A 129775-nucleotide genomic window follows, 5' to 3' on the forward strand; every position below is an offset into this window, starting at 1 on the left:
AAATTAACATATATTTAAAATTACTAGATATTTTTAATTACAATATAGATACCAATTTTAATAATATTAAATTTTATAATAAAGTTTATCTTACAAAAATTATTTATAATTAAATATCTATCGAAATATATTAATTAATTAATAAAATGGAAAAATACTATAACCTAATTTAGAAAATGTATAAAATTATTTTCGAAGAAGTATAAGGATTAAAAGAAGCTTACTTATAAATAATAATTAAAACTGTAAACGATATAATAAACCTAAATAATTTCGTCTCCATTTTATTAATCTTTAACGTTTATTTAAGGATTAACATAAACTTTTCCCCCATATAATCGTAATTAAAAAGAATTTAAATAATATAAAAAATTATAATCAAAATTAAAAAAGTTAAAACGCAAAAAACCATTTGTAACGTTATAAATATAAAAAATAAATTAAATACCTTAAAAATACTACTTATATTATTACTTATCGATAATAATGTATTAATTTACCATAAAAAAGGTAAATAGGAAAAACTATACAAAATTATTGCCGTTATGGATAAAAATGTAACCATTATATTAAACGTATTAAAAAACATTTTAATTTTCCGAAATACATATATTAAATTATATAAACAACTAAAAAAAAGTTTTAAAATTTATTTACCACTACCACTACCTTAATTTAACCCTAATAAATATAAAATTATACCTAATAAAAATTTAAATATATTTATTATAAATATAATATATATTAATATAAAAAAAAAAATAACTATATCTTTACTTTAAAATTATAATTAAATAAAAAGATAATTACGTTAAAAAAGTTATATAAAATTTTTAATATAAAAAAATTTAATATCCTTTTTACAAACAGCATTTTATAATTTGAAATATACAATAAAATATTTTACTAAAACACAACCATATTTAAATCCCATATAATTTACAAAATTAAAGGAAAAAATACGTTAACATTATATAAAAAATTATAATTTATAATATAAAATTATAAAAACCTTAATAAAAATTCCATTATAACATATATTTTAATAATCCAACGCATTAACCAACGCTTAATATTAATTTTAACACCTATATTATAACAATAAAACATAAAAATAATAATTTAAAATATTATTATAATATATATATAATTTAAAATCCTTATATAAAAAATAATATACATATGTCTACCCTTAAAATTAAAAAATAAATATTTTAAAAAAATATTATTACAAATAATTAAACCTTTATATAAACTTACAAAATTAAATACATATTAATTTAAAACTTATTTTAAATATTATTAAAAAAAATTAAATATAACCCCGTTAACATTTAACCCATACCTATTAATTACAAAACCAAATTAACCATTCAAAATTATAAATTTATAAATAAATAACATACTAAATATTAATACAACAAAATTTTTAACCAAAAAAAATAAAACTCTTACAAAAACAAACATTAAAACAAAACCTTAAAAGGTTTTGGAACCAAATATAATTAAAGACTTTAACAAATTATAAATTATAATTTATAAAAAAATAATTTCTACTATTTAAAAAAATAAACAAAAAGACTAAAAAAACTAAACCTAAAAATATTTAACATAATTAAAAAATTTATAAAATAACGTACAAAAAATACCTACATTACGTCCATTTACCAACCCAAAACAGTTTTTAATTACTTTACAATAATATAATATACAAAACCTAAACCAAAAAAAGCTAAAACTTTTAACGCAAAAATTAAATAGTAAATAAATCACAAAAATTAAGGCTTTAAATATATAAAATTAAACCTCCAAAACTTACGCTTATACATTTTCGTAAATAACTTATTTATTAATAATAAAAATATAAACTCCCAAATCAACTATATTATAATATTTAATAACAAAAAATCTATAAACCATAATAACAAAATATAATTTACCAACAATATTATCTATTAATTATCTATTAAATATAAATATATTATATATAACATATTCGCTAATAAAATCTACAAAATAATATAAGATTTTAATATAAACTATATTATTTACAATACCATCAATACCATTCTAAACCAACTAAACCTCCTAATAATCCCTTTTATTTTATACATAGATTTTTTTTTATTATATTAATACTTTATCTAAATAAATAATACTAACAAAAAAAAAATTAATAATCAATTTTATAACCTTAAAACAATCATATAAAAATAAAGAAATTAATAATATCCTAAATATATAATAACTATAATTTAACAAATACAATAATAAAAACATCCCCAAATAAAATTATAAAAACATTAATAAAAAATAACCAAATTAATCTACGCTTAAAAAGATAAATAAAACGTAAAGAAATTAAAAATAATATTAAACCAACACAATAATAAATTATTAAAACCAATTACCAACACTAACCTAAATATAAACTATTATAAGAAATAAAAAAAGATATATTAGAAATAAAATAATACAATATATATTAACGCAACCCCACTTATAAAATAACTCTTAATTTAAACCATCACAATTTTATCCTTTAACCGTCACAAATATATACAATTATAAATACATAAAACCATAAATGTATAATAATACATATCCAAACTAATACAAATATACGTTAATACAAATCTTAAAATTTCATTTATTTAATTATATTTTGCAATCAATTAATCGTAAAAATAAAATAAAATAAATAATAATTATATAACATTAATATAAAAATACCTTACTAATAATAAAATATCCTTATCATAAATAAAAAAAGAAAAAATAAAATACCTAACTTTATTAAATAAAAGGGTCGGATATCTATTATTATTAAAATATAAAAACATATTATACCTAACTAACCTTAAATAAATTCTTCCTTCTTTAAATATTTTAATATACCAATTTTAACATCATTAATTTACTTATTATTATTTTATTATTATTATTATTATTCCTATTTATATACATACCTACCAACACTTTATTAATTTATAATCTTTTAACCATTAATTAATGTAAAAAAGATTAAATATAAGTAATAATTAAATAAAGATTAAATATACACCAATAAATGTATAATAAAGAAAAGAAAATATATAATATTAAAATAAAGTTATTATAATTTATTATTATTTATTATTAAATTATATATATATAAGTTAATTTAAAAGGTAAACTTTTTTAAATTTAACTTTATATACGTAATGACACATAATTAACTTATATAATTAATTATTCCTTATATTTTAATATATATTTTTATAAAGATTTTAATATATTTATAATAATTATTATATTTTAAAAATGTTGTTTATAATTTGTTTTTAAATTTAAAACAATTAATTATTAATATTTTTTAATTTTTAAATTAAAATTAATACTTATATTTAAAGGTAAAAATATTAAAAAATTTTAAAAAAATAAAATAAAATTTTAAATAACAGTAAAGTTACTCTTAAACTTCTTAAAACCCAAATTTTTATTTCTTTATTATACGTTAAGTTTTTAATAATATATAATAAAGAAAAGTAAAGAAAAAACCGTTAAAAAATTTAAAATATAATATAATTAATTTTTAAATATATATATAATTGTTTTTTTAAACGGTTTAAAAATTAAAAATGGTAATGTAAGTTATAATTATATAATATATTAAGAATATAAAAAAATTACTTATAAATGTAAATGTTTAAATATTATAAAAATATTTAACAATAAGATAAAAGGTATAAAATATAACCTTAAATACATTATAAAAATCTATTAAAATAATGTAATATATATTTATTTTAATAATATATTAATAATATAAGGTTTTAAAAGAAATTTAATTAAAAGTTTTTAATAAACTTTTATAAAATTTTATAATATTACAATAATATTTAACGTTAAAACCTAGTAATTACTTAAATATATAAATATTAAAAGTAACGAAAAAGTCGATGTTTTTATAAAAAAAAACGCCGTTTTATTTAAACCTTTTATAAATATATTAATTATATTAATAAAGGTAAAAAAGATAATAAAAAAGATTATTAATAAGTTTTTTAAAAATTAATGAATTAAATAAAATTAAGCATTAAATAATAATGTATAAATATATATATACCTTTAATTTAAAGTTAAAATAATTTACTTATTTAAATTTAAAATCTTTTTAAAAATTTAATTATATTATTTTTTAACGATAAAAACGAGATATGGTAATTTTTATTAATATTATATTAAATTTATATATTAAAATTATATTAATTGTTTATACGGTAAAATTAAAACTTTATAATATTTGGTATATTGTAAAAAAGCAGTAATTATAAAAGAAAAATAATTAATAATTAAATTAAAACTTTTAATATGGAAAAACTACTGGTAATAACTTTTAAACGATTTAATATAATTTAATAAATTCTTTAAAAATACATAGTTTTTTAAAAAAATCTACCATTAATACAAAAGCCGAAAAGATTTTATTAAAATTTACGAATAAATACTATTTGTTAAAATTTATAAAATTATAATTAAAGTTTTTTTTGTAAAAAACGTGGACGTTAATAACGCTAAGATGTTATAACTTTAAAAATAAATTATATTAAATTATATTTTACACTAACATATTACCTCGGAATTGCCTGCCGATACCTTTTTAAAAAAAACAACCGACCGGTAATTACAACTTACCAACCCGTAAAACCACCCCAAAGCAGCAACTTTAAAGTAGCGGACTTTATAACCCTGTATTATTAATTTTTCTTTTATTTAATATTTTTTATTTTATTTTAAAAATTATATATATAATTTTAATTTTAATTATATTAATAAATTAAATTAAATAAAATTTAACGTTAAACTTTATAAATAACTTTAAATAAAATTTAAATACACTTTAAAAAATCGAAATTAAAATTGTTGTTTTTTTAATAAAACTTATCTTTTATAATATTTATATTTATATTTAAACTTTAATTTATTTTCTCGTAAAAAGATTAATTATAAACATTATAATGTTAAATATAAGTTTAAAAAGTAAAGTAAACGGAAACGGTTTAAATATAATATGTTTTTAAGTTTAAATTATAAAATATTAAAAATATATTATATATATAAACTTAAATAGTTTTATATGTTATATGCTTTTAAAAAAGCCTGGTACTTTATACTTTTAACGTTAAATATATAATAACAACAATAATAATAATAATTCTTTCTTTAATATTAACCAGGTAGCTACCTAAGATAAGTGGTGTTGATCATTTATAAACTGGAGTAAAAACCTACCTATACATCTTTAAGCTTAGTTTATTAAAGCTTGATGTAAGACCGGGTGTAAGTGGGCTTTATATGCATTTCTAATGCACCTGATTGTTAAATTTAAGTACTTACAAAGAGGGATTTTTTCTTCTTTCTTTTTCTCATTTAGTATTATAAGTAATAGAGATATATGGAATGGAAATGATTGTCATAAAACAGTGTTGTGATTATTCGATTAGTATATAACTACCTATCTTGCTGGTGAAGCATTTTGTAGGCTATCACTTAGGGGGTGGCTAGTAGTATGGCTGAGGTAGACTTGTGGCTGTGTCACACCCCACAAAATAAATACCTAAGTAGGTACCTAGCAGAGAAATTTCTCTACCAACAAAATCTGCATTTTCAACTTCCTTCTTACGGCACACCTTTACGTGTCGATACTCATCGCTCTCCTAAGCCTGCTTCCTTTAAGAAAAATGGTTAGATAATGCGAACTCTAATGCATTATAGAAACAGGGCGCAGTGTCAAACAGGTAAGAAGGCACTATCACCGTCTGTTATATACAGGCTACCGCATCCTGATAGGCAGCCGTGACGATTATGATTAGGTATCTTTGAAAGAGCTATCGAAAAGGAAACATCTGGCATGCAATTGTCTTTTGCCAATGCTCGGTCAGGTTCGATTCCACGCCTGATCTTGAGCCGGATGCCTCGCTTGAGCGTATGAGACAAGAGTAAACTACAACGATCTTTGAGTACGGAACCTCCAGGCGAACAGCGTCGAGGCATTCGTAATTTATCTGTTGCAACATCAAGTATATATTCATCAATATCGTTGACTTGATATTAATCCCAGTACTACCTTACATAAACATTATCGTCAATGGGCTTCACATTTCAATTTGAGCCGTGTATTGCTATCCCTATCCAAAGAAATTTATCGAACCATCATCATGTTAGAGTTTGAGAATCTAATCAATATTCCGAAAGATACTTGAGACTACCCGTCTGCAATGATCTAATGACTGCATTACATAGTACGAACAATAATCACACAAGCGCCAAACCACTCATCATTTAGCATACCACTCTCCTCCGATCCACCTGTTGAATAGGTCTAGGGAGCCTTCAGGCTGGTTGAACGGAACCATGTGGCCAGCCTGGTAGATGCGGGCAAATGTGAAGTTGCCACTGCTCTTCACTACACCGTAGTTGTCGGAGCCCTTAGAGAGATCTTCTAGCTTGGCAGCGTTGAATCCCTTCTTGCCGTGCCACTCAAGCGCCTCTGACCAGGCCTTGTTGCCGAGCCAGTTGCAAATGTAGTCGGCATCACCAGCATAGATAAGAACTGGGATCTGCTTGATGATGTCGGGAACGAGACGGTGGAATGGCTTCGACCAATCGCCCTGGAACAAAAAGTTCCTGTTGATATCCGTGTTGCAGCTCTCGTAGTCTTGCACTTCGGCACCGACTGCCTTGAGAACCTTGTCCTGGTTTAGGTACTTACTGATCCAAGCAGTTTCAGTGTAGCAGAGGTTCTCTTGGTCCTTGCACTTCTCACGGATGTCGTAAACATTGTATCCGGTGCGCTGGAAGGGGCCAATCATAGCATTGTTACAGTAGATGGCGCTGGGAACACACGACCATACGCTCTCGGAATCGTAGCAGCTCGAGATGAGGGACTGGCATCGCGGGAGAGCATTGTCCATCGACTGGCATTCGCTCTCGTCGAGAACTGCGTCATAACCACCCTCCCCACAGGCCATCGGGCGGTATTGGGCATATTGTGTTAAGGGGTCGGTTAAACCATTACCGATGGCAATGCTTTGCAAGTTGATGTTGCGGTCCTTGTGCGACAGAATCTCAGATGCAAAGACGGGGATGTAGTGGCCAGCGTAGGATTCTCCAGCAATGTGGAATGGCTGTTCGCTGTACTCGGGGAAGTTGTGGAAGAAGAGGGTAAGCAGAGCATATATGTCCTTGCTTGCGGCGACGGTGTTGTAGACAGGGTTGCTACTGTACGAGTAGCCGGTGTTGACGGGTTGGTCGATGAAAATGACGGAAGCATTGCTGTTCCACGAGTAGTCGTTGTACTTGAGCGAGCCGTCCTTGTTGATACTGGAGGGACCCAGCTCCATGAAGAGTCCCATCATGGAGGAGCAGCCGGGGCCGCCGTTCAACCATAATACTACAGGGTCGGTCTTGGGGTTGTTTCGAGATTCAAAGAACCCTAGATATAATGATTAGCGACTAGACGAGTCAGGATATGATGGTGCACCACTTACAATAGAATAGATGCTTATCGTTAGCTTCGTCATCAAGGTATCCGCTGTACTGCTTAACCTTATCTACGCCGAGTGCGGACGGGTCGACGTTCTTAGCTCGTAGGTTGTAGGCCTCGAGAGAACCGCCTACCTTTCGGTGTTTGACGCCGTCTGTCTCGACCCACATGCTTTGCACATCAGCGCCCTTGATAACATGGTCCCATTCGCTATCTGGGCGACGTCGATGAGCTTTGGGGTAGGAGATAAGGTTGGCGGCCTTTTCGTAGAATCCAGGAACAAGGAGGCTCATTTCATCCCATAGACCCTTAGCAACATCTGGCATCTCACCAAAGGCTTCGCTAAGGTGACCCAGCGGTTTCCTGACAGCATCGCTGATGCCACCAAGGACCTTCTGTTGGTCTTGTGCGAAGGCAGCCGTGCTGGCGCCCAGCAGGAGGGCCGAGCTAGCTACTCTCATGATGGGTAGCAAGCGAGGATGAATAACGTACTGCCAGAGTTTGATGATGATGATGATGATAATAATTATGATGATGGTTGGTGATAGTAATGATGGTTGGGTTAGAGAAGAAAAGGAATAGATAAAAGAGTTAATAATGGATGGAAGACGGAAACGATACAAATACTAGAGTCAGAGTTGAGACGGGAGCTCTAAGATATGGATGGACGATGAAACGGGGGGTGAGAATGAGAACCCGATTGGTCAGTGATCAGCTACACTACCTCATGTATGTGGTGACCAGCCAACCATTAACGTTCCTGTACCTTAACTAAGTTTCCCCTTATTGCCTCCATGCCGCTTTTCCCACTGGTTGAGTGCGGGAAGCTGCCCCACAAATGATAGTAGGTAACATGCTCGCCCTGTCTTAATGCCGGATTAGATTACGGTTTATCCAAGCTGCGTGTCGCGTGATAGATGGAGGGACCTTTACTGTAAGCGTCATCGGTCATTCTTCTCCTGTGTACCGGGTCCCTATCGATATTGGCTCTCCGCTAAACCGTATGGGGTAGGTACATGTATATTTTCCTTATCATTATGATTCAACATGACCTAGTTATTAAATTAAGTTGAAGATTGGGTGTAACTCTCGTAGCTGGAAATAGAATATAATCACCTATCCAAGATGTATGATGTATGAACTTGTAATCACCCAGCCAACTGAGCTGTTCCTTGTTCCTGCGTCGTTCCCTTGCCTTAGGTACATAAGGGACCCGCTATGCGTTGGCCTAAAAAGCGTATCTGCTACAAGTCGGTAAAGCACAAACGCACGGGCGATTGCACGTGTTTCTTCTCCACGCAAAATCTCGATTTAACGAATACTACGCTTATGCAAATCTTTCAACTACTCGACATCTGAATATCATTTGCGACATCAGACTTTGCGCATCGGCAAAATAACACCAGCATTTTCTCAGAACGGAGAGACAACATGTCGCGTATAAACCAGCCTGGTATGTAGAGTAATAGTATATTTACATTTTCTATTCTTCAACCTCCATACCTATCTCTTTTAGATGTTATAATATCTTGGACAAACACTAACATATCACAGTATGTAATTAGACCCCTCTTCCCCTCCATGCCGTCCCCACGTCCTCGGAGTCGCTCGAAATAGATTTATACCTTGGGTAGGCAAAGGAATACTAACAGATCCGCACGGAACAGTCGAATCAAATAAAGCTCACGAACGTATCGCTCGTCCGCCTAAAAAAGGCAAAGAAGCGCTTCGAAATCGCCTGCTACAAGAACAAAGTGTTAGAATGGCGATCCGGCATCGAGACCGACCTCGACGAGGTCCTGCAAATCCCCAACGTCTTCCTTAACGTATCGAAAGGGCAGACGGCCCCGGCCGCAGATCTTACCAAAGCCTTCGGGAAGGACAAACCTCTAAACGATATCATCCTCGAGATTTTAAATAAGGGCGAGCTGCAAGTGGGCGAGAAAGAGCGCTCGGCGCAGCTGGACAGAGTACACAATGAAGTCATTAGTATAGTCGCAAGCAAACTGGTCGACCCGCGCACGAAGAGAGTCTATACAACCGGTATGATCGAGAAGGCGCTCGATATGTTGAGCTCCCAGGCGCATCAGCAGCAAGGCGACAAGAAAACCCCGGAAGTAGGTAGCGGCGCGGGAACGCCGGCCACGGGCGACGATGGGGAAGCGAAGCCAAGGACGAAGGAGCATAACTGGACAGGCGTGGTCACGACCAAGAGCGCAAAGAGCCAGGCCCTCGAGGCCATGAAGGCGTTAATCGCGCACCAGCCAATCCCGGTTACGAGAGCGCGGATGCGGCTCAGAATCACATGCTCGACGAATGTTCTGAAACAGGCAGTGAAGGCACCAAAGACTGCTGAGGCGGAAGGAGAGCAAAAGGTCCCCGGGACTGTGAAGGACAAGATCCTGAGTTACGTTGAACAGGTCGAAACACAAGACGTCATGGGAACGGAGTGGGAGGTTGTCGGGTTTGTGGAGCCGGGTGCTTTCAAGGGGCTATCCGATTTCGTGGGGAATGAAACCAAGGGTCAAGGGCGAGTGGAGGTCTTAGATATGGCGGTCACTCATGAGGATTAAAGTCTTAGTTCTAGCACTCACGAATAATGAGGTTGACGATCATGCGAGATGTCTTGGTAGCATAGCATAGGAATAGGCTTGGTAATGGCATAGAAAAAAAAATACGATACTCGGGAGGCTTTGATACCATGACGATTTATTCTCGGACATGTTACATCTGATTCATTTCACACATTGAAGAATTCTAGAGTGTTGGTCATAATGATGTCTCTTTATTCTCTAGAGTACACCTATGACTTGCCGAAACCGATGAGCAAAGTCCCCAATTCGCAAAGTAATTCATAGAAACGTTTTGATGCAGTAATTTCAGTCCAGCCTTCACGCCTGTCCATCCGCAATGAATGACCTGAACCAATGAAACCATGCTGCCACCGCTAAGACCCTTAACCACCCTTCTTCTTGGAGACACCGACAGTCCGGCCGCGACGACCGGTAGTCTTGGTGTGCTGACCGCGGACACGGAGGCCCCAGTAGTGTCGGAGACCACGGTGAGCGCGGATCTTCTTTAGACGCTCGAGATCTTCACGGAGCTTGGAGTCGACACCGTTCGCTAGGATCTGCGCACTCTTGCCGTCGGTGATATCGCGCTGTCGGTTAAGGAACCAGGCGGGGATCTTGTACTGAGTGGGGTTTTGGAGGATGGTGACAATTCGCTCAAGCTCTTCGGAGGTGAGTTCACCGGCACTATAATGATATTCCGTTAGTCTTCGATTCGTGTTGTATTGTCTGGCCCATGCGCTATCCATACCGCTTGTTCAGGTCGACATCGGCCTTCTTGCAGACCAAATTGGAGTATCGTCGACCAACACCCTTGATTCGGGTCATGGCGTACATAACCTTCTCCTTGCCATCGACGTTCGTGTTGAGGAGACGCAAGATCTATTGAGGTTATAGTTAGCCAAGACTGGTTCTCATTATCGCGAAGTAGTGCAAAGGTTGAATTGAGCGTTCGCGTAGCTGTCAATGTGGGTAGAAGGACGGGCAGGGCGAGGCGCGGAAATTAAATGGGATTCACTTACGAACTGGAAGTTCGTCTTCTCTCCTGAGACGAGCGACATGATGGGCAACTGTGTTGTTGGGATGTTGCCTTGATGTCGTTTAGATGTGTATCTTGAGTTTGATAGAAGAAGGAATCGAAGGGTTGATTTTTCTGGTAGGCTCGCTTAATTAGGGTACAGGCGAAAAAAGGACGGGCGGGGCTAGGTGAATTCGATTTGTGAATTTTGTACCCGCTTTATCGGATTTTTCCAGGGCCGAGTCGTATCTGCACTGACCATTTTGATAGGGACGATTGAATCCACTACCTAATGGGCCTTAGCCTGCAAACCATAAAAACTTTACCACGAGACCTTTCTTTCTTTTTTTTCTTGAAATCCCTACAGAAGCGTAACATTCTTCCGATGCTCAACTATCTCTGCAGTGCATGTTGATGCTATGCTCTAAGATCGCCGTATATTCACGAAACTCGAGATCACTGCTATCGAGTAACTCGATTTAAATATCTACATATTCTTTCTTCATTTAGGGTAGGAGACCCGAGGTTCACGATATTCGCATAATCTCAACACCATTTAAGTATCATCTCTTGCTTGGACATATACCGTTATGCTCGCACTAAGCAGTGTCGATACGATACTTCCAAATCACCAGAAATAGTAACTCCAAGATTACTTTAAGACAAGTCAGAGCTTGACTTGGCATCAAGTTTCCTTTTCAACTGCATATGGCCAATGATGAACAATTTTACACAGTCTATGAGGATATCTCCAATGAGTTATATTTTACACTGAAAATTCTGAGGCCTTTATAACTTTTACCAGCAAGTGTACATATTATCGCATACCGCATTTGTGTATCATGTCAAACACAACGAATATATCTATCTTTAGCAAGCATGTTGATCAATGCTCCCAATCAATGCTTCCGACCTTTCATCCCGATGTCTCTATATCCCTCAACGCCAACCAGTGAATAAATCCGTCCAGGTATCATTACATTCGTCTTATCGTAGCCCATTAAACCGTTTCGCATACTGCCATTAGAAGCCAACCTAGTTCCCCTCCGTTCGATATGCCTCTTTCTCCCCTCGCGGGTCCTCCCGAGGCGACTTCTGGATTAAGACACTGTTGAATCGAGGACGTGTCTCTATTGGATCAGAGTCCGGAGGTACGTAGCTGTGGTCAACACTGGTGTTTCGCGAAGCACTTGGGCTGATACCGCTCGTACTACTTCGACCGCCATGACTCGACTTTCTCTTCCCAAAGTTCCACTCGAAAGTGCTCAGTATCTTCTGGTGTTCAAGATTCTGTTGGGTGAATGGTTTGTTCAAATGAGCAAACTCGTCGCGCTCTTCCGACTTCTTAGGTTTGTGGGATCTGAAGCCCCCGGTCAGGGTTCGTAGTATGCGAGATTGTGATTTTGAGGGATCCTGAGTTTCGTTGTCGGTTGGTGTTGTAGTGCCGTTCGAACGATTGCCGCCGGAACTGGCAGAAGAAGGCTTCCTACTGGTGGGAAACGTCCATCTACCTAGTGCCATAATGATATAACGACGACGTTGACTGTTGAAGACTTGATATATGAGGTAGGTATATATATGATCCGAGATTTGCGGCACGTCTGTATTATGATTACTTGAGAATAGCACAGCAGTTTCGAGACGTCTATCGCCTCAAAGGGCAAAGAATATGAAATGTCGAGTTCATCGACAGAAAGCGAGAGGTCTAATAAACGAAACTGAGCGGTTTAATATTTCTCGACTTTATTAATGATCAGTTGCCTTAGGTAGGTAGCTTTACATACAAGGTATATACCTAGATGGCGCAACAGTGGTTACACTCGCACTCTTATATCCAAAGTTAAAGATACTTGAAAATACATCACATTACAATGGGGCTATATGTCTTTAGTCGATATCGCGGGGTCGCCGGGGTCTAAGATCTCCCAGGCCTGCGCGACCCCATGTTATCGAGACGTCATCCTACAGATGAAGAAAGCCGCCGAGACTACCATACACACCAGCAAATCTGCTAAACAAGTCCAAGGGCCTTTATAGGTCCATTCTCCCCATCTTGGTGTATACAAATACAGCGTGATGGGTTGGTCTGGAATACCTCGTGAGCTTTAACATCGTCGCATCGATTTCCTCATTAGTTATAAGAAAAGCTAATGCGTTCGTTCTTTTGTTGATACCCCAGAACACCCCGGGGATCAGTACGTAATTCCATAGCACTCGGTGTTTACAACTATCCAGTAGGGACTTCCATTCGTTGGTGGCAACATCGGCCTCAACTGATTAACCCGACCATTGTTTGGTCTAAGACATCGCGTCGATTGCTTAGTGGTGATATTTGGAGATTAACGTCATACCTACCTACCTACATACATACCTTAGGTACCTATGTGTATGGGTACTCAAGTAGGTAGGTTAGGTTACTCTAATCTCTACATCTATATTCGGAAGAGAACTTGTATCTGAGGCTCGGGAACTTTAGGAACCACTCCTCAATGGAAGGTTTATGCCTCATGTCACAGTACTTACATCGATATGTAGGCAGGTAGGTATATAGGCTCTTTGATACCTCGTGGTAAATTAATATACAACCCTTATAGCTTCTCTTTGATGGATCGGATATTGGTGGGATTGCCATTGTCATCAACCTCCATAACACAGCAGATGAATGTATCCTTAAGCGCTCCAAGACGATACTTGTGATTGGCATCCTGATAGTCCTTACTCCCCGCCATAGAAGCAAAGTGTTGAACAGACGGATAATGTACGAAAGCTATTTCTTCCCACCCATCTCTATGCGCTTGGCCACCTACCACCCTCCCAACAATCTTAACCCGTCCACCGTGTTTAGAGCCGACCTTGGCCGAGAACTCAGCACCGTATTGCTTATATTGATCCTTCTTCCCGGGATTGAAAGCAAGTAAGTTCAGCATCGAGACCGGATGCTCTTTCAATGGCGTTGGTAGCGCCGCAATCCATTCTTCTAACTCGGTGCTCATTTCGAGGTTTTGCGATGTCCTTGATGGTTTAACGGTATGTTTTCCTGGTGGCTTGACGGACCTGGGCGGCGGGTGAAGTAGTTCTGCGTTCACAGCTTCATAATTTGATATAGCTTTAGATGAGACACCACTCGATGCGCTCCAAGTTGAATCTATATCTAGCTGTGCTTCATGAGGAATAGAATCAGTCTCTCCCAGAATCAGAAGAAGATCCCAGTGGATATTTCGGCCCAAGAGGTAGCCTATTGAAATCTGCGTGGGCAGGATCATCCATCGAATGATTCGGGCCTGTACAACGGGCTTAATGCCGCTTCGACGGAGCTTGGCGAGAAATGAGCCGATCGAAACTCCGTTCTTGAGGGAGATGAATTGTAAGTTACAGAGAACCATTCTTTCGGACGACTACTTATTATTCCTTAATATTTCCATGCAGGCGTTATTAGTAGTTGCCATATATAAAATAAACGAGACATGGTGGTAGCCCCCCTGGACTGTCTATATTGATGTCCATGTCCATACATCACTATGTTACCTAAATGTACCTTTGACCGAGGTTGGCTGGAAAGGGTAAAGAGCTCTTCTACCCCTCTGCCCCTCTAGCACCTCTTGGGTTTCTCCAATCATCACGTTTAGTTTGTCCCCATTAAAATGGAATACTCGATGCCCCTTTAACCTAGGTTAGGGGCTTGTAGTTTTGAACAAAAGCATATCAAACGGTATTGAAAACAGTCCAGGGGTTTAAAAAGTCTTTATATTATCCCTTTCTACCTAGAGAAGGGTACGAAAATTTGAGTGTCTCTAGTAAGAGAGGGCCGGCGTAAAGTGCAACACCCTTTGGACCTAGTTACTCCTATTCACCCCCCCCAAGTTCCCTCCTTTCCCGCCTAGTTGAACTCCCCAACCAATAGTCTCCAGACCCACAGAGAAATATGCCTTAATGCCTACACGCATTGGGTATCTAAATACAAATATACACTAACCTCCTTTCCGTCTTATTCGCTCTGGCCTATGCAACGGGTGCAACGACATTAACGTCCTGTTTCTGCCTCACGATTGAAACATCACTGTTCACGACTGTGATCTGCTCAAACGACGTGAACAGTTGGGAGACTAAGTTGATAAAGGCATTTCCGTTAGACTGGTAGAAACCGCAGTCCTGGAGGAAGGTGCCCGTGCTCTCAACGAATAGATCCTGCTGGTTCGGCAAGATGATGGCAGCTGGGTCGGCGAAGACGAGATCGATCGCCGGCGCCGAGGCGCCGATGGGGAGGATCATGCTTTGGTTCGCCTTTCCGTATGGCGCGGCCGGATCGGCGCTTACGAGGGCAGGCACTGCCGTTGGTTGGGTGATGGCGCTGGCTGCTTGAACCCCTGCGAGGTCGACTGTATTCGATGCGCCGATAGTCATGGTTTGTGCATCTGAGACCATGACCATGATCTGACTTTCAGGCTTGCCGTTATCAACAACCGCCTGGTTTACCATGTACCTATTCTGGCTACCCTCGGCGGCTCGAGCATCGACTAAGGTCGATACTGTAACAATTACAATGTTCTACCCACTTGTTAGCAACTCGGTCAATCGAACTTGGTATTGTATAGTTAACTCACTACTTGCGAGAAGCGAGCCTTAAAATGATTAACTCTGATGTTGTTCTTGATATCTTCCAGTTGGGTTATTAAAGCAACCTGGGCCTGGACGAGCTGAGCAAATTGCTGCTCGGCTAGCCTCTGTAGAGCATCCAACTCTGCCTGGTTGTCTTCAACGATGATGATATTCGTCTCCTGTACTATCTGCTCGATAGTAAGAGGGGTTCGTCGTGGCTTCCACTTCAGCCCCCTCTTAGACGCCAACGCAAGCGACTCAGAAGTTGGTGCTGAACATGCTGTTAGTCAAAAGGGATTTCTAAATAGGGTGGGCCAACTAACCTGACGCAACGAGCGACGAAAGACCCAACAGGGCCGCACAAGCTTGACCAAAAAACATAATGTCGATTCGGCTTTCCAGAAGCAAGAATGAATGAATAAGAAAAGCCTTTCAAAGGACTGTGATGAGTTCGTATTATGTGCAAAGAACGGAATAAAGAAAAACGGCCTCTAGGGCGTCGCGAAGAAAAGAATGGTGGGTAAAGTAAAGTGGATGGATGATCTACCAGGACACGATCATACAAGTGTTCCTAAGGCGATCATGTTCTATGCGAAGGGGATCATTCTCTATATATACTTTCTACCCAAGACGGCGATCTAACAGCATCTACACTCCACGATGATTCTCATGATTCCCTTAACCCTTCGGATGGTCGACCATCCGGTCAATCTTCAAAGCGCCAGGGACGTTGACTAGTCCCCTGTCACTAACACTGCAATTCGCAACGTGATTCGTCCGACTGCAGGTGAGGCTCTTACTCTAAGGCGATAAGTCGGGATGTGAGATCGAGGCTTGGCTCCAGTAGCTTATTCGAGATAAGAATCAGGGACTCAACGCCGGTGCGGTGCATGCCTATGCCTCCTTAAGGTAACCATTTAGGGATATTGTGCCCAGCTGTCACCCCCGTAATCCGGCACAGCCTTTTAAGAATGTAGCAGATTATCAGAAGAGATGACATGTATCGACGTATTTGATGATTATAACATGTTATAACATGCCAAGAACCAATCAGGGGTTGATACCATAGTATAATCCCCGGTCTATATGAGATGATCCTAGTGCGGCACATTGGGGCCTATGCTTTCGAGACCTAGACGAAACGTCACTCGTCTTAAGTCTTAAGAGAATTTATCAGGAGTTCCCGCAGCAACCCAAGACGGGAAACGGCAACTTTTACCATTTAATAAGATCTTGGCATATATATTCGACGAAGTATTTCCCTAAATAAGTTGGACGTGTGTGGAGTCTTAGATCTAATCTATGTAAGAATGTTTCTCCATACATGTAAGTTGCAATGCTATGATGAGCATAAATATTCCGAACACTGCTAATACGTCTCACAGACCTATATTGATTTACAGGATCGCCAAGTGCTAATTTAGCTTTAGCCTCAGACTCTTTTGTGTTCTTTTCCCCCCTACTATGTATACACTTTACAGTAAGCATACCGTGCTAGGTTAGAGGCTTAGTAGTACACAATATTTCATGATTATCGACCTTACGCGCATACCACTTATACATACCCCGTTTTTTGTATACACAAACCGTCTAGACAGTCCTAGTGAACGAAGCGGAAATCAAGCCTCTGCATCCCCTCGTCTTTCGTTGTCAATATATAATTCTCCTGCTCCTCCTGCGTCATCGAATTCCACTTCCTGTCGCGCAATTTATTCCGCCAAATGTAAAACGCCTTCACGACGTAGAATATCCCGATATTGAAGACCGTAATTCCTAGTAAAACCCGGTTACCACGCCGGTACAAGGGCTGGTCGTCATCGCGGTAGATGTTGCTCGCGATAATGTTGCCGCTTTGGACAAACATATTGTAGAGTGCTGCTGAAACCGCGCGTGTTCGCACCGCGTTGCTGTTCTTCGCGTTCCAGCCCACGAGGATGGCGTGGCAGTACGGGTAGCTGAGAAGCCCCGTCAGCATGGCGTATCGGACCCATGGAGAGGCGTTCTCCGGTAGGAGGACTAGCGCGAGGATCCACGGGAATATCCAGATGTTGGAACTGGACGAGATAATGGACCGCTCGTTGAAGTGCCGCGAGACCCACGTTACGATAAGGAGGTTGACGGCGAATAAGAACTGCGACGGGATCGCGAGGAGGTTGGCCTCAAATACTGAGAACCCAATCTGTCGTAGGATATATGACAGGTAGTTGGACGGTGGTGCGGGCGGGATGTACGTTGTGAGGCCGATGATGTACAGCGGCCACATTTCCCAGTCCTTGACGGCCTTGAAGAGTAGACTGGGCCCTACGGCTTGCCTGTTGTTCATGTCCCCCTTGCTTGGATCGTCACGGAGGAGTCGGTTGACTAATATGTGCTCTTCATGATCGCTGAACCACCCGTTCTTACCCCGAAACCAATGCCGCGTCTGAGTAGGTCCTGGTGGCATTAAACCCCAAGAAAAGATTCCAATGAGCAGTGTTATTAGCCCTTCGATGAGGAACAGCCACTGCCAACCGCTCCATCCATTAATCCCACGCATCTGAAGAATTCCAGCGGCCAGCAAGGAACCGACGATATTCACTGTACTAAGAGCGGTCCAAAACCAGGCCAGGCGAAGGGGTAGCTCTCTGCTCTTGTAGAAGTATGTGAGCCAGAGGACTATGTCGGGAATAAACCCACCCATCAACAAGCCTAGAAGGGCTTTAATGGCGTAGAAGCCGGCTCTGTTCTTGAGGAACGCCTGCGACAGCGCAACGATAGACCAGCCCACCATAATCGTAGGAATCCAGACATCAGCGCCGAGCTTCTTGCTAATTAGTCCACTAGGCAATTCCGCAGCCAAGAAGCATGCAAGAAAGATAGTCTGTCCATAGTTGAAGTCGTTCGTGTTCATGCCTATGAGTCCAAATTAGTCACCAGTCTTTAAAACAGGTTTGATGGCCATATACAATTCTCTTATACATGAGAAGTATGTATGTGTAATGAAAGACGACTTACCAATTTCAGCCAGCATATTATCCGAAATAGCTCTATTAATATTCCTCCTATGCATATCCAGCGCGCAGAACATCAGCCAGGCCCAAACCATGATCCTAGCATCGATCTTCCTCACCAGCCGGCGCTCCTCCTCCGCCGTCCACTTGTACTCCGGATCGAAGCGGTGCCGGTTCTCATAGCTGGCCTTCTCGTACTTGGCGCGCCAGTATTCGGCTACCGACGGATCTGAAAATATATGGTCGTCGGTTGAGCCATATTCATCTCCTTCTGATGTTATTTCTTTTGAAGTGCGGCCGGGATCCGCCGTGACCTTAGTCGTAATCTCTTTAGTTTCCGGGCCCGGATCGGAATCGGAGGCTTCAACTTTTTCTCTTGGTTCGCCCGCCATAGCTCCTACGTACACTAATCTAAAATTAAGTACGTAGAGTGAGCATGGAGTAGAAGCAACGAGATAAAGGACCAATAGCCGGCCTATGCTAATAAGTATGTATGCTCGTAATTAACCCGTCCTAGATCTGTGCCTACATAAATTAATATTGCCATTTTTTTCGGTTCAGCAAAGTGATTTATATGGTCGGCAGGTTAGATTGCCGAAGAATCACCCCGATGCAGTGCCTCTACGATCACGTCATGTAGACGGACGAAGACTGGCTGCTTCGGTCTTATCTATTGCACCATACTAGGGGTCGATTGTGTGAGCCCCCATTGCAATTAAATAACTTCAGATTTTCATTATAATCCTTGCAACCAAGTCCAGTAGCTCGGAAGACTTTTCTATAATCGCTGCTATTTACGAATTAGTAATGATAGCCGTGCTATTCACATTCCGCTCCGGAATTATAGACCGGCTCCGGTTAGATCATGGCGATGACCCGAGTCCTTACCGTTAGACCGGCTTAGCAGAACTAATTCCCAATTAGCATAGCTGACAGTATATTTGATTGATTTTATTATTGTTGGTCGAGACATATGATGAAAATATTTCAAGAATTTCACCATTAACACGTAAAGCATTCGTAAGTCTGAAATTACTAAGGTGATAAGCCACCACCTACTTCTCAAGGCTCTAAAATACGCTAGAAATGCGTGGGAGGCGTCGTGACATGCCCCCAGTTAATAATGCATTAACGCCCTCGTGGGCGTTGATATCTAACCTTCGGGAATTCCAATGGCAAAGCCAACTGTGCCACTTGCACATGCGTGCCTTTCTCTGCACCCTTTGCAGTTTTGACCTTGCCACCAATCTCGCGGAAATACTGTCCGAATTGCTTCTCGTCTAGACCCAAGTCATATCTAATAGAGCTTGTATCGAAGCTGTAGTTCGACAGTATCGCCGCGAGAGCACAGCAATAAGTGTACACCAAATCGATATGGAACTTCCTCATCTCTGCGTTAGACGAGAACTTTCGCCTGATGTTCTCAATAACGGGTTCTGGCGCAGGCTTCATTATCTCCCTAAGCTTGTCTTTTGGCGGGATTCGTTTTGTGCCTCTCTCCTTTCCTGGCCGAGTACTCCTGACAAATTTGATAAGGAACTCTAGATACCGAAGAGCTCGAAGTCTGTGCACTGGGTTTGGTCCCTCTCCGACGGCCTGGAATCTGTTGGCAATGAATTTAGTCGGTATTATGGAGTTTTCTCCGTTCTTAAGTTGTTCTTGCCAGTCTCTAATTGGAATGGCATTCAAAATTTCACCCCCGATCAATTCTTCAACAGTATACACATCCTGTATCTCTTGGGCATCGAAATTTCCTGGCGGTACTGGCTTCGCTGCGTCGGCTACTGCTTGGAGATCTTCCTTAGATGCCATTCCCACGGTGACGTCGTTGATAGAGTCCATTAGCGCCATGGAAGAGGAGCTGAGCTTTTGCGGGGTTTCGTCTGCATCGGCAACGGCTTTTTCTGGAGCAATAGCATTCTCAGTGATTGCAGCAAGCGCCTTCTTTGCCTTCTTGGTTCCAAACGCTTCGCCAAGGTCGTTGCGTAGTTCCATCATCGTCTACGTAACAGTTAGATACCCTTCTCACCAAAATACCAAGATGGAGCCTATATACCTTGGAGGATTTTCTCTCTTCTGCATCTTCCTCTGGAGGTTTCTGTGCTCGAACTGCACCTCTGACAGCCATCTTCTTGGCTTCCACGACTGACAGCTGGCCCGTCTTTGGATCAAAAACTCCGATATAGTGTTTAAGATGCGACTCTCGACCACCAGGTCCATCTTCCTTTGCTGTATAATCCAACTTGCTGTGTGAGGATGAATGTAGGAGGAGGCTAGGTGTGTACGCATCTGTCTTCTTGCTTCGCCTGGAACCTGCAGGCTGCGGTGATGTATATGTCTGAAATTTAATCGAATCGGGAACACAGAGACCGGGAGAAGTTGCTATAGAAGGAGGTTAGTTGTTGTCAGAATAAGAGGAAGAAATATTGAATGCAATACCTATTATTGGAGGATAGCTTTTGGCTGTCTGGATGGAGGAGACTTTGACAATGTTTGACTGTATAGGTTGTGAAGGGGCTTGAATAGCTACCTTTTTCTTCGGCCGTGAGCCAGCGTCTTCGTTACGCTTTCTCTTCTTTTCCTTGTGCTCTGCCATGGTTGGGCTACGCTAAATTGACTATATGTTATAATTGACTATATGTTATTAACCGCAATCTTCAGACGATGCGCTTTTGTTAGAGCAAATTCAAAAAACTAACTGCAGGGATTGAGTTTGCGCAGGAAAAAAAAGGACCAGAATACTGCCGACATATAGATAAGAGATTAGGCAGGCGGTGGACAGACCCCACGGTACAGAATACATGCTAGCCTCATTGCCGCAAACGGTTTCGCAAAGGCTGCATACCTAAGTACCTACCTAACCTTAGGTAGGTACATAGCATCGTAGCGATTACTTGCGATTACTTAGGTAGAAGGTAAGCTTCAGGATTATGAGATCACCTGAATGAATATTTCATTTACATTCTTATAACTCCTGCATTGCTACTTAAAACGTATCAGAGAAGTTTATTAAAAACTTTGTTTAGGTACCTAAGAACTGACAATGCCTATGTAAAGGCGAGGAGGGGTATCGAAAGGAACACGACGTCATCGAAATCACGCAAAGCTTACGAGACTATCTAACATATTCATAAACTGAGCATTGGGTAGCCAGTTAGTTATAGGGATCGACATTTACAAATCTATTGACTAGCATATGGATCCTATTTCTTGTGCAATGATCATGAACATCTCTTAGCAATTATGCTTCCTGTTCCGCGATACGTAAACACAACTGTTGGTCCACTCGATGGTGTTTGACCAGCTATCCTCCGATCCAATTCGTTGTCGTCATTCTGCCAAACATCCACAACTACGGCCGTTGCTATGGTTCTTCCATCCTGTCATATAGACATCACTTTGAGTTGAGGAATAGTCGAGATAGTTGAATGTCATGCGCTGAATTGCGAATGTATTGATTGTGAGTCGTGATTGTCATGACGCGATCTGGTCTGGTGGAGAGGCGCTGAGATCGAGCATGGTTGATACGTTTACTTGCTGTTACAGAGAGACCAATTAGTATTACGTCGTCATAGTTTAGTTATGAAGAAAATGGGCGATAACGTACCTGCGAGCTCTCATCTTTCTCCTCTTACGCTTGAGGCGGCGAACTCTCTTCTTTCTCCACTTGGCTCTCATCGTGGCGACTACTACTATTGGTTGTTATTAGTACTTGTCACTCTTTCCAAAAGCTGTGGTGGTGAAAGATTATGATGGTGAGGGGTGGTGGGAGGTGGGTTTGTGGCGACCGCGGGGAACTTGTGCAAATCGACCGCATGATCAATCGAAGCGCTCAGGCAATGCGATGGCAGGAGAATTCCTCAATGCCTTTCACATTTGCCTTGCGATAGGAAGCGCGGGGGTAGCTGAGAGATTGGATTGTACTTACAGGTTGCTGTCGATGAGTTGCTTTGTTGATGAAGCTTGGGAGAAGGAAAGGAAATTTCGGGAGTGGGATGAATTGAAGTACGATTGAAAATTATGTTAGGGTTTGTGACCGGCTTTTCTTCGGGTGCAAATAAAATGGGACACTTGAATTTTTGTTTGTGGTTGTTCAAGTGGTCTGTGCACATATAACGCTAAATTTCAAGTACCTATAGACTTCCTTCCTCGCCTACACAGTGGGAATATGACCCATTTTAGCAGCTTAATCTCCATAGCTGGTGATTGCCTCGGCTTCAATTGGCCCTACTATATAACATATAGTGAGCCTTCCTGGAATATGTGTCAGGCTCAGCTAATACCTTCCTCTTATTTTGAGTATCAACATATTAGAGTTTCTCAATACTAAAAGGTAGTAGCGAATCAACTTGAGAGGAAATAGTATCTTCAACTCTCACTGTAATTTAATTTACATGTATACCTGCTTGGGTACCTATGTAGGTGCTGCATAATACTTTAACATGCCCAAAAGAAATTGAGTAGAAGCCAATTGTTGTTACGACCGTGATTATTCGTTGCTTCTTTCATATATCAACTTGTCCAGGCCAATTAACATCCAGTATGATTGATCCAATAGCACAAATATCCTGCTGGATTGTTGAAGATTCTTCGGGAGAATATAAACCTCCAGGTATGCCTTCAGCGTTCTCGATCACATATTTCTCATGTCTTGGTCTTTTGATCTAATAGCTTACGGGTGCTTTCACTTCTAGAAGGCTTCTACGTGAACAAGTTGCAAGGTGGACAAGGCGGAAAACCTAGTCGTCGCAACACAGAACTCTTCCTAGACCTTCCCTTACTCCCGGGGCGAGCCATAAACGTTGGACGGGACCATCATGTGAAGTAAGCCGAGCTTCCAACAGTGTATTCTCATATTTCGTGCTAAATACTTGAAAGTGACATTTCTATAAACCATCCAAATGTTTCAAGGAAACATTTCGTCATCTATTCAGTCATCTACGACCTGGATGATGTCCAAAAGCAGCCCTATCTAGTATATGTACGAGACTGCCAGTCTCTCGAGGGTACATATGTCAACGAAACCTGCATTGGTAATAAAGAGAAAGGTGCTACGCCCGGATTTTATGTTAGTCGAGACATTGTAGTTACTGTCAAGCCTTACTGGAAATTTCGCATCTCACTTTTATATCATACCGAGCTGAAATGTCCCCTGAACTCAATTCAACTCAAGGAGTCAACTGTAAGTTTAGCCAAACTGCTGACGACGTTAGAACAAATTTCTTACAGGCCACAGCTTTTCCAAGATCGATACATCATTACTGAGCGAACCCTAGGTCGTGGGGCCTTTGCGACAGTTCATCTAGCTGTCGACGCGAGAACAGGGAAACAGCTTGCCTGCAAAATTCACGATCTCGATCGTCTTCGTCGACTAGCACCCTCTCATGATTCAATCCGACGTATTAGGGATGAGACTGATATACTCGGAAAGCTGAAGCATGTACGTAATTTTTTGTTTTATATCTAGTTGCAGCGTACTCACCAAGATTCAAGCCTAACCTTCCTATATTCGAATGTGCATTCCACTCAGCACACACCCTTTATACCTTTATTGAGCTTGCAACAGGCGGTGATCTCTTTTCGATGCGTCTAACCCGAGGAACTTTCGAGGAGCAAGATTGCAAATTCGTCATTCAACAAGTCATAAACGCCATTTGTTATCTTGTACGTAACGTCAACAGATTTCTTCTCCGCCTTTATATATATATATCTTGAGTTGCCATTCTCTAGGTACCCCCTAGGTACTTATAGTTGTTAGATGGAGTTCCCTACATGCATCACTCAACAGGGGGTTTGCTGACAATGATTAACATAGCATAAGGAAGGTATTGCACATCGCGACCTAAAGCCCGAAAATATATTCTTTGCTACAGGACCTGATATTGGTGGCCGCGTTATTGTTGGCGACTTAGGATTCGCAAAATCCACAGCATCTGGCCGTATGGCTAGCAGAGTTGGTACTGGCCAGTACATGGCGCCGTAAGTCAACTCGGCCTACTCTGAGAAGTATCTGCTGACCTTCTGCCAGCGAGGTCGAATATGGTGAGACACATGGTCTAGCTGTGGATATTTGGTCCCTTGGCATGATTGTGGTGTTCCTTCTGGCGTCAGATGAGAACGCTGTTCCGAGTAGCGTCATGAAAACGAACCAAGCTGCAATTACCGGATGGCTCGACGGCGTATTTGAAGACCCATCTCAACAGAGGATAAGTAATAGCTGCCAACAATTCATTAGGTCTTGTCTCATGTTTGAACCTAAGCATAGGTTGGAAGCATCTGAAGCGAAACATCATTCTTGGTTTTAGTAATAAATCTATGCCTTCAAAACGAAGTGCAAATAAACAAACTTGGATGCTTTTCTAAGCACTTACTTACACACAGTAAGAAAAGAAATCTTCTAAAATATTAGGTAGACCATTGAATCCCAATGAATGCTTGTCAGTTGACTCAGAATATGTGAAAGCAACGTCAAAGAAATGTGACAATCATTAGAAACTTCTACGCAATACAATAGGTACATAATATTCTCACGTCTTATCCGAGAGTTACGATCTGAACTTTTACCGGGGTATCTGAGGATCTTTATGACTGACCTGCTGGGGTTATACCTATTGTTCCGAGGTTATTAATAGCTCGCTTCAAAGCTATTACTGTCCAAGGTAGAGGTACTCTTCAACGTACTTCAAACTCGCAGTGCATATTATTCGTATTATTTTTCGACTATCAGAACACGATGGCTTCGAAGAGTCTCCCCACGAGACAGACGTCTACTCGCCATTTACATCCCAGTCGTTCTAGATACATGACAAGTGTTGCTCCGGTTGCCCAGATTACTAAACTACCATGGCGTTAACGAAGATTTGCCATCGTTTAAACCCTTCAGCGACGCCAGTTATTTACAGTTACATGTATTATACCTCGTCTTCTGCCGCCAAATCTGAGCATCTACATCGTGTTTGGTTACCTCATCGACAGGACGGCAGACAACTACGAATCCAGGTAGTTATATTAAAAATACGATTCTTTCGTAAAACGTAACCTAATATACTAACCTTATAAATTCGGGCATAGGCAGCCTTATCTAAGCCAAGCTGGAGTTATCAAAATATTCTGCAAATCCTACATCGTATAGTGAGCACTGACCTACTTTCAACCTCATCGCAGGCGTTATGTAGCTAGCGTTACGAGGCTTCTAGAGTTGCAGCACTAAAACCCATGTGGACTTACTGACGAATCAGTATCCTCTCAGCATCTCCACACAGGCAAGAACACGAAGTATCCAACCCAATCTCAGGCAGTCCCACTTCAAGTCACACCGTATTGTACCTGTATGAGCATGTTCAGTTGCCTTATTGAGACAGCAGCGTTCTTGCAACCCGAACATCACGGTTCTTCTGGTCTCGGACTTTCGGATTTGTTTCCTATTGAATAGCAGTATGCAATTAGTCCGACTATTATCACGTACGCAGGGGTGTCGACCTGCTACATTTGGCTAACATCTTCTTGGAGCATCTTAATAAGTGGCCTATGTACTAACTCTTTGAGAAAGATCCCCAGCTGCTGTTGGCAGAGGCTAACCGCTATGGTGGATATCTGGCGACGATATAAGTGCAGAATCGTTGAGTTAGGTAATCCGAACGGACAGAACTATATAATGTCGTTCGTTACGACCCTTCAGTAACGAGACAACAAGGGATCAAGATCGCCCATCCCAGCCGCTCATCTTCAAGTCGGGTTATGATGCATAGTCCGGTCAGAGCTGCCTTCCTGGCACTCTGCGGTTGGGCTGCACTAGCAGAATGCTTCAATGTCAAGAAGGAGCCAGAATATGTCAAAGACGTATACATGGTCCAGTTGCATGATGCTACCAGCCTTGGACGTCGGTCGGACGAGCATACTCACGTCGCGTTCGCCAAACATGCGCTCCAAGAGTCCATCCCATACGAAGTCAGGTTCTCGTTTCTCGATACCGACCTCTTCTATGGCCTTTCGTTGAAAATCCCGAATAACGATTCTGTTCAAGCTATGAAAGCTCTTCCCGAAGTAGCAAACATGTGGCCTGTCCAGCTCTTACCACGCCCCTCAGCTGCCATAGACGTGGCATCTGCAAAGGGCCTCGGAAGTCTTTCTGAAGCCACTGCAGGTCACGTTGCGAAGCGGCAAAATAGCAGCAGCGGTTTGGATTACAATACGCCTCATGCCATGACTGGAGTTGATCGCTTGCATAGCGCTGGAATCAAGGGTAAAGGAATCAAGATTGGTATTTTGGATACCGGCGTTGACTACCATCATCCTGCTCTCGGCGGTTGCTTCGGTCCCGGCTGCAAGATCTCTTTTGGGTACGACTTGGTTGGTGAAAATTACACTGGATCCAACACTCCTGTACCCGATGATGATCCTTTGGCCACCTGTGCCACTGGAGGTCACGGAACCCACGTCTCTGGTACGCAAATTGCTACTGATTAATCACAAGTCTCTTACTTACACTGAAACAGGCATCATTGGAATGGAGGTTCCAGACGACTATCCACGGTTTAATGGGCTGGTTGGTGTTGCCCCTGAGGCGACTATTGGGATGTATCGCGTCTTTGGCTGTACCGGTGGGGTAGGCTCCGATGTCCTTGTTGCCGGTATGGTGCGTGCTGCTAATGATGGCGTGGATGTCATCAGCATTTCCATAGGCGGGTTTTCACCCGTGGGAAATTCCCCGCGCGATCCTTATCACACTCTCATCCAATCTCTCACTGACCGTGGGATTGCCGTGGTGGTGGCTGCTGGTAATGACGGCGCTACTAGCCCCTTTTCGATCGAGGCCCCTGGGAATAGTCCCGCCGCAATTGCCGTTGGGTCGGTAGAGAACACTCACTTCCAGGTTTTTGATTTGGTAGATTCCAACGGGGAAGTCATTCATTATGGAAGTGTATTCCCATTTCCTCTCAACAAGACCCTCCGGGCCATCCTCGTCGGAGATGGAAGTGAGCAGGGTGATTTTGGTTGCAGAGCCCTCGACTTTGACGCTATTCAGGGAAATGTCACCGGAAGTAAGGATGATTACGTCGTTATTGTAAAGCGTGGGCTTTGCGGATTTGCCATGATCCAGACAAATGCTGCTAATACTGGATTCCGCAATGTTTTGACGTACCCGGACACCGAAGTTCTTGGCAATCCTTTCCTTCTGGGCTATGCCGCAACCACCCCCGCCACCGATGGCAACGGTATGCCCTTAAACTTGGGCACCACAACAAGCGACAAAATCTACGTAGGAGCAAAGAACTCAACAGACTATACCGTGAAGTTCAGTGATGCCACTCCCAGTTTAGTGACGCAAACTTGGGGTGGACAGATGAACAATTTCAGCAGCGCGGGTATGATTTCACTGAAGTCCCATTCGACCCTCTTCTATTATGACATGGCCAACTAACACCATGGTGATATAGGTCCGGTATGGGATTTCAGCTTCAAACCTCAAATTGCCGCTCCTGGTGGCCAAATTCTGTCAAGCTGGCCCCTTTCTGCTCAGGGATGGGCTATCGTTAGCGGCACTTCCATGGCTACTCCGTATCTTGCAGGGTGTTATGCCTTAGTCAAATCACAGCTCCCCGAGTTATCAGTAACTGAAATACTCACGCGCCTGCAAACAACCGCAAAGCCCCTGACTCGAGCTACGCGAAGCGACCTTTCTCCAACAGTACATCAAGGTGCAGGATTGGTCGAAGCTTACGATGCGATATTCTTTCAGTCCTTCGCCTCTCCTGGTCAATTCCAACTTGGACCTAATGAGATCCTTGCCAAGTCTCAACCCTACGTTACCATAAGCAACCCTTCCAGCAAAGATGTAGAGTATACGCTCACACATTCGTCCACTCCCGGCATGGCACATTTCCCGTATCCAGACGTACCGAACAACCAGGGCTTTTATAATCTTGCTTATCAGCGACTAGACTCGCTACCTTTTGCCGCAGCAGTCGAGTTTCCTGGAGGGTCTACCGTTACAGTTCCAGCGGGAGGTAGCCGAAAGGTTCCTCTCAATATCCAACCACCACAGGACCTTAACCCACTCACAATTCCTATATACACTGGTTTTATATCTGTATCGTCTACCCAGAACGAGCAGTTCTCCATCCCATATATGGGCGTTGGCTACAATTATTCAGCCGCTCCGACTTTAGGAACGGTGCCAGTGCCACGTAACATAAATGATTTTGCGAATTACTCGGCGTTGGGAGCTCCTCAGGTATTCGACAATACAAGCAACGGTATCGGTAACTATATCAGGACCGATCCCAGGTCGCTAGGCATTCTCTATTCTACCTTACAACCCGTATACATGTCACGAATGGACCTGGTCCGCGCAGAGATTGACTTCAAACCGACCTACTACGGCTTCGACCCGAGCGTGCCTGTGAACTACACCAAGACCGCGACGCCCACCAACAGCACCATAGCCGGTGTAGAGATTTTGGGCAACATTGTCATCGATCTTGCTAACGCACCGTACCTATCTTTGATAGAGTCGTGGCCAGACCCTCCCCTATACGACGCCGATACATCCTTGTACTCGATCCCGATGTTGAAGGGTGGCTACCGTCTCTTAATTCAGCAATTGAGATATGGAGGTGATTTTGATAAACGGGAGGATTGGACAAGCTGGCTCAGTGGGGTGATTGATGTTCCGACAGATATCGCCTAAGTACCCGGAGCGTAGGGAATTGCGACGATGCCGGCGGTCTCTTTACGATGAAGGTAATTGATTGTGAGGAATGAGTAATGTTTATACTATGGTTATAGGCTGTTAGGGTTCAAGTGGGTTAGAGGTAGTGACTGGGGTATCTCTACTGTATAAGGGGCGTATAGCGCTCTCATAAGAGGATAGAAACATACTAAGGTACCTACCTACTTAACCTAGGTACATGTAGGTAGACAGGCGTTACTAGTTCAATTAGTTAGGTACTATGTACTATCCTGACATTTAAGCATAACGAATATAACGCATAACAAGCCAAAGAATACTATGAATGTTTACCAGGCCGCTATCAAGTTTCTCGGAAATAAGCATTAAGCAACAATATACACAAAAATCACCAAAAATAAAAACTGATATTTCATTTGGTAATCTATATAAAGAAACAAAAACCTTATTTTAAGGTCTTTTAATTGTATTAACAATGCTTACTTGGCATGGAAGTATCATTATGTAGATAAGACCTATAAACGAACCCACTTATGTATTTAAATGTACCTAATCTCATAAATATGCATCTTAAAGATGCTTTTAGAAACCTTCCCAATACATCTTCATGTCTAGGTACAATTGGTAGCACCTCATTCCGTTTCGATTTTTAATTGACAACACCAGTATATGCACCGGAAGACCGATTCTTGGCCTGATATTTAATTTTAATCAAATAACTACATAGGTCATGTACTGTCATGTACTGTAATGCGATTCCAACCATATCGCCATTATCAGGTGATTCTTTTTCGACATTGTCGTGGACACGACCTCCGATAGAATAGGTACCTACCTATAGTCGATAAGGCTGGCTAGAAGCTTTATTAATAGTGCATTTACGGAAGGTGGACATTACTTGTTCAGCCGTAACGCTAACAAAGGAAGGCGCGCGGATTTGCTGGATTTCTCTGGTGCCCTCCATTTCAAGCCATGTAGCAGCCAAGGCTTATAGGCTTGCAAAAGCAAGACTGAAGCTCCCTTATTAGTGCTGAACGCCGTGGACGTCTCGGCCGCTTATCCGGAACGGAAAGTGTAAACGGACAGACCTCGGATTACATTAGTCTCGGCGAGCCTAGATCGTCGAAGAAAGCGGAGAGAGAGAGTGTGGTGGAACTAGGAGAAGGGGATAGGGGGGCCGAGGGCGAGGGACGGGTTAGCCGGGGCTCGCCGCTGCGACAGCCGGAAAATTACAAAAATTTCCGCAAAGCTAGAAACGCAGATCACCGGTAGGCTATAGCTGAAATAGCTGAAGCACATGCTAGCTTGCCTGCTAATATCGCATGCCGACGACCTAAATCTCGTGCCGGAAGCGTTGATCGCCCGGTTTGTCGGCCAGAAACAACATGGGCCAGGCCAGGCCATTACCATTGGCTTGCCCAGTTTGAAGACATAGCCGATCCGAAGCCCATGATCTGGAAATGACTTGGCATGTTGACCGAGGTCATGAGGTGTGCCAACCTGGAGTTACAGCGCCTTATCTGTCAAAAGCTCCCGTCTAATCCCTTGCTCCCCTCTTCCCCCTTCCTATTAGGCTATGTGCCGTCTTGTCGCGCGTAATCTTCAAAGGTTCTTTTCAAGAACTGTCCTGCCTATCTTGCTATAACGTCGCAGGCTGGGCATCTTTTGAAGTGCCTTTAGACGATTGCCCTGCCGATGCTATTCCAACCTGGGTAACGTCGCGGAGGCGAATTTGGGCAGATTGGGAAGGAGGAATTTGGCGATGGCTAGTCTGATGGAGGCCTGTGTTCTGGATAGCGACAACAAGAGAGTGATGTAAGTCACGATACTGGAGTCGGGATGAGTATAAAAGAGGACGCATGTTCTCATCCTGTCTGGTAGTTTGCAGCAGCAGCATCCTAGACTCATCTTGGACTCATCTTGCCTACTATCTAGCCTCTACAACATTAGCGCCCATTTCTCCCACGTGTTGTCTTCAGAACTCTAGAAATGGAGTTATTCAAGTTCCTCGCCTTTCTAGCAGCCGTCCTGCCCGTTGCCTACGGTGCCCCCACGCAGGCTACGGCCAGCCTCCACCCGAAGCTCCTAGCCGCCATGAAGCGCGACTTGGGGCTGGATGCCGAGCAGGCCACTGCTCGCGTCGCCAGGGACCTTTGGGCCTCCGATGTCATCGAGCAGCTGCGCAGCTCGACGGGTGACTCGTTCGCCGGCGCTTGGATCGCCGAGGACGGCACCACGCTTAACGTCGCCGTCACTGACCAAGCCTTGGCCGCCGAGGTGACCGCTGCTGGCGCCACGCCGGCTATCGTGGCCAATAGCTTCTCCAAGCTTGAAGCGGCCAAGCTGGCACTTGACAACATGGACATCGAGAAGCCCAAGACCCTCGCCACGGACTCGACCGACTCTGGCATCGCGGCGTATTACGTCGATGTCGCTGCCAACAAGCTCGTCATAGAGGCACTTGCCGGCAGTACCGCCCACGCCGAGGCGCTGGCCGCGCAGGTCGGGCTCGTCGCATCCGAATTCGAGGTGCGGACAGTTGAGACGATGCCGACCACCTTCGCCACGGTCCTCGGCGGCGACGCCTACCTAATCAACCGAAGTGCCCGGTGCTCCGTCGGCTTCTCGGTCACAACTGGCTTCGTTTCGGCTGGCCACTGTGGCACCTCAGGTAGTTCTGCCACCACCAGCAGCGGTGCGTCGCTTGGAACCTTCTCGGGTTCGGTCTTCCCAGGCAGCGCCGACATGAGCTACATCCGCACTGTTAGTGGAACCACCCTCAGTGGCTACATCGATGGATACGGCCAGGGTAACCTGCCCGTGTCGGGCAGCACCGCGTCCGCCACTGGCGCCAGTATCTGTCGCTCCGGCTCTACCACCGGTGTCCACTGCGGCACAGTCCGCGCCCTGGGCGCGACGGTCACCTACGCTGAAGGACGTGTCACTGGCCTCACCCAAACCAATGTGTGCGCCGAGCCCGGCGATTCAGGCGGCTCCTTTTACACCGGTGCCCAGGCCCAGGGCGTCACCTCGGGAGGCTCCGGCGACTGCACCAGTGGCGGCACGACCTACTTCCAGCCCGTCAATGAGATTCTCTCGACCTACGGCCTTACGTTGGTCAGGGCTTAGTTAGCTAGTTGTCACGGCCGTCGACACCACCTGAGCTGTGGTAGATCTTTGAAGTGTTTGGACTTTGCAGAGAGACAAGCGGAACGTGTTAGTAAAGCAAGATTAGTAGACCCAGTGTTAGGAAACCATTATTATTATATTGATATAACCGGGGGCTTTTTGTCTTAAGTGCTTTAGTGATTTGGGTGCCTAGCATGCTCTATTACGTTAAAGAATTGTTTATACTCCTGGGTAGGATATTTTAGACATGCTAAGCCTTTGCTCGCTATTCTATATAGACTCACATATATAAGACTTATAGAAGTGGAATAGGGGGCCATGGGTCTCCCATAGAAAAAGAATGCAACATAATAACCCTTGGTAAACTCAAGGGCACTATTGTTCCACCTATATAAGAGCTTCTGGACATGGTGCAAATCTACGGCACAGTTCACAAAGGGGAGCAAGACAGGATATTTTGCCTTTCAACTTCATCAGCCAATTTGGGGAAGAGGACCTCCATAGACACAACTCTAGATGAGAGTGATCCTAAGAGTTACCCCACATCACCTTTTCAAGATCAGTAAGGCCTAAGCAATTGAAAGTGACTGGATTGGGGGCTGAAATATCTCGAAGTGCGCCCTCGATGATCAGCTATATCTACGTGGTCTCGAGCGAACAGACTCAAGCTAAATCATCATAGAGACCCAAGTCAGTCACCTAGTACAACAAACCATAGTTATCGGAGTGCTATTAAAATCCATTGTATACTGAAACAAGGAAACTTAAAATGTGGTTTCTAAACAGGACGGATGACTATAAATTTGTACGAGATTGTTTTCCAGCTTTAAAATAGTTCTATTGAAGGTTTACGAAGTACAATACAATAACCATAAATAATGCACTTGTAATGTATTTAAAACTTCTTTATTGTATCTCACAATGGCTTTATTATTCGACAAGCACGCAAAATCAACATGTCTTTGTATATAAAGACTGCTCTTCTTATTCTTTGTCGCTACTAGAGAATACAAATTGAACGAGGTATTCCCGTTAATGGACCCGGGGTTTCTTTTCTTCATCGCATATTCATTACAATAATTCAACACGATGTCACCAACCCAGAAGACAGACAATACGACCGGCGTGAAGCCAACGGTAGCTAACAAAGCTTCTACCAGCAATCCCCGTGAGGTAAAAAATATATCTGCTAGCAAAGCGCCAGAAAACCCCGTAAATTCCGAGGCTGAGGAAATTGTTGCCGAAAGAGATATCCTTACTGGAAGGATATTAGCAGAGGATGGCGAGTCTTGTCTGAGGTGTATAGACAAGGGGCTTAAGTGTACCCTCATCTTCCTAGGATTTGAAAATGAAGCCAAATGCGCTGCTTGCAGAAGATCTGGCTCTCAATATTGCATTCGACAGCGTCGGCCTCAGGATTGTTATATGTTCTATGGACACCCTTGGAACAGTCCAAACTATTTCGCTGTTGGAAGAGGTCCCAACTCGAGAGAAATGGAAGAAATCCTCGAGGAGCACTTCCTTGGCAAGATAATAGACTCGATAGGTGCATATACGTATATATACATCTATGGCCGGAAGCAGCATAGTATGACTCTTCCCCCTTTCAACGGCAGTGACCTGCCAGCGGCTATCCGACCGGAGGATTTTAAATCCAAGACCTGGAAGGACGTGTTACCGATCTCGATGAACAAGAGCGCTCACCGTCGATTAGAAGACAACATTGCAGATGAAGGTAAATCAGCGGAACAGAAAGCGGAGGAACAGGAAAGTGTGTTGGAAGCTTTAATGGCCCCTCTGTTAATGTTCAACTCTCCTGAATTCGTTCCTCGCAAAGTTAAGGAAGAACGACGTCTTCGATACTATCCAATCAGAGCCATGCATTTGTCGGAATATCTTGCTAATGGTGGGGAGATGTCGGATGTTCAAAAAGCTGCAATGGAATAAAAGGATCATAGAAGTACCGTGGACTATAAAAGGCTAACTGGTGTTATAGTTGGTAGTGTGGCCAAATGGGCTATCTAATTTATAGAAAAGTTTTTTGCCATATTGTTCTAGTACTAGATAAGATATGTTTTAATAAATCACATTAATTAACCGGACAGAATTCTTGATATGCCAGCTACGGTTATAAAGTAGGACTTATAGACTTTAGATATTAGTTGCATGTTATGCGATAATATTAATAACTTCCATTTTCTAAGAGGTCAATCCAATAACCCTATTGAGGGTACGGATCTGTATGCTTTCGAGTCCCCAGAGAGCTGTTGAGAAGACTATCACTACTATCCAGCTAACTGCCTAGGTACGGCTTATTTATTCAGCCGTTTCGCCCGATCAAGATCGTTCCAAAACTCGCACTGGGAAATCCTAACAGAGTCTTCTTCTACAGTAGTGTAAGTACCGGGGTTAACAAGAAGTTGTTTGGGCCGAGCCGTCCCACAAGTCTCTGATGCTTGGTATTGTGGCCACTCTGGGGTTCCCTCCAGCCGGGCACTATTTGGGTTGCCCGTAGCTACAAAACTAGCCAAGTAAGCGTGGTATATATGAGCGGTTTCCGGAAAGGCTACTCCTGGCGAATCGAATGTGTAAGCCGTATCGGATGTATGTGGGATTCCACGCCATGCTTGGTACTCCAATGGGTAGTTTGGCGTGTTGAAGTGGAGTCTCCACGTGGGGACGCCAGCAGTTGATATGCGGAAGGCCGTTTCCCGGCTTGGACAGATATAGGCCATATCTGACCAAGCAGCAGAGAGTCGATTATACTGGGTGCTGTTGGGCGAGTTCGCCCAGGGGGAATCGGGGTGCTGTATTGGGTCCGGGTAGAGCTCATTCAACAAGGCGATGTCGGTATAGTTTAAATAGGGACTCATAGCATAGATGAAGGACAGGAACTCATCGTTAGTATGATGGATTGCCGGAGTATAAAACTTCCCTTCGTCGGTGACATAGGAGGTAATCACCGGGAGATGGTAGAAGGTTCCCTCAGCACCGGACTGTGATCCTGGTCTTTCTAACAAAGGCCCTCCTAAGGTCGGTTGAAAAGGCCAGCTCAGAGTTTTCTCTTCTTCACTATACATCGCTGTACTAATATTCTGAATGTCATGTATCGGTGCTTGCCGAAGGCAATCTAGGGCTAGTGTATTACCCTCCTGGGTTCCTCCAGTTGAACAGCCGAGATACTGCATATACCGTTCGAAGTCCTTCTTGTATTGGGGAAAATCCGAATCCGGAAATCCGCGTGCCGTTACTGAGCCGGACTGAAAGATCGCCCGTGCAAATAGTGGTTTACCTTCATCCTCCCCATAATTGTGAAAGTAATGGATGCTGGTAGAGTGCCCACCGGCAGATCGGCCTCCGAGAGTAATCTGCTTCGGATCTGCTCCGAACGACTCTAGGTGGTCCTGGAGAAACTCAAGCAGGAAATGTTGATCGCGTAGCCCAAGATTGAGAAGGCCCTCCTCTTCGAAGAGCTTACTAGGGAGGAACCCTAACGAGTTGAGCCGATAGTTGAATGTAACAACTGCAATAGGTAGTTTGGATGAGGCGGCGAAAGACGCCCCGTCCATACTCCTACCTGAACCATAAACAAAGCCGCCCCCATGAATCCAAACTAACGTAGGGAGTTTCTCCGTTATCGGCACGCCTGAGGTCCGATAGACGTTGAAGTTAAGACATGCCTCGTCTTGGACCTGGCCTTTGGTAAAATCAGCGTCTTGTACGCAGACATTCCCGTAATTTGCTGCTGACCTGACTCCATCAAAGGCCGACGGGCGCTGCTCCACTGGCCGAAAGCGTCGTTGACCGACCGGCTGAAGCGCATAATCAATGCCAAGCCATGCGTCCACAGAAGCTGGAAGGGGACTCCCGGACAGCGCCTCGTTGACCTTCACTCCAGAGAATAAGCCATAACCGCTTAGATTAACCGTAGGTGTTGAAGAAACTGGGCTACGGTTAGATAACGGATTCTGAGCCAGGAGGCCGAGCTGTGCGACGGCTGAGAAATGCATGAAGTTAAGCCAAGTGATTTTGCGTATAACATACTAAATCAGGGGCAACACGAGCGTACGGACAAAACAAAACATTCGAGCCTTTGCTCATGGGCTTGCTTATAAACTTATAAACAAGACGAAAAGAAACAAAACTATCGAAAGACCGATTTCGCCATCGATCTGCCCCCGCTTGAGATAAGAAAGCGTTTCCTAACTCGGAAAGAAATATTACTCGTTTCGACATCGCTAACCTAATCCCCACAATTGCGTGTCTAGCAGAATTCATGGGTTCGTGACTCGTAGCATAATTACGTTTGACGGGTAGTAATGCGCATTCTATGAATTTGATTCTAATTCCCAGCTTCCTTATGTTAGAATACTCATAGCACACGATAGAATAACAGGAGGAAACCATGGTTTAAATTGTCGTAGTTATATCTTAGGGCCGCTGGTCTTTCGGAATACGTAGGTAGGTTTTATTTACACATGGGTGCTGATAATCTGGCATAGCTTCTATGGACTAGGATAGGAAGTTTGCGGCCTTGTTCGTTGCTCAAGCCGCCGACCCCCCAGAAGCTAAGATAACTTGGCCAGTAACCCACTCCGAATCGTCACCAGCCAACCACGAGACTACCTTTCCAATATCGCTCGGCACAGCGCACCTACCCATCGGGCATGCATTCGACATAGCCTGCTCGACCCTCTCGGCAGGCCATGTCTTATCGGCTCCTGGGATGTAGTGCGTAGCCATCTCGGCAAACATGTCTGACTTGACGCCCCCTGGCGCAATGGCGTTCACCGTGATGCCATCTGCCCCGAAGTCTGTGGCTAAGGAACGGACGATGCCTTCGACGGCAGACTTTGAGCCGGCGTATAGAGCATGGTCCTTGACGCCTAGGATTCGGGCGGCAATGCTTGACGTGAGGATGATGCGACGTGCATACGGCGACGCTGTCTTCTTCATATAGCGGTATCCCGCGACGGCGACAAATAATTGCGAGCGCGTGTTGATGTGGAAGACGTGGTCGAAGCGTTCCGGAGTAATGTCAACCGCGGGCTCGAACGACTCTATGCCGCTGTTGCTAACGACGATATCTACGCGGCCCCACTTCTCGACAGTCTTCGCGAAGATCTTGTCAATCTCAGCTAGGCCAGTAACGTCTGCCTGAACGGCAATGGCCTCCGAACCCAACGCTTGGATCTCTTTAACGACTCCCTCGGCGGCTGATGATGACTTCGCGTAGTTTACTGTCACCTTGGCGCCGCGGCGGGCGAGTTCGAGGGCGATGCCTCGGCCGATGCCTCTGCTTGAGCCTGTAACGATGGCGACGCGGTCGGCTAGAGTTGGTAGTGGCGCTTGAGAAGCCATGGTTTCGTATATTGGATATGGATTAGGTTTGTAGAGCGACGATGGAGGAAGCTAAGAATCAAGATGCTATGCTCAGTCGCATGCGAACTTAGATGCAACTCATCATCCATTTGTGTGAATTCTTTTCACCATCGGCTTGAGGTTATCTACCCTTGGAAGCGGCACTTCTAAAGTGCCGATGCGCGCGAGATGGTTCCGATGATGCTTTATGCTTACCAATTGATCCACACCAGAGTTGAAGAGCTCGCTCGGGTACCGGGAATCCGGAACCCCATCGGAAAAGTATCTGTGTAACCGGAACGGGGCCGACGGGTCCACTTATACCGCTCCGCCGAATATCCATAGTTCATGCAACGTATTACAGAACAGCCTCACTTCTCGCTACGTAGGAACGTGCATAAATTTATTTAGTGATTATAATCCATAATCCCGAGGTAATTTAGGCCATTACTCTTCTAGTAGCACAAGAGAAAAAAGGAAGAAAGGGGGTGCACCAACAAGCATGATTGTTGATAAACAATTAATAAAAGTATTTACTTTAACGATAAGTATGCCACAATCTTTGGTGTAAACTGATTCTTTTGTGTTTTGTTTCTATTAGTGGTAGTAGCAGACTGCGGCAATCTGATTAACTTCATAGAGACCCAAGTAGACCCCTTTTATTGATAGAGAACAGGTAAGCTTATTCTAATGACTTCGCACATGTATATCCCGTTGAATGCTAATAGATGTCTCATATGGCAAGCTTCTAGATGCAAATTTCGGTTGTGTAACTATACACATGCCACACCACGTGACGCCCGTCAAATCGCCTAGTATCAAGCCACTCACCCCCCCGTTAGGTTGAAATGCTGTGGCACGTATCTTTGTATGCTTTAAACGTCCATTTATTTACTGTCAATGCTATTTCTGAAGGTGGATAAAATCGGGATTCTCATCCAGGCTGAGCCAGATTAGTCACGTGCTATGATGTGAGTGATCCGCATCTAAACCCTCGCTAGTCTTCTTCGAGACTCCTTCCGTTATATCACCTTATTCCTCTTAATGAAGACCGAAGAAGCAGATGTTGTCAATAGCCATCCTATTAAAGACGGGCTGGTTGCCTTTTGTCACCAATTTAAATCATCTCGAGCGCGTCTGGATGTGATTGAATCATCCACTGCTATCGAGGAGGTTCTCTCCGCAGAATTTGGCTCAGGTTAGCTTGAGTCTTCGACGGTTTTATTGTGATGCTAACTTATGTACAAGATTTGCTCTTAACTCTTATTCTTACACTGCAGACTCTTCCGGTTGCTCGCATCCTTCACTCGCAAATTAACCTTAACACTCCTCTCATTTTAGATCTACTTAACCTTGCATCTCAAGTTGTTTTGAGCGGCTTTGATACCAAGTTAGCAATCCCCTTGATTGAACTCGTCATAAAAAATGCTCCAGATATAGAGATATGGAATGCTGTGTTCGAGCTTGTTTCGCAGACAAGACCGAAAGCAACCACACCTCCGATTGCCCTTGAGAATGCTTTCCTCGACACCCCATTTCGACCCAGCTCGGCTTCGCAGAGTGGAATCAAGCAGACACGTCATGAGGTCGATCAGCGAATTCTCGAGGAACTCACTCGACGCGTTTATGACGATGTCAAAGGATTCTTTGAGCGATACTTCGAGGGGAAGACGTGGACGAACAAGGCAGGGGAGATCTACAACGAGTCGATTTCACAATACATCGACGGTCGATGGAAAGGTTGGCCAGAGCCTCCATTAGAGAAGACTTTTTATAAGTGGTTTATAAACTTTCAGACCGATGTGCTCGGTGGACTTAGTCGCAAATACTACACATCAGCGAACCAAACGCTGAAGGGCTCCGAGGCCGATCGGAAGCTTGACATATTCCTCGCATCCGCCGATGCCAGCTTCCAAGCTAGTGCATACGACTAGTCAAATGCCCTCGTTATTAGAGAGCAGAAACAGAGCCTCAGCGATGATCGAGTGACCGACACATTGGTGCAGTTGACGGGATACGCGCGTGAGGTGTTTGGAAGTCAGCCTGAGCGGCGGTTTGTGCCTGGGTTTACGATATGCGGAAGCTTGATGCGCCTCTGGCTGTTCGATCGATCTGGCCCGTATAGTTCTGAAAGGTTCGATATCCACAAAGAGCCGGAGCGATTTGTCAGGGTTATCGCTGGCTATGCGCTTATGACAGACGCAGAACTGGGTTTAAACACGTTCATTAAGCGCGATGGGAATAGTAGGTACATTGTTGCGCGAGATATAAGGATTTATTTGGAAGACCAGCCGATCACCTCGCAGAAAGCAGTGGTCTGCAGGGGAACAGCATGCTATCGAGGAAGAAGCAGCGATGTGACGGACTGGCAGTATGTTGTGAAGTTCGCTTGGCCATCTGACAAGCGGCAACGAGAAGGACGGCTCTTGAAGTTAGCTACAGAGAGAGGCGTTACAGGTATCGCTCAATGGTTTCATCATGAGCCAGTTTTTGTTGATGGAGTTGCGGACACGATCGCCAATTTGCGAAGTGGTATGAAATTTGGCCAACCGCGGAAGATCTCCGCTAAAGCCTCCTGGGTTAACAGTGGTACGGAGTCTAGCCAAGCAGATTCGAAGACGAGAAGCAATCCCCGGGGAAGATCTAAGAGTAGTGTGAGACGCCTAGCCAGCCTCGCGATGAACACAAGCAGCTCGGTTTCTTCTAGGCAGAAAAGAAAGCAGGATGAGCACCTCGCAGTTGAGATCAGTCCAACCAAGAGATCGAGATCCAACGATAGCCAATCCGTTCCTCGACAGGTGGAGCAAGATGCGAAGGAGGGTGACTCACAGCAGCCCGACAGCCCCAGTATTCAAGAACCTGATGTGGACAGCCTGACAGGCGAGGACAGTGAGGCATACGACAATCGCGTGCACTGTTGTTTAGTGGTTAAACCCGCTGGACGACCGCTTCATACATATAGATCTGTTAAGGAGCTTCTAGCAACATTCCGCGATGCTATCAAGGGACACAGGTCACTTCTTGTAGATGGTAGGATACTCCATCGGGACGTTTCCGAAAACAATATCATAATTACCGAGCCTGCTACTGAATGCGACCCGAGGGGAAGGCTGATCGATCTCGATTTGGCAAAGGAGCTGGACGCTGTACCGAGTCGAGCTAGTCATCGGACTGGTACCATGCGATTTATGGCAATTGAGGTGCTCGAGGGCAAAGGCCATACTTACCGACATGATCTTGAGTCATTCTTCTACGTATTCATATGGATGTGCATTCGTTATGGTTACGAAGGCATAGGTGAGTCGAGGCTTAGCAAGCGGGTGAGACCAATGAAGACTAGCAGGCTCCACGGATGGTATTTCGGAACCTACGCTGAAATAGCACGGAACAAGCTTGGGGATATGGTGGGATTTGACCACGTTACCGCAGAATTTGCGCCTCAGTTCATCCCTTTGAAAGGGCTGGCGGAGGAGCTGAGGGATGTCTTATTTGGTCGTCGAGATATGGCGCCTTTTACGGGAACTTACAAAGATCACAGTATTATGTACAGTGGCATGATTAATGCGTTTAACAAAGTGATCAGCGGTTTAAGGAAAGAATACTAACCTCAACAACGTCATCATCCTTCAGCCAAGGCTGTCCTGGCCACTTAGCGGCTATCCCGGGCGGGGTTCCAGTCATAATTATTGTTCCCTACCTTAGCGTCGTTCCTCTGCTCGCATGCGCAATGATCTTTTCAATATTGAAGAGCATCTCATTTATGCTTCCGTTTTGCCGAACTTCGCCGTTAACTATTGTCTTAATCTTGAGCGGGGGATTGGAAGCTATCAAGGAGCCATGGAGAATCGTAGGTCCAATTGGAGCGAAATAGTCAAACGACTTGGCGTAGGTGAATTGTCCCCCTGAGTAGGGAGGTCGCTGCCATTTGCGCGAGGAGAGATCATTTCCCGCTGTAACTCCTAAGACGTAGTCGAGAGCCTTTTCCTCGGGAATGTTTTTGCCAGTCTTTGAGATGCTAACGCACAGCTCTCCCTGAAAGCATACGTTCTTGAGTCAGTATACCACTAATCCCAAGTCAGTGAACACGAACCTCATAATCCATTAACTCTCCTTCGGGGACTACTAAGCCAACAATGATATCCAGCGAACTATTCGTGACATCTCCATAAAGTTCAACGGACGACTCGTCTAGGAATCGGATCAAATTGGAGAACGTCGGTTCAGACATGATTACTTGGCATAACCCTTGGATATACACTATACTCAGTCTCGAGGCTATGCTTCTATGCGAAAGGCCAAGACATAGATATACGTAGCTATGATAGGGAGAATGCATTTTACGACTCCGATGAGGCCAAGCTCGGCTCTCCACTTCCGAGAAAATAGCCGTACCCCAGAACATCCTGCATATTTGACTTGCATGATGATAAAGATAATACCCGAGACAGTAATTGTCGTTGCTACTCGGTGTTTGTCAGGGGACAAGTGAGAATAGTATGAATTAGGCATAGATCTACATAGAACAGATATATAAGAGGATAGAAGATTAAGCGTTAATATATTCATACGACTACACGGCTACTATACAGCAGCTTTGCTGCTGCTTCTAACATTCACTCTACGTATGACATCCATCAAGGGGTATCTCTGACAGTGTTATAGCTAAGACTTGGCGTGATATTTTCTGAAGTTTGTCTCTCGGTTCATACTATGCTTAAGGTAGGCAAATTAGATAGAAAAAAAAGCAATAGAGTTGTGCTATTGTTAACTAGGATACATTTAAATAGCATTACCTCGTTTACTTTTATATTGATTACTTAGACACTTTTGTTCTATATTGTTTAAGAGGCTCAACGGATAGCCTTGGTTCATAAGGGGCTGTTCTACAGATTGTATATAGGTAAGCGCCTGTTAAAAGTATTGGGCTAAGCATCTTATTAATTAATCGAGGTCCCGAGTAACGACTGACTCTCTTTGATATTTAACTACCCACCGCTGAATTTTGTATCCATCCTGAAGCACGCCTGTAGCCTATTACCGAAACGCTAAGGGTGAAATCCGCTTGCTTACCCTAATATATTATACCGTTAAATATAGTGAAATCCAAATATATGTTGTTGTTTCTTATTCTAGTGTTTAGGAAAGCACACCGTAGCTTTGAACGACGGGTTTAGTGAATGTGAGCCTTCTCCCAGCTAATTAATCGCCAGTGTGTGGAAGTATGATGGCGGATCTTGGGTCCCCAGAACACTAGTGCAATTGCTAAGAGAACAAAAGCTGCAAATATACCTGAAATAGTACCAAAAGCCTATCATAAAAGTGACTTGTCAGTATAGTATAGAGGAAATAGGGCTTTAGGAGTGGCCAACTTACCCTTTCATAACCCTGAGACTCGACCCACGGCACGGTGCCTCTGATGAATCCAAATGCAACGATATTTTTGAATCCATTGATTAATTCTAAGCACTCTGCTGCTACGGGGAAGTAGCTGTCACACACGTATACCATGGCGATGCTAGCAACACCCGTGAGGCCGACGCTCATTAAGCCATAGGCAACAAAAATGACGGCCCAGTGCATTTGTCTCTCTGCAGCGAAGCCGAAAAGGACAGTTCCTGCGAATACCAAAGCGCTAGGGATGAATAATAGAGCCAGCCGTTCCTCAGGAAGAAATATGCCGTTATTGCGACGGGCACGGTAAGCGGAATATCTATCAATAAGAACACCGCCGATTATAAAACCGCTTGCTTGGCCGATCATTCCCGGGATGTTTATTAGCCCTACGTTTCCCACATTAAAGTTGTATGGTGGAGGTATTAGAATACTGCCACTCAAAACGTTGACCATGACAGTTGGAGCGAGGCAAATAGAGTCTTTTCTCCAAGTTAGTAGCGTTTAGTAAAATTTTAATAACCATTTTAAACTCACAGATAAACGTAGCCATGAGGCAGGCCGGATAGACAATCAAGGGGACCGGTCGGAACATTAGGTCAAAGAACGACTCCTCAGGGGTAGTTCCAGACCAGGGATTGAGGAGTGCGAAGTAAGGCTTACGGGGTATGTTGGGATCTGTCGGGAACGACGTTGAAGGGGTATTACTCGTTGACTTCTCAAGATGCGCAGGGTCAGACTTGTCCATACCACTGCTAGCCTCGGCATCTGTTACTGTCTCTGAAATCTGCATTGGCTCCGATACCTGTGTAGTCTGATTGGGAGGATTTGACGGGTTGATGTTCCGGTTGAATCTCGTTTCTGGTACGAAGAAGATGATCATCAGGAGGTTAACGCCTAGAAAGATAGCACTGAACCATTTGCCCCATTTTATACCTCTGCCTGTGCCACCTTTGTCAGTTTCTAGGTGGGTTGTATTGGGATGCTGAAACGTACTTTGGATAAGGTATCCTCCTATGAGGGGCCCTAAGCTGCTGCCGAACGCAAGCATGATCAGGTTCCACGCCATTTTACTGCCTCTTTCGTGCAGAAAGTAAATATCCTAGGAAGATAATTGAGAAAAAGAAATCTACAGCCGGCTAGGTGGGAGTGCAACTCACGTTAATGATAGCAGCTCCAAGCGCTTCAGATGCTCCTCCACCAAGACCGCCAACGACGCATGCTGCTTGCAAACTAGCAAAGCTGTCTGTCGACGCCGCCCAGATAGCTGCCGCGAATGTGATAGCACAGGCTAAGATGAATACGGGCCTTTTCCCAAAATACAGAGCCGAAGGAACCCAAATGAAATTCTGTTCAAAACGAAAGTGTAAGTGGAGTCAATCCGTTGAAGTAGCAGGATAATATCTTACGGACACTCCCAGAGTAAGGATTACCCAAGAGATCAATCCTGAGGCTTCATCGACAGATACATTGAAGTGCTCGGAGATGAGAACGAAGACATCTGAGTAAACGGTTCCGCTAATATTGTTCGTGCAAGCAAAGGCACAAACAGATGCGTAGGCCATGTTCTTGCGCCATCTCGGCCATCTCAGAGGATCATTGGGATCTGTAGATGGTTGTGGGAAGAGGATGAGGTCTTTATTGCCGTGATGGCGTTCACCATCAAGATTCTCTATCACCGTGACTCGTAGTTAGATACTGTTCCTTAGAGGAAGTTTAGTTATGATTCACCTTTGAACAACAGCACAGTGCCTTCAGTTGTATCTAACTCCTTAAGTGTTCTGAAATGCATGATACCGATTAGGGTGCTTGTAGGCACTTGTGATACCTATTCCGGATAATATCGAAGCAGTCCTGGAGTAAAAAGATATGCCTATAACTAGCGGAACTTGAAGACATAGATAAAGGTGAGTGACTTAATACACACTGTAAGTATTCGTCTAATATTAGCTTCCCCGGATTCTCAGTTCCATGAAGGGTCTACCTATGCGAGATCGTCGCGGGATCTATACGCTTAGCTGCCGTAGCTTGTACGCGTACACATTTGTAGTATGGTTCCAGATCAAAATCTCCGATTAATATCTAGGCTAGGAGGTAACTATGGAGATTCAGCTCATCTGAGAAGCTTCGATGCCCAGGTAAGTGAAGACCGCGTCAACTCACCTAATGGAAAGTACCACCGGACCGGTGGGGGTCCGATAAGACGTATGCACAGACTATAGCTTGTCCAATTGTCTTCATGGTAAGCTCACGTCACAATCGCATATGATACCTAGGTACGTAATCCGTAATTTACATGGTAATAATGTAGGGATCTTTAAGAAAGCCATAGTTAAAAGAATATGGTTCATATCATTCCTGGCCAACGAATACGTTTTAATATTCTGGGATATCTTAGTAAAGGGAGTGGACGCGTTGGCATGTTAGTCATCACGTGCCTCCACGTGCCTCCACGTGACATTCAGGGGGCATCGGTTGAACTCTGAAATATGTTGGGAGCAGAACTGATGGTTGGATTGTCATTTCAATTTCATATCTGATTTGGAACTTTCTGACCGATGTCTTAGTAAAGATTGTGACATGATTGATTCAACCGCGCAAAAACACGTATTTAGCAGAACAAAGGACAAAGGAGTTCCGGCATTCGTTACTCAAAAGTAACCTAAAGCACCCCGGATTTGCGGCTTGCGGGGAGTTTTAGACTAAGAAAGGCGCTGAACATCTCGGTTCATTCGGAGGCTAGTGCAATACAATACATACCTACCTACCTAGGTAGGCGGTACCTAACCGAACCTAACAAAGGCCGAGGTGGGTTACGCGGATTTACCGGACAGGGGCATTCCTATTCCTATGCGTCCAATACGTCCACCCGTATAGCGGCTGCAGAAACCTAGCGCCTTTTCTTCAATTTGTGTCACAAGATTATTCGAAAATTGTCTGTTGGCTTATATCGTTTGCTTAGGTACCTAGTTATACTATTCGCTTATAGCTTAGAGATGGCATTTTGCACTTATTGTGGTCAGGAGTTCCATCGAAACGAGCATCTCGAACGCCACTTAGCTACTCGTAAGTCGCCCGTGTTTTATTTTCTTACCATACCTCTTAGGTTAGGTACCTACCTACTGATAACGCTCTCTCATCTTACAGACGCTAATATTAAGCGGTTTAAATGCAATATCTGTCATCTATCTTTTTCTCGGAGGTATGTCAGACATCCCTTTTTTTCTTACACTCCTCCGTCGTCTTTTATCCAATTATAATTAATTGTTCCCAGAGATGTCCTTCAAAGACATGTGGCGGTCCATGGTGAAACCTCTGCAGATGGACAATCCTCGAATCAGCCGATGACTGGTGTAAGACATCGTACACAAGAAGCTTGTCGGAATTGTGCAAGGACTAAGACGAAATGTGATTCTAACACACCCTGCAATCGATGTCGCGTTAAACAAATCCCATGCGACAGGCGGCCCAGAAAGGTGCCGGTACGTGCATCTTTGTCAGGCGCTAGCCAGGATTCAACAACGCCAGTAGCAGAGGTTAATGTTCCTCGCGATGTTGCATCTTCTACTACATCTAGTATAAACATAGATGTGGAACACGCTAGACCTAGTCGGAATATTCAAAGCTCTTCGGAAAATAGCGAAGGTCTTGATGATTCAATACATAGCTCTGTTCCATCGCCGACAAAGCAGCTACAAATCCATGGTGCGATCATTGAATCTGTTGCCACTGGTGGGTTCGGCACCTTCATGGACAATGTGTCTGAGCAAAACATGAATAATACTGCTGTCCCGCCCGGCACCGGGTCGTTGGTAATTGGGTCGCACATAGAAAGCTGGACCGGCCAGAACCAAGCTCTCATAACAACTCGGAATAGTGAACAGACTCAACACTCCACCAGCGCGCTTAGCCCAAGTCACTATGGGGTAATCTGCAATACAGGATTGACGTCGCACAGTCCTACCGAGCTGCAAACCGACGGGTCAGCTAGCTTGTGGAATGAAGACAGACAGGCGTACGACATCCAGTGGCAATATAATACAGACGCTGTGGAGCATCAAGTCATCATCCAAGCGTATAACTACTGGTCGTCGTTTCGTTGCAACCCATTCGAGGATATGTCGAAGTGCCCTAGGACGGCCGGAGTGCTCCTCAAGAGCCTCGGTCACATGCCGGAGTTGGATAAGTTATGGGGCTGGCTTGGGCTCGACTTCGCAAGCCCCAATCCGTTTGAACCTCTCGCAAGCTTACCACTCCGCGAGAATGTGCGGGATAACCTTGCTGCCATCTCGCAGGCTCTCCTCCAAAAGGCCCTCCGAGTCCATCAGCTCGACCCTGCCACGGCTGCTGCCAGTTGCCCTTCCCCGTCTCCTGATGGCAACTCCCGCGGGTTCCTTATTCTCCCACCCTCCGCGACTATGGAACATTTTCTTCGCGAATATATGCGCATATTCGAGCCGTTCTATCTTCTCGTCCCTGGGGGCGTTTTGGATGCAAATATGCTACTAAACGGATCTAATGATACATTATCTACTCTTCTTATTCTGCTTATGATCGGACAGGGAGCTGTATCAGATCCTACAAATGAAGCACGACGTCTGTCGGGTGGCTTAACGGAAGTCTGTCGTATTTCCTTATTCGACACTGTCGAAAAGGATGTTTCTGTCTGCCACCAGCCCTTGTTGCTGCATTGTGCACTGGTGTTTATTATCCAAGCTGCATGGAGTGGCGATAAATGGCTGATGGATATCGGCCTTGGACAGCGTGGTATCTATATTGCAGTATGCTTGCACCTACCCCTGACTATACCATTTTTCTGCACAGCACCCACTCCTAGGATTTGACAACTAAGTATCAGTAGATCGTCCGGAACAGTAGATTGTTCGATGCTCAAATTAGCCATACGGAGTCCCTGGAACTTGACAATGATTCAAGGCACGTGGCCTGGCTTGAGCGAGAGAGATTAATTAGGCAGGGCCACTTTCTGTTTCCTCTCGAACTCTTCCTTTCCTCCCATGATTAAAGGGGTTACTAACATCGCAAATTTCTACTATATAGGCTTACATATACCTGGGTTATTCTTGACCTAGAACTCAGCTTGTTCCTCGACAGCACTCCGCATATACAGATAGCAGACCTTAACTTAGTCCTCCCCAGTCCTGCAGAACTGTACCTAGCTTGTGATACTGACTCGTGGAAACGTGGAATGAACGACACACAGCTGATACAGCCATCTCTCCGTGTGCTATTTGAGTGGTTCCTTACCGATCAAGTTACAGGAGACAGACGTATTTGTCTAACACCCTCGGCGTTTCGACTATTGCTCCATCCCCTTTATTCGCTTGTTAACAGTTTCCGCCAAATCCTCAGTTGCTTTAGCGAGGGGCCAAACTCGCGCTTATTCTCTCCGGTTACGAAAAGATCTACAGATGTCCGCATGGAGGAAATGCAGGTTCTTCTGCACCGCTGGTTCAGCTTGTATTGTTCCCGTCTCCGTGAAATCGAGCAGTCAGATGTGTCTTTCAACCAATTTCGGAGCCCATTAATGATAGCAACTCTTATCACTTATCATATTATATATCTTAACACAGTAACGGGCTTTACCGACATCGAAAGCTTAGCTAGGAGGCGACTGAGCGACTCTCGACTTCGGCAGCTATCTTCTACTCTTGTCGAACAGTATATCCATTGCCCTGATGAGGCCCTTTTACATATCGGTCAAATCCTCTATCTTCTTCGCTCACTTGATAAGAAAGTCCGGCCATCGTGGTGGCCTGCTGCTCTTTACCGTGTTACACTTACTCTATGGGCGATAAGCGTATTCTGGGGAGCGCGGTGGAAACTATTATCATCAACTCTCGTCTTGATAGATGTCGAGTCGCGGGGTGACGATGATGCAATATATCGGCATTTCTACTCTAGTGTGGGAGCAAGTATTACTGGATCCAACTCAGCAACGACTTCCGATTCATCTCCTAATCACCAGCTCTGTGTTCCAGCAATCACGGACCAAAGGGGTGGTGCTGAGCTGGTAGCATTGGATGATCCAATCCGAACACTGGAGACTTGCTTGTCAGCTTTCGGAGGCGGCATCGCTACGAGATTCTCGGAGGGAGTCCATACTAAGTTGAAGCAGTTTTTGGCTAGTCGATACAGTCTGAGAAACGGATGACTGCTTGGGCTACTTTGTATATTGTGCCTGAGATCTATTCTACTCAAGTTAGTCTTGGAGGCGAGTAAGCGACATCGTCTCATGTACAAAACGATCCTTTACATGTGGTCTCGCATTCCCATTAGCCTGACTCAAAGGTTCCTCAAGCAGCAACTTCATTGATCGCTTTAGCTTCTTTACTTAGCCATCTCTACAGGCCAGAACTTCCGCATGTTCGTCCTCCATTGCGCATAAAGTGGCCGGTGGATATTTTCAAGTTCCATGGGATCCCCACGAGCCAGCGCCCTAAAATACCAATCCTCCCTCGCCATGTCGTCTGCCTTGGCACCATGGAGACGTGTCTTGTTGGCGCTACTGAACGGATGGATGATATTCTGGAAGACCCACCTCCGCTCTGTAGAGTAGCGGTTGAACAGGTTTTCCAAGTTTGGATTAGACGACGATGTCGAAAGAGCAATCTGGAGTGTCTGGGCCAATGCGTCCCCGTCTAGAAGACCGGTACATAGACCTAACCCGCCAATGGGGTTATTGATGTGTGCTGAATCGCCCGCGAGAAAGCACCGCCCACGATGCATAGTGCTGGCAAGTAGCTGATGCATCTTATAGAGGCTCTTGCGCACTACAACGTGGTTGCTCGGTCTGGGCCCATCAATCTGACGTAAGAGGAGCGAATCAACATAATCCGGCTCAAGAACCTGCTCGTCTGTCAAGCGAGCACTGTTTGGATCATCGTTGGGTTTTGCTGGTACTGCTAAGCTATATCTCCAGAGGCCTTTCTTTCCGGCTTCGACGTGTTCCAGCGGCGTCGCTACACCCCAGAATGTCTCGTCGACTGTAAAATGGACGGAAAACTCTGGGACGACCGGTGCGATACGCAGCACGTCCGTCGCTAGGAAGCGCTCGGGCCAGGAATGACCTGAGAGGCGAATTCCAAGAAGTTTACGGACTGTAGATCTACCACCGTCGCAGGCGGCGAGGTATTGACCTTTAAGAACTTTGCTTCCCTCTCTCACCGTCTTTACCGTGACTGACACTTGCTTCTCGTCTTGCGACAAGCCCGTGACTTCGTGTTCCCAGAGGATTTTAACAAACCCCGTCTTTTCCGCATTCTCCAAGAAGATCTCTGCGAGCCGACACTGGGCAAGCTGGATGGAATAATGGCCTGGCTTAAACTTTCCGTCAGGGCCAGCCTTGCTCATTGCGTTTTCCCCTATAATCGTGCCCAGTTTCTTGCCTACTACTGTGCCATTCTCATCAACAACATCAGTCGGGAGCTTCCGCCACACATAACCTCCCGAGGGCATTCCTTCTGTTGAAATTTGGTCGTAGAGTCCGATCTCCTGGAAGACATTATGCACCGGCCCGTGATATCCTATAGCACGTGGCAGTTGGCTAAGTGAGGATTCTTTTTCCAAGACGACGGTGCGGATCTGATTCATGGCTAGTCGAAGAGCAAGGAGGAGGCCGACCGGGCCAGCGCCTACTATAATGACCGGGACTATATCGGTTCCATTGGAGCCGTTGTGTGTTGATGTCTTCGTACTCGTCCCGTTTGTCGTAGGCGTCTCATGTGATGTATCCGAAAAAGCGTGCGGTGCCATTGCTACTCTATTAGGTTAATATATTATATAATAAAATGTCAACAATTTGCCAGGCTATGCAAGTTAAGCGTCTGGGTTCACGAGCAAAAGACCCAGAGCTATCTTCAAAAGCTATTCAATGTATAAATGCATGCGTCTAGTGTTGTTGTGAGGCGGATGGCTGGGATGTCTGAATACAAAAACCAAATGTATGGTGCGAGAATGGTGCGATTCGCCTTTACAGCCGAATCCTCTCTCCAGCCGGGGTTTAATAGATTTCCCGAGGAGGGTCCCGGAGGAGAACCGAGAGATCAACCCGGACCATGCCGTATCCGGAGACATGTGACCTCCCAAGTGAAGGCCTCTCCACACTTATGAAGCATCGTTGGACTAGTCGCTGAGATGGGTTCTACTAGCACTGCTACGTCTTCATAAGAAAACTTGTGCGTAGGAGCTGCGTGGTCACTTGTATTTATCCGGTAAAATTACGAGAGATATTACGACAAAGGAGGACGCAAATGAGTACTCGTAGTATTAGAAGGCTTGCATTGTTTACGCCCGGCAAGATGTCCCTAGGTAATTTACACTACCGAATGCCTACTACTTTTGGGCCATTCCCAGGACCGCGCCAATCGTTCGACGGACGTGCTCGTGACGGCTCTGGAATACGCAACGTGGAAGCCTTCATCACATTCAAGACCAAGCAATCTGATCTTGTCAGTCTCTTGCCCCCTGCTTTCTCTTTCCAGAAACCGGGCCCGGAAGCCTATGTCAGCATCACGGCCAAACGCCTAGATAATCTAGAGTGGCTTGCCGGCCGTGGATATAACCTCCTAAGCGTCTATATCCACGGCGTGCAATACATGACGGAAGGAGACGGCAGAGCATATCGGGGCACATATCTTCCCGTGCTCTGGGAGGATATGGCAGACCCGATTATTAGCGGGCGGGAGGAGTTGGGTTTTCCGAAGCTATACGCGGATCTCAACATCTCGCAAACAGAAAGTACATATTAGATGATAGCGAGCTGGGATGGATCGAAGTTTGCCGAATTTAGCCTTGGAGGCCTCCACGCGGAAGAAAATCAGGACGGGATGGGGTCCCGGCGGCTGGCACCCCCTGAAGCTGGGGTCGATGAGGGGATCCTTCTATGGCGCTACATGCCTTCGACGGGGCGGCCTGGGCAAGCAGATGTGGAGTACCCCGTCTTTGTCTCACATGCAGAAGAAGCAAAGAAGCAGCAAGCTAGGGTGATCAAGAGGTTGGTTGCGGGGGAGGGGGAGGGGGAATTCAAGTGGTATCCTTTGGACTGGCAGGCTTTGCCGACGTTGCACCACATCGTCGCGCGGCTGGAACGGATCCAGACATTGAATCTTGTCGCCTGCGGTCTCGTGGAGAAGGTCGGCGGAGGTGATCTCTCTTCGGCAAGGAGAGTTGGAAGCGAGCAGTCGAGTTTGTAAGCCGGACGAACACCCATCAGAGATAGTTTTTTTCCCTTCTTCTAATATTCGCCGAATTCCGAGCCTCGAGTGAGTTTGTAAATTGAAATGAAAAGTGAATGTCCATTCGTGAGCCAGCACCGGCAAATATGGGCATCCCGGCTCTCCATCGGAAAGATTAGACGGGCTGCACACCGTGGTCCCAAGCCACTCGACGCCATGTCCTACAACAAGACTGTTCACAAGACTGTTCACAAGACTATTTGCATTAGATAGGTAACCGACGTCGCGATTCATAAGGCGACCCGCGGTATATTCTCAAAATAGACTTCGAGCCGTGCTAGCACTTATATCTCCTCGCGTTGACTTCCCAGAGTTGAACCCTGCCAGTGCCAATCCCGTGAACTCGGAGTGAAGACCAATTTTACTTTCTACTCATATGAAGATAGTTCTAAGTAAATCTCGTCCAACATGGTGACGCAGACTACCACCCAGACGCAGGATGACAGCATTCAGCTCTCTCCGGATAAGTCCAAGCGTATCTCGCCCGAAGCCCTGTGCCATGTCGTCCTGCGCACGACGCCAGACAACTTCGAAGGCATGGTAGAGTTCTACCTCACGATACTCGGAGGGCGGGTCTCGCACCGATCCCACCGCCTGTGTTTCATGACATACGACTACGAGCACCACCGCATCGCCATCGTCAAGGACCCAACGGCGACCCCGCGCAAAGCCGGCGCCCCGCAGGTCGGTCTGCACCACGTGGCGTTCGGGTTCGAGACGCTGCAAGACCTGGTCACGTCGTACGAGGAGAAGAAGGCGGCTGGGATCCTCCCGGTCTGGTCCGTCAATCACGGCATGAGCACCAGCATGTACTACGAGGACTTGGACGGCAACCAGCTTGAGTTCCAGGTGGATAATTATGATACGGTGCGCGAGGCCGTGGAGTTCATGGCGTCTCCTGAGTTCGAGGAGAACCCCGTTGGAGTCGACTTCGACCCGGAGGTCTTCGTTAAGAGGGTTAGGAGCGGGGAGGACGATAAGAGCATTAAGGCTAGGCCGAATATTGGCCCGAGGGATAGGAAGTAGGGTAGGTTTTAATGGCGTTGGGATTAATGTGTTGGTCACTGCAATGATGCACGAGATAATCCTACAATGATAAGGGGTTTCTGTATAATATATAATACGGAAGGGTTCATCAATAGTTTTTCGGAATCATTTTTATATGGCAGAGCGTCTCTCTGATGGCCGAAAACATCTATGACATGGTAGTAGACAATTGACCGTATAAATAAACGGTCTACTCCATAATACCTTAGGTATCCAATCCTTCGCGTCCTGGTATGAGCCTCCTAATACTGCGGGTTTTTACAAATAGCAATACCCATAACGGCGAAGCTGTATAGAGGATATGAAGGGTGACTGCCAGAGCCCGATATCCTCCTAACCCAATATGCGTACGAAGAAGTTAGAGATGTCGAATACCTAGCATAGCCGCTATAGAGTGAAAATAGGAGTCCCCTTTTCTCCTTCCAGATGAGTCCAAATACTAAGAACACCCCCAGCACTGGGAACTCGATCCAATATCAACACCCCTTTTTTTCCAATCTCCATCTTCGTGATCCAATCTAAAATGGACTTTAGTCGATTCCTTAATAGCCATGAGCGAGATAGAAATACCACTGTCAAGTGTCATCGCCTAGCACAAGTACCCAGCGTATACAACTCCTAGAAGCATAACAGCGACAGGTAGCTCCAGCATCTAGCTTTATGCTTCCTCCACCCGAAACGAGGGCTTTCATTAGGATAGTATTGTCGTATGGCGACCGTGGGCTGGAATCTGACCCTCTTCTTAGTGCGGGAGCCCGAGTGGCCGGAGCGAAGAGCACTTTGTCTCGGGACTTTCTGCTTTCTGGTCCTTGGCGGCGAGGCAGCGGGCGGGCCTGAATAATCTGGGTATGTATACCCAGCCATGTTGAGTATAGCTAAGAGAAACTACTCAGGGGGTTTCGTACGGTCGTGTGACATGCGGCGTGGCGTGGTGTACGGTTAGGCGGCTATGTGGTTGCGCGGTGGTCGATCCTACAAATCGGGAGTGGCATTTCTGGGGATAGAAATTACGTACTTGAAAAACATAAGTGCCATCAGTAATAGTCATCCGAAAACGCTGCCAGTACACTGACTGAAAGTCTGAACCTTGAAGTTTTGAAATACGCCCAAAGCTAAAACTTAGAACTGTTCAGATACGGTTAAAATAGGAGTGATTCGCCACAAACTATTTATTCAAAAGACGATGCCTAAACTTCGTATAGTTCATAGCGTACAGTTTTGCTTTAGTTTATTCTGTCCGTGTTATTGGTGATCATAGGTCTCTTTTTCGTTTGGTGCCTAGGCTTATTCTACATCTTACAGCGGTTCCCAAATATCCCACGTACTATTCTTGTCGTCGAGGTTGAATGAGTGAGCGCCGAGCTAGATTATAAATTGTAAGCATTAGGAGGAGGTTTCTGGTGTTTCAATACGCACTTCTGGAAAACTGTCATCTAACCATCCTGACACTGGAAAATCCGGTGCCTCGGGAGCGGTCAATTGGTAAGTGTCAACCTGATAGTAGCCAGCATATAAGTATAGGCTAGGATTATAGTTACGGTTATTCAATAAGATCAATATGTCAGCTACTTACGTCAATATAGTTCCAAATCACCAACGTTCGCTATAACAGCAACGCAGATGTCTGTCCTCCATTAAGGGAACACACTGCTCAAGGAGGTTAATTATAGCTTGAGAATCTGTCACAATGATGTTATTTGATACTGTATACAATATTAGCTTTCCCAACGCTAAGCAGTGAGTAATAGCTCGCTAGCTACTAGATTAATCTTTTTCGTGGGGAGAAAGTTAAACTTACGCTCAGGCTGGAGTATAGTAATGCGAACTAGACTCAACGAAGCGAGCAGTAAGTCATCCCTGACTGTTGCGAGGCTCTGACAGCCAAACTCCGCCAGGCGGCTATTCAGGAGAAGGATATCTCGCGATGTGTGATAACATACAGTTTCCGAGAGCCAGTATCTACTGTCATTTTTGTGTAGATAAGGTCGGTGAAGGGCAAGAACACACTCTTTCAGTTGAAAAAGGCAAAAGGCGTTCGCAAGGATTGACAACTTAGAATTGTCCCGTGGCGTCGTATTTTCTTTATTCCAGGAAGGAATAGCCTCTATCGCTTGCGTGATTTCGTGAGTGTATCGTAGTACTTCATCATAGATGAGGTCTTTAGATAACCTTCTGTTAAATAAACGTTGAGATATCTCAAGACGCAAAGCCCAGCTGCGAGCGCTATGAACTTGATAGGATGTTAAAGTATAAACATCAAGTGGCTTTGACGTGGGTATTTCCTTCAACGCCTCGCCGAAATCATCGTCGTCGAGATTCATAGGAGGGGGGATATCGGAATTAATGTTGTGAAGGAGGGTAGGGAGACCGTACTCGAACGCGTTCTGTAGATCTAATTCTCTAAGGACGGTCCATATTCTTCTTTTCATCCTTCTTTTCATCTCTTGCGTGTAAGGTGTGCCGATATTAGAAGATAGATCACAATGCAACCCATCTATAATCGCATCCTGGATCAAAGAGCTAGTCTCCTTCCACCACCTTTTTTTGCCGATCATGGCTACCCGCTTAGCGAGATAGACCAAACAGGATATCTGGTAGTGAACAATTTTGCGATGCTTCGGGCCCTGTTGCTTTAACCACTCCTCGGATGAATAAATCCATCGCGCACACATAGCACGATATTTTGTTGGTATAGATGTAGCCTCGGCCGAGAGAGTAGTAGCATAGGTCGATATAGATATCATCGCCAGGATGAGAGCCGTCATGGCAGGATACCGAGCCCGCTGAGGTAGCCAAAAACTGGCATATTCTCTCTTGAATGTAGGTATATGAATTATTCGATGAATTTGCTCCAAACCATCAAGGCAGAAAGAAACTAGAGCACCGGTGTCCTCCTTAGGAGGGAGGAGACACTCCAGAATTACCCCTTTTCGGGGCGAATAATCCACATTGTAGCCATTTTTGCTGGATTTCTCCCTTGTAAGGCTAACACCAAGCGGTTTGAACCATTCGTTAGCCGTCTCTCTGATAAAGGGGAAGAGTTCACGGATCTAAATAAAATAATAAGTACGGCCAACATAAAGAGATGTGCATGGAGGAAACCTACCTCGCCGAAGAACCGAAACAAATTATGTCGGCTATAATAGCCTTGTGGGAATCTCTCTTTCGGATCACAAAGCTCGGTATTGTTGACGTGAGTTGTATCATGGTCAGACTTACTCCCCAACAAGGATGCTGAGTCTGGTTGGGAATTATCTCCGTCGCAAGCTTTACTAGTCAAGCTTTCGAAGTCTCCCGATTTTCCATTCAATAGCACTGAGCTATTGGATTTAGCATGGTCACTTACCACACAGGAGGTTTCCACTACACAATCCGTCTCACCCGTGGGAAGTACCTTCGAGAGTAATACTTTCAATTCAGCAACCTGAGCCTGCAGGTCTTGGATCTGCTTTTCTTGTGATATGACTGTAAAGTTAAACGAAGGGGGCGACTCTGTTTTGTACGAACATTGTGTTGATCATCCCGTCCTTAGACATCTCTGACAGGGTAAGTTCCGGTCACAGAACAGCTACATCCGAACACTTAGTAAAGACGTTTAGGTTCAGGTTTATGATAAGTAGCATACTTTCTTCTTCCTACATTCCATGCAGCTCAATCGCACGCGTCTCTTTCGGCTTTTTCTTTCACCAGCGAGATTTTTCTGCCTTGTAGGTCTCGACTGTTCGGTTGTATCGGCTGTCTCAACGCCGGCATTGGGCAGCATTTTCGCCGAGATATCGATATGACTTCAAATATGTACCTAAGGCCATAAGATTAGATACGATCCTATTCATTGGGGAGATATATCTGGGAGAACCGGAGTTAAAGAAGAATCGCCGGCAGTAGGAATGACTTGTATATTTACGAATTTCCGATCATCTCCGACTTAGAGCCATGCTCCACTTAAAATATTCGTTGAGACTTGAGATCACTTTATTTCTATATATTTATAACACTTTATTAAATTCTAGCAATGTCTATTAATTAGGTAGGTACCTTATAATGGATTTAGAGGAATTAACTGTAATCGGGTTTTTTAAACAAAAACATGTCTGCTGGGCAGCGGAAGACTTGGCTAGCTTATTAGTTGGTTCAAGATTCAACTAAGTATTTTGATAAAATGCTATAGTTTAGATTAAACTTCTAGGAGATACCCATGATACCAGGTGTCTATTCGCTATTTGGTAAAGTTAGATGCATCCATCCTATGACTTAAGGTGCTATGTTATACAGAGCTTGCTTATACACAATCCTAAACTTCTCCCTTTCAGCCTCGAGTCGGCAATTCATAGATGGGCTAGGTTAATGCTCCTCATTGTACATTATCCTAAGCCTCTCCCTTTCAGCCTGCAGCCGAAGTTTTATAAACGTGGTAGGCTTATGCTCCATGACCCTAATGTTCACCTGCCTAAGCTTCTCGCAGCGGTCTGTGAGGATAGCCTTATCGAAAAAGCAATCGCACTTTGGACATGCATCTGTCGCTTTGGCATCAAAATGTTCAAGACATACGAGACAGGTAGGGCTGATAGCACATTTTGGGCACGAATGAAGACTAGGAGAGCGACGTTCGGTACGCTTGAAGACGTAGTCAAGGATCCAGCTAAATCTGTGCCCACACGCATAAGAGGATGTGCCTGTGAGTAGTTCAGCTTGGCCGTAAGTTGCTTGGATTGCCGAACGGCGATTTAGTGCTTGGTTTTCTTGGACGTCCATGTTGAATCAATCCTATTATGCTCGAGGTATATTGCATGTAGCAAGAAGTTAGGAGCAGGATGATGATATCCCGGCGAAGATATAGGAAACGAGCCAAGTTACTTGACACTCCTGGTCCAACGTATTGTTGGTTAATAGAATAACATTATCTCTTTATATTGAACTATAAATAAGCTATTATAACACGGAATATAGGGGAAACAAAGGGGACAAGGGTAATTATGCGCAAAGCCTTATTCACGGTCCCCCTTTTATTCATTGCGAGTAATAAAGGTAACATTGATAACCCTTCCTAATGTGATTCTTGTACACAGGGAAGCTATTTTGAGAGCTGGACTGGTACATAGGTAGTTCTGGCTAACCTCCGAGAAGTCTTAGGACCGTTCCGAAACAGGACGGGTGAAATTGTCATTGTCTTTTATTTAGGTAACTAACAAGCCTAGATAGATTGTTTCAAAAATAAAAGTGCTAATTTTAGTATACTCTCTGCTATGAATCTTATTTCTAATACTTCTTTACGTTAGGCTTTCTACCTAGGTAGGTATGTAAAACATGCTTTTTAATATAATTCAACTACGAAGGCCCGTGCCAGAAGTCTTGCACATTTGTTTGGCAAAGCCACATGCGAGTAACTACCTAACCTATGTAACTACGTGATTTGTTAAACAGACTTTTACGTAAGCCAAGTTTCCCTAATCTACCTCTATCTTTTTCTGCCTAAATATCGTGACGTATGTAGTTCTCCCTAAACCTTTGCCTTTAACATGCAACTACCTATACACTATCAATATTCAACATGAACTTGGAGCCTCAGTACCAACCTACACAATTTCCTGTTGGCAATTTCGATCGGATTCGGCAGGTTGTCCATGTTTTTCACCCCGGCTATGGTCCGCCATACATACTACTGGATTTACGTGCTACCGACGACGGTTCTCTCTGCTATATCCTAGTTTACTATGCTTGTTATATTATTGCTGGGAATATCTGGGACGAAAGTGGGGGAAGCAAGGCAAGCGAGGGTTCTACTACCGGACCGTTCTTATCCACGTCTTCAAATCCATCCACTGCTGAACGATATATACCTGTAAATTATGTCATACCTGCCGGGACCTATTATTTTCACGTCCCTAACTCTAGCCGTATCGACTCTGATCGTAAGTTTCCATTACCTTAGGTTAGGTATTTACTTCGAATACTAATTTCTATTGCAGATGCCCAGCCGTATCCTATTGTTCCTACTTTTGACCACTGGGTTTTCCCCAATAAACGCGTGCCTAAGCCGTGGAGAGATCTGGAAGCTGATGACATGATCATCAAGAGCATGCTCAAAAGCAACTTTATCATTGATGAAGACTTCAACAGCCGTGCCCAAAACATGGTCTACATTAAGGGTGGGTTTTCCTTAGGTTTATCACTTATGATAGGGATTAATAGTTTTTTTTTTGTATGGTGACATAGAAACAGATAACGGAAGAACATGTGAATATAATATAACGAAAAGAACTATTTAATGTGAAAAGCTATGGTTTTTCTTTTCGAGTTACAGCCAACTTTATGAGAATAGGGGCGCAGATTTACATGCTATAGTCTTACCACCGTCAGTTATAAGCTAAAAGGGCCATGCTCGGCAGTTAGTTGTCTTACCCCCACGCATAGTCAGTCTTGGGACTTGGTCAAATGGCGAACTTTACCTCTTCTAATCTCTTACTAATAATAACCTACCTATATCTCTATTACCCAGCGCGATTTATCAAATCAAACCATGTATCCTCATACCCTTATAAGATCCCCTCGAATACTTCTTCAGGGCGCGGCGCGTAATGGATGCCAATCCCCAGTCGTACATTCTTTCGGAGGAAGAATCGCGGATTATATTTGAGCGAGATATCCTCCCCTCCGAGTTAAGCGGTCTCTCTTTGGCGGAGGCGCCTATCTCTAACAACGGTAACGGAGCCGCGAGAACCCCGCTTGCGGTTCTGCTTATCGGCCAGACGGGCGCCGGGAAGACGCGCACAGCGCCCGCGATCAAGAATGCCTTGATCCGTCTACGTGGTGGCGAGCGTCTCGCGCATTTCGTCGCCGACACGTATAAGACGTTCCATCCAGCATATCGCACGATCCTCGCCACGCGCCCTGCTCTAGCCTCGCCGGCAACGAGCCCCGATGCGCGGCGCTGGCTCGCCACGGCTGCATCGTATGTCGCGTCGCAGCGCGCCGACGTGCTTATCGAGTCCGTGGCCCGGCACCCGGGCGATTTCGCGGACTTGGCGCGTCTCTTTCGCGCAGAAGGCTATCGTATCGAGGTAGCTATCCTGGCAGTCCCTGCAGCGCTGAGCCGTCTTGGCATCCTGACGAGGTTCTACGAGAAGCTGCCGGAGGCCGGGCCGCAAGGTGGACTGCCCCTCCGCCTGACCCCACGTAAAGTCCACGACGAGTCTTACGCGGGGTTATTAGAGGCAGCGGCGTTTGTGGACTCATCGGACGCCGTGGACCAGGTTGTGGTTGTACGGCGAGATAACCTAGTGGCGTATGCTAATGAACGAATTAAAAACATTAGTGATGGTGATGGCTGTAGGTGGGGGCCGAGAACTGCTGAGGCTGTGCGGATAGAGAGGGAACGGCCGTTGACGTCTGGGGAGAAGATAGGCGCTGAGCTTAGTTTACAGAGGCTTCGGAAGATAAATGTACCCGGCCTTGAAAGCCAGCTGATAGAAATCGAAAGTATGCTAGAACCCCTTTTAGGTGCTCTCGACGACTCAGTGTATCTACCCTTAAAACCGCTCTTTCTTCCTAATTCGGTGCACGATGATCAATTCGATATTGAGGCGGGCCTTATGCTTGGGACGACGCTACCTGGTTGTATTCGGCCCCTTCCTTCGAAAGCGTCGACGAGTATGAATGAAATAAATCTATGAGACTATCGTTTAGCAACACTATACATAGCTGAAATCTTAGTATGTACAAAAGTTAGCAGCTATGTGCCATATAGTACTCGGGATCCCACATTGACTAATATATCCCAACTATCCAACTCCTTTCATATTTATGATCAATCCAATGTCTAAAATACGACTGCTCGCCAGTCCCACTTATACGCTAATACATGTATCTGAACTCGGGATTCAGATCTCCCAACTCGCTCTTCTCGTAGTCTGATAAGCCTACGTCTCTGACAGCCCTCTTTCTCCTCTGGTTTTCGCGGTAGATCGATATGAGATATAAGACTGATGCCAAACCGCTCAAACATGTAAAACCGAGACAGATTGAATAACCGTTCTTGAAATAGGGGGCGTCGGTATTGAGAAAAGCGAACGTGGCTATGATTCCGGCGATGTTACCAAAGCCAATCTGCCACCCTGTACCTATAGCTCTACGATGATGACCGCCGAGATTCATGCTAAACCAGCAGACAGTAATGGGTAACACGCTGTAGGTGCTCATCGTAACGAAACATAACATTGCGTATTGAACGGGTGTGTTGTCGTGGACCCTGAGTAAAACGCCGAAAGCTGCAAGGCCAAGGGTAAGTGGCGCAAGTGCGAAAGCTGCACGATGATGCATCCAATCGGATAGCACAGCTGTGAGAAGAGAGAAGCCAAAGGATGCAGCCCAAGGGACTACGCTGTGGAGCTGCGTCTGGATAGGATCGTAATGATACGTCGAAATAATTGTAGGCGCAAAAAAGGCGTAACCATACGCGGGGACGACCAGCCCAAAGTACATAAATCCACCAAGCCAGACACGATGATCCTTCATTACATTTAGAACATCGCGAAACGTAGTCTTTCGATCAGCAGCATTGTGGCCTTGGTCGGCTTGTAGTCGGGCTTTTATGTAAGTTCGCTCCTCTTCGGTCAACCACTTAGCTTCCTCGGGGCTGTCGCGAGTCAGAACCACACAAGTTGCACTTAAGGCTAAGAGGATTACTTACAACGAGGGGAAAACAAAGTAAAATATAACCGCAACTAGGCATGTAAGGATTCCTTCGAGTATGAAAATCCATCGCCAGCCATTATATCCACGGATACCCTGCACTAATCAATTATTAGTATGCTCCGGGAATTACTTTTCCTACTTTCCTAGAGGATACACCTACTTTTGCCTATAGCAGACGCCAAGAGACCCCCGAAAGCTCCAGCCAGAGAAGTGGACGTAAAGAATAGGGAGTAACGCTTCTGCGATTCACTCCGCTTATACCACATGCCTAACCAAGACCGAATGTTAGCGACATACACCTATGAGTTAACATATTATACTATGCTATCCCAGACGGGTAAACAGGTACGTACTAATGAGATAAAAACATCCTTAACCTTGCGTTAGCATATTCTGAGTTTATAGTTTGGGGACTTGCTAATTACCAGGAAACATCCCACTCTCGAACAACCCTAAGCAGTGTAAGTATGACAATCTTATTCCAACTTAAGCGGAAGACAATACCTAGGAAGAATCGCGTCGCAAGGAGACCAGAGTAGTTCTGTACAAGGCCCTGGCATACGGACGCAATGCCGAACCCCAACATACAGGTAGGAAGCCATATGCGAGGCGATAACCTTTTTAGAAAGATATTGCTAGGAATCTCTGCGATTATATATGGTACAAAAAACATGGTTAAGGCTAAGCAGGTTCTCAGTATCAGTATAAAGCAGCACCTTTTATTAGTATTTACTTACCAGTATTGTACTCGTTATTCTTGAGATGTAGGTCTTCAACTAGACGGAAAGACTTCGCATTGGCAATATTGACTCTGTCCAAGAACGCCAAGAGATAAAGAATACAGAGGAACGGTATCAAGTGCCAGTCGACACGTGTTATGAGCTTCCGCTCCGTTGTGTGAGGAGGACATTGGACATGAAGCCCATCATACTCGGCACCGGCAACACCGGGATGATAACTATTGTTTCCAATAATTTCATCCACCGGCTTGTCCGAATCGCTCGGAGCTGAATCTGCTTGAATGCCCGAGTTAGCCATTATTATCAGTTGAGCCTGATGCTGTGCGCTCGAAATATTCCGACACTCGGCTCGAAGGCGCGGTACAATACGCGACGGAAATTTGGAGAAAATCACGACGTACGGGAAGCTTTGCCAAATTGCATTCCTTTCAGTCAAGGCAATCAAAGCCAATTGAGACACTGGTTAAAAGATGCTCAACGGAAAAAGAAGAAAAAAAATGCAATTGACGCGCACATTCAACAGCAAACCGAGTAGCTCACGAGACTGTATGCGAAGTACGATTCTTAAATAATAAAATTTTGCGATGAGTTGCACCGCTGACGGCGGCTGACTATTATGTAGAGTCAGACTCAGCGGTTGACGATCTCCAAATGTAAGAAGCTTGCGCGAATTCGGCCTTGGTTCCCGAGGCTCTTGAGCCTCAAATCCTAATATGATGGTGAGCAATGCAAACGTATAACCCTATTTGGTGACTCGAATAAGCAAATATTCACTATGCTCAAAACATTTAATTTGGAGCCGATGTCGCTTTATTGGTATGAACTTATACTAGACAAGCTGAAGCCACTATGTAGACAGGATCAGCTCAAAAAGGAAAAGACCCAACCGACGGGCCAAGTTTGTGCGGGGAAAATCAACGTTGCGGGAAGAAAGGAGTTGGACCCTGGAACGAAAGCCAGCCGGCCAGTCGGCTCGTCTCTCTAATTCGTACTAATTCGTAATATCCTCCCGAATTGTTTGCTACGGCAGCTGTGTAGCTATATGTCTTGATAAACCCATTGATGAGTGTCCAGCATAAAGACCCAATCAGAGGCTTGCAGACATATCTGAGTACTCTCTCTTGATATCGATTAGTCCATATCCAACTAGGTTACTGTCTTGTCTTTGAAGCACATGGTGTCTCTCTACCCAAAAGACACGAGTTTCGGCAAACGGGGAGCCATGCCGACTCCGTACCAATTATATTTCCTGGAATGTGCGATGCTTTGTTTTCACGTGCCATTGATTATCATAGTGCCGTTGTGGTCTCATTATATGAGTCTCGATATAGCAACATTTTAGATGCGAAATATAATCTCCTCGATGCAACGACCAGCCCAATTGCATGCGTTATCACGCGCAAGTGTAGCTGAGCGAAAGAAATAGCACCAGTAAGTATGTTCATCAGCATCAAATAGTTAAAGATAAAATAGCACTTTACCTACAGGTATGCATATATGATATATCTCATACCTATTGTCCTATATTTAGCTGGTAGCACGTCGTCCAAGATCATAGCAGATCATGTACCTACCAAGAAAACGACTAACCTACCTGTTGGAATATGGGGAATAGCCAATTATGTAATCTAGTCACGTGCTACCACGTGCGTGGGGCTAAGCCTAAAAGGGTTTACCTTTTAGGCTAACCCATACACATACAACTCAACAATAGACAACAACAAATCGTGATAGCCTTATTTTAGTATTGTGTTTCCTTTCTTTTAATGTATGCTTATTGGTGTACACCTAATCCTTACCTAATCATTACCCCTACCTGGTCTTCCTACACTACCGAACCGGCATTACTTACACATAAATTTATCTGCCCTATTGAATTTACGATATGCCGGGTACCGAGCTGATGATTTGATCGCATGTCATAGACTCGCTATCATCAGGGATGTCATTAATATCCTCTTATGTCGACAGCATGATCCAAGAGAAGAGAAAAGCTTGTTGTAGATTGTACCACTTGATTACGCAGTACATTCGGGAGCTATCCGAGAAGTTCCCGTGGACTTGCTCGTCGAAGCTAAAGAATTGACTGACGCATGCGATGAGAGGTCTAACCCAGCGGGCTGGTTCGAATGATAGACGAGACGGATATATTAAACCGTTCGCCGTTAGGGTCGTGATCGATGCTACCCCCACAGGGCCTGTTAAAAGAACATTGAACCTATGATATCACATACCTACCTGTGATCTGAGCATGTGTGAGGTACTAGGTTACATTGTAGCTGCTTTCTGACGGCTGAGAAAACAGGTACCTAGGTACCTACATTTTTGGTAGCTTACATAGTAGGTAGGTACGCACTACGCACCTGGTCGTCATAGCTGATCGAAGTTGCGTGCTTGGCCCGCTTTTCCGCTATAGGATTAGTCTCTCTTGGCTATCGGGGAAGGCAATGAGGCGCACCAGACTAATTGCTTCTTTTAGAGAACAAGCTTCTTACCCTTAGTCTTTGCGAAGGAATAGATGGACCAATAATAACCCCCACGAGGGAAGATTGCCCTGTACGCTTATTTCGGGAACGCCTATTCGGTGTGTCACGTTGAGTCTTTTAAAAAGCTTATGTAGCGTCCAAGGAGAAAAAAAGTAAGTTGCGAATACATACTACCTACTACATAATGTATGTACTAGCTGAGAAGGAACCAGGAACCACAGTGGGACTTCTGTGAAAGCTGTGCGGCGAAAAGTATTACATTAGGGTAGGTACCTATTCGACGTAGGAAGCAGCATTACAGCATACTATGTAACCAGTGGAACGAAGGATTACCCTGCTCGGTCAACCTTCTAGACCACTTTTTACCTAACAAGAACAATCGATAGGCGTAGCGTCCTGTTGAATGTCGGTAGCAAGGCAAATCGCGACTGTAACATAACAATTCATAATCTTACCTTACTTATTTCTACTCCCCATCTTCTCGAGTTCTACATGTAGCTTCCTCAGATTCTAGTTTCTCTCGTCTCATCGGCTTGTTTGTGCTTGAAGTATATGTTTCCGCTTCCGTCTCCGTGCCTTCATGCTGCTCTCGGCCGCGTCATAACGTCATACCTCCCCGTTACATGTGCGACCGTTTAAGATTAAACGACTAACCTAGCTGTTAAACTCACGCTCACACCCCGTTCTACTCAACACTCGCCTAGTTCTTCTAGTTTATACAGTATCTGCCAATTCGTAGATCCTTCAATATGAAGGCAGAGTACTCGGACGAGCCGTTGACCTACGACACCCACGAGACCGCCATACCCACTGGATGGTCAGCTTGGTTCGGTGGCCCCAATGTTAAGATAGGCCCTCGTATCGCTCCTCGGATAACGCCAGTCAGCGACGATGTTCACGATTCCTCCAGCAATCTCAGTAGCGATGCAATCCTTAACAAGCAGCTTGAAGAAGAGGTCGGCCATGCTATTCAGTATCGTACTTGTAGCTGGCAAAAGGTGCGTCTTAGAACACAAGCTCAAAGTCAAAACCAAGGACGATATATTTTTACTAACATCTAACACAGACGGCCGCATTATTATTCTCCGAATATATCTGTCTAGTGAGTTTTTCAATTGTTATTTTCTTCCCTCTCATTCAGCATTAGGAAAATTATAAGATATATGTTCAAGTTCTTCTATGCTCTCTATCTTTATTTCGAAAAGACGGGTCTTATGAGACTAACGGGACACTAGGCAATTATGAGTTTTCCATGGTCGTACAGCGTCCTCGGGCTCGTCCCAGGGTAAGCTTTATTTAGCTTCGGCGCAGCTAGTCTAGTCGAAGCTTAATTTACTAATGTACGATGTAGGCTTATTCTCACTGTGGTTCAAGCTCTTATAGTATTATATACGTACGTTGTCTTGAACTTCGCAATTGTTGAGTACCTCACCTATGCTGATAATTTCACCACAGTTCTATTGTCTTATGGGAATTCTGTCTTCGACATCCCGAAGTTAGGGATGTATGTGATATCGGTCAGATGCTCTTCTGGGGCCAAAAATGGGCCTGGTATTTCACAGCTTTCATGTTTATCTTAAACAACACCTTCATTCAGGTAAGTCAGACACTCGTTGCCACCATTCAAAATCCAAAAACCTTACTCCTTTACAGGGTCTCCACGTCCTCGTTGGTGCCAAATATCTTAATACCATGGTTGGCCCGAACGCTGGCATCTCCTGCCAGACTGTATCTTTCGGTGCCATTGTTGCTGTTATTTGCTGGCTGTCGTCGCTGCCTCGCACCTTTAGCATGCTTTCGAAGCTTGGTACTGCATCGGCGGCGTTCACGTTCGTCTCGGTCATCCTTGCTACAATATTTGCCGGTATTCAGGACCATCCGGCGGGCTTCAATGCAGAACCGGCCACCAGCCCTGCTACTGGCGTAGCATTGCCCTTCGGCAATCCAATTGTCACAGCTGTTCCTATCCTAGGTACTACGTTTGTCTCCGGCCTAGGAGCTTTTCTTAATATTAGGTAGACCAGACTAATCCCTCTGGGCGGTATGCAAAACTGACAGTAGTGTAGCTATACTTTCATCGGGCAGATTACACTTCCTAGTTTCATTGCCGAGATGCGTGAGCCGAAAGACTTTCCCAAGGCTCTTTGGGCATGTACGATTCTAGAGATTATCGTCTTTAGCGTCGTTGGCGCAGTCACATATGCGTTTGTAGGCAATCAGTATATGACCTCGCCAGCTTTTGGATCCTTGATTCCACTGTACAAGAAGGTCGCTTTCTCATTTATGATCCCTACGATCATATTTTTGGGCGTCTTGTATGCTTCGGTCTCAGCTCGATTCATCTTCTTTCGGATTTTCCAGAACTCGCACCACAAGAATGAACACACTCTCGTTGGTTGGGGTACTTGGGCTTTGATTCTACGTATGATCTCCGACCTACCCTGATATATATCCTTGCGCTAATAGTGTCTCTCAGTCGCCACCTGGGTTCTTGCTTTCGTGATCGCTAACTCGATCCCATTCTTCAACTCTCGTGAGTCTCCTATGATGTTTCTAAGCCTGAGGGGTATAGCTAATTATAAAAACACAGTTCTCGCCCTCATGTCCTCATTGTTTGATTCATTCTTTGGTTTCATTTTCTGGGGTCTTGCCTATTTCCGCATGCGGAAAGCCGATGGTGCTGTCGCATTGCTCAAGGACCGTTCATTCCGTGGGTGGTTTGAGGGTATCCTTAACATTATCATTATCTTGACCGGTATTTTCTTCTTATCGGCTGGAACATACGCAAGTGTCCAGGGCATTTTAGACGAGTTTGCTCTGGGTACAGTCGGAACCGCATTTCAATGCGCGAGTAATGGCATTTGAAGAAGCATTTACATGTTCATATATTTCTAAACAAAATAACAGGCGATACCCACGGACGAATATACGTTTGAGCACGACGATATAATGTAGGAATATTGCCATAGGTTGGAGGGTGATGGATATACACAGAAGTTTGGTTGATGTTTAGACTGCTGCGGTCACCCTATTAAGACCCTGCAGTTCGAATAGAATAGGGATTAGCATTATTACAGAGCTATCTCTGGGAATGCAGGGGGTTTCGGCATATCTTGGGGAGCTTTGAAGAGCATAATATATCTACAACTATGGCTACTCCCTGGCATTTCTTAGCTATAGTTGCAATTCTTAGGCTTACACATTCTATAATCGAGCTGACTTTGTTATAGGTATCTATCCTTGCCTAGCATTTTATTAGGCGCACGCTGATTTGCCGGCGGAAGCATTACTATCTAGGTGAGTTTCACAATTAATAATTAAGGCATATAATGGAAGCCAATTAGGCTGCTTCGAGAGTACACACATAAATTGTATAACTAGCATTATATTGTGTAGCCATATCTTTTCTATATCAAATATACCAAACTGTGATGTTTTCCGTTAATAACTTGTGGCTTTTAAAGACTTTTCGTCTGTCCGAATAGCTTTATTTTCGCCCGCTGTGTGCGTTTTCTACAGTAGAAAGTAACGTTTGTTGGGCCTATTAACTCATTTATTCTGGGTGTAAATAGGCTTGAGGATTCAATAGGAAGGCGAACGGTAAACTAACCTCCTCGAAGGTGGCGGGAAGTTAGAGCGACAGTAAAAGATAAAGCTAGACTCGATATTCGGTGGAATGAGGGTTGTGTCTCTACACGTCTTCTTTTTGATCAAGTGTTAGAATCCCAAATAATTTCCGTCGTAAGATAGACTTTACCACCCAGGTACGTAGGTTAGGTACATAAGTAGATAATCTAGAAATAAAAGAGAAAAAAAAATGAAATCAAGACAAAAAAATCAGCCTGGATGGGATTTGAACCCATGACCTTTCCAACCTCGACCTCTCATCCAAGTTCGTTGCTCAGAAGCGCGTAATGATGGAGTGTGCTCCCACTACACCACCAGGCTTTGTATTTCATAGTTTGATACTGCTGCCTCGTCTCTTTCGAGTTATATGCCAGGCATCCTCGATGTCAAGTAGATGCCTAACCTAGATTGCTTACTCGAATTGTGAGGTGGTACCTCTTACTTCAGTGCTGCAATATATAGATGCCTGTTATGCCTATCTTTAGCTGCGAAAGCCTCCGTGGATAAGGAGACGAAACGAGGTAGTATATGGAACTATACATGCAACCCATCTAGTAGAGATAACACATCCTCTAACTCCTTTGCCGTATCACTCTCTCCGTTCGTCCTACCCCTTAACTGCTCCGCAACCCCCCGTATAGCATTGGCCGAATGCACGTACCGCCTCCTTATGCCCGGATTCGCATTCGACAGTAATGTCGCGACGAGCTGCAATACGTCCGCCTGGAAGTCGAGAAGTGGCTCGTCGTTGGAGTTACCCTCTATAATCGGTACGTCGTACGCTGCTACGGCAGTCACCACGCCCATCCAGTCCTCAGGGGTTGTACCCTCGTTCTCCGCTACTATCTGCAAGACGAGAGCAGTGCGGATACCGCGGATGATATCCGCTTCCTGTAGGGCAGCAGAAGTCGAGCTTTCTTCGAGGATCTTAAGCATATCACCCGAAAGCACTTTCCAGCCGTCGTACGAGTTGAAAGCCTTAACTCCCTTCGATGTGCGGAGCACGCCTTCAAGCGCTGCAAGGACAGGGAGCCTGTAATCTAGTCCATTCGGTTGGGGTGAATTCGAACCGCTACTTTGGTACAGTTCCATAAACATGTCCATCAACCCGGCGCCCTCTTTCCTTAAAGCGTCACCGTCGTCATCGCGGACCCAGAGCGCGATTGCGCGTATGGCAGAGAGTATGAAGGTATCCGTGGCTGCGCTCTCGTCTTTCGCGTCCCAAGCAAGCGTCTTGTGGGAGCCAAAGTCTGTATGTGCGTTGCTCGTTCGTGCCTCCGGGTGCAACCCCTGAGCTCCTGCTACCGAGGCATCCCAGCGATCCCGTAGATACTCCATCACAACGGACAAGGTTTCGGCGATGGAGCTGCTGAGCTTAAGGACCAGGTCAGGAGGCATCTTGAGCCAGGAATCTGCTGGTTTTGCGTCTGGCTTGGGATTGTCCAGCTCCTCCATCCAAGAGATAAGTTGGCCGATGAAGCCTGTTAGAATATCAAGTGCGGATGTGAGACGCTGCGAGATCCGCGGGTATTCCGGGTCGTTGAGCTTTTCTAGAAGAGAAGGTATGGTTGCGCGTAAGTCTACTAGAATAAGATTGATGAAGAGATATGAGAACGGCTTTGTCGAGTCCTTTTCGTCGAGGAACAACAGCTGAGGCGTCGACTCCGGATAGAGAAGCAGCAAGGCGCCCGCGCAGTTTGTGTACGCGGAACGGCTAGCTGCGTTTGGTCTGTTGGTCGCTAAGTTGCGTATGAGCTTAGTAACGGAACCGAGCCATTTTGGATCTCTAGGAATGAGCTAAATGGTGGTTAGAAGCTATTCACAGGTTCCACTGGTATAAGGTATCATACATTCTCGTTGAGGTTCCTTAGAACATGGGATATGAATTCTAGGAGACTTGTTGCGTCAGTCCCAATAAAGGAGGATACGAAAGACTGAATTCCTTGGTCGATCTTAGTCCTCATCGCTTCTCGAGCGGCTTCGTCTTCGAGGTCGGTAGGTCCCCTCTCCCAGGCCCAGATGAATATTGTGAGCACATGTGAGTGTTCCGGGGCGACTTCTATTAAAGGGGTCCAGTCATCAAGATCAAGATCGGCAAAGCTTTTGGCACCCCCAGGTACGGCAACAAGGGTTAGCAACGTCTCTATGATTACCTGGGTTGTCTCTTTGGAGCTGGCCTTGTGTTAGCGTATGCGACTTGTAAGTGAGCAGTGATTTCCATTAACTTAGGTACCTGTAAAGGACGGCCTTGGCCAATCTTGGTATTCTATTCAGTAGTTTTGTATTTTGCTTTGCGTCATCGGGCAACAGCACAGCAAATGTATGAACAACAGCGACTGCTAAGTCAAGCATATCCTTGGGGCTCTTCTTCTCTGAGCTAGAGTGAGAACCGGTGCGTAACAACCTGTCTAAGAATTTGGGTGAAATAGAGTCCCATAATGAAACTAGAATTTCTTTCTCGCTCTGAAGTTCAGGGGAGTTGTCTAAGACGGACTTTAAAAGAGCCAACCCAACGAATCTGGAGGTATCATCTTTGGCCTTGAGAAGCTGCTGGATCTTCTCTAAAGATGAAGTTGTAGTGTCGCTCGACCCGCCTTCATCGCTGTTTTGTACTTGTAGCTTTGAGACATCTGGAATATCCATCTTCTCTCACTTATACGGTATCAATGCCTCAAGCCAGGGGCTCTTCTCGGGTACTATGCTCACTTGACATTTGAGGATGAGTAACTTGCTGTAGATCTCAACTCGTTAGCATTAGTAAAAAGTAAGAATGTATTATGTATCATGTATTGTTGATTTCTCTTTTTATTATCTCTTAGATCATTTATTGTTTAGATGAAGTTCTTTCGAATTCTACTATGATTTTGATTTTATAAGAGCCAATGAGAACTAGTGGTATTTTTAAGAGGTACATAGCTGCCAAGTCACTGTAACAGAGGGTCGGTAACAACTTATTCAGCTCTTATCCTCTTATCGTTATCGGCTAGGTACATGCATTAGGCATGTTAGCGACAGCCAATTCGGACCCATAACCATTGAACCGAACCTTCTTCTAGTCGCAAAGCCGCAACGCGATCTTGCAGCCATGAATCCTAGACAATCTCCATATTTCGACTCAGTAAGATAACATAGGCACCGCGTTATGGCAGATCGCATGACCGGGCCTTCGATATGGCAAGCAGCAGGAATTTCATAAATATACACGAGGAAGAAGGCTCGTCATCTTCCACTAGATCACCGAACGAACCGCGGCCTTCTAACGAACGAGACGAGCTCGATTACTTGTTCGACGGGGACGATGGGGACGTGCTAGGAAACGACCCTTTGAATGACGAATTAGCAGAGCCTATGAGCTTCAAGCGGAAACAAAAGCAGTCCGTCTTCTCGCAGTCGAGTCGGTTACTATCCACATTAACGGGCAATCGCTTGGGATCGGCACCCCCACGATCACCACATTCCGGTACCGAAACGCCAACGAGGCTAGAAGGTCTAAACCCAGAGCGACTTGATAATACTTCCAATGCGCCGAACGACCAGAAAGAGGGAGCGCCGCTTGATTGGTATGTTGAGGGGCCGGGCCGGAGAGTTGGGTATGAAGATCTTACAGCCATTGATTGGATCTTCGAATACACGAAAGAGCGACAACGTCTACGGGTGCTGTACTCAAGCGCAACGGGGATAGTTGGATACATACAACAGCTCCTAGACTCCAGCCAGACATGGGTTATCCTCGTTCTGACGGGACTTGCCGTCGGTGGACTGGCAGCAGGCATAGACGTGGCCTCGGACTGGCTGGGTGATATAAAGACTGGTTATTGCACTTCAGGGCCTGAAGGAGGCGCATTCTATCTAAACAAGCAATTCTGCTGTTACGGCTACGACCAGGGCGCCAAATGTCTCGGATGGAAGCCCTGGGCTGCGGCATTAGGTATAGGGTCTACTGGTGGAAAGTGGTTTATAGAGTACTTCTTCTTTCTAATATTCTCCGTGAGTTCATCGCTAAGCATTCCTAAGCATAAGTAACTAATTCATTGATAGGTGACATTTGCCTTATGTGCCGGATTCCTGGTTAAGGAGTACGCGATCTATGCTAAGCATAGTGGTATACCTGAGATAAAGACAGTACTGGGTGGTTTCGTTATTCGGCGCTTCTTGGGGACTTGGACACTCGTCACCAAGTCTCTAGGATTAGTACGTCTCAAAATATCATATATCATATATCAAATAAATAAGCTAACTGAGGCTAGTGTCTTGCCGTCGCTTCGGGTATGTGGTTAGGCAAGGAGGGCCCTCTGGTACATGTTGCCTGTTGTTGCGCAAATCTCTTCATCAAATTATTTCCCAATATCAATACCAATGAAGGTGTGTATCACGAATGGCGATGGCTTTACAAGAGCGTGCTAACCCGAAGCAGCACGGAAACGAGAGGTGCTCTCTGCCGCTGCGGCATCGGGAATCTCTGTTGCATTCGGGTCTCCTATTGGGGGTGTGTTGTTCAGTCTCGAACAGTTGTCCTACTACTTCCCCGACAAGACTATGTGGCAGAGTTTCGTGTGCGCCATGACAGCAGCCGTCGTGCTACAGGCCTTCGACCCCTTCCGGTCTGGTAAGCTTGTGTTGTACCAAGTCAAGTTCAGCACGGGTTGGCACGGCTTCGAAGTCATACCCTTTGCCCTTCTCGGCATTTTTGGTGGTCTCTACGGCGGACTCTTCATCAAGGCTAATATGCGTGTGGCACAGTGGAAGAAGTCAACACCATGGCTTCCTGGTCCCCTAATACAAGTTGTTATCGTCGCTCTCTTGACAGCCCTGATTAATTACCCTAATTTCTACATGCGAGCCCAATCCTCAGAGCTCGTGTCTTCGCTCTTCAGTGATTGCGCGTTGGTACTCGATGACCAATTCGGTCTTTGTAAGACGGGCGCTGCAACGGTCGGCACTATCGTATTGTTACTGTTTGCCGCCGTCCTGGGCTTCTTCCTCGCATCTATTACCTTCGGACTACAGATCCCCGCAGGTATCATTCTGCCTTCTATGGCTATCGGGGCTCTTTCAGGCCGGGCAGTCGGCATCGTCATGGAGATTTGGCAGCGCAATCACCCGGACTTCTTTGCCTTTAGTAATTGCGATCCCGGTAGACCCTGCGTGACGCCGGGCGTATACGCCATGATCGGCGCAGCTGCTACGCTTGCAGGTGTCACACGCATGACCGTCTCCATCGTTGTCATCATGTTCGAGCTGACGGGTGCGCTGACATACGTGCTCCCGATTATGGTGGCCGTGATGCTGTCTAAGTGGGTGGGCGACGCATTCTCGCGGCGCGGTATCTACGAGAGCTGGATTCACTTCAACGAGTACCCGTTCCTGGATTCGGGCGACGACGGTAGCGGCGCACAGCACGTGCCGGACATCCCGGCGTCGCAAATCATGACGCGCATTGAGGATCTAGTCGTGCTAACCGCGACGGGCCACACCATCGCCAGCTTGCGCGGAGTGCTCGAGTCGTGCGACTACCGCGGGTTCCCCGTGGTAAGTGATCCGCGTGACGCCGTCCTTCTCGGCTACATCAGTCGCGCCGAGCTCGCGTACAACCTGGCAGCCAGCACGCAACCTCCGCGCAGCCTACCCCCCGAGACAGAGGCATTCTTCTCGCACCAGCCGCTCGCGGACCCGCGCACTACGCTGGACTTGCGTCCCTGGATGGACCAAACGCCCCTGACGCTGCCCAGCCGCTGCACCCTGCACCTCGCCGTCGCGTACTTCCAGAAGCTGGGAGTGCGCTACGTGTTATTCAGCGACCGCGGCGTCCTGCAGGGCCTGCTCACCAAGAAAGACTGCTGGTATGTGCTCAACGGCACGGAGGAGGGCCGGAGCACCGGGAGGGCTGGACAGGTAGGGCGCGGAAGCGGGGATGATGATGACGGGGTGCCTGGCGCGGCGGGGGAACGGGGCGGTTTATTGGGTCCTGATGATGGCTCGCTGGATTCGCCTGCGGATGATGATAGAAGTGGGATCCTATAGACTTGTTACTAAGCTTGGTGTTAGGTATGTTTACCTTAGGATGTAGATAGGACGGTACGGGAAGGCGCGTGATATAATAGGCGGGTTAATATCATATATGAAATATCTTGATTCTACTAGAAATTTCCTTGCAAGGGTGTGTTGATATGTATGTACTGTACCTACATACATGGTGAAATATAATAATACATAATACCAACATCCGCACGCTCTCCTAAACTCACACCCGCTCCGCTCGCCGGTCATACGGGCCAATCAGACATAAGTGAAAGCACTTGGATGAGTACAGAGACGACACGATTGGTGGCCACCCTTACGGGATGCTTGCCTATTTGTTGTTTTCTTCCCTTTCCCCCGCCAAAAAAAGGACAAGAAAAAAAAGCAATGAGGCTCTAGGCTTATTTCAGCAGTGTAATAGGTATATGTATTAGGTACCTAGTAGAATGGTTATAAGCTGCTTTGTTTTATAGGGCTGTTATATACCGTAAGAGAAGCGAGATAAACCTTGGCTCGTGATAGGCCGCCTTGTAGCGAGGTATGAATATGCGAAGTAGCACGCGGGCATAGTTAATATAATATGTATCATGTATGTATGTGTTGGAAGGGCTTACGTGCTGGGCAACCTGTATGCCGATGTGTCAGGTACGTGGAGGGAGTGTAGCTATTGGAAACGTTTGCAGGGTTATCGAGCAATATTATCATAATTCAAGCGTGAACTGAAAATATGTCCTTTCTATTATACCACCCTTCTAATTACGAGATGCTACTACTTGCATGTAAGTATAGCTTAATAACAATGATAATAATCCATTCGTAGTAATTAGAGCCAGGTCATGCTAGAGAGAGAAAAAAAACATCGGTCTCTTGTCGATCCTATGTGGTATGCTTGCTTGCCCTCTATCGTAACATTATTGCTATTCCTGTCGCCAGGATCCCAGCCAGATGCAAAAGAAGACAAGCCACACCCCAGCCCGGTTTGAGACGAGAAAATGATGGGGTATCATGCCGTGGATGTATGAATCCCAACTCCCCTTCCATGCAGAAATTCACGCCTTGTACCCGCCGCGTACCTGTCCGTATGGGCCCATGTCCGTTCCCGCTTGGGCCGGCAAAAAAAAACCAAAAAAAAATAAAAACGCCCCTCATCTTAGAAACCTGCTCAATAATATACTAGAACACCTCTATTAAAATCGTGGGCGAGGCTGAGATCTCACGATGTGCTGCCGTTCCATAGAAGACTACCCTGCCTAGCTCTGATTCGTCCCACTTCTTGTCGGAACTGCGTCTGCACCACGTCAGTCGGACGGTGAAGTAACATCCTCCTGTCATGTGCTCAACTACGTCATGAAGAAACCGCTGGCCGCTTTCCCTTCTTGTTGGCGGTCATGATCTTTAGTTCGAGATGGTAGTAGGATTTTTGGTTTTTGCCCTTCTTTTCCTTCGGGTCGACTTTCGTTCGGCAGACGGGGCAGGTCTTCTTCATATTATCGATGTGAAGTGCCGAATGCAGACATTCGGAGCAGAATAGGTGACCTAATAATATTCATGTTAGTAACGCAATTTGCAGCAAGAATTAAGTAAAGGGTTCAATTCCGACATACCGCAGTGTGTGACAGTCAAGTAAGAGGTGTCATCCATGCAAATGACACACTGAAATTTGCCAATCTTGACGCGGTTGTCAGCCTTAGGAGCCATAAACTCCGGTGGAACTTCAGCGGCATTAGATAGATCAATAGTTTCATGGCTGTCGTCGTTGGCGGGCCCACTGTAGCCATCATCGACAAACGGATTTTGGTCATTTGGCTTCCATTTTAATCTTGTTGATCGGCCGGAGTTCTGGAGAGAAGATTGAGATGTTCGCCGTCTCTTGGAAGCTGAATCACTATTTGCGCCGGCGGCGGCTCGCTTTCTGGGAGGCATGGCAGGTGTTGCAGGATCGACTCCCGAGATGGAATCGAAATCCGGCTCCTCCTTAGTCAGGTCGACAAGGTGTCCTTTGTTACTTCTTGGGCAACGAGGACCAGCTGTTGGCATCGCTTCTCCGACCTCAAGAGGTTTAGGTAGGTGGAGAAAATGTGGTCGAGTAGTCGGGAGAGGGCTGCTGTTGATAGGAGGAAGCGACGGCGATGAAAAGTCGCCGTCAGCTAAGGCAGCAAGGTAGTAGTCGTCACCGTTCGGGCGAGGAAGTTGTGTGTGAACGTCGTGAGTGTTAGAGGATGGCGGCCTCTGTCCCTGGGCTCGTGGTGGGGCAACGCCGGGGTGGGTTTCGGGGTAGCAATTAAACGCTGAACGAGGCAACCGCCGTAGACTCGAATCGAACCCGGGAAATGCAAATTCTGGCCTAGTAGACGCCCAACTAGGTCTTCCTTGACCGTGACTGTAATGGTTGGTGGGCGACGACGTGTTGTGATCGTGAAGTGGATAACGGGCTACGTAAGAATCGACTTGTTGGAAGGAATCGAAAACGCCGGAGAATTGACGCTCGTTCAGTAGTGAGGGTAGAGAGGGCAACTGGTAACCCGAGTAGTCCTGCTGATTCGGGTTGAAGGGGGTTGAATTCGCTGGAGTGGATGGTCGTCCGAAGGAAACTGGGCGATTAAAGATGCTGTAGTCGGAGAAGTCGACAGCGCTGGCAAATGCGGTTTGCGCGGGATCTAAATCGGGTTGTGATACTACTAGGTTGCACGTAACCAGGTTTTAGCCTCCTTTTTCTTGACAGTGCGAGATTTGGTTATGGATTGTGTGAAGTTCAGGTTGAGGGGATGAATTACTTGCAGGTGTGAGGTTTAAGAGTATAATATGTGAGAAGTTTAAAAGACACTGTTTTGAGAAAAAATGCTAATAAAGTGGGAGAATACCTCTGTATGCCATTATTTCCTTTTTTTTTTTTTCTCTCTTTCTTTTTTTCGGCTGAGGAATGTAGAATGGAAAATGCAAAGTGACTAAAAAAAGGTTGGACGGTTGATTTCCACCTCTGAGGATTGAGGAGCGCAGCAACAATAGTAGCAAACTTGAGCTTAAGTGCTTTTTTTCGCGTGATTGTCCTCTGGGTACAGCTGGTGGCAATTTGTTATCGGCGATAAAAGCGTCGTTCTTCCCTGTCGCACTTGAGGCCTGCGCCAGAGTAGGTACGGCTGATACGGGTATTCTAGGTATTCACGGACCTGGTGGTAGCCGCTTCCCGGGATGCGCAATAGCCAGGCTGCCAGGTGATTACAATAACAGCAAATTACCTGGTACCTCAGCTATCTCGGTAAATTAGTAGAAGGCAAATCTCAATGCTTCTTTCTTCAACTAAGTTATTCCCACCCCTCGCTGCTCGAACATGCTATTCGATTCGTCGATGGTTGATGGATGCGAATGGAGTCGCCGGCTAAAAGAGTCGTTGATTTTTCTGCTGAATTTTCTATTTCTTTTTCTTTCTTCGCTCAGTTTGAAGTTTGGCAGAAAGAAGAAGAAAATATGTAAGCATTTGTCAAAAACTCGGTGCGAGGATGAGGTGAGGTTTTTGCACAGGTGGCTACATGACCTAAGCTACCTATTTAACTGATTCCTGGCCGGGTACGATCATGCATCCACAACTGCATACATAATACATATGTATACTCCGTGTGGTGGTAACAAGTCGGACCATCAATTGGAGCCACCTGGGACACTGTCCGTTCCTCCCCCAAACGAACCTACCTAGCTAGCTATACAATGCATATAACGTTTTACACTTGTAAAGTTTAAACAACATTACATACTATTCCGTACATGTAACTACCTAGGTAATGTGAGGTAGTCGAGACGGAAAGAACGGCATGCACGGTTTAAAATACGTACATACGTACATGTACATAAGCCTATATCCATTATGTACATCCACGATACACCCGTGCGCTTATACGTTTAATAATGTTTGTGCGAAGAGGTCCAATACAGCTCAGGCACGGCTGAATCCTACCAATCTGCACATGAAGCTACCCCTGTTGTGCCTTTTTTATCCCCCACTTATATATACATATCAGGTATTTACAGCATCAGCTTTTTCCCTTCTCTTTTTTCAACGGTAAACTACAAATTGTAAACCACCTCATAGAAGAAATACCAGGCTAACTCTGTAGTAGGTGGTTTTCGTACTATCTAATGGCGTTCATGTTGAGAGTTTGGTTGGCGGCGTTTCAACACTTTGGAAAAAGATTACACTCTTATTACATTCAATGGTATTTTCGACGTTACCCTTTAAGGATCTCTGTGCGAGGATCAATATATGACGAGCGTAGTTGGTACTATCTAAACACCTCCTCGTAGGGATGTGTCTAAATCTGGCATGAGACATGGTACGGCATAGCTTACTGCATCTAGACCGACCTTCGCTTATCATTTCTCATAAGCTTATTTGAATTTTGCAGCCCATTAAGAATCGCCTATGCACGGAGGTATTGTTGGCCACAGTGGTTAGATATGTGATATATAAGTATCTACATCTGCGCGTTGATCACACCCGTTCTCGACATCCATACCTCAAGAGCCAATAGCAAATAGCACGGCTTCCCGAGACAGCGGACAGCAGACATCGGCTTTTATTGTGCTCGGACAGAGGACGGCCCGCATCGGGGTACGAAGTAGATGTGAGTGAATACTTTTTAATTGTACAATAATAGAAAACTTCATGATCATTCAGAGAAATGCCCCGCCATCGTCTTGGTCACCGAGTAGGTAGATACACTCTGGGCCATTCTACTTACTCTTCCGCACCGTCCCGTATGTGCCACTTCCATCGCTTGAGATGCGAATAGCATCCATCAGCGGTTGGAAGACAAACTATTCATACCAATAGGATTTATTTTCGGTTGCCGAGAATCGTCAAGATGCCCCTCCCCCCCATTGAATTACCAATGAAATGTAGATCATTTAACGAGTAAACGCCATCAGGTCAATCAGAGCATATTTCGGGAAATAACACCCCCATCTATCAGCCGTTTCCCAGAGTAATGGTGGCAGTTCTCATTAACTTCGGGTCGTCTTCTGGCGGTTCGAAAATTTCCAAGCAAAGATCAAGCACAGGACAAGGCCAACTACGCCCAACCCAATGGCCACGCTGTTATTCGATGAAAATTAGTAGCTGCTTGAAGTATAGTGGTTCAAACGATATCCCAAAATCGATAGTTTCGAATCAGACTGATTAAGAAGTCTCAATCTCTCAAAATCGAAAAGGGGGGAACGAAATGACTCCGAGTTACTCACTACCAAGCTCCCCTATATCCCTTCAAAATGTCCTCGGCGGTCACTCCGCCATTATTCACGTGAAGCTCAACGGTTCCAGCAACGCCCAATGCAAGCGCACCACTATAGTTCACCACAGTGGTAACTAAACTGGCTGCAATGCCTTGATGCTCGCTAGATACCAAATCCGAAAGCATAAGCGTCGCCGCTGGAAAGCTCAAATCCATTCCCCAGGTGATAATCACATTGCAGAGGAAAGTCTGTGTCCAATACGTCTGGTTAATGGGGGCTGTTGCGATGAGGGTAGTGCCAATGGTAAAAGCCAATAGTGCGAGGGCCATCACGACCGCTGGTCCTACACGGTGAATGATCATACCCGTAGTAATGGCTGCTGCAATACCACTGACTAAAATCGGACTATGCATTGCCGTGGCCAGGAGAGGCGGCGCGCCTCGCAACACCTCATAAAACCCCCAAATATAATAGATATAAATTCCAAAGCAGCCCCAGCCACAAAAGACGGCGCCAAGGACGAAAAATACTCCCGAATTGACAGCCTCGAGTGGTATCAAAGGTTTACTGGCATACTTCTCGATAAAAATAAAACCCACGCATAGCAGGGCTCCTGCTATCAGAAGCCCGGGAACACACGGGTTCTGCCAGCCCTTGACGGATGCTTGGTTCCAAGAAACACTGATGAGAATAAGACCACTGACCCCTGTTAGAGCACCGGGGACATCTAGCTCAGCACATAATGCTTTTAACCCCCCTGTCGATACTCTACCCTTTTCCGGGGACAACTCGCTTGGTATCACGAGTGCACCGGCGAGAGTAGTGAATAGTAATAGAAGGGATAAGCCAAAAAATGCATACGGCCACCACGCCAGTGCCAGCAGGCTTGTAAATGCCGGCGAGATGATAGCAGAAGCCGGAGCCATGGCTCCAAAGATAGCGAACAGCATAGCCTTTCGTTGCCCAGGTACATATGTGACGCCTAATAGTGCTACGGCGTTTGGAACTATTAGTGCCGGGCCGAGACCTTGCATGATACGCGCAAAGAGGAAAGCAGCGTAAGGTCGAGGCGCGTAGATGGATAAGCCGGCGACAAGCGAGAACAGCGCAAACCACATATTGCCGACGAGGAAGATGAGTTTGTGGCCATAGACGTCCCCGAGGCGGCCTGCCAGGAGGATGAACGTCCCAGTCAGGCCATATCCAGCAATAAGCCACACGAGTTGTCCTGGGCTCGTGGCGCCCAAATCAGAACCTATAAGGCGAAGGATGCAGAGGGCTTGATGAAATCCGGAATCTATTTAGTTTTAGTCAGATTGTTCACGAATAACTCAGAGTAGAACGCAATTCGGAGAACCGACTCACGAGGTGTAAAATTGGCCGTTGACACAACGACGAAGAAGGCCAGCTCATGAATAACCGACATAGGTTTGCCAAGGAAGATATGTGCCCTTGGATGCCCTTTGCTTCCCTTCTTCTCTAGGTCGCTGTCAAGGCTTGACTGGTTTTGGTAATCATCCTTTCGCAGACCTGGCGATAAACTCTTGCCATCTACGTCGTAGATCGGTGATGCTGGTGCACTGTCCCTCCGGGCTGTGTCTTCGAAATTGTCCCTCCTGTTGTATCCTAAAGATGCGTGCTCGTCCATATGACACCCTGGAGCTTCCGGTAACACATTTGAATCCATGAGGCCTTTCTACCCTAGATAACGGCGATGGCTGGCTGTGATAATGGGACTCGCCGTATGGTTATCGGATACTGGGCTAGCAAGGACGAGTCCAAAGGTTCATACTTATATACACACGATCCATGGAAGACCTATACCCGGTCCTAAATATACGTCCCTATGTCTAGACACTGATGAGGGCTATCAAGTCGGTTCGTATGGTAAGGTCTTGTCGGACTCGGCCCACGCATTAAGTCTTGACAGACGGTCTCGGAAAGAGCTGAGACTTATGTGAAAGCGTGGTCGAGAGATCTCTGTAGCACGCGACTATCTAGCTCTCTCAACTGCCGATACTACGCAATATTCCCTTTTTTGCCTCTTGCTCCTCTGTACTAGGCCATACGGCGGGAACGATGTACACTTCTCCCTCTCTCTCCTTTCCTCTCTCGAGTTTACTCCACCACTTGGTGCAACAATCTCGTGCCAGTATCACGAGCTGGGCGAGTACCTAGCATACAGGGGATCCTCTGCACAGGAGCTACCTTATCCGCCTTTCTGGATTCGCGCTCGCCTCAGAAATCTAAGCACCTGGTAATATCGCAAGTGTTTAAATGCCATTCTCTACGCCTTTCCCGGCAAAGAAGGCAGAGTGAACGAAACGTTGTCTCCCATGGTGCTACGTATGTGCGCACGTACCGTACCTCCTCCCATGCGGATGAAACTATATGAGGGGGGATTGGAGGGGAGAGAAAGGGGAGATTCAAGAATAGACACTCGGGGAATGAAGTTTGCTACCGCATTTCGCTTCCCCCTTTCCCGTAAGATAAAGTTTCGGGAACGGAAGGCATGTAATCAGTGATGTCTCGAGTCAAGACCCGAACATCACGGCCACCTTCGGCCAGCGAGGAAATTGGTCCGAGACCTTTCGGCAAAGCGTTCGCAGACAAACTACCTAACGTTAGGTACCTAGCCCATGTGTCTGTGGCGCATAAATCCAGTACGCAAGCTCGTGGGATTTGTCTTATTATGATGCGTGGCCGCACGTTGTATATCGTTGCTGCGGGCGGTACCAGCGGTGATTCACCTTGCTTCAGCGAGGCCATGGTCTAGGGTATGGTGTCTGTGATGATATTATCGTGATTTCGTCATGCGAGACTGGATTCGTAATCTGCCACGGGCCAATGTCTCCAGCTACCAGCTACCAGCTACCGAACTGTTGGAAGTCTGTCCTTCCACTACCGAGTTGGTTTGCCGCAGCGCGCGCCTGTCCGTATGTCTCAGTGCGAGACGTTTAATTAGTCTCTCGTAGTATTATAAGAGAGGCCTACCGTACTAGAAGTAAAGCTCGAGACCGAAGACTGCTGGGTTCCTCGAATTAACATGCATCTCATATCTTCAACCAAAACCATGAAGTTTCTATCTCAGCTACCAGAGGGATCCGCGAATATGCTATCGTTTCACCACTAAACGATTCATAGACAAGCTCTAGGTTCGTATAAGAGCGACTTCTTAGGACCACATATTTCTAATAGATTGATTATCCGGCGACACCAAGCCACTTATAAACCACCATCTCCTTCCGTGAGGCTCTGAACTCTTCCAGCACGCTGATTTGAAGACAGCGGGCGAAACCTCAGTATTCTCTGCTCAGTATTCTCTGGCATAGGCCTACCTTATTTTTTTTTCTCGGCTTAGATATTAATACCTTTTCAACTCTATCTAGCGGTCTGTCTTTATCTTTCCGGAAGACTTCGTCGTTAGTTATCGCCCCGTGTAGCACACGTCTCTTACTAGCTAGCCTTGCTCTCATGCATAGATGCAGCTATCCTATGCCGTGGCCCCTCGATGCGTAATGGAGCGTCCGAGGTTTTTCTTTTTCCTTACTCTCTAGTAGAGCCTGGCATCTTGTGACTCCTATTATAAGCCAGATGCATATAACTTTCAGGTCATGTGGTTGCTAATACCAGCCGCTTTCCGTAGCCGTCTCGGAATCGCCCTTAATATGGGGGGCACAGCATAGATTATATCTCACCAAAGTGCATTCGCTGGCTTTAAATGCGAAGAGATTATCAAGACACGGTGAAGTGATCCCTATCATTTCCTGTAAGCTGATAGCGCTGGCTATGAGAGACACGAGTAAACACCCGTACATGATGATTTATGCTGTACATCGATCAATCGTCTAGATTGGTTGCGGTGCGACAAAGATACAGTAGAGCAAGATCTCCATGGGTGCAAATACATGCGACGTGCGATGTGCGTGTGAGATGAATTAGACGGCTATTAGCATGCGGTTTTTTTTCTTTCTTTTTTAATAACTACCAATATACATATTCGCCAAAGCGTTAGATATGCAGATACAGCAAACAAGGTAGATTGGAAATCAGATCGGAGAGGGGCACGGCGTTTGTGCATAATTACTAATAGGCGCCTTACCGTAATTGGTATAGACGATAATCGATAATTGTTGTGGCCCACACAAGGTCACTAAATTTTAGACGCTAAAGTTGTGGAGGCTTATCAAATCTTCAGCGCTATCAAAATTATCCTCGTCATGATTCGCGCACTCTTAAAACTCAGACAAGAACCTACCAATTCGAAATGATCTTTGATAGACGGAAGTAATGCTTCATCCTGCAAAGGGCCGCATAGGAAGCGCATCGACTTCGAGCTTCGTGCGGCTTGCCAATCGGGTGCATAATCACCCTTGTCGACTATGGCCTTCTCCGTTGACGTTCCATTTGAGGCGGCAGACCACCGCAACCGCAACCGCCGCAGCCCAAGCTTCTAAATCTCCTCAAACTTCCCACGATCCTCCCTCACAAACACAAACACACATACCAAGTCCCGCCAGTCAGTTATACATTTCTTCGTTTTAAAATCATGTATAATAGACCTCTAAACAAACCTATAGATCCTTCCGGTGCTCGATTCAACGAAATAGGCGTGCAACAAGTCAGTAGCCGTATCTATGAACAGATTTTCAAAAACGGTAGCGACCCACCACCACAAGAGCTTATTGATCTATCCATAGATCACTTAAGCCGCCATGATCTTTATGGAAAGAACACCGACAATACTCAACCTATTGCCTTTGATGTACCTGAACTCCAGGGTGTAACTCTGGACGAGCACTTCCACAAGCTCGGCATGGACTGTGCCAACCCGTTCCTTGACATGGCGAAGGTGTTTGCAGAAAAACATGCACCTTTGCGGCCGAAAGAATGGGTGAGGCGAAGCGGATGGACAAAGTATTACGACGATGGTACGCCGCCAGAGCAGGTCGAGTTTCCGGACTCTGATATGCTTTGCTTCGACGTCGAGGTCATGTGGAAGGAGAGCTCGTTTGCCGTCATGGCGTGCGCGATGAGCCCGACAAATTGGTACGCTTGGTTATCGCCTTGGCTACTTGGTGAATCCGATACGGATCGGCATCTGATTCCATTAGGCGATCCGAATAAGGAACGCATCATCGTCGGCCATAATGTTGGGTATGACCGAGCAAGAATCCTTGAAGAATACGATTTGAAACAGTCAAGAAACTCATTTCTCGATACCATGTCACTACATGTTGCAGTCAACGGCATGTGTTCACAGCAACGGCCAACATGGATGAAGCACCAAAAAAACAGGGAGCTACGCGATAAAATCACCAAAGAGACAGACAACATGGAGCTAGTAAACCTATTGGCCAACACCTATGAGGACGAAGAAGAACTCTGGGTTGAGAGAAGTTCGATTAATTCCCTCCGCCATGTTGCTCAGTTCCATCTAAATATCGCAATCGACAAAGCAGCTCGAGATCAATTTGGGGAGCTGGACCGGGAAGGCATTGTCGGGAAGTTGGACGAGCTACTGGATTACTGCGCGGCAGACGTAGTCGTCACCCACAAAGTTTACAAGATCATATTCCCTAATTTCCTCAAGGTCTGCCCTCACCCCGTCAGCTTTGCTGCATTACGACATCTTTCCTCGGTCATCCTCCCCGTAAACAAGTCATGGGATGCATATGTTCAAAATGCGGAAGCCACCTACCATAGGCTATCTGATAGTGTCCAGGATCGTCTAATCTCCCTTGCAGAGAAGGCGATAGAAATTAAGGATGATGAAGACAAATGGAGCAATGATCCATGGCTGAGGCAGTTGGACTGGTCTGGCCAAGAAATTAAGATGGTCAAGGGAAAGAAAAAGGGCGACCCCCCAAGACCTTCTGCTCGCCAGAAGAAACCTGGAATGCCCAAATGGTATAAAGACCTGTTCAAGAAAAGCGATGCGGCAATCAGTCTTACGGTTAGGACTCGAATTGCGCCACTTCTGCTTCGACTTGCGTGGGATGGCTATCCTCTGGTCTGGTCCGACAAGTATGGCTGGGTTTTTAAAGTGCCACTTTCAGACATGTCGAAATACAGTCCAACGCAGCTTACTAAGTGTGACTTCTCGGACGAACCTACAGAAGCTTTAAAGAACGACAGGACTGGAGTATATTTTAAGCTCCCTCATAAAGATGGCCCAACTACGCGATGCGTGAACCCGTTAGCCAAAGGATATCTCCCATACTTCGAAAATGGTACTTTATCGTCGGAATATCCCTTAGCGAAAGAGGCGCTTGATATGAATGCGTCGTGTTCCTATTGGATTAGCGCTAGGAGCAGGATCACATCTCAAATGGTGGTTTACGAAGAGAATAAAGTTGAGAATAACGAAGAGGACTGCGCTAAAAAGGATGACTATGACCTTGGATATATACTCCCTCAAATTATCCCAATGGGTACTATTACACGAAGAGCAGTCGAAAATACATGGTTAACCGCAAGCAATGCAAAAAAGAATAGGGTTGGTTCTGAGTTGAAAGCAATGGTCAAAGCGCCACCAGGCTATTGCTTTGTCGGTGCCGATGTCGACTCGGAAGAACTCTGGATCGCCAGCGTCATAGGAGATGCTACCTTTAAACTCCATGGTGGTAACGCTATTGGTTTCATGACCTTGGAAGGCACCAAAGCCGCAGGGACTGATCTTCACTCCCGTACCGCTTCCATCTTAGGGATTACACGTAACAATGCCAAAGTTTTCAACTACGGCCGGATATACGGAGCAGGACTTAAGTTTGCTGCTACCTTGCTCAGACAGTTTAACCCTAGCCTCTCTGATGCAGAAACGTTGGAGATCGCTGGAAAACTGTATGCCACGACGAAGGGTACTAAGACAACAAGGAAAACGCTCTCTAAGCGGCCTTTCTGGAGGGGCGGGACGGAGTCGTTCGTCTTCAACAAGCTTGAAGAATTCGCAGAACAAGATCGCCCACGAACCCCGGTTCTCGGAGCCGGAATTACCGAAGCTCTGTTGACTAGGTATATTAGCAAGGGGGGCTACCTCACATCTCGTATCAACTGGGCAATCCAGTCGTCGGGTGTGGATTATCTGCATCTTCTAATCGTTTCAATGGACTACTTAACTCGACGATTTAACATTACGGCTCGTCTCGCCATTAGTGTACATGACGAGATACGCTATCTCGTCAAGAATGAAGACAAGTATCGAGCTGCCATGGCTCTTCAAGTCGCTAACCTCTGGACCCGAGCGATGTTCGCCCAGCAGGTTGGCATAAATGACCTTCCACAGGCATGCGCTTATTTCTCTGCGATCGATATTGACCACATACTTCGTAAAGAGGTTGACATGGACTGCGTGACGCCTAGCCATTCAACGCCTATTCCACCCGGGGAAAGCCTTGACATTATGCAGCTGCTCGAGAAAGGAGATGAAGCGAAACTTGACCCCGCTACCGTCCCGGCAAAGCCCGTTCCGAAACTGGAGAACATTCCGTATGAGTATAGGAAACCTGTGATGGAGGAACTGAATGCTTCCCAAGACCCTACGGACCTCAGCTTCATAAAAGCACAGATCACGAACGACGACCAGGAGCTTCGCCAGATCATCAAGGACCAGAAGAAGAATTTCTTGGACGAGTCGGCTAGTGTAACAGTGAACAAGCCCAGGCTGAAGAAGCTGGTCCCGTACAGCTCGCAGCCGCAACTCATCCCGCACATGTACAAACCGTTCGGGGCAAAGTTCACCTCAAAGCAAGATTACGGCAGCGGGGGGCAGTGGACTTTCGAGAGCATGCCGCCTCCGTCGCTGCCTATCCGGCGGGCCTAGAATCTGAAGTGGTGTGTCATATCATATATTTCTCTATGGACACAGTTTTTCTTTACATAACTAGTAGTTACGGCATTGTTAAAAGGGGGTTATGACTCGGATTTATCATAGTCCCAAAAGGGGGGCGACAATGTATCAAAAGGGGCGTTATTGGAGGAGGGATTCCTGTACCGTAGCAAGAGCAGATATACCGTCCGCATTGGATCGTTGATATTCGAATATCACTGCGACTTGATAGATGGTAACTATTCGATGAATGTCTTTGTGATTTTATAGTTTTAATATTTCTTATTCCTTGCGGTTCTACTACCTACTGACTGTTCTGAGTTGTAGGTGCGTGCTAGTTTACTGTGAGGTAGGTAGTCTTATCAAGATGCCGATGTCTTTGACTAAAAGAGACGCTAAACAGGCACGGTTCCTAGTTCGGCAAATTACCCGCTCAGCCCGCTTGGCCCGCTCCATGTCGTGGTACTAGGCGCAGCTAAATGCGGAGGTAGCGGACGCAGGGGCCACTACGTCCGTATACATAGCGTATGTAGGTACTAATTAATAGTGTCGCCAATCGTCCCAGCCATGCCGGATCGCTATTTTTAGCTGTCCTACACTACATAGGAACCTAACATAAACCTATATCAAAAAAGGGAAAAGAATCTTCGCATACCTGGTTTTGTCCAATGTTTGGTCTCATTCGATGCCACGCTACTCGGACTTTTTCCACCTAAGATTGCAATGTCTTTTAGCAGCCAGTGCTATAACCTATCACTGGACACTTTTATTGGAATATACAACCTTCAAGCCACCCTGATAGGCTATGCCGACGTCCTGACGTTCCAGCCCTAGTACAGCGTGTAAGCACTAATGACATCACGCAGTAGCAGTGTAGCATCTTGCAGGGCCACGATCCTTTTGCCTGCCGTCGCATTTATGTGCGAGATGATGATAAGCAAGAAACCAAAGGATGGTTAAGTAAGCTTGCATCCCGATGTCTGGAGTTGTCAGGAACACACGCCTGCGTGTTTCCTTGCCGGTAAGAACTTTACTGGAAATAAATCGAATCCATCCATCCATCCGCCCATCCACCCATCCATCCATCTATCTGGGTATCTATCCATCTTTTCCACATCTCTAACTACCTACCTACCTATCGAATCTATCATCGCGCCATCTTGGCGTTGTAAAAATAGGCCGGGTAGGGCTGAGAACTCACCTTAGGTCCCTTATGTTTGTATAAGTCGCCTCGATATGCCTTCCCTCTCGTCGCTATTCGAACGCGCGTCACCCACGGGAACTTTCAATGGAACGCCGCCCGCCCATCTACCGGCTGAAAATGGGGTGCATATATGGCGCGCTGCGGTCATCATGCCGTTCATCACCTTTGCATTTGTTGCTCTGAGGTTTTATACCCGGACTTATTTGCTGAAGGCTAAGAAGTACACCATTGACGACTGTACGTACTTAGCTTCTCTGTTGGAAAGGAGGTAGTCGATAATGTTGCAGCGCTGATTTACTATAGATATCGTGGCGCTGAGCATGCTTGTCTGCATTACGCACGCGGTGCTCATGGCTATGGCGACGTACAACGGCATGGGCCTGCACGTATGGCAGTACAACGAGGAGCTCAACGCGCGGTATTATCTCTGGATCGGGATCACGTCCGAGTTCTACGTCTTGGGCTTGATGGGCTTCAAGAGCGCGCTCATCCTGCTGTACCTCCAGCTGTTCGGCGTGTACGCCAGGTTTAGGTGGGCGTGCTACAGCACCCTGTTCTTCTGCACGGGGTATCTGCTCTGCAACCTCACGACCGAGTTCCTCGGCTGCCAACCCATCAGGAAGAAGTGGGAGCCGAGTTTGCCGGGGCATTGCATTAATAGCATCGCGACGGCGACTTTTTACGGCGCTTGCAATATGGCGAGTGATTTGGTCATCGCTATCTTGCCCCTTACCATGATATGGAAGTTGCAGGTGGCGTCGAAGCTGCAGAAGGTCGGGCTGAGTCTTGTCCTGAGTAGCGGGCTTGCGTGAGTATACTATCTATCACATTGTGAATTGCGCTGATGTATGGAACTATAGTGCTTGGGCAGTGGCTGTCGCTCGTTGGGGCATCGCTACGTATGACTGTATGTCTTGTATTTCAAATCGTCACATCATATCGCTTGGGAACACTGTTGATAAATAACCGTTGGCTGACTCCCTTCTTTTCGTAGTGATCGGAACTAAAGACAGATCGTGGTGGGCCGGCGTCAGCTTCACCTTGAGTATACTCGAGATCAACACGGGCCTCATCTGCGCTTGCATTGCCACCCTAGGGCCTCTCTGGAAACTGGCGTATGCGCAAGTTAAGGACTGGACTGGCTGGTCCAGCCCCTGCAGCAGCAAGGAAAAAACTTGGCCGTCCTTCGTGCGGAAACCTCCCCACAGCCAGTCCTCCGAAGAAACTAGGAGGCCGAGCGGGGCTACAGTCGGCGTACACGGACTCCCTGCTGGTCGGGCGGGCGGTATGGTAATATACAATGAGTCGACGCTGACCTCTACTTACGAAGACGAGTATGGTCTGCTGGACGCTTCGGGCTGGCATCCCCATGGTATAAGAGAGGATCGGTCTTATAGGAGTAGGGAGGGTGTATGAGATAGACATGTATTGACGTGTTTGTGTGTTATCACGTCTTTGTTTTATTGTAGCTGGCGCATATTATACCCCAAAGTAGCGAATGAGAAACCTGATTTAGCATCGACTTTGGCCATTGTTTTTGTTTGTTCGTTCATTCATCATCATTTCTCACCGCGTAGAATATGACACAAACTAACCTTGCATAATGTCAGCATATACCTAGACCAGTTATTCTCTATCTCTGTAAAAGGTAGAGGCTCGGTGCCTTATGCTACGATTGCCGGTCCGACTTCTACTTTCGATTCAGCCTAAGAATACGACTGCGACTCTGACAATCTACTCTAGACTTGTTTGGGACGTTGGGGGACATGATCTCCACACGATATCCACATCCACGTTCCCCATCCCACCTCAACTAGCTCACTTTGGACCTATATCTAGGATAATATACTTGTGCAATGAATTGTTGCTAGTAGAGACATACGAAGGGCCGAGGAGGTGGTACGTGATAACTCTGGATTCCGGTGGAAACTACAATACTTACTGTTGATTTGCTCCTAATTTTATTCAGAAGCCGGCATGCACCTCCTAGAGACGTTGCTATTTTCACGATGCTGTTAGGATTACCATTTGCAGTCTTTGCCGTTGGAGCTATAGCGGTCCCCTCTCCGCAGACCCTAGACTCGAGTCTTACGTTACTAATTGACAATGATCTACAAGGTAAATCGTATCCTGCAGACCAAGAGTTTCAATATCTCGCGCCTAACTTAGGCCTAGGGGCGAATAGCCCTGTATCCAACTCCGGCGTTTTGTTGCTAGAAGCGCGGTCGTTAGAGAACGCTCGCAAGACATGTGAGGCGGTGGGTGAACAGCTCTGGTCACTTGAGTCGGGAACGAAAAGTATTCAAGCCAACTTGAATTATCTGAAATATATAGATCTAGATCTGGGTCTCTCGCAATTCTGGGTTGCGTCTGGGAACCAGTCGGCTCGGGCTATAGACATAGACGGCCGTATAGTTCACGCAGAACCGAAGGCTAAGCTCCCGGTTCTATGCTCCCAATCGGCACCATTTTCTAACGTAGTGGCTCAGGATACGGGCGAGAGATGGCAAATCACTGTGAAGTCTAACAATGAATCTCTTACGGGGTAAGTGTCATCACCGCTATCCGGCTGTCTACGAAGACTATTATATTGATACATGTCTACCTTAGGTACCGTGACCGCTTGAGTTTTCGCTTCTTAGGGGTTCGATATGCACCGCAACCTAAGCGATTCACGTATTCTGAGCCTTACGTCGGCAATGGGAGTGAGGTTTCTGCGTTGGAGTATGACTCTCGGTGCCTTCAGGCGGGGAATATCGGGTCTGAAGATTGCTTGTTTCTGAATATCTGGACCACTCACATCCCAGCCAAACCTACTACTAAAAAGCTGAAGCCGGTCATGGTAAGTATTGACTCCAGTGCTTCGAGGAACCCGTCTAAAGGCTCGATTAACAGTTTGGATAGTTTTGGATACACGGAGGTGCGTTTATAAACGGAGCAGCAAGCGATCCTACGTTCGACGGAGGTAATCTAGCGTCAAGGGGCGATGTCGTCGTGGTTACTGTCAACTATCGGTTGACTACCCTCGGATTCCTGGCCTTAAATGACGGCGTCACTAATGGTAACTTCGGCCTTGCTGACCAGATTAACGCTCTTGAGTGGGTAAGGAGGAATATCAAGGACTTCGGTGGCGACCCTGATAGAATCACCATATTTGGACAGTCGGCCGGCGCGGGGAGTGTCCACGCCCTGATAGCCTCTCCGAAGTCTATCGGGAAGTTTGCAGGGGCTATACCCGTCAGCAATCTTGCCAATAAAGATCCCAGCACGGGCTACACAGAATATTACACGATCGAAGAGGAAGTCGAGGCATTAGGAAACACCATCTTAAAAGAAACCGGCTGTGCGAACGCTACGTCTCAAGTAGACTGTCTGCGATCGATATCGCCTCATACTCTCGCGGGAGGCCTAAGCACCTTTGCTAAGTTCCCGGTTGTTGACGGCACATATCTCACATCCGACAAGCTTCAACTCGAAGGGCCCACGCTTCCGGTTCGTATCATGATGGGAACTACTCGCGACGACGGCGGCCCATTCATCAGTTACCCTACGACGACGAACCAGACAGAGTATCTAATATCCCAAGGCTACGACGTGCCGCCGCCAGACCTCTTCCCAATTCCCAACATAGAGAACAAGACTTTAGCTCTGTTCAACATGGCCACTCGTCTTGTTACAGACAGTATTTTCCGATGCGGTGATCAGGCTACAGTGTCCGGTGGTCTTCGAAATAATCGGTTCCACCCCGTCTACTTCTACGAGTTCAACAGGACCTACCAGCTTTCAGACTGGCCGAAGATCGACGCCTGCGAGCCGCCCAAGACAACCTCTCACCCCCACGGCGATCCGAACGGCGAGTATCTCAAATGCCATTCGGGCGAGCTATACTACATCTTCGGCAACCTAGCCCGACAAGGCCTACCTATGCGGGACGAATTTGATCTGTCATTCGAGCGATTCGTTTTAGACTCCTTTAGCTCGTTCGCAAGATCGTTCGACCCTAACCCTGATGTCGAGTTTCTCAAGGCCAGGGGCTTCCAGAGCACGTTAGGGGAAATCGAGCGTTCTGGGAGGTGGCAGCCCTCCACCTCCGAGGGGGGGATGACAAGACGGATCTTGCAATGGCCCAGCGTTCAGGAGCCGTTTATGGAGGCGGAGCAATGCGAGTATATAGGTTTGGCTTGGGACCAGTAGGTAGGTAGGTAGGTAGGTAGGTAACTCTATCGTACGCGCCACCATACAGAAAATAGACTCTATCAAACCACAATGCGGGAATCTTATTCCCAAGCCACCCGACATTGTCCCATTCTAGAATCTAAAACGAAGGCTTATAAGTCTAATAAACGGTAGGGGTCTTTAACAAATGCCAAAAGGTCGTGTTGGTACGGCCTAGCGAATACTTCCGCGCCCCTCCTAAGAACTGCTTGATCCGCATCCTTATAATAATATCCTTATACTATCCTTATGAAGTATTGCTAGGTTCCGGGGTTCGATTCCTTAGACGACTACACTTTTTTTCTTTTCTTTTCTTTTTTTTTTTTTTTTTTTCGAATTTCGAATTTCGAATTTCTGCATCGTGGAAACTGATAGATTATTACTTTAAAATTACTTGGGTTGATTTTAGGCATATGCAACGTATTATTATAAGGCTTTCTATCCCGCATCCCCTCCTTGAGACGGGTTATTACTTGCAGGGAAATACGTCGTGTTGCGCGAAGCGATTTGCATCACCAACGGAGGGCATCTATATAGCAAAGAGCTTTGTCGCACCTCGTCGCGATCTATAATAAATACTGAGCTATTTAGGATTATATCCTTAGGTACTTTTGGACATTCTCATAATTTTCTGTCCTTCTTTAAACTTATCATATGCCATTTCATACCCTTAATAAGTGCACACTGAAGGATAAGAACTCCCTCCCCCTCTTAAGAAAAGGGGGGGTCAATGCCAAGGAGCGCTATACACTTCAGACCATCGCTCAAAATGGACGCCGATACACGTAGCCGTACAATATCACTGCCCTGACATTCTATCAGACCTCCTTAAAGTTGCGTTGGCCGCCGGTTATAAGAGCGAAGTGCCGTATGGCTGAGAAGAGAATAGCTATCACTCCCTTCCGGGACCCTTGAAACTCGATCAACTTCACTCGCCCAATTCACTTCGCAGCTCAGATCGGATCCCGGCGTGACGTTCCTGAGGTATTGCGAATTATAGAGGTTATTGCAAAGGACATGGACTTTAACAAACCCCTATACGATAACTTTGGGCGTACACCTCTTCATTTGGCAGTGACCGGTCCATCCAAAATAGTAACCTCGTGGTTCTTGGATAGGAATGCTGGTTTATTGAATATGGAGGATAGATTTGGCATGACTGCTCTTCATTACTGTGGTTCGGCCGCCAATGGCGGGTATCATCGCGTCTGATATTCCAAATGACGACAGTACTGTACCGATCGAAGCCTTGTATGCCCGACCTCTAGATACCGGCTTCGAAGACACTATCCTCACCGAATCCCAAGCTACGATAACAAACCCGGCGCTTGGGAATAATACTAATGGACTAGAGGTAGCAGTTGGTGGATTCGAACTTCCTGACTACGCTGGACTCTTCGGGATCAATGCCGAGCAGAGCACCTTGGACGAAGAAGATGAGGAGGGAACACCATTATCATTACCGCGGCGAGAAGAGGGCGAAGAGGAGGCGGGGAGAGGGAAAGAAAGTGTAAAAGTATAAGAAGCATTCGTTAGTTATAGGATCTTATCATACCTATCATACCATATCAATTATCTTTAACTTAATCCAGGGTAATTTAGTATAGGTACCGTAGGTATGTTAGTCTATATGTCATCTCAAAATAGCATTAGCCCGCCGCCATGGATAGTTGTCCCGGGCTTCAAAATATAATACTCTATTATCTTCAACTCGTAATTCATCGCCATGCTATGCGAACCGCCACCCACGCATACGTAAACTCCCCAGTCCCTCCTCCGCAAGTTATATCCCAGGTAACCCGACGAGCGCCCTCAACCCCGGTATCCACCGCGGGAGTATGTATACGGGGTAGATGCCCATGGCAGCAACCAACAGTCCAGTCAACTGTCGTAAAGAGTCAGCAAGCAAGCAAGCAAGCAAGCACATCCGTAACGCCAAGTCCGCAAAGAGAAACGGGATAAAACTAACCTTCTCGGGCCACGTGTGAAAGTAGATAGCGGTCATAAGCAACATCCACAAGCAAGCCGCCACAACCCCCAGCACAAACCTCCCCCCAAACCCCAGCACCCCCTCGTCCGCAACCGGCTCCGCGCTCTCCGCCTCGACGCTCGCGCCCTTCACCGCGCTATCAGCCATAATAACACACCTCTCCTCGCGGCCCCCCGCGAACCCCGCGCGATACACAACCCAGCCCACCTCCTGCAGCAGGAAGAAGCTCCCCAGCACAAGCAGAAACACATGCCCGCTAATGTCATGGCCGCCGCTCCACCGGCCCCCCGCGGCCTTACACGCCACCGCCGTGAACGCCTCCGCCTTATCAGCCGAGCCCTCGGCCACCGCCTCCCGCGCGACCTCGCACTTGCCGCCCGTGAACCGGAACCCCCTGTCGATGATAGCCGGGCCGAAGCACCACTGCGTGACGAGCACCCACCACGCCGTGACTAGCGCCCACCTGCCCGCCGCGCGTATTCTCCTTCTCTGCGCCCCGAGCGCCGGGTGCGTTAGCACAAAAGTCGCGAACGCGGCGCTGATCCACGCCCACCCGCGCTTGACGAAAAGCGTGTTGAACACGTTATCCTTGCGCGCGAAGTAACTCGGTGCCGCGCTGGCCACGTGTGAGTGTCCCGTCGGGTCGTATGGCGAGGCCCTGGTCTGCGGGCTGATGATTGAGAATACGGTGCCGAACGTGAGGAGTGTCGGGTACACGAGCAGCACCAGGGTTTCGAGAGGCGTCGGTAGGAACGGCGAGGTGCGTTTCGAAGGAGGGGGATACGTCGGTCTACCCGCGGTATCGTCCGGTAACGATGAAAACCCTGTTGCTTTGCTACCGGCGGCCATGTTGGCTTGTTGTCGTGATCTTAGCGAAGAAGTGATGTTGTTATCGGTCATGATAGTTGGGAGGGTATAACATTGGCGTTGGCAAAGCTTTGTTGGTACGTGTCAACTATTGAGGAAATGAATCGAAGTAGATGAGAACATGCGCTTTTGAGTACAATGAGAATACCTAACACACAATGAACCACTCAGATCGAAGAGTGTTATTTTCTTGGTGAAGGGTGAAAGAAAGTTGCATCCGATGACGTTTATTACATATTACCTAGGTACCTATGTACCTAGGTATATTATACGTTTATTAAGAAGTACCAAGTACCTACCTAGGTAGGCACAATTCCAAATTCTTACTAGCGTTCCAGGCTCCACAATGTGGGCAATTGCTTAAGGGGCTCTACATCACTTGCGAGACTGTCATAAAAGTACGTGAACAATAAAATCAATATTTGGTATTCATGAATGCAGAGCAATTAGCAACTCAGGGTCCTATTGACCGTCACTTGCTCTCCCCGAGATACTGATAATCTCACGGGCACCAAGTACTAAGTGGTATCTCGAAATGGATCCTATCAATCATCTGAACTCCGGCCATCCTCATGGACTGGCTACCTTGATATCCTTTCCTGCCTACTCCGAATCAAGTGAAAATCTGACTATTTAAATGCCACTGGGGCCACAAGAGAAGCGAACATATAGGACTAGGGACGTTGAATGTAGGTCTTCGTCAAAATCACCCGAATAGACATCCCTGCTCATCTCAAGAATTTTTCACATGCGCTGTCTTGGACGCGCAACCACTTGAGGTTACGGTGGTCGTTCTGGTTGCGGTGCTCGTTGAAAAGCTCCGAGTAGTATCACTCCTAGGAGCCGTACTTCACGGTGCCTGGGAGCATACTCCCGGCGCTGTCACTGTTTGGGTGACAACAATCGTGACAGCAGAGTTATCTCCACCAGCACCACCACTTGGGGTCTCCGACGGGATTGGTAGAGCGGTCGTGGATTCTACCGCTGTTGTCGCGGTACTCGCATCCACACCAGGCTGAACGTAGCTACCTGCAGGTGTGGATACTGGAGTAGCCGTAGCCTGAGTCTCGGTGGCGACAGCAGATGAACTGCTACCTGAAGGACCGGAACCAGAGCCTGACGTTGGGAAAACTGTTTCAGTGCCGGATGGGACTATTTCTGAGGCTGACGTCGAAGTTTGGGCGGGAGCCGTAGTTGAGTCCTCTCCGGAACCGCTCGGTTCCGGCTGGTTTCCTGATACGGCACTGACTTCGAACTTAGCGATAGCGGCACAGAAGTTGTTTCTGTTGTCCTTGTCAAGAGCAACCGATTTGCCGTCGACGGTAATCATGTTCACCGAGGCCTTGGTGCTAATACCAAGGAGGTGGACTCCAGTAGAGTCCTCGATGCTGATCATGTTATCCTGGCAGTTTTGTTTGTCTACGCATTTTTGGTCATAGTTGTCGAAGAAGCTGTACAGACCAGCGCCATAGATATATACCGACGACGAGTTCGTGACGCGAAGACCCCAAGTGCGAGCACATGTTTTCGAAGAGCCGTCACAGGACTTCGAAAAGTCCGGATCGAAAAAGCCTTCGAGAACTGTGGTGCCGTCCGGGGCCTGGGGGTTACCCTGAAAGTAGGCCGTTTCGGATTGAGCCACTCCGATGAAAACGTTCTGAGCGTTGGAGACCTGATAGTTGTATAGGATGCTGTGCTCTGAAGCCGTACCCCAAAACCATACTGGCTTCTGCGACTCGATGAGCACACCACGACCATTGAAAATGTTGATCTGATTATGGTCCTCGAGATCGAGCTCGTGGTCAGCAACCCAGAACCAGCAGTTTTCGATGTAGGCCGAGGCTGTCTGTGTGACATGGAGCATCATGAAAGCGCCCATACATTCGGGGTTGGCAGTCGTCGTGACATTCTCGTTCTTGGTACACTTATCGGACTGCAACTCAGTCCCAGCAGTCCCACCAACACGGAAATGCACATCCCACATGCCGGCAGCGCCGTTTTCGGAGCCAGCCAGGTTCCACTGCATGAGAATAGCACCAGGAAGAGATCCCTTTGTTTCTATGATGAGGTCGGACATCTCAACATTACCAATGTCACCAGCCTCGCCAACCTGGAAGACAGGTACCGGTTTATTCTGGTCGGCGAATTTGGTGCCTGTAGCCATCAGAAGGGGCCACATCTCTCCGGTAATCTTGATGTTCTTGGGGATCTTGACCGTGTCAGAGATTAGGTATGCGCCGTGGTCGAAATAGATGATATCTCCTTCCTTAGCACCATCGAAAACCTTTTGAATTGCAGCAGTATCGTCGGTTGTGCCGTCACCCTTGGCCCCAGCTGACTTTACACTGACAAAACTGCTAGACGAGACAGTCTCATACTGAGGTTTGACGCGTGTGAAGATTTTTCCATCCTTATTTAGAAGAGCCTCAGGCTTAAGAACACTTTGTTTGTTGGTCTGAACAGCCTTTCCAGTCGTGCCGGTGTATTGGCGACCCTGGGCAAATCCAACAATCTTCTGGTTTCCTTCAAGCACGGTAGTGTTATCTTTTGCGTACTTGATAGCGGTAGGAACGGACTCGGTCATGTCTACGTTGTCCAGGATGAGGGTATTATTGGTGTCCGGAAGATCGGTCTTGTAGAGGGTACTGATACCGACTTCGACGTTCGAGATCTTACTATCAACGAGGAGCAACGATCCAACTTTGATGGGATCAACACCGTCACTGGTCATGTCAATACCAAGCTTTCCGCCGTTGATCGTCACATCTTGCATTAACCAGAGCCAATTCCATATCATGTGAATAGCCGTGTTGCAGTTGTTGAACGTCATGTTCCGAGAGGTGTACTGCTGACTGCCGATGTCAGCCCCGATGCCTCCACCGTTGAATGTAAGATCAGCCATGAAGCCACCAGATCCATTCTCAATGTACAGTCCCTTCTGCAAGTTCTCTTCGCTGGTATCAGGGTTCATCTCAAAGACGATATTCTGCAAGCTAGTGGCCTGGGCGACTTGCCAATGAATACCGGCACCCTTGTTGAGCGGCATATCCTTGATGTCGATGATGAAGTTGCGGACTTGGCGGAAGAAGTTGTTCTGGTTGATATACCAATTCGCGGCTGGATCGACGTTGTAATCGTAAGGGTTAGCGTCGATAACGGCTATGCCATCAAAGTTCGCGGTTGCTTTAAGTGTTGGGATATCGAGCGCATCACCGACGAACTGGGTATAATAGGACTGAATGATTGGCTTGCTCACTGAGTAGACACCAGGGGGAAAGTAGAGAAGGGCCGGGGTAGTGGTTCGGGAATCACAGTGCATGATGCATCGATTCTGTCCATCCTGGACAGCCTTGTTGATGGCGTCGGTGTCATCAGTTGTGCCATCTCCCTTAGCACCGTAATCCTTGACGTTGCGGAAAACCTTGTAGTCGGGTTGCCCGAATGCTGCCACGCCCTGACGTTTGATGTCGGCAACCCAGTAGTTGGAGGCGGCATTGCCTACCTGTAGTTCGACCGTTGCCGACGGGCCAGCCACCGCAACATCGGAAAACAGGCGGGCAGCCAAGAAAGAAACAGTAAGGAACTTTGAAAGTCCCATGTTGATGGCAGTACCAGCGATGCCTATGTGGAATTTTAGACTCTTTCCACGCTTAAGGGCCAATATCGACAGTTCTATCCAAGATTAGTGGTTGCTCCTCTAGGGAGGTTGCTTGCGCAATAGAATAAATGAAAGTAATAAAAGAAAGTAATAAAGTTATGAATGTGCACACAAAGGAAAACCAAGATGCTGGCTATTAATATGTACGTAATGGGATAAATTTCAAGTCAGAAAAGTTGGTAGGAAAGTAGAGCAAAAGAGCGAGAGTTTAAGTAGGCAGCCTCGTATCTGCAAATAACCTTGGACTCTTGGCTTGACTCCTCGGGTGGTGAGTAGCTAATGACTGTGTTCTCGTAAATCGAGCGATGGTGAACAATAGCGATTGTTCATGAATGGGCTGGGGTTGGACAGACAAGAGAACGTGATAGGGTAAGGCTTTGTGCAGGATAACGAAGAAGTGAATTGGAGGCAATGTGTTTTGTGTGCCAAACAAAAGGGTGCAATAAAGATGAGATTCAATCAAAGACTTACCAGTAAAGATAAACACTGTTGGCGTTTGTTGGCGTTTGTTGGCGAACTCTGTCTAGTCAATAGGATCAATGAACCTGCCTTGACCTATCCAAGGTCAGGAATAGAATAATTAGGGTCTTTGGACTTGGTTAATAATGAACGACTGAATGAACGACTTTGGCGAAAAGGATCGTAGGAGAAAAGAGAAAGGAGTGCCGAAAAAAGGAATCGAGAAATGAAGAATAGGATATGACTGAGATGACTGAGAGAAGAAAGGGTGATAGGAAATGAAGGGTTGTTGAGAGGGGATTACAAAGTCACTGACAAGGCACAGGCGCTGAGCAACCAAAAAGGGTAAATATTTGACGCACGCATGCATTTATACGTACTTGCCTTACCTAGGTGACTGGGTGACTACTGAAGGAGTTGCCATCTGTATTGTCATGAGGTATGTTAGGTACCTACCTACCCTGCCTACTTGCTTGCTTGCCTGCTAAACCTCCTAACCTACCTAGCTTAGTGTAACTATATCAATCCAAGACCCCATGTCGAGGACCCCGGGACGCAGTTACCTGCACGCGCATGATTCTCCTTCAGCCGTGAGATTTGATCCAATTGCCGCATGGTCTTGTGGTCCAATGAAATTCAGTATGCATTCCCGATTTAGCAAGCACTGGCTAGCAGCTCCTGCATCTTGCGTTTTCTTTTTCTATGTTTTTAGGGTCCTTTTTATGTACTTAGGTAGTTAACCTTAGGTACCTAAACTAGGTACCTAGGCCACTATTTCTGTAGGTTCCTACAATTTATTCTCAACACTCTTACAGTGCTTCTATCAAGATCATCATAGGGAAGATAAACCCTTGTCATTGCAATCATGTTGCTTACCAGTGCCCACATCAGGCGTTGTTGATCCATTCTATGCCAAGCCAAAGAACGCGTCTAAGGCATAGGTCCTCAAATTAGACATTCGAGACCTAGGCTAGACTTTGGGATCTTGACAGGGCCTCAGCAGCCATAGAAATTGCTCGTGAACCCTGTCCAGTATGACGCGGCGAGTGGACAATACAGATCAATGCCCAAGGCGAATTTACGTTAGAATCCGAACACGATAGGAATTGCATACATTGCGGCGAAAGAAACACAAGTTCGGGGAAAGGGGTAATAAATTTAATAGGAGGCTAGGTACAGAGGACCCCAATGCGATGACCTCCGACATGTTAGATTTAAATATCAGATACCTAGGTACCTATTTTAAGTACCAATCTATAGTAAATCGATAGATAGAATGCTGCAGCTGCTGAAATCTTCAACGTCAAACATGTACAAATCAGATTACCTATCATAATGTCCGCATCACGTCATAGGTAGTAGGTTACGGTCGTTCCTGCATATCGATGCCCTTGGCGATCCGCCCTAAGATTGCTTCAATTGTGGCCTATCATAGTTCAATTGAGACACCCAGTCCTTCGGTCAGCTAGGCCGATACGTAGGTACCTTTTATAACAACACAGGATTTCCAGATATCCATGTATTTTCCAGTCATAAGGGCCACAAATTTCTTGTTTGTATTTCTATCAGATTCCTTTATCGAATGAAAACATAATAGGATAAAAGCAAGCGACTCGGTTAGCGTATTAGCGTATCTAAATACCGTTGGCAGATGGAGTACAAAGCCTTTAGGTTAGGCGTTTCAGACGCGAACCACGGCGGCTATTGCTATCGATAGGACATTAAAAGCTTTTAAGACTGCAAACTTCCGGCAAACGGGAGGATCGACTGGTCCATAGCTGTTCTATGTTTATGTAAGTAGGTGCTTAAGGTAACTTCAATGTTCTTCCTTCCTTGTCCCTGTACTTACACTACGTCTTATCCATGTAAGCGTTAGGTACACGACGGCGATCCTCGAAAACATATTATGTTAGGTACATAGGACCGTTGGATGAGATCGTTCCTCGAGTCCAAATTTTGGTGTAACGATACGATAACAGCTGTTACTCGATCTACCAGGGATAAATATCATGTAAAATTCCTACTTGATTTTATGTTTGTACGTTTGTGTATGTGCATGTACGGCAGGGATCGAGCCACTCATTCTGGGCGTAATACTTGCGTATGCCGTGGATGCGTCAGGATTAGGGTCACATAACGCTGTATGCAATATGCTTGACACGCTGAGCTGCTACACCTGTTCAACATTGCTTCTATAAACCCATCGTTGAGCAATCTCTTTGTTCAAGTTAGGGGAAGGGGACGACAAAGAAACTTTCTGATCTGGGCAGCACACCCAGCGAATCAATATCATCGTACCAGTGCCGCGTGAAACAACGCCATTGCACAATCAAAATTACGGTCCTCATTCGATCAATCGGCTCAGCTTATACGGATTACGCCTTTCGCTTTTGCTTCTCCACTTCTCCACATGCGGCATTACTTACCTTTCAGCCTAATTCATCATTCAGCCATTCACAGCCAACCATAGGCCAGCATGTTTCGAAACATGTCGACAATGGATCTTTCTAGCAAGCCCCTGAGCCAGGGTTATAACAAGAATTAGGGGTCTGTGTTTCATCGCCCCTGGGAAGTTCGGATCGTGGGGTCGCCCTTACCTATGAAGTTCGTGCCCCCCACCTGCTTCTATTTTAGAGCTCCGTCGGAGCCGGAGCGGTTAGACAGACGGGATTAAACTCTTTTCTTCAGCGCTTACCTTAAGTACCTAGGTACTACATTCTTCGGAAAATTCATTCATTCTATTTCTACCTTAGCGGCTCAAGTTGACTTGATATACATAAGCCACGGTTTCATATAGCTATGCCGGCACATTGGAATAACGACCAGTTAGTTGTATTCCGTATAACTACCTGTTATTTAATATTCACAGACCTTTTTTTAGTTTGTTTCCCACTCTTCGTTTCGAACAGAGTGGACAATATATATTATATAACTAAATTATATGAAAGTGAGTAGTCATCTGGGCAATCCACCTCTAATATATGAAATAGTTATATTTATAAATTCCAATATTCTTATGCCATGCGAAGTATGTTGCGAGTAAAGCAAAGAAGTTTAAGGCAAGAGATTATAACTAGATTATAAGTATATTATATTCATAATCATCAACTTACTGCTTCTTAGCCTCGGATATCTGATGAATGAGCGGTAACTGTTCAACGCCACATAGGTATAGGTTAATAAACCATCCCTTTCCCATCATATGTGTACCCATGCGCACCCTTGTCTTCAGAGTACAAACTATGAAAAGGGAGAATATTAAGACGACACGGCAACCTACAAGGCTATCAACCCTTTGGATACTTCATAGCTTAGTATCATGATACCATACCTACGCCCTTCCCTGTCGGCTCTTCATTAACGGTTGTATCTTCTGACCAAACGTCTCTATACCCAGCAAAAAGTCGTCGAATGTAAGCATAATCCCCTTCGTCCCTGGGACAGAGGCGGCTTCGTCCAGCATGCTCGCAACGTTCTCATAAGAGCCTACCAAGGTGCCCATGTTGATATTCACAGCGCCTTCTGGGAGCATCAAGCTCCTGGCTGTGGAGTTGGCGTCTGCGTTGACATCTTTCGACGACTGCGACCTCATCCAGGCCAACGCATCCGCGTCAGCACCGTCGTTATACAATTTCCACTTGGCCTGGGCCGCCTCGTCGGTTTCGTCGGTAATAACCATAAAGAGAACATATGAGCTGACGTCTCGGCCCGTCTTAGCAGCTGCTTCGACGAGACGAGATGTCGCTTGGCCGTATGCCGCTGGGGTATTGATTCCGGCGCCTATCACGAAGTTGTAGTCCGCATACTTCGAAGCGAACTCGATTCCCCTGCCTGATTGACCGGCGGCGACAATATCCACACCAAGATCCTTTGGTCGAGGGGACAGCTTGCAGTCATCCATCTGGAAATATTTACCCTTGAAGTTTGATACGCCTTCTTTCCAAAGCTCTTTTATGACTTGGACGTACTTGGTGGCATAGTCGTATCTATACCCGAAGTACTCGTCTCCGGGCCAAAGACCCATTTGAGTATACTCGGCGGATTGCCAGCCAGTGACCATATTGATTCCGAATCTCCCAGGCGCTACAGAGTCAATCGTCGTAGCCATTCGAGCGGTCAAGGCTGGGGGCAGGGTAAGTACGGCCACCGAAGCAAATAATTTGATCTTTGATGTGACAGCAGCTAGGGCGGACATAAGGGTGAAGCTTTCTAGATTATGATCCCAAAACTCGCTTTTACCTCCGAATCCACGCAGCTTGATCATAGAAAGCGCAAAATCAAAGCCATAGGCCTCGGCTTTCTGGACAACTTGCTTGTTCAGCTCAAAGGTAGGCATGTACTGAGGCGAGGTAGTCGATATCAACCAGCCATTGTTGCCAATGGGGATAAAGACACCAATGTCTACAGTCGGCATTCTTTTCTAGATGGATCTTTGGGTCGTAAGGAGCTATATTCAAACGAAGGCCAACCTAAGGCGTGCCCTTCGGTAGGTATTATTCAAGATGTTAATTTCTTGGATCTTGAAGAGTTGGCTACTAGATAGATAGGCACATAGAAGATCCCGATATTTAAGTCGTACGCCCTCGCGGCCTTCGGCTTATTCCCCTTTCGACCCCGCTGTTGACTGTAGTATTATAGATAAGCCTTTGGTGAATCGTCACACGCATGAATACACCCTAGGCAAACAAGATATGGTCCTACGTAAGACGATTGTCGATGATCACTTGCTCGATTTGTATGATAGGTATATTGATATAAGTGCGTAAAAGATACATGTACACGACTTATATAAAGGTACCCTATATGCGTGTATCATTAGAAGAGTAAGAGGACAAGATGCTAAACCAGACTATTTTGGCGATCAAAAGATAGAGAGAGATATTGCCAAACCATCCCAGCTGGCATACAGCTGGTAGATAATAATGTGCCAATATTTTCAATACGATGATGTAACTAACAACTTGAGACTCAAATCTTGAGGCCGCCTCATATTCACTCCATCAGACTGTGCTGCCCAGTCGCTACGATGGCGGAAATGACTCGCCTAGTCGCGCCGCAGAATCTCCCAGGACTTGTGAAAGCAGCCTTCGATGCGGCTCGCGTCAATGGCGACTTGACCTACTATCCGACTCAAGTCGTCATCTTGACGCCCAATTCCATTCCCGTGAGCATACCCGTATATTCATATCTTCGCGCATAGTACAGCAACAACTTACCATTCACTTCAGTTCCAACTTCGCTTTTCGCCAGCTTTGGCATTAAAACCCAAAGCCCCGAAGCCCAAAGAGCCTCATGGCAAGCCATTCAATCCCTTCGAAAACCCCTCCCCCGCTATGCTCATTGCCGACCTGCCGCCGTCCCATCGGCTTGTGCTGAATAAATTCGCAGTCGTGCCGGAACACTTCATCCTGATCACTAAGGAGTTCAAGCCCCAGACGCACGTCCTGGAGAGTGCAGATATAGCAGCTACATACGCTTGCATCCAAGCCTACCGTACGCACGGACACGAGCTGTTCGCATTCTTCAATTCGGGTCCACACTCCGGCGCCAGTCAGCCGCATCGTCATCTACAGCTTCTCCCTGTCGAGCGGATGAGAGACGGGCTGGAGGACGTGGATCGGGGTGGCGAGTGGAACGTACTAGCAGAGAAAATCGCTGAATTTGAAAAGGTACTGCCATTTAATATCTTTACTGCAAGCATCCGTCCGGACATGACTGCCGAAGAGAGACACAGTGCGTATCTGGAGCTGTATAGAAGTGCCGTTAAGGCCACGTTCCTAGACAAAGAGGTCGATAGCGAAGGTGAGGCTGTAATAAGCTATAATTTCGCCATGACAAGTAATTCCATGGCCATCTGTCCGAGGACGGCGGAGGGCGCGGCGATCAAAAGCAAGTCGGGACAAGATGTTGGTGTAGTATCGTTTAACGGGACGGTTTTGGCTGGCACTACTCTTGTTAAAGATCAAGTCGAATGGGATGTTCTAAGAGAAGACCCCGATCAGTTGTTCAATATCCTCAAAGGAATTGGTTTGCCCCCCTTAGCAGATACCAACGGCTAGCCAGCTGAAGAGGGAGGGAGAGGATGCTGAATAGAAGCCATATGTTTTATTTCTTGGTGATAGGACCTCTTTTGAAGCCCCATCGTTGTAAGTACATAAATACTAAACCTCCGGTTTCTGCATTACATTAACTACCAGGACTCTAACACACACCCACACCCACACCCACACCCACACACCTTGAGGGTTTCTATCATACACACTTGAGACCAACAACACACATAGTTCAGCCAACATACATACATACCTACATACCCGCAATACCCAAGCCAAGCAACCAGCTGAATTCATTTCCATCCCGCCTTACCCTCATCCACCAATTCCTTCCACTTCCTATGGCACGTAGCGCCGCCAAACTGGTACGAGCCGCCATGATCCATAATGTATTCAGCCACCTGGCCCCAGGGTGCCTTGGACGGAATTATATCGTTGCCCTTCGCTAGCTTGCGGACGGCCTTTTTGAGCAGACGGATCTATGCCGTTGACCATTCGTCAGTTAAATGCCTAGAATATGAAGAAAGAAAGAAAGAAAAGTCTAGAGTTTGGGAGACTCACGTCGTTGTCTTGCCACTCCGGCTTCCTCACGCGCGCCTCCTTGTCCTTCGTCAGAGTCCGGAACCGTCCTCGCAGCGTAGACTCCGCTTCGGTGAAGTTCCCCTCGAGCCGGATCTCGCGGTACGTCTTGCCTGCTAGCTTTGATCGGACTAGGAAGTCGTCCTTGGCCGACCGTGCTCTCTCGACGACTCTGGTGCCGCGCCCGCGAGCTGGTGAGCCTTCGCTTCCTTGGGCTGCGGCGTCCTGATGCTCCGGTTTTTGGGAAGTCCGTATTTTGTGAGACGACTGTTCAGCATCAGCGGAGAGTTGGGGCAAAGCTGGCCTCTTTCCTTTTGAAGATGACGGCGACTCGGACGATACTATTGGTCCCAGCCGTGATCTCGCCGGTTTACTTGGAAGTTCTTTCCGTGGCGGCTTTTGGCTCTGCCGTGGCGAATGGAACGGGCTGCGGGTGTTCTGGTGTTCATACGTGGAGATGCTGAGATCCAAGTCACCGCCAGCAAGCATACTATTGTGGACCGATTCCGACGAGGAGGCTGGTGTGGGCGATGGGTTAATCCGTAGCATCTTGGGAGAGATAGTCGAAGGATAGCTCGACGACGACCAAGGATTTACAGGATTTTCCGGGCCGACAACAGAACTACTAGCCTGTAGATGCCCAGCTGTGTTGCTATGTACCGCCATGGGATCGAGGGTCATCGCAGCCATGGCTTCAGAAGTTGCTGATGATGGGGCTGAAGAGGAGAAGCTGCTAGAACTGACTTGCGTGCCTTCTAAAGGTTCCCCAAAGACGGGGAGGTTGGAAGGCCAGTCGGTGCTAGGTAGGCCATCTGGGTAGTCGAGATAGCTGGCCGTTTGATGACGGCCAGTCATGTCGCACGTCTGCACGGAAAATTGCCGCCCATCGTAGTTGGCCCCGAAGTCTCGAGGGTAAGCGTTTGTCGTGCGGAGGCTTGGTAAATGCATTGATTCGTTTCCAACGGGTCCTTTGTTGCGTTGGGGGTGACTCGGATCGAAATCTCTTCCGGCATTTACGGCTGAGACACCAGCGGAAGTCGTTTGAGTTCCAGTATATGGAGTACTCGTATCAACAGGCGGAAAATATTCGCTATAAGGGACCTCGGGCTGAGAGCACAAGCATGAGTATCTACTCCGATGCCACTCTAATGGGCTGCGTGATGTCCTTACCATGTAAACTTCGTCCCCACTATCCGCGCCCATATTTTGAAACCAGCTTTGTTCGTCCATTGCCTGCTTCAGTCGTTGTTGATGCACCAAGCGGTTCCAGAACTTGCCTATTTCGTGGGGGCAGTTGATGAATTCTAGACGAAGGAACGCCTCCAGGGTCTTCTCTTCACATTGGCAGCGAAAGTGAGACCCAGATGCAAAAACGTCGTCACTCGGTAGGGTATTCCAGACAAGCTGGGGTGTCTTCGGGTTGATAACCATCTTGGATATCTGCCTGATATTGACGTAAGCTTCTGTCATGCCTCCTTTTCGCTTCGTCCACCAGCTACACCCCCTCTTTCTCCCAACTTTCACCGCCGCTTCTATCGGCCTTCTGCGCGAGTCTTAGGCAAGGAGGATACCTTCGACGCTCTTCTTGATTCTGCTAGTAGGCCGATGTTGGGTATGCTTGCAGCAGACCTTAGCGGTCAAGAACTTGTGTTCTTGGTAGCGATGCAGGTTTTGTGCGGCCTCCCGAATATGAGTCAGGAACCGTTCCCGCAACTGTCCTTCTAGTTAGAACACATGGGGTAGATTCTGGTAGAGAAAGTAAACAGTAAGTCCTGTAGAGAGGTATGTTTGGATGTAAAAAGAGAGCTCCACGCACTGCAGGATATTCACCGTATTAGAAAGGTAAGGGTACGCAAAGTCAAAAGGGATTGGCCTTGCAAATGGCGTATTCAGGTGGCGGTAGTTTTTCAGTCTCCCGTCTATCATTCACTGAGGGTGACAGATTCAACTAATATGCTTATAACTGTCTGACTTGTCCTGCAGGTACAGGTAGAGGATGTCGGGACTAATACTATTCATACGGCGCTCACCTTTTCCAGAAGCCCATCCATTGTTTTCTGGATACTGTCTACGATATGCGTGAGGATATTCTAAAGCTTTCCGAGCATTGATGAGGAGCGGATAACAAGGGTAGAAAGTGGAGGAGCGGGAAGCAGGTCTCTCAAAAGGATCACCAGATTACCCAAAACGATTCTGATGCCGTCTCCTCATTACCATAGGTGACAGTGTTCTCCTACCACGGTCCTAGATGGCGTCGATGAAGGCTGCCAAAGCTGTACAAGGGGTATCCCTGTGTTGTTATAGTTCTGGCTGCGGCTCTACCTGCAGATGTATGTGCTGGAGATTTCGGTACAGAAGAGCATGGGGATATTCTGCAGGGGTGAGTTCTATATGAAAGTCCCTCTACAGGATATACCTGTACCAAATAGCAAACTAGCTACATTAGAGCCGGCATATATTACTTCTAGTACCAAACGGCACAGGCACTAGCTACTTCTATATGCAAAACTACGGGCATCTGCGGATAACTTAAGCTAGTATCTTGTACACCACAACTCCTCATCACGTCTGCATGTGAGGGGGTATCTCTCTCAGTTAACTGGAGCCGAGCAATCCCGACGATCAGCCCCTGACTTCATTCGCCTGTTTGGTTCCTCCGTTGGGACCTGACCCTGCGTAGATGTTGACACCTGCGAGCGGGAACGCGGGATCATGCTTCTACCGGTTTTGTAAATTTGTCCTGGGCCCATCATCCTTTGGTTCTAACGGGTTTCCTGCGAGACGCTAGGCATCCATCGCTATTCGCTCCCCACCTCGGCTTACGAGGTCCGGGTTCGGGGTAGGCAATGGGCTGCCATCTAGGCCAGCAACCGAGACACGATGAGCGAAGTCTGTCTGGGGAAGAAATATAACTGACGAGGTTCCTTTTCCCGTACCCCCACGTCCTACTCGGCCATTCTGCGATTAAAACCGCGATAGTGTCATTGAAGTTATGAGGTTTCCAGCCTATCCTAGCGTCATCACAAAAAAAACTGATATGTCATTGCGATCTAAGACCCTTGACCCCGGGATCTTAGTACGAGATCCCGGTAAGGTTGCTACCCCCTGAAGACTCACGCATGCAGGCCAGTACGGAATGGATTAGCTCTACATCATTTCTAGCACTAGCAATAACCGGGGAGGAAGCCTGAGAGCGGGGGTTGCAGAGGTTTTGCAGCTTCATCTCACGACGGCCTATCATCAGCGTGGGGGGACGATCAGCAGAGGCCATAATCTGCAAACATTACCCACAGGACTAGACATTTGGGCCGATATCAATCACGGTATCGGATGACTCCGAAATGAGTAGGTAGCCAATGGGATTCCCAACCAATATATTATCTGTCTCCGCGAGCCATCTTACCAGCTTGCTGGATGAGTGTTTGCCAGATGAGGTGGGTGGCCAAGCTCCTATATTCCGAATTCCCGGTACTCGGTCTCCCCCCATCGCCTCCTAGCTTTGGAAAGGCAGGACCTCCACGATTTCGCTTTAAGTTTTGAGGCCCAAATCTCGATATGCCGTTCACCGGGGATCTAGGCACATGCAGATTTTCATGCAATGCAGCCCAAGAACTCACTGACCGTCAGTTCAATATAAGTCCGCAAATCCGTATGGCCACGATAGATGGATATGTGTTGGTATCAACGGGTAATGCTATGTCCCGTTTGAGACATTTCTGCCAACGTTGACAGAAAACGACGGCCTGTGGCTCTGTGCAACCAACCATTCCCTCCTAGGCAATAGTTTCCGTATGAATCGACCCTCCCGTAGGCTAGCCTCGTAGACTTGGACTTCACCAGATATGATAATCTCAAAGCAGCAGGTGTACTGCCACTTGTGCCACGAGCCCAACTATTCTCATTGGCCAAGACTATAGCAATATATAGTATGTATCTAGGTATTCGACGATAATGTAATGTATCTAGGAAGTAACTGGCTAGCTGTGTGCAGGTGTATGGCGAGGGGGCATAATGAACTCACTCATGGCAAGCGATGATCATTATGATGAGTTGACCTACCGGAGTGGCTGACCTGGTGACTCCTATACCGGCGGAAGAAATATATTTCGTGGCATTCGTATATGTCTTTCTTTGGATGTAATCCTTCCATCTAGGTTAGACTGCTTAACTAACGATGATAGGTACACAACATCTCGAGCGCATATAACTTCGTATTTGCATCATCTAATGTGACATGGCATACCGAGGAGTCTAAGCTATTGGTAAATATTTAACGCCCTCGGTAGATTCGGTATGAAACCGGGCATTCTGAGATCTGAGATGAAATAGGGAGGTTGGTATAGTCTAACGTCTAACGTCTAACGTCTAACTACGACATTTAATATTTGTTCACTTGTTATTGTTACGTTTTCATTCGATAAAACAATTCATGAACTTTTAACAAAAATGATAAGATTAACTAACTTGAATAACAGGTAGTTTAGATAGCTACCCAGACCTAGTTGCTTGATATAAGAAATAGACATTACATAGCAGTCTCATCTGGAAACTCAACAATGAATTGGCTGGATGGTTGTTAGTTGTTAGATTAGTTGTTAGAGAAAGCTGCCGAGGCTCTGCGCGTTGTAACGCTCAAATCCCGTAGGTGGCGTCATGGCCCCCTTGTTCTGAATCTAGCGCCCAGGCGTCCAAACGGGAACCCCGGCAGCCCGGAAGCTAAATGCCTTAGGTTACCCTGTCTGCCATGCTTTAGTTACACTAGAAAGTGAAATCTGCACTAGGAAAGTAACGCGGCTAAGTTTCCTGCTGCCCCAGGATTTGAGTTACACAATGTGCACAGAGCTCCGGCTACTTTGACCAATCGGCAGCTTTCAAAGATCCACCAAATTTCCTGAAATGGAAAGGCACAGGCAATCGGCCAAGCCTCATCTCATGCCACGCCGTATTCATTCATTTCCTAGGGCGTGAAATAAATAAAAAACTACAATTCTTCTGTTTTCTGTTGTTTTTGTCACTTTGTAACATTTTTTATTTTTTTTTGCCCTGGGCAACTCAGAGTCTTCAACGACCCCGAGCTTTAAACCGGCATCCATCAAGTCTTCAACAGACATGCCCGAGTCGAGTCTTTACTTGTATGACGAATTCTATCCACTTATACCCGCCCTTCCTCTTTTTCTTCTTCTTCTTATGCCCAGTTAGTGCAGCGCCATGTCCTCCGTGACGACATTTGGCGCTGAATCGCAACCGATCCGCATCGCCATCTTGCTCAACTCATATCGTTCCCGTCTACTTCCCGCCATCAGGGCCTCCTACGAACGAACCATCAGTGCCGTCGCCCCGGATGCCAGGTTGGCCTTCTACGAGCCCGCCAACAAGAGCGGCCAATTTCCCGACCCAGCCTTCTTCGATCTGATAGTATTCGGCGGGTCCAACGTTGACCCGCGCAAATCGCACCAATGGATTCTTGACGTGCATGAATACCTCCGCCGTCTTGTAACCCAGTACCCAGAGAAGAAGGTCTTAGGTATCTGCTGGGGCCACCAGACCATCTCGCGCGTTTTCGGTGGTAAGGTCGTCGATGCCGCGTACCCAGAAGTATATAAATCTCCATCTTCTATAACACAACCTAGACATTGACCAAAAATCGCAGATGGGTGTAGCCACCATAGATCTTACGGAGGCGGGAAGACAGTTCTTCCCCGAAGCGGCCGCCCTAGGGTCCTTCAAGCTGCAGCAGCATCACCGGCGTGAGGTCGCCGTGGCGCCGCCAGCCTTTGTACAGTTAGCTCAGGGTAACCAGTGCCTGCTAAGCGAGAACAACATGATATTAACATTCCAGGGCCATCCTGAAAAGGATGCCGAGACGGCTCGTCTGCGGTTGCACGACTCGATGCGGTGGTTCGGATTCGATGCCTCGCTGGATGAGAAGGCCTGGATTAAGCTCCAGGAAATAGTGAATATGGAGCATGACGGCCCCGCCGTCTGGAGACGCATCTTCGAATGGGTCAAGGAGCCGCCGGTTCTAGGGGTTGGAGTTGTAGATAAAACAAGCAAAATGTAACGTAATTCGCCCTCGCAATCTTTAAGCGGAGCCTCATGTTAATATATTTTCCGTAATCTAAAATGAAGCGACTAATTCGGTATGCTATTTTGGATTAGATTTTGATGATAATAGCAATGTAGAAGTGAGATTTAACGAAGTCATACGTGAAGAATAGCATTGTCGTTATATTCTAAAGTGTTAGGTTAGATGGTTGTAATATATATGGGAGTATGGCCAATTAAAAAAAAATTAAAAAAGTAAAAGTCCTAGGATAGCACATACTTGATAAGAATGCCTCCTTATTGATTAAACCAATCAGGCTTTTTTATAAGTCCATCCAACGTAACTCGTAACCGTCCAGCGATTCAAGACGAAGATCGTGTTATATAACTACCTAAGTCGACGTAGCTAATTATCCTTTGTCTTGTCTGTATCCGCTAACTACTGCTTACGAGATATTGAATAGGCCCCCGTTTGTAAGGAAATAAAATACCGTTTGTTTTTTTCCTTTAGAGAAAACACAAAATAGCCGTTGCCAAAGCCTAGGTAGGTAGTCTTATTAGTGATGCTCCTATATATAAGGTTGGTAAGTAATACAGGCGAATATGTTAACTCTATCATTGGCACTATATGAATTAAACCTAAAGCGCTAGATAAATATATCTACTTAACTAGCTCTTACACCTCCTTATCCAGTATTTCATTTAATAGTTTTATCAAATATGTCTATGCTTTGAGGAATCTGGTCTATGCTGAATATCGACCACAAAAATGAGCCACTTGAGTCATTTTTCCCGAACGAGATCTGAGCCAACATGGCTTGTAGCCACGGTCTCGACGGTTTGGTATGTACTCAGGTAAGTGAGTCTCCTATAAGGAAGGAATTCATACAATTTTATCAAAATATTAAACACGAATTAGCTCGCTTCGTGCCTACAACCTATCTAAGTATCAAAGACACAATGGAGGCTAGTTAAAGGAATTTTAATATTTGATTATGTACTCAGCAGACAGCAGTGCAAACTATATACAATGCAATACATTACGTGTATGGGCAAGAAAGAAGGATTGCCGCATAAGACATCAAAAAGAAGCAAGAAATAGACTGCTTCTAACACGGGAATAATAACTGGCGAATCCGAACTCCTGATCTATGTTTTGCTTTTCTCTTTTCCATCCCTTATATTGGAGGGATCTAATATGATTTAGTTGATGATTGGGGGAAAACAACTGATATGTCTCCTTTCCCGTGAGGGACTTTAGACGCCGGGCTATGCTTTGCGATGCACAAAAAAAACATTAAGAAATGCCACTTCTCTGTTCCTGTTCCGTACCCTCGCAAATAGAACCTGTAAACCCCCCTCGACATAGTAAAACGGTATCGTGACAAGGAAATTCGTGAAAACCAAAGTCGTCGATTGTTGGTTGTTGCAGCTGTGAGACAGCCGGATACCAGTACTTCGCACGTTGATCGTAATTACATATTATTTCCACCAAGTATGCATAGTTTCCGTTGGTCTTATATCTTATATGAAACCGGCGTCGCAAATATCGCATGCAGCTTCATACTTGCGAGTGCTCTCGAGCATCCTAATATCCGATACATCAGCACCGAAGTCCATAATCAGGATCTTAGCATCCTGCCCAGTGCTGACAATACGTCTGTAGTCCGACTTTGCACTCAGCACCCAACTAGCGTGCCATCCTGGAAAGTCTAACTGTTGTTGGCCCGTTTCCATGTCGAAGACCTTGATATCCGTATCGTAACTACCGCTAATGAGACGTCCGCTAATGCTGTCGATATGCAAGCTGCGCACGAGACTTTGATGGGCTTGTATTTCTTGAAGACATTCACCCGTATTGGCGTTCCAGATTCGTATAACCTTATCGCTCCCAGCAGACGCAACAAAGCGGCCATCCTCGGAGAACTGGCTACAGGCAAGACCCTTAGTGTGGCCGGCAAGTTCGCGGATCACCTTGCCGCTGTCGATATTCCAAAGCTTCACGGTGAAGTCTCCAGAGCAAGATACCAAGGTGTTCCCACGTAGTTGTACCGCATTGACAGGTCCAGTATGACCATTTAGTTGCTTGATTAGAGAGCCTGTAGCTCGGTCCCAAACACATATGCTACAGTCCTTAGAGCATGTTACAATGTATTTATCATCGAATGCCAGGTCAAGAACAGCTGCGGTATGAAACTTAAGGCGTCGAACAGGTCGGTATCCTGAGCGCACATTGTAAATAATACAACTTGAATCCGAAGAGCCGGTTACCAATATTTCGTCATCATATTGGAGACATAGAATAGAAGCACTGTGGTGAATTGGGAATGAGACGGTGACAGGAACCGAAGGGCTAACCGAAGGGCTCACTGATGCCTCGTTAGGGAAAAGGGCATAATGTGTGGGGTGGCCCGTCGGGTCGAATAGAAGTGAAGAATCGTTTACGACTTCCGGCGGTCCAATGATAAGACGACATTGGAGAGTATGCATATCCCAGATTCGAATTGTCTTGTCTCGAGAACCAGTGATGATCTTGTTTCTATTCGACGCGTTAGTAAACGTTTAGTTGAGTAAATCATTAGTGCTGGGGGCTGAATTCATACTCATCAAATTGCTGGCAATAAACACTGTCTGTATGCCCGTTCAAAAAGACTGCGCGTGCTTGCTTTCCCAATTTCCATCGCCCATCTAGCTCTTCTCGCGCTTTGTATATCTTCTGCCAATCTCTCTGAGAGCGAAGCGAGGGCACGCCAAAGCCGGATCCGGGTTGGACAGGGTGGCCAGTAGCGTATGTGCCCGTCTTTTCCCTAAGGAAGGACTGTCGCCAGATTTGCTGATCATGTGCTATATTATGCCAAAGCTTGGAGACTCTGCTTGCAACCGCTAGCTGGGCAGCATTTAAATGAGCCAAAATTTGCACGGCTAGCTCAGGAGGTAGCTGTGCTACGAAATCCTTTCTGATTATCGGCGCGCTCTCCTCCAAATGTATATTAAGTTGAGACATAGACGTAGTGAAAGTAATTCCAATGCCGCTCTCGCGGTCATTCTGTGACTCGGCGAGCGAGACCAATTCTTGGTAATATCGAGCGTGACCGAGAGACTCGTTCTGCAAAGCTGCTGCCGCCTTAGCTGCTGCACCCGTGTGCCAGGGAATAATAGGGGGCTCAAGGCCGTTGCCAGGCACCGGATGGCTAGGGAACTCGGCTTGGAGAGGGGAATAAATCGTCTCTAGGGTACCGGGGCCGCCATAAGAAGTACGCGAATGTCGAAAACTAGCAGCTTGTCTCAATTTGTGCCAAGTCGAGTGCGAAGTGGTAGGACGTATTTCGTTGCTCTCTGCAGCTGACTCGGAGACTCTGCGCTCACGACGGACGATGCCCTTTATAGATAGCGATGCGCGTCTGATTTTACCCTTGATCATTTCCCCAGAAACGCTTCCATTACGACTTTTACGAAACGGGTTTGCACTTGTCGGAGTGGTCGGTTCTTCCTCAATGCCCGGTTCTATACCAGTATCATGAGAGAACGACCTCGCGCTCAACGGCGTGGGATCGTGGAACATGGCGGCTAAGGGCCCAGGTTGGGCAGGGACTTTAGAGGGAGACATGACCATAGCGAAGATCGGAAGGGGACTTCGATGCTCGAATTTGAGGAAAACGCGGATAGGTCGTCTCGGTCTGAAGGGTGAGGTGGATCAAATAGCGGCTCCAGCAAAAAGGACAGTAAAATAACAGCGACAAACAATGCGAAAACGGCAAGATGAAGAAGAAAAAAATAATATATTTTCAGCGGTCAGTTGAAAAGGAAAGGAGACTGCAGGAGAGAAAGAACGGATGATACGTAAAGTAAACAATGCGCCGGCGAGGCGAAAGAATGTAAGCCGTATAAAATAGCTGTAAGTAATAAGTAGTAAGGTATTGTTAAGGAAGTTTTAATGTTTTTTGTGGCTGGTCAGCAACAACAACAAAAAAAAGGTCCAAATGCCAGCACCCGCTTTACGCTTTACGTTATTTAAAAAAAAAAAAAAAAGTACTCCAAAGTTACGCTAATGTACGTTGTATGTACCTTCCCGATATCCTGGACCCCCAGGGTTATTTCTCCTTACTACCCCACGCCCCCTTTTTATTGTTTTCTTTTCTCCTTTGTTTGCCTCCCCTAAGGCTCTTGAGTCAGGTGCAATGTATAACCTTCTATTGAAAGACGCAAAAGGAAAGAACTGCTAAAGTCTAGTCATAACGAATAGCTGCACGGTCTTTCTATATTAAGTAGGTAGTCTACACATAGGTGCACTTTGTTCCTAGCAGCCAGGAAATAACGGTACGGAGTGGAGGTACCACATTGGGCATTGGTCTACCTAGGTACCAGGTATGTATTCGGTAAAAAATGGTGGAGTGCGGGAAAAGATTAACCAGAACTGTACCTGACTTGGTACAGTACCTTAAACCATTCCACATCCAATATCTTTCTTATTCCTGCCTTACGCAGCATCCATTACTCTATTTCAAGTAGGATCGACTTGCATCCATTTGTCGAGAAGCGGTGCAGCATTCGGCACATAATTTCGTACATGAAAAACAGTCATTACTGTAGGTCCAGGTCACTATAGGTCCAGGTCACTACTAGCGGAAGGATGATGACGAAGGGAGAAAAAAAACGATAAGCCGATGCAGCTAGTCAGTACGGATTATGTACATACCTACAGCTGAAGCAAAGGTCGGGGATCCCCGTAATACGCGGACAGGGGGCCGCTAATGGTCAGTATTCACATCTTTCATCTCTAGCTTATCTGACTTGCAGTACAAGAGCAACCTATAAACGACCTATAAACAACCTATAAATTAGTTAGCTCGTGGCCCTAATGTCTCTCTGTAATATAATAGGACAGTATAGTCGGATGAGATTTCGGGGTTTCAATGGAAAGCTGCTGAAGATTGTATACCACCTTAATGAGTACCTACATAAGGTACATAGGGTACATAGGGTACGTAGGGATCAAAGGGAGAATGTGACATGTATGGACCTGTACGTACCTAAGAATTAAATTCAGATCAGGTACATACATATTCGTACCGGCAGTTTCAGGACAGAACTTTAAATGACAGGTGCGCTTAGATGAGCTTAGATGGAAATGCCATAGAAATGCCATATTTCAATATTCAATAATTGCATTGTTACGTATTCCGTATGTATAAGATGCCATCCTCAACTCATAAACCGCCACATTATCTCTCATGACGTATTCAATCACTGTACACCATTGTACACATTGTACACTGACTCTATTTTAATCTTCACTAAATCTTCACTATATGTTGTCGCCTTGCTGAGCCCCGTGATAGGATTCCGTCGGATTCCCGTCGAATCCTAAGTCTTGTACGGATCCCCGGTGCCAACTAACAACCGTTGGATGCTTCCATTTGCATAGTTGGTGATTTATTTCTAGCTAGGAATGATTGGAAGCGTATCTATCTAATAAGCTATTGGTATTGGTTGATCACTACATACCTACCTTGGGTACCTTAAGTACCTACACCTAGCAATAATATGAACCCTTTCGAAAATACCATCCTATTCATGAACAAAGAAACGGGATGAACACCAAGGACCTTGTCTCAACTTTAGAACGGTCACGGCAAAAAGTTTCATAATCCTCCTCCAAACACATCCCTAATCCCCCTGACCTAACGACACTGGAAATCGTAAAACCGTAAACCTGTAGCCCCGTCATATCGTTCCATAACCCGTATAACTGATCCATACGTCTCATCGCATCATCCATGTGTATCGTCGCATCATTTGAAAGTGAAGAAACCGGAAAGTGTCATCACTCGACTCAGCTCTAAACATCTAACACCTATGTAGAACGTTAAACTCTCGGCCTGTTCCCCACGTTGCGAACGATAGGCCCACGGCTCCCACCGAGTGCCTGGCCGACTCTCTTTACGTGATCGCGATGACTTCTGCGCGCCTCATAGGTTTCCTGCCCATCAACTCGCCACCAGGGGTTAGAGTAAGGGTTGAACGTCCGCCAGCCGTCCCCCTCTTTCGCCGACTTGACCTCCTCGCCCCGGAGGACGATGAAGTATTTAAGCACGATCGGTTTCTCTTGGCGGCGACGCAACAGGCCTTTTTTCTTGCGCTCCGGGAGTAGCTCCGTCATCTGGAACTCGCCCTCCTCGAGAACTACGACTTGCCAGTCACGCCGGCGGAATGGGGTTTTGTTTGTTGACCTGAGCTTGCTGTTTATGACAAACTGGATTCGGTTATACACCCCCGCATTGAGACGGAAGACTCGGTTGGCGAGGTCCTGGGCGTATGATCTTCCCTTCTTAGAGCTCTTGGCACCGTATTCTTGAATAGCGTTCTCGTGCAGTTCGGCCAACTCTTCTTGGGCGTAAGATGTCAGGGGTTCGATAGTCAGGAATCCGTCGTTGTAGCTCTTCCATTTACCCCCGAACTTGATGCCACAGAACGTCTTCCAGGCAACTTTGTCGACGGTGCCTCCGCTGTCAAGAACCGCCCATGCTTCGTACACCGTCTTCGCTGGCTCGTCGATCGGGACGGTACTACTCCTGGTCAGAAATTTGCTTCTCATAGTATTATAAGTATCTATAAACGTACAATGTCTTGCGCCCAGCGTGGTCTGGGCAAGATTCTTTGGATAGGATAGAAAGAGCGTCCTCGTTGACCTCCCGTCGAGCTCCCGTCACGGTTTCAGCATCCTCGCTCAATGAGGATAGTGTTGGGCTTAGAGGTGGCATTCCCTCTGGATCCACCGTCTGTTTAACTTCACACTCCAACGATGAAGCCATGGCTTATCTATCAGAGGCCAGAATATTTACTTAAAGTGGGCAGAATGTAGGACAGCTGTGGACAGGCTGAAGTATACAGAGCAGAAAGTCGGAACATCAGAAGCTCACAACCCTTTATATATCATTGGTTCTTACCTGCTTCTGTATCTGGGGGCTACCGCCCCGGATTTTCTAATGTTACACATGTCCCTCTCGCCAAACGCAAGTCGGGGTAGGTAGATGCTCTTGGCGACAGAAGCTGCCTGGAATCATGTTCCATCTAGTGTATCTCGGTGCCGCGATTGGACGCCACCTGCTGCGAGCTGCCGTCCTAACATGACCAGATGGGCACGATTACACGAGGAACAGTTCTATTTCGCCCGGAGTGTGTCATAGTGTATTGGTATTGCAGGCTATAGATATATTTGCCATAGAGGGCCAATCTGGATGTCGTAACCTCGTGCTAACCTATCCAACTCATTTCTTAATGTGAAGTCTCAGTGTCTCGTCATACTACTAACTCTACCATCGTACAACTTGAAACTGCATAAAAACATTATAGCTCCGGCAAGAACACCGATATCTCAGGGTCGGCTTCTTCATCCAGGCGCCGCTGGTCGTAGTTTTCAAACACGTCACGAGCTTCCCGTGAAACTCCGAGCTTATTGAGTAATCCATGGACGGTCGAGTTTTCGCTGAAAAGATAGATTGCTATATCATTCAACAAGTCTCTGAATTGATCCGGCGACAAGTCGACACATGGTTGCATGATAGCAGCAGTTGCTTCGATCCAAGAAGTGACCAATGCTGGGTGAAGCGAGCCCTGCATGTGTCGGAACTCGATCGTGTTTAGCTGGCTCCGGCGAACTTTCCCCCGGAAGTTCGAGGTTGCTGGCAGCAGTTCCATGAGACCGATTGACGCTCGACGGGACTTATTTGGTTCGCCGACTAGCATCGCAAGCTCTTCCACCGTCTCAGAACGCCATAGCCACTGGACCTTTGGCTTGTGCCGGTGGAGGGATTCTTGAACACTTGGTGGGACATTCTGCTCCATCTCATGGACCCAACCCCCCTTTCCAATGTCATCGATCCAGCTCGGGAGCTTTGGAGCATTGTCCGTTGCCATGTTCGTCCCTGTCTGTAGTAGCGCGGCATACTTATTAGCAAGTTGTCGCCAGGACGCATGCAGTCCCATCAGTTTCTCCTCTGCAACCCACATCAGGGTGAGGATCCTCTTGATAGTTATCAGATCGTATTCTGCGCCACTAAGACCCCAATGGATATGGGTGCCGCAACGGCTCGAAGCAGACCCCGAATCTTTGCCAGCATTCACGCTGACCAAGTAGTTCGTGCGTAGAGTTCGACAGACACTATCGAAGTCTGACTTCATGATGTCGAAATCACTGTATCGATATGCTTTACTAACGAATTCGAAGCCGAGCCAGAAATGGCCTGGAGGCGTCTGGGGCCTTACAGCCATACGCTTCCCCTTAGCTGTTGGATCGGTCCACTGTAATGATTAGAGTCAGCATATGCTTCTTTTCAAGCAAAGACTTGAAGGATGGTTTCTGTCATGTTGCGAGAAGAGCCCCTTAACCTAAACATCTAGGTATAAGTCAATATAACTAGTGGTAATAAATTCTCAAGCATACTATCATAGTCTCCTCAGGAACAATACTGCTTTCCTTGTAGGAACTATACCGAAAATCATCGAAGTCCCCTAGCCGGGCATGTGCGTCGTCTGGATCCAATGCCTTGTCGTCTTTTGGGTGGCCCTTTTCTCGATAGACTGTCGGTATTCCAGCACCAGCTAGCTTTTTCGCAATCTCGTTTCCAAAATAGTGGATCCTTTCCATATGAACTTCATGGTCATTGGAATCGTTTCCAGTTAAGCCTGATGGTTCCTCTAGTACCTGTTGAGTAGGCGGGCTATGCTTTCCGTTCTCGAGTTCTAGGGGAGCCACGCCAGCCCCTCTAAAAAGAACTATGAGCTCCAACTCAACACCAAAGGTTGCTGCGCCAGAAAATGCGTTTATGGTTGGGGGATTCATGATGAGTGTTTGAATTCAATTCTGGTTGATGCTGCTCTCTTAGAAACCCGAGTTCTCTGGCTTCTTACAACCTCCATTCCTAAGGAGCAAGCCCTCATCCTTAAATACAGAGCTTAGAGGGCATGTTCACCACGACTCTTCAGTCGCTTTTTCCCTGAGAGACTTCTATAAAGTACACAAGATAGATGATAGTCGCCTTTCATCATCTCTCGTCGATATTAAGCTACCCTCGGTAGTCGAATAAAGACCAATAGATGGACTGTATGGGTACCCCAACTCTGTCAGGAAACTCGGCGAAAGCTGTTGAGGAATCACCACGCAGGACGCTAACGGGCAATCACACTGCCGAGTATCGATCTGACAAGTACGGAGAAGCTAGACTTCCCCTCAACTGATAGTAAGGATATGATGGGCCAGAAATATTTCTTCTCTGACATGTACGCGCAACAAAAAGTCGTATTCCGTAAGCCGAAGAACCAACATCACCATCGACGTCGCCAACAATAACCTCGTAGACGCTTTACAGCGAGTATCTATCACATGTCAGTCCCTATATATCACTTCATGTCACTTGCAACCTGAAGTGATGTCTTCCCAATCGTGCCCAACGCGTATAGACTCTTTTGTCGTCTAGACGTATAGGATGTAGGATCTAAATCATGTCATGTAGCCGTAATATATGAATGGGCTTCGTAATTGCAAAAATGAAGTGTCCTACCACCGGTGTCACCATCATCTACCAGCTGGAACTCCGGGTATGCAAGTGCGGACCGAACCTCTCGTTCAGAAGCCAACGCCGTTGTTCAATGGGCTAAGATCACGACTATGTTGCCGATGGCTCATAGCGGGCCGTAGTCATAATCCGGGCCCGGCTTGACATATGAATCATACGGTACCGGCTTATGTCACTGTTAGAGACTCATGTGTCATGCATGCATATGCGACATCCCGTATTACTTGGCATATCTGTCTCTACCCCCTAAACATCTAGCACAGGTTACCCTCTGGGAAATCCACTCCCGGCGTAGACTTATTCCCAACATACGGGTACGCACGCTGCTTTTATGACTACCAGCTCACCTAGAGGTTAGGGCGACCTATCTGTACGAATTAGGGGGTAGCATATGTACACCCGACGCGTTTTCTTAGCAAGGTAGGAGTCTTACCGCCATTCTGGTGGTAGATAGGTGCGAGGTGGGATAGAATTGGGTATATTACTTTATTAGGCTCCCAATCACGATTGTAGTTACTAACCATCATTAATTAGAAGTTCCAACATGCATGAGGAAGAAATGAAACCGGAAGAACGGCCCAAGTCAGGGCGAGAAGCCATGTAATAGCGTCTGTAGTGTATCTGTAGACTGTAGTGGCACAGGAATCCTTGGGAATGAAGCTCTAGCTCAAGACGGGACCGTAGATGGGACCTGATTGAAGATCCAAAGGGAACAAGGTTGTTCCAAACCGATGGCCTTTTAATGGAATAACTAGGAAAAAGAAAAAGAAAATCTAACTGGGCTTGGGAAAATCCAATTGGTCAATTGCAATTAGATTCTCCTCCCCCTTACATACTTGCCCCTTACTTGCCATCAAAGTTCTGGTTCTATGGAACGAACATGAACATTAACATTAACATTAACATTAACTAGCATTAACGGAACACGTAGGAATTGTTTCTTGACTCCTCCCTTGCTAGTTAGCATTAGTCTTTAGCATTCATTACCTCACTACCAATATATAATTTCAAAATTACCAACATCAAGGCAAGCAGATGGCCCCGCGTCAGTCCGTCCTCCCGCTCGCCTACCGAGCCTTCTTCCTCATCGTCGAGCCTATATCCGCCCTCGTAGGTGCCTTCTTCGCGCACTTCCGGCAGGATGAATATCTCTCTATGACAGTTCATGCCGAGACGCCGGTTCCTCTCGGGACGTCCGTCGTTCTCTCGCAGCTCGCCAACCTCTACTTACTGTTCGCACTTAACGAGGCCCTGGTACTACGGTCTACGGGCGATCTCCGGGTATGGCGAATGGTGTTGTTCGTCTTACTAGTAGCCGACTTCGGCCACCTCTACTCCGTGAGCGGGTTGGGATCTTGGGTCTACTGGGACGTGACGCGTTGGAATCCCATCGATTACGGGAACGTCATGTTCGTATATCTAGGCGCGTCAATGAGGATCGCGTTTCTCGCCGGGGTCGGGCTGGGGGTATCATCCCCGGCAAAGACGAAAAAGTCGGCCTGAGGAGTCCTTTAAGGAATTCGAAGCGACAAATCACCCTTTACTACCTACTATCCCAACAGCACCAATCATGAGCCCTCTATTCTCGGTACTATGCCCCAACAATCAAGGCCAAATAATTTTCCTTTTCAAAGAGGTCTTACAACAAACCATTTGGAACCCACAATAATAAGAATTTTTCCGAATCACTCGGTACGATGAAATACCGCACTGACGGTTTTTAGGTCGTGGGGTTTAGCTCTATCTCCGACCCATCGCTAATACCATTATACCGTATTCGGTTGGCTCCAATCAGATTGACTGACCAAAGATATTGAAGTGATACAGCTTCTATGACTGGGTTCGGTCCCGGTTTAGCGAAGAAGACATTCATGCTTCTAGCATTGCTCCGAAACTGGAGTAGACACGCCGCTAAGAGTACCGGTTCTATGCCTATTGTGGATAAAAGGCTGATTGGTTTTGGGGGGATATACTGGGGATACTCTCTAGACCGGGGGGGATGGAGGGGAATTCATGGAATTCATAGGTGGGGGTTTCGTTGCTTTCGTTGCTTCAAATATCAACTTACAAACCCCTCTATCAACCTCTCGTCTATAGTAGGTATTCCTATAATTTTTTTGTATCTACCTCCTAACGATAGCACCCAACCCTTATTTATATCTCAAAATGTCTAAAAACGACCAATACGAGGGTTTCCAAGTCGAGTCGCCCGACACCTGGACCCAGTTCCACTTGAACAAGTTCGACACCAAGCCCTTCGGCGATAACGATGTAGAAATCAAGATCGATTGTTGTGGTGTATGCGCTAGCGATGTCCACACTATCACCGGTGGCTGGGGCGCTCAGCGTTTCCCACTGGCAGTCGGCCACGAGATCGTCGGCAAGGCTTTGAGGGTTGGCCCCAAGGTCACTCTTGTCAAGCCTGGCCAGCGTGTTGGTGTTGGTGCCCAATCGTGGTCTTGCTTAAGCTGTCGCCAATGCAAAAACAACAATGAGACATACTGCTCCCAATGGGTAGATACTTATGGTGCTGTCTGGCCGGATACTGGTATCGTGACCCAGGGTGGCTTTTCATCCCACGTGAGGACACATGAATATTGGTGCGTATTTGAATAGTCGAACGTGCGAATGTTTCTAGTAGATCGAGTGTTCCTAACTGCTGTTGCCAGGGTATACCCAATCCCAGAGGCGATACCAAGCCACCTTGCCGCGCCGATGCTATGTGCCGGTATCACCAGTTATAGCCCGTTAGTGCGAAACGGTGCCGGACCCGGCAAGAAGGTCGGTGTCGTAGGCTTGGGAGGTTTAGGACACTTCGCCGTTCTCTTCAGCAAAGCATTAGGCGCTGAGACGTGGGTCATCTCACGCACACATAGCAAGGAGGCGGACGCGAAGGCGATGGGTGCCGACGGGTTCTTGGCTACACAAGATAAGGACTGGAACAAGGACCACCTATTGTCGTTCGACCTCATCATCAGCACCGCAAACAGCACCGGCGAAGGCTTCGACCTAAGCGGTTATCTCGCCCTTCTCGACGTCCACGCGAAGTGGATCTCGGTTGGCTTACCCGAAGGAGAAGGACTAAGCGTAAAGGCTATGGATCTCGTCACCAATGGCTGCTTGATTGGCTCGTCGCATCTGGGAAGCCGGCGTGAGATGCTGGAGATGTTGCAGCTGGCTGCAGACAAGGGGATCAAGTCCTGGGTCGAGGCGGTGCCCCTCAGCGCGGAAAACTTATCCACGACGGTGCAGAAGCTTAAGAAATCTGACGTTCGGTACCGGTTCACCATGACCGACTACGACAAGGTCTTCGGCGCGTAGAGGAGTTAGAATATAGAGGGATTGCCTTGCGTTAGACCATCGATCTGGTGCATCTATGTGGAGTCCTGGGGACTTTGTAATAGAACGGACTCATCGCATTTCATGAGGCGCTTGTAAGCCAAGCGGAGTTGAGTGGAGATGATACTATGCATAAGATAAAACATATAGACATGAATTAGCACAAAACTCAGCATCGGTTGACGCAAGTATAGTATCCAAGTGAAGAGACCCAGCTTGTCCCGCCCGAAGGTCGTTGTTACTCGCCTTGATTCATTCAAGCTCAAGTACCAGGTACTGGAGTGATCGTAGATGGAACAGATTATGAGTTGACAACCGGATCGGTTCATACCTATAATCATATAAACTATTACGGTGGCTACTAACATCCTAAAATCAACTACGGCTTAGATGGAATATGTGCTGTGAAGTGATATATAACCATGTCTGCTACCCCGATTTGACCCAAGGTTGTGACTTTGATACCAACTTACCCAATACAATAAAGAGAAAAGGGGTAAACTGAAGATCTCTGGGCTGTCACCTATGTACGAAAAACCCCAGTACCGGTATCCGACCCTTGGTTAGGGCAGCTGAGCTATAGCTACCGCAACCACATTTCTTCGGGGCTTTATTCATGAGACATATGACTTGAATGTAATCTACATTTCGTATTTAACTTAGCAATGTCATCACGTATAGCCTACAATATTAGCGCCGTGTTTTTGTATGACACCCGCGGATGTGGTTGGGGGTTGTCTGCATGGAAGACGATCCTTTAGCCTTAAGAGAATAAGGTCGTTTATATAACGTATGGTGATGAATGTTCTTACCTTGGGTACATAATAACCGAGTAGGTTATAGCAATGCCATAGCCTTTAGAAAACTGAGAAGCTAGTCCATATATATGAACCTCGTGCATGTATGCTGTAGACTACTTCTCCGTTTTCTAGGATAAAGTCCTAGGATAATATGCCATGACATTGGGGGTGTGGTGCTTCTGCTCGAGTAATACCATCCAAGTCTATCCTCGTGATCTTCACTCCTGATATCCTTGTACGACTTGGTGCTCCCAGTTTAGGTATTTCACTAACAACAACAACAACAACCAATATAGACACTTCAGTAAATATCGTCCAAAGTCCTAGGATAAGTAGACGAGTCGGGGATAGTAAGATAAACGTCAAATGCTGTGCCACGACCCAGATAGCCAAACGATGAGGCTCGGCTGGAAATTCTCCAAATTCTATGCGGCTGAGCTTTTTACTAGTGGATTCCTGACGGAAACCCACGCCTTAGGATTTGTCTAACCTATAACGTTGGAGATTTACACCGCTAATTTTGGGGTAAACAGTATTATGTCGTTGTCTGACAAAGTATTGACATGTGGCGTCGCCTCAACTGGTGCCACTGTCTTATATACACTAATTTTAGAATGCATACCGGAAGTCCCGATCCCTAACTCCAATCCAAATACTACTATGATCCATCTATATCGTTCCTATGCCAAGAAATCATCACCGATAATTTTCTGGTGGAGACGTTGGGAGTTCAGCTACTACGGGGCGTTCCGTATCACGACCCTCGAGTTCCGTCGGTGGCGGTCCTAGTAACGGGGAGTAGGATTGATGCTTGTGCTCCGCTATCGAGTTCCATCCGCTCATTCCGGATATCTGAGATACATGTCTGTCATCTCCGTGCCAGGATTCCGTCGGTTGGGGCGAGTGAGGTACATATGGATTTTGCTGGTACTGGTTGGGAGAATAGGTCGAGAAACCAGGACTTGGGTATCCTGGGCTTGGAGCGCCGGAGTGATTTCCATTTTGCCATTGAGACATACCGGGGGAATTGGCTGCTTCTTGGTTAGCATTGAGTGAACGTATACGTGCGATAGTAATAGACTTACGTCCTTGAGCGCCGTAATGATTTATATCTTCATCGGTGCCTTTGTTATGTTTCCTATTCCTTGCTAGCCAACCACACCTATATGCTAAGATCGCGAGAAGAATTGCGATCACCGCCGCGCCCCCCAGAGATATACCTAGTATTGCACCTAGAGGCAGCTGGTAGCCAGAACTTGAATTCGAACTGGGCGTAGATGACGAGGAAGCAAGGAAGACCTCGGCGTTGTTTGCATCGTCACTTAGTGTTGCTGCGAGTAGGTTTGATGTTGGGCACCCATCATTTTGACACGGATTTATACTGCAACATCCCATAAAAGGTTGCGAACCCTTGCAAGTAAACCAGCTGCTGGAGTTGTTGGGCGGAGCGCAGCTTTGTCCCGGTATACTATCGTAGTGATCTGATGAAAAGCTTGCCACTGCTAAATCATTCTGGGGACACCGTCCGCTGCCGTCGGCACAAGGGTCAACGGTGCAACAGCCGATGAAGCGGATGCTTGCATTTTCGCATACATAGAACTTTCCCTTGGACGGGCACGAAAGCCCAAGGTCACTGCGAGTTGTTGACATTGCGAGAATGAGCGAGCTATCAACGGGTAGATTAAGAATTATGAAATGACCTTTGCCGCTGATAGAGAAAGGAGAAAGGGAGTGAAAACACTCTCCCGTGGGGTCGTCGCAAAAGCAACAAACAGTATAGGATCCGGTATATGATGTGGCTTGTCACTTCTGGCTCGGCTAAGTGATATATGGATGCATTGCTGCCAACACCTTCAGAAGGGATTGGAGCAAACGTCAGTCGATCATATGAAGGTTGGATGATCGGGGCTTAATACGAAGACCGACAGATACAAAGCCCCGTCGGGTGCCGTGGCAGTATTAGGTCCCGGTCAACAGAAGTAAGTGTTGGTTCCTTTTCCTTTGGGTTGGTTGTGCAGTTCAGCAGCTGCAGAGGATATCCCAAATTAGGAACATCACATTCGTCTAATTGGCCAGAGGCCGGGAGCGATATGGAGGCGCAGTAGCCATGTCCATAGTAGATATCCAATATTTCGTGTCATAGTTGGAGGCTTTACCAGCAGGCTGGGTCTGACTTAACCCAGTAAATAGTAAATTGGAAAGCTAGGTAGGTACCTATCTTCTATGAACCGCGATCTCCGCGTTAACTTAGGTCGTATTGTATAGGTAGTTGTAGACGAATTACACTCCCTTACTTGTATATGTAGGTACGCGGTGATTGATGGTTACATACCCAGCCCTTCGGCCCGCGAGTAGTACAACATTAGAAGTCTTACAAAAGACCATAGCCTAGGTACCTACATATATCATCAACTCCGTGGTAAACCAAACGGCGTGACTACCTAGTGATATATAGATTGCGACAGCAACTGAAGTTTGACGTCTAGGATCAGAATAGGCTTTATCGACAAGGCTATCTTGCTTCTAAGTTGGCTGTTTTAATATCGCAGGTGGCTCATCTCGGTAATTCGTCTCTATCACACCATGGTGATATTCTACACGGGCCGAGAGGTATTCGAAACGCGGGAAGGCTTGGAAGCAACTTGATATCAAAGCACAAAGTCCAAGGCTAAGAACCTCGGAACGATCACTTCTCACGAAGTACGGAATTTTAAAAAAGGCAACCCTAATGCGTATAAATTACATGCAGATGTTACATTGTTACATTCGACAGAGCAAATGATGTGATAGGCAAGGGATGGAAT

At 46.1% G+C, this 129775-nt stretch overlaps 45 protein-coding genes and 1 non-coding gene across 46 annotated transcripts; 19 read left to right on the forward strand and 27 right to left on the reverse strand.

The window, feature by feature from the left end:
- Window positions 1-5644: 5644 nt before the first annotated feature.
- Window positions 5645-8139, reverse strand: F4813DRAFT_368313 (Alpha/Beta hydrolase protein; the record flags this gene model as incomplete). Its single annotated transcript, XM_049244292.1, has 2 exons — window positions 7533-8139; window positions 5645-7477 (listed from the first exon to the last, which is right to left on the reverse strand). Coding segments are annotated over exons 1-2 (1610 nt in total), but the record flags the coding sequence as incomplete, so codon positions are not given.
- An 820-nt stretch (window positions 8140-8959) lies between these two features.
- F4813DRAFT_382214 (UPF0023 family protein) lies at window positions 8960-10101 on the forward strand (the record flags this gene model as incomplete). The annotated part of the gene is made up of 3 exons (XM_049245771.1): window positions 8960-8981; window positions 9094-9158; window positions 9196-10101. The coding sequence occupies 3 exons, from the start codon at window positions 8960-8962 to the stop codon at window positions 10099-10101; spliced, it is 993 nt and encodes a 330-aa protein (XP_049096970.1).
- Window positions 10102-10292: 191 nt separating this feature from the next.
- Window positions 10293-11421, reverse strand: F4813DRAFT_186726 (ribosomal protein S13). Its single transcript, XM_049239376.1, has 3 exons — window positions 11121-11421; window positions 10850-10980; window positions 10293-10785 (listed from the first exon to the last, which is right to left on the reverse strand). The coding sequence occupies exons 1-3, from the start codon at window positions 11157-11159 to the stop codon at window positions 10485-10487; spliced, it is 471 nt and encodes a 156-aa protein (XP_049096971.1). The 5' UTR covers window positions 11160-11421; the 3' UTR covers window positions 10293-10484.
- Window positions 11422-11449: 28 nt separating this feature from the next.
- Window positions 11450-12988, reverse strand: F4813DRAFT_368319 (uncharacterized protein). The gene has a single exon (XM_049244293.1). The coding sequence runs from the start codon at window positions 12635-12637 to the stop codon at window positions 12152-12154; it is 486 nt and encodes a 161-aa protein (XP_049096972.1). The 5' UTR covers window positions 12638-12988; the 3' UTR covers window positions 11450-12151.
- Window positions 12989-13152: 164 nt separating this feature from the next.
- Window positions 13153-14600, reverse strand: F4813DRAFT_186808 (uncharacterized protein). Its single transcript, XM_049239377.1, has one exon. It carries the CDS (start codon window positions 14497-14499, stop codon window positions 13705-13707), a length of 795 nt encoding a protein of 264 aa, XP_049096973.1. The 5' UTR covers window positions 14500-14600; the 3' UTR covers window positions 13153-13704.
- Window position 14601: 1 nt separating this feature from the next.
- Window positions 14602-16226, reverse strand: F4813DRAFT_186844 (uncharacterized protein). Its single transcript, XM_049239378.1, has 3 exons — window positions 16036-16226; window positions 15718-15983; window positions 14602-15661 (listed from the first exon to the last, which is right to left on the reverse strand). Exons 1-3 carry the CDS (start codon window positions 16091-16093, stop codon window positions 15116-15118), a joined length of 870 nt encoding a protein of 289 aa, XP_049096974.1. The 5' UTR covers window positions 16094-16226; the 3' UTR covers window positions 14602-15115.
- Window positions 16227-17090: 864 nt separating this feature from the next.
- Window positions 17091-19358, reverse strand: F4813DRAFT_186853 (MFS general substrate transporter). Its single transcript, XM_049239379.1, has 2 exons — window positions 18707-19358; window positions 17091-18604 (listed from the first exon to the last, which is right to left on the reverse strand). Exons 1-2 carry the CDS (start codon window positions 19092-19094, stop codon window positions 17313-17315), a joined length of 1680 nt encoding a protein of 559 aa, XP_049096975.1. The 5' UTR covers window positions 19095-19358; the 3' UTR covers window positions 17091-17312.
- Window positions 19359-19717: 359 nt separating this feature from the next.
- On the reverse strand, window positions 19718-21411 carry F4813DRAFT_368325 (RNA polymerase I associated factor, A49-like protein). Its single transcript, XM_049244294.1, has 3 exons — window positions 21142-21411; window positions 20759-21084; window positions 19718-20703 (listed from the first exon to the last, which is right to left on the reverse strand). The coding sequence occupies exons 1-3, from the start codon at window positions 21296-21298 to the stop codon at window positions 19831-19833; spliced, it is 1356 nt and encodes a 451-aa protein (XP_049096976.1). The 5' UTR covers window positions 21299-21411; the 3' UTR covers window positions 19718-19830.
- A 1833-nt stretch (window positions 21412-23244) lies between these two features.
- On the forward strand, window positions 23245-25007 carry F4813DRAFT_398587 (kinase-like protein; the record flags this gene model as incomplete). Its single annotated transcript, XM_049248070.1, has 7 exons — window positions 23245-23314; window positions 23397-23526; window positions 23581-23884; window positions 23939-24142; window positions 24196-24366; window positions 24518-24669; window positions 24731-25007. 7 exons carry the CDS (start codon window positions 23245-23247, stop codon window positions 25005-25007), a joined length of 1308 nt encoding a protein of 435 aa, XP_049096977.1.
- Window positions 25008-26727: 1720 nt separating this feature from the next.
- Window positions 26728-29392, forward strand: F4813DRAFT_382219 (peptidase S8/S53 domain-containing protein; the record flags this gene model as incomplete). The annotated part of the gene is made up of 3 exons (XM_049245772.1): window positions 26728-27145; window positions 27198-28067; window positions 28140-29392. The coding sequence occupies 3 exons, from the start codon at window positions 26728-26730 to the stop codon at window positions 29390-29392; spliced, it is 2541 nt and encodes an 846-aa protein (XP_049096978.1).
- Window positions 29393-31092: 1700 nt separating this feature from the next.
- Window positions 31093-32608, forward strand: F4813DRAFT_186957 (trypsin-like cysteine/serine peptidase domain-containing protein). Its single transcript, XM_049239381.1, has one exon. The coding sequence runs from the start codon at window positions 31382-31384 to the stop codon at window positions 32519-32521; it is 1140 nt and encodes a 379-aa protein (XP_049096979.1). The 5' UTR covers window positions 31093-31381; the 3' UTR covers window positions 32522-32608.
- A 953-nt stretch (window positions 32609-33561) lies between these two features.
- F4813DRAFT_368335 (uncharacterized protein) lies at window positions 33562-34618 on the forward strand. The gene has a single exon (XM_049244295.1). The coding sequence runs from the start codon at window positions 33611-33613 to the stop codon at window positions 34466-34468; it is 858 nt and encodes a 285-aa protein (XP_049096980.1). The 5' UTR covers window positions 33562-33610; the 3' UTR covers window positions 34469-34618.
- A 32-nt stretch (window positions 34619-34650) lies between these two features.
- Window positions 34651-36798, reverse strand: F4813DRAFT_186966 (alpha/beta-hydrolase). The gene has a single exon (XM_049239383.1). It carries the CDS (start codon window positions 36529-36531, stop codon window positions 34834-34836), a length of 1698 nt encoding a protein of 565 aa, XP_049096981.1. The 5' UTR covers window positions 36532-36798; the 3' UTR covers window positions 34651-34833.
- Window positions 36706-38261, reverse strand: F4813DRAFT_186961 (putative tetrahydroxynaphthalene reductase). The gene has a single exon (XM_049239382.1). It carries the CDS (start codon window positions 37880-37882, stop codon window positions 37067-37069), a length of 816 nt encoding a protein of 271 aa, XP_049096982.1. The 5' UTR covers window positions 37883-38261; the 3' UTR covers window positions 36706-37066.
- Window positions 38262-38926: 665 nt separating this feature from the next.
- On the forward strand, window positions 38927-41487 carry F4813DRAFT_392009 (uncharacterized protein; the record flags this gene model as incomplete). The annotated part of the gene is made up of 3 exons (XM_049247234.1): window positions 38927-39080; window positions 39131-39815; window positions 39858-41487. 3 exons carry the CDS (start codon window positions 38927-38929, stop codon window positions 41485-41487), a joined length of 2469 nt encoding a protein of 822 aa, XP_049096983.1.
- Window positions 41488-41575: 88 nt separating this feature from the next.
- Window positions 41576-42110, reverse strand: F4813DRAFT_392010 (fumarylacetoacetate hydrolase family protein; the record flags this gene model as incomplete). The annotated part of the gene is made up of 2 exons (XM_049247235.1): window positions 41576-41914; window positions 41973-42110. 2 exons carry the CDS (start codon window positions 42108-42110, stop codon window positions 41576-41578), a joined length of 477 nt encoding a protein of 158 aa, XP_049096984.1.
- Window positions 42111-42933: 823 nt separating this feature from the next.
- Window positions 42934-45194, reverse strand: F4813DRAFT_187014 (MFS general substrate transporter). The gene is made up of 7 exons (XM_049239386.1): window positions 45005-45194; window positions 44683-44945; window positions 44434-44622; window positions 44270-44375; window positions 43811-44215; window positions 43256-43755; window positions 42934-43190 (listed from the first exon to the last, which is right to left on the reverse strand). Exons 1-7 carry the CDS (start codon window positions 45063-45065, stop codon window positions 43053-43055), a joined length of 1662 nt encoding a protein of 553 aa, XP_049096985.1. The 5' UTR covers window positions 45066-45194; the 3' UTR covers window positions 42934-43052.
- Window positions 45195-46269: 1075 nt separating this feature from the next.
- F4813DRAFT_382224 (uncharacterized protein) lies at window positions 46270-49445 on the forward strand (the record flags this gene model as incomplete). The annotated part of the gene is made up of 5 exons (XM_049245773.1): window positions 46270-46339; window positions 46421-46475; window positions 46548-48054; window positions 48135-48244; window positions 48332-49445. The coding sequence occupies 5 exons, from the start codon at window positions 46270-46272 to the stop codon at window positions 49443-49445; spliced, it is 2856 nt and encodes a 951-aa protein (XP_049096986.1).
- An 88-nt stretch (window positions 49446-49533) lies between these two features.
- On the reverse strand, window positions 49534-51271 carry F4813DRAFT_187010 (FAD/NAD(P)-binding domain-containing protein). Its single transcript, XM_049239385.1, has one exon. It carries the CDS (start codon window positions 51044-51046, stop codon window positions 49622-49624), a length of 1425 nt encoding a protein of 474 aa, XP_049096987.1. The 5' UTR covers window positions 51047-51271; the 3' UTR covers window positions 49534-49621.
- A 156-nt stretch (window positions 51272-51427) lies between these two features.
- Window positions 51428-52560, forward strand: F4813DRAFT_398590 (uncharacterized protein; the record flags this gene model as incomplete). Its single annotated transcript, XM_049248071.1, has 3 exons — window positions 51428-51431; window positions 51602-52030; window positions 52091-52560. 3 exons carry the CDS (start codon window positions 51428-51430, stop codon window positions 52483-52485), a joined length of 828 nt encoding a protein of 275 aa, XP_049096988.1. The 3' UTR covers window positions 52486-52560.
- A 126-nt stretch (window positions 52561-52686) lies between these two features.
- Window positions 52687-53736, forward strand: F4813DRAFT_368349 (Glyoxalase/Bleomycin resistance protein/Dihydroxybiphenyl dioxygenase). The gene has a single exon (XM_049244296.1). The coding sequence runs from the start codon at window positions 52936-52938 to the stop codon at window positions 53551-53553; it is 618 nt and encodes a 205-aa protein (XP_049096989.1). The 5' UTR covers window positions 52687-52935; the 3' UTR covers window positions 53554-53736.
- Window positions 53737-54957: 1221 nt separating this feature from the next.
- F4813DRAFT_382228 (uncharacterized protein) lies at window positions 54958-57337 on the reverse strand (the record flags this gene model as incomplete). The annotated part of the gene is made up of 5 exons (XM_049245774.1): window positions 54958-55139; window positions 55173-55277; window positions 55373-56624; window positions 56681-57064; window positions 57200-57337. The coding sequence occupies 5 exons, from the start codon at window positions 57335-57337 to the stop codon at window positions 54958-54960; spliced, it is 2061 nt and encodes a 686-aa protein (XP_049096990.1).
- A 578-nt stretch (window positions 57338-57915) lies between these two features.
- On the reverse strand, window positions 57916-58326 carry F4813DRAFT_392017 (uncharacterized protein; the record flags this gene model as incomplete). Its single annotated transcript, XM_049247236.1, has 1 exon — window positions 57916-58326. The coding sequence occupies one exon, from the start codon at window positions 58324-58326 to the stop codon at window positions 57916-57918; it is 411 nt and encodes a 136-aa protein (XP_049096991.1).
- Window positions 58327-59853: 1527 nt separating this feature from the next.
- F4813DRAFT_187195 (zeta toxin-domain-containing protein) lies at window positions 59854-61335 on the forward strand. Its single transcript, XM_049239389.1, has one exon. It carries the CDS (start codon window positions 60150-60152, stop codon window positions 61242-61244), a length of 1095 nt encoding a protein of 364 aa, XP_049096992.1. The 5' UTR covers window positions 59854-60149; the 3' UTR covers window positions 61245-61335.
- Window positions 61335-63541, reverse strand: F4813DRAFT_187179 (MFS general substrate transporter). Its single transcript, XM_049239388.1, has 7 exons — window positions 63003-63541; window positions 62770-62946; window positions 62691-62717; window positions 62619-62636; window positions 62426-62533; window positions 62261-62363; window positions 61335-62206 (listed from the first exon to the last, which is right to left on the reverse strand). The coding sequence occupies exons 1-7, from the start codon at window positions 63301-63303 to the stop codon at window positions 61426-61428; spliced, it is 1515 nt and encodes a 504-aa protein (XP_049096993.1). The 5' UTR covers window positions 63304-63541; the 3' UTR covers window positions 61335-61425.
- Window positions 63542-65653: 2112 nt separating this feature from the next.
- F4813DRAFT_368354 (transmembrane amino acid transporter protein-domain-containing protein) lies at window positions 65654-68890 on the forward strand. Its single transcript, XM_049244297.1, has 9 exons — window positions 65654-66489; window positions 66558-66593; window positions 66727-66776; window positions 66843-66884; window positions 66947-67088; window positions 67145-67506; window positions 67558-67913; window positions 67968-68024; window positions 68082-68890. The coding sequence occupies exons 1-9, from the start codon at window positions 66241-66243 to the stop codon at window positions 68354-68356; spliced, it is 1569 nt and encodes a 522-aa protein (XP_049096994.1). The 5' UTR covers window positions 65654-66240; the 3' UTR covers window positions 68357-68890.
- A 42-nt stretch (window positions 68891-68932) lies between these two features.
- Window positions 68933-71975, reverse strand: F4813DRAFT_368357 (DUF1941-domain-containing protein). Its single transcript, XM_049244298.1, has 3 exons — window positions 71352-71975; window positions 70969-71290; window positions 68933-70915 (listed from the first exon to the last, which is right to left on the reverse strand). The coding sequence occupies exons 1-3, from the start codon at window positions 71759-71761 to the stop codon at window positions 69653-69655; spliced, it is 1995 nt and encodes a 664-aa protein (XP_049096995.1). The 5' UTR covers window positions 71762-71975; the 3' UTR covers window positions 68933-69652.
- F4813DRAFT_t112 lies at window positions 69330-69439 on the reverse strand. The gene has a single exon. It is a non-coding gene; the product is annotated as a tRNA-Asn (tRNA).
- Window positions 71976-72159: 184 nt separating the features above from the next.
- F4813DRAFT_368359 (chloride channel) lies at window positions 72160-75279 on the forward strand. Its single transcript, XM_049244299.1, has 4 exons — window positions 72160-73105; window positions 73157-73309; window positions 73366-73480; window positions 73533-75279. The coding sequence occupies exons 1-4, from the start codon at window positions 72290-72292 to the stop codon at window positions 75137-75139; spliced, it is 2691 nt and encodes an 896-aa protein (XP_049096996.1). The 5' UTR covers window positions 72160-72289; the 3' UTR covers window positions 75140-75279.
- A 522-nt stretch (window positions 75280-75801) lies between these two features.
- F4813DRAFT_368363 (uncharacterized protein) lies at window positions 75802-78666 on the reverse strand. The gene is made up of 3 exons (XM_049244300.1): window positions 77998-78666; window positions 76741-77811; window positions 75802-76672 (listed from the first exon to the last, which is right to left on the reverse strand). Exons 1-3 carry the CDS (start codon window positions 78008-78010, stop codon window positions 76482-76484), a joined length of 1275 nt encoding a protein of 424 aa, XP_049096997.1. The 5' UTR covers window positions 78011-78666; the 3' UTR covers window positions 75802-76481.
- A 1465-nt stretch (window positions 78667-80131) lies between these two features.
- F4813DRAFT_382234 (MFS general substrate transporter) lies at window positions 80132-81785 on the reverse strand (the record flags this gene model as incomplete). Its single annotated transcript, XM_049245775.1, has 3 exons — window positions 80132-80222; window positions 80369-81656; window positions 81725-81785. The coding sequence occupies 3 exons, from the start codon at window positions 81783-81785 to the stop codon at window positions 80132-80134; spliced, it is 1440 nt and encodes a 479-aa protein (XP_049096998.1).
- Window positions 81786-84563: 2778 nt separating this feature from the next.
- F4813DRAFT_368369 (DNA polymerase family A-domain-containing protein) lies at window positions 84564-88533 on the forward strand. Its single transcript, XM_049244301.1, has 2 exons — window positions 84564-84878; window positions 84940-88533. Exons 1-2 carry the CDS (start codon window positions 84650-84652, stop codon window positions 88179-88181), a joined length of 3471 nt encoding a protein of 1156 aa, XP_049096999.1. The 5' UTR covers window positions 84564-84649; the 3' UTR covers window positions 88182-88533.
- Window positions 88534-88745: 212 nt separating this feature from the next.
- F4813DRAFT_368372 (uncharacterized protein) lies at window positions 88746-90913 on the forward strand. Its single transcript, XM_049244302.1, has 4 exons — window positions 88746-89628; window positions 89695-90199; window positions 90252-90298; window positions 90386-90913. Exons 1-4 carry the CDS (start codon window positions 89424-89426, stop codon window positions 90805-90807), a joined length of 1179 nt encoding a protein of 392 aa, XP_049097000.1. The 5' UTR covers window positions 88746-89423; the 3' UTR covers window positions 90808-90913.
- Window positions 90914-91120: 207 nt separating this feature from the next.
- F4813DRAFT_368377 (cholinesterase) lies at window positions 91121-93686 on the forward strand. Its single transcript, XM_049244303.1, has 4 exons — window positions 91121-91509; window positions 91567-91936; window positions 92002-92233; window positions 92296-93686. Exons 1-4 carry the CDS (start codon window positions 91401-91403, stop codon window positions 93583-93585), a joined length of 2001 nt encoding a protein of 666 aa, XP_049097001.1. The 5' UTR covers window positions 91121-91400; the 3' UTR covers window positions 93586-93686.
- Window positions 93687-95389: 1703 nt separating this feature from the next.
- F4813DRAFT_382238 (inositol phospholipid synthesis and fat-storage-inducing TM-domain-containing protein) lies at window positions 95390-96496 on the reverse strand (the record flags this gene model as incomplete). Its single annotated transcript, XM_049245776.1, has 2 exons — window positions 95390-95491; window positions 95576-96496. The coding sequence occupies 2 exons, from the start codon at window positions 96494-96496 to the stop codon at window positions 95390-95392; spliced, it is 1023 nt and encodes a 340-aa protein (XP_049097002.1).
- A 356-nt stretch (window positions 96497-96852) lies between these two features.
- On the reverse strand, window positions 96853-100380 carry F4813DRAFT_368383 (glycoside hydrolase family 55 protein). The gene has a single exon (XM_049244304.1). It carries the CDS (start codon window positions 100059-100061, stop codon window positions 97314-97316), a length of 2748 nt encoding a protein of 915 aa, XP_049097003.1. The 5' UTR covers window positions 100062-100380; the 3' UTR covers window positions 96853-97313.
- Window positions 100381-103492: 3112 nt separating this feature from the next.
- F4813DRAFT_368387 (monooxygenase of the alternative pyrimidine degradation pathway) lies at window positions 103493-105385 on the reverse strand. The gene has a single exon (XM_049244305.1). It carries the CDS (start codon window positions 104992-104994, stop codon window positions 103912-103914), a length of 1083 nt encoding a protein of 360 aa, XP_049097004.1. The 5' UTR covers window positions 104995-105385; the 3' UTR covers window positions 103493-103911.
- Window positions 105386-105400: 15 nt separating this feature from the next.
- F4813DRAFT_187553 (HIT-like protein) lies at window positions 105401-106690 on the forward strand. Its single transcript, XM_049239390.1, has 2 exons — window positions 105401-105744; window positions 105809-106690. Exons 1-2 carry the CDS (start codon window positions 105607-105609, stop codon window positions 106637-106639), a joined length of 969 nt encoding a protein of 322 aa, XP_049097005.1. The 5' UTR covers window positions 105401-105606; the 3' UTR covers window positions 106640-106690.
- F4813DRAFT_398618 (uncharacterized protein) lies at window positions 106691-108643 on the reverse strand (the record flags this gene model as incomplete). The annotated part of the gene is made up of 3 exons (XM_049248072.1): window positions 106691-107112; window positions 107195-108319; window positions 108383-108643. 3 exons carry the CDS (start codon window positions 108641-108643, stop codon window positions 106927-106929), a joined length of 1572 nt encoding a protein of 523 aa, XP_049097006.1. The 3' UTR covers window positions 106691-106926.
- A 3570-nt stretch (window positions 108644-112213) lies between these two features.
- On the forward strand, window positions 112214-113402 carry F4813DRAFT_368390 (class I glutamine amidotransferase-like protein). Its single transcript, XM_049244306.1, has 3 exons — window positions 112214-112344; window positions 112412-112807; window positions 112863-113402. The coding sequence occupies exons 2-3, from the start codon at window positions 112421-112423 to the stop codon at window positions 113271-113273; spliced, it is 798 nt and encodes a 265-aa protein (XP_049097007.1). The 5' UTR covers window positions 112214-112344; window positions 112412-112420; the 3' UTR covers window positions 113274-113402.
- Window positions 113403-114781: 1379 nt separating this feature from the next.
- On the reverse strand, window positions 114782-116678 carry F4813DRAFT_382242 (WD40 repeat-like protein; the record flags this gene model as incomplete). The annotated part of the gene is made up of 2 exons (XM_049245777.1): window positions 114782-115796; window positions 115861-116678. The coding sequence occupies 2 exons, from the start codon at window positions 116676-116678 to the stop codon at window positions 114782-114784; spliced, it is 1833 nt and encodes a 610-aa protein (XP_049097008.1).
- A 2085-nt stretch (window positions 116679-118763) lies between these two features.
- On the reverse strand, window positions 118764-120336 carry F4813DRAFT_187620 (uncharacterized protein). Its single transcript, XM_049239391.1, has 2 exons — window positions 119879-120336; window positions 118764-119823 (listed from the first exon to the last, which is right to left on the reverse strand). Exons 1-2 carry the CDS (start codon window positions 120067-120069, stop codon window positions 119124-119126), a joined length of 891 nt encoding a protein of 296 aa, XP_049097009.1. The 5' UTR covers window positions 120070-120336; the 3' UTR covers window positions 118764-119123.
- A 268-nt stretch (window positions 120337-120604) lies between these two features.
- On the reverse strand, window positions 120605-122503 carry F4813DRAFT_398620 (uncharacterized protein; the record flags this gene model as incomplete). The annotated part of the gene is made up of 2 exons (XM_049248073.1): window positions 121701-122503; window positions 120605-121558 (listed from the first exon to the last, which is right to left on the reverse strand). Exons 1-2 carry the CDS (start codon window positions 122097-122099, stop codon window positions 120605-120607), a joined length of 1353 nt encoding a protein of 450 aa, XP_049097010.1. The 5' UTR covers window positions 122100-122503.
- Window positions 122504-123646: 1143 nt separating this feature from the next.
- F4813DRAFT_368397 (uncharacterized protein) lies at window positions 123647-124829 on the forward strand. Its single transcript, XM_049244307.1, has one exon. It carries the CDS (start codon window positions 123868-123870, stop codon window positions 124333-124335), a length of 468 nt encoding a protein of 155 aa, XP_049097011.1. The 5' UTR covers window positions 123647-123867; the 3' UTR covers window positions 124336-124829.
- Window positions 124668-126180, forward strand: F4813DRAFT_187657 (GroES-like protein). Its single transcript, XM_049239392.1, has 2 exons — window positions 124668-125432; window positions 125502-126180. Exons 1-2 carry the CDS (start codon window positions 124999-125001, stop codon window positions 126151-126153), a joined length of 1086 nt encoding a protein of 361 aa, XP_049097012.1. The 5' UTR covers window positions 124668-124998; the 3' UTR covers window positions 126154-126180.
- A 1487-nt stretch (window positions 126181-127667) lies between these two features.
- On the reverse strand, window positions 127668-128621 carry F4813DRAFT_392039 (uncharacterized protein; the record flags this gene model as incomplete). The annotated part of the gene is made up of 2 exons (XM_049247237.1): window positions 127668-128002; window positions 128057-128621. 2 exons carry the CDS (start codon window positions 128619-128621, stop codon window positions 127668-127670), a joined length of 900 nt encoding a protein of 299 aa, XP_049097013.1.
- Window positions 128622-129775: the final 1154 nt, after the last annotated feature.

Source organism: Daldinia decipiens, assembly GCF_022478715.1.
Source record: "Daldinia decipiens strain CBS 113046 unplaced genomic scaffold F4813scaffold_32, whole genome shotgun sequence".
In the NCBI taxonomy this organism is placed as follows: Eukaryota; Fungi; Ascomycota; class Sordariomycetes; order Xylariales; family Hypoxylaceae; genus Daldinia; species Daldinia decipiens.

Excerpts from the sequence above, each read along its gene's own strand:
- F4813DRAFT_186726 (XM_049239376.1), bottom strand. The coding sequence starts at position 11,159 with ATGTCGCTCGTCTCAGGAGAGAAGACGAACTTCCAGTTC. Across the intron at positions 10,981-11,120 it reads AGAAGACGAACTTCCAGTTC|ATCTTGCGTCTCCTCAACAC; the intron begins GTAAGTGAATCC and ends TAACCTCAATAG. Across the intron at positions 10,786-10,849 it reads GATGTCGACCTGAACAAGCG|TGCCGGTGAACTCACCTCCG; the intron begins GTATGGATAGCG and ends ATATCATTATAG.
- F4813DRAFT_368319 (XM_049244293.1), bottom strand. The coding sequence starts at position 12,637 with ATGGCACTAGGTAGATGGACGTTTCCCACCAGTAGGAAGCCTTCTTCT.
- F4813DRAFT_186808 (XM_049239377.1), bottom strand. The coding sequence starts at position 14,499 with ATGGTTCTCTGTAACTTACAATTCATCTCCCTCAAGAACGGAGTTTCG.
- F4813DRAFT_186844 (XM_049239378.1), bottom strand. The coding sequence starts at position 16,093 with ATGTTTTTTGGTCAAGCTTGTGCGGCCCTGTTGGGTCTTTCGTCGCTC. Across the intron at positions 15,984-16,035 it reads TTCGTCGCTCGTTGCGTCAG|CACCAACTTCTGAGTCGCTT; the intron begins GTTAGTTGGCCC and ends CAGCATGTTCAG. Across the intron at positions 15,662-15,717 it reads AGGCTCGCTTCTCGCAAGTA|AACATTGTAATTGTTACAGT; the intron begins GTGAGTTAACTA and ends ACAAGTGGGTAG.
- F4813DRAFT_186853 (XM_049239379.1), bottom strand. The coding sequence starts at position 19,094 with ATGGCGGGCGAACCAAGAGAAAAAGTTGAAGCCTCCGATTCCGATCCG. Across the intron at positions 18,605-18,706 it reads TAATATGCTGGCTGAAATTG|GCATGAACACGAACGACTTC; the intron begins GTAAGTCGTCTT and ends TTGGACTCATAG.
- F4813DRAFT_368325 (XM_049244294.1), bottom strand. The coding sequence starts at position 21,298 with ATGGCAGAGCACAAGGAAAAGAAGAGAAAGCGTAACGAAGACGCTGGC. Across the intron at positions 21,085-21,141 it reads AAGCTATCCTCCAATAATAG|CAACTTCTCCCGGTCTCTGT; the intron begins GTATTGCATTCA and ends CTCCTTCTATAG. Across the intron at positions 20,704-20,758 it reads AAGAGAGAAAATCCTCCAAG|ACGATGATGGAACTACGCAA; the intron begins GTATATAGGCTC and ends ACTGTTACGTAG.
- F4813DRAFT_186957 (XM_049239381.1), top strand. The coding sequence starts at position 31,382 with ATGGAGTTATTCAAGTTCCTCGCCTTTCTAGCAGCCGTCCTGCCCGTT.
- F4813DRAFT_368335 (XM_049244295.1), top strand. The coding sequence starts at position 33,611 with ATGTCACCAACCCAGAAGACAGACAATACGACCGGCGTGAAGCCAACG.
- F4813DRAFT_186966 (XM_049239383.1), bottom strand. The coding sequence starts at position 36,531 with ATGCATTTCTCAGCCGTCGCACAGCTCGGCCTCCTGGCTCAGAATCCG.
- F4813DRAFT_186961 (XM_049239382.1), bottom strand. The coding sequence starts at position 37,882 with ATGGCTTCTCAAGCGCCACTACCAACTCTAGCCGACCGCGTCGCCATC.
- F4813DRAFT_187014 (XM_049239386.1), bottom strand. The coding sequence starts at position 45,065 with ATGCATTTCAGAACACTTAAGGAGTTAGATACAACTGAAGGCACTGTG. Across the intron at positions 44,623-44,682 it reads TCCTTACTCTGGGAGTGTCC|AATTTCATTTGGGTTCCTTC; the intron begins GTAAGATATTAT and ends CGTTTTGAACAG. Across the intron at positions 43,191-43,255 it reads AGTCTCAGGGTTATGAAAGG|GCTTTTGGTACTATTTCAGG; the intron begins GTAAGTTGGCCA and ends CTTTTATGATAG.
- F4813DRAFT_187010 (XM_049239385.1), bottom strand. The coding sequence starts at position 51,046 with ATGGCACCGCACGCTTTTTCGGATACATCACATGAGACGCCTACGACA.
- F4813DRAFT_368349 (XM_049244296.1), top strand. The coding sequence starts at position 52,936 with ATGGTGACGCAGACTACCACCCAGACGCAGGATGACAGCATTCAGCTC.
- F4813DRAFT_187195 (XM_049239389.1), top strand. The coding sequence starts at position 60,150 with ATGGATGCCAATCCCCAGTCGTACATTCTTTCGGAGGAAGAATCGCGG.
- F4813DRAFT_187179 (XM_049239388.1), bottom strand. The coding sequence starts at position 63,303 with ATGGCTAACTCGGGCATTCAAGCAGATTCAGCTCCGAGCGATTCGGAC. Across the intron at positions 62,947-63,002 it reads GAATAACGAGTACAATACTG|CCTTAACCATGTTTTTTGTA; the intron begins GTAAGTAAATAC and ends GAACCTGCTTAG. Across the intron at positions 62,207-62,260 it reads TACTTTGTTTTCCCCTCGTT|CCCCGAGGAAGCTAAGTGGT; the intron begins GTAAGTAATCCT and ends GACTCGCGACAG.
- F4813DRAFT_368354 (XM_049244297.1), top strand. The coding sequence starts at position 66,241 with ATGAAGGCAGAGTACTCGGACGAGCCGTTGACCTACGACACCCACGAG. Across the intron at positions 66,594-66,726 it reads TCTCCGAATATATCTGTCTA|GCAATTATGAGTTTTCCATG; the intron begins GTGAGTTTTTCA and ends ACGGGACACTAG. Across the intron at positions 66,885-66,946 it reads GCTCTTATAGTATTATATAC|TTCTATTGTCTTATGGGAAT; the intron begins GTACGTTGTCTT and ends ATTTCACCACAG.
- F4813DRAFT_368357 (XM_049244298.1), bottom strand. The coding sequence starts at position 71,761 with ATGGATATTCCAGATGTCTCAAAGCTACAAGTACAAAACAGCGATGAA. Across the intron at positions 71,291-71,351 it reads GCCAAGGCCGTCCTTTACAG|CTCCAAAGAGACAACCCAGG; the intron begins GTACCTAAGTTA and ends ACACAAGGCCAG. Across the intron at positions 70,916-70,968 it reads TAAGGAACCTCAACGAGAAT|CTCATTCCTAGAGATCCAAA; the intron begins GTATGATACCTT and ends ACCACCATTTAG.
- F4813DRAFT_368359 (XM_049244299.1), top strand. The coding sequence starts at position 72,290 with ATGGCAAGCAGCAGGAATTTCATAAATATACACGAGGAAGAAGGCTCG. Across the intron at positions 73,310-73,365 it reads TCACCAAGTCTCTAGGATTA|TGTCTTGCCGTCGCTTCGGG; the intron begins GTACGTCTCAAA and ends AACTGAGGCTAG. Across the intron at positions 73,481-73,532 it reads CAATATCAATACCAATGAAG|CACGGAAACGAGAGGTGCTC; the intron begins GTGTGTATCACG and ends AACCCGAAGCAG.
- F4813DRAFT_368363 (XM_049244300.1), bottom strand. Across the intron at positions 76,673-76,740 it reads CTTGACTGTCACACACTGCG|GTCACCTATTCTGCTCCGAA; the intron begins GTATGTCGGAAT and ends GAATATTATTAG.
- F4813DRAFT_368369 (XM_049244301.1), top strand. The coding sequence starts at position 84,650 with ATGCTTCATCCTGCAAAGGGCCGCATAGGAAGCGCATCGACTTCGAGC. Across the intron at positions 84,879-84,939 it reads ACACATACCAAGTCCCGCCA|ATCCTTCCGGTGCTCGATTC; the intron begins GTCAGTTATACA and ends ACAAACCTATAG.
- F4813DRAFT_368372 (XM_049244302.1), top strand. The coding sequence starts at position 89,424 with ATGCCTTCCCTCTCGTCGCTATTCGAACGCGCGTCACCCACGGGAACT. Across the intron at positions 89,629-89,694 it reads GAAGTACACCATTGACGACT|ATATCGTGGCGCTGAGCATG; the intron begins GTACGTACTTAG and ends GATTTACTATAG. Across the intron at positions 90,200-90,251 it reads GTCCTGAGTAGCGGGCTTGC|TGCTTGGGCAGTGGCTGTCG; the intron begins GTGAGTATACTA and ends ATGGAACTATAG.
- F4813DRAFT_368377 (XM_049244303.1), top strand. The coding sequence starts at position 91,401 with ATGCTGTTAGGATTACCATTTGCAGTCTTTGCCGTTGGAGCTATAGCG. Across the intron at positions 91,937-92,001 it reads AACAATGAATCTCTTACGGG|GTACCGTGACCGCTTGAGTT; the intron begins GTAAGTGTCATC and ends TGTCTACCTTAG. Across the intron at positions 92,234-92,295 it reads AAAAGCTGAAGCCGGTCATG|TTTTGGATACACGGAGGTGC; the intron begins GTAAGTATTGAC and ends CAGTTTGGATAG.
- F4813DRAFT_368383 (XM_049244304.1), bottom strand. The coding sequence starts at position 100,061 with ATGGGACTTTCAAAGTTCCTTACTGTTTCTTTCTTGGCTGCCCGCCTG.
- F4813DRAFT_368387 (XM_049244305.1), bottom strand. The coding sequence starts at position 104,994 with ATGCCGACTGTAGACATTGGTGTCTTTATCCCCATTGGCAACAATGGC.
- F4813DRAFT_187553 (XM_049239390.1), top strand. The coding sequence starts at position 105,607 with ATGGCGGAAATGACTCGCCTAGTCGCGCCGCAGAATCTCCCAGGACTT. Across the intron at positions 105,745-105,808 it reads TGACGCCCAATTCCATTCCC|TTCCAACTTCGCTTTTCGCC; the intron begins GTGAGCATACCC and ends CATTCACTTCAG.
- F4813DRAFT_368390 (XM_049244306.1), top strand. The coding sequence starts at position 112,421 with ATGTCCTCCGTGACGACATTTGGCGCTGAATCGCAACCGATCCGCATC. Across the intron at positions 112,808-112,862 it reads TCGATGCCGCGTACCCAGAA|ATGGGTGTAGCCACCATAGA; the intron begins GTATATAAATCT and ends CAAAAATCGCAG.
- F4813DRAFT_187620 (XM_049239391.1), bottom strand. The coding sequence starts at position 120,069 with ATGGCTTCATCGTTGGAGTGTGAAGTTAAACAGACGGTGGATCCAGAG. Across the intron at positions 119,824-119,878 it reads CACGCTGGGCGCAAGACATT|TACCGTCCCGATCGACGAGC; the intron begins GTACGTTTATAG and ends GACCAGGAGTAG.
- F4813DRAFT_368397 (XM_049244307.1), top strand. The coding sequence starts at position 123,868 with ATGGCCCCGCGTCAGTCCGTCCTCCCGCTCGCCTACCGAGCCTTCTTC.
- F4813DRAFT_187657 (XM_049239392.1), top strand. The coding sequence starts at position 124,999 with ATGTCTAAAAACGACCAATACGAGGGTTTCCAAGTCGAGTCGCCCGAC. Across the intron at positions 125,433-125,501 it reads GTGAGGACACATGAATATTG|GGTATACCCAATCCCAGAGG; the intron begins GTGCGTATTTGA and ends TGCTGTTGCCAG.